The sequence below is a fragment of the Tauraco erythrolophus genome, chromosome 1 (assembly GCF_009769465.1).
Source record: "Tauraco erythrolophus isolate bTauEry1 chromosome 1, bTauEry1.pri, whole genome shotgun sequence".
Taxonomy (NCBI): Eukaryota; Metazoa; Chordata; class Aves; order Musophagiformes; family Musophagidae; genus Tauraco; species Tauraco erythrolophus.
Genome location: NC_141465.1, coordinates 69,879,110 through 69,994,360, shown reverse-complemented (window position 1 = coordinate 69,994,360; position 115,251 = coordinate 69,879,110). Strand labels below are relative to the sequence as shown.

At 41.5% G+C, this 115,251-nt stretch overlaps 1 protein-coding gene across 1 annotated transcript; it reads left to right on the top strand.

The window, feature by feature from the left end:
- Window positions 1-4,273: 4,273 nt before the first annotated feature.
- On the top strand, window positions 4,274-111,784 carry COL4A2 (collagen type IV alpha 2 chain). Its single transcript, XM_086615871.1, has 46 exons — window positions 4,274-4,345; window positions 4,448-4,528; window positions 61,052-61,186; window positions 61,269-61,313; window positions 63,427-63,543; window positions 64,260-64,331; window positions 65,913-65,948; window positions 66,041-66,103; window positions 68,431-68,466; window positions 69,134-69,175; window positions 69,699-69,773; window positions 70,503-70,547; window positions 71,748-71,810; window positions 72,617-72,661; window positions 74,998-75,051; window positions 75,314-75,380; window positions 76,775-76,876; window positions 77,256-77,411; window positions 78,868-78,960; window positions 79,259-79,425; window positions 81,246-81,318; window positions 81,406-81,512; window positions 82,694-82,895; window positions 83,657-83,716; window positions 84,538-84,600; window positions 88,103-88,210; window positions 90,022-90,243; window positions 92,410-92,571; window positions 93,163-93,333; window positions 94,479-94,622; window positions 95,861-95,986; window positions 96,346-96,527; window positions 97,536-97,599; window positions 97,989-98,063; window positions 98,690-98,797; window positions 99,773-99,880; window positions 101,159-101,230; window positions 101,665-101,790; window positions 103,388-103,504; window positions 105,109-105,270; window positions 105,406-105,504; window positions 106,215-106,361; window positions 106,975-107,091; window positions 107,911-108,102; window positions 108,445-108,731; window positions 111,530-111,784. The coding sequence occupies exons 1-46, from the start codon at window positions 4,274-4,276 to the stop codon at window positions 111,782-111,784; spliced, it is 5,115 nt and encodes a 1,704-aa protein (XP_086471997.1).
- The last annotated feature ends 3,467 nt before the right edge of the window (window positions 111,785-115,251 follow it).

Here is a 115,251-nt window from a genome sequence, read left to right as displayed (position 1 = left end):
GGTGGACCATGAGTTTTGGTGCCTCCAGGATAAAGTGGAAGCTTTAAAGTGGTCCCAATTTTGTTATACTCAAAAGCTGGTGTTTCTGACACTATTACCTAGGCAATTTTGCCATTACAGTTGGCTGAATGAGACAGCCTCGCATCCAAAGGCTGCCTTCTGATCCTGTGGTTCATGTTGGTTGAGTTTCATTTATATTACATATTATTGAATAGAGTTATCATACTTTGGACTTTACTCTTCAACCTAATTCTGATGAAGCAATGCCTCACCTTCCGCACACAGAGCTTGCATACCAGTGCAATCATAGAATCATAGAATGTTTAGGGTTGGAAGGGACCTTAAAGATCATCTAGTTCCAACCCCCCTGCCATGGGCAGGGAAACCCTCCACTACACCAGGTTGCCCAGCAATGGTATAACTGTTTTGTGCTGGCACCATGTCTGGTCTTAAATAGTTTTCCTCACACTTGGAGTTCCCATCAGAGGCCACAGCTAGCTTCGAGAATGAGATTTAGACACTTAGCATAGGATTCATCTCACCCGAAACTGGACACCTGCACTGTAGACACATCCCACCTACTTACCCTAGGCTGCCTTTCTAAGCCCTTCATCCTTCTAGGATGGGATTTATCTCAGATGTCTGAAATAGTTCTGATGAGATTCCCTGTATACTCTATGACAGCAGGCAAAATGTTCTGCCTATATCACAGAAATCTTAAATTAGATTATATAAACCCCATTTCTATACTATACCTAGGCCCTGGACTTTTTTAGTAATTAGTGGAATCCAGGATGATCCAAAACATAAGCAAGACCTAGAATTGAAGGTTTTCTCAGCAGACAGCTTCAGAGTTGGGGCTGTTGCCACTCTTCCAGTTTGGTTGCATAGATCCTGGAATATCATTCTGCTGCACAGTTTTCACCATTTAACTGCATATTGAGCAAATCAGGAGATTCATCTCCCTGTCCTTAGACTTCTGCAGTGGGTGAATGTCTCCCTGTAAGATAGTCACTTCTACCTACCTTTACAGTTAAGAGAGAGCAGTAGGCACTTTCTAAGAGAGATGCAGCTGATCAGTTTAGGTGTCAGTATCAGGGTGGAGTGAATTGTATCCTAGGGCAGACTGTTTTACTCACTGACCAAAAAGGCATTCCAGGTGCCTGTCTCAGATCAAAACAACATTTGGCTGTCAGCATTGGTGTTATATTCCTAGAAATCTGTTTTACTCAGGAAATAAATCCTTGTGGTACTTTAAAACTACATTGTCCATCACTAAATTTTAAACTGGGCTTTTTTCATAATAATTGTTGACTGATACATGTCCATTTGATTTCCCTTCATGTCAATTATGTGCCCATGTGTATAATTGTTTTTGTCAAAGCTTTACAAGGATGCTTAACAGATTTATTTCTTCACAGTAAAAAACTTTTAAACCATAATGCTTTATGCTGTAACCTCCCAGTAATGTCAAATTAAACGACAGTGCAATGATCTGCCTTCAAGAAGTTATAAACATTCATAGATAGTAAAGTAGAAAGTGCTACACATGACTAAAAGCTCTCAGAGTCATCCCACTAGCAGTCAAAAAGTGAAGAACTGGAAATTTAGCAATGAGGAGAGGCTAAGCGTAATCCAGAAGAGATGTATATTAATGCTGGTCTCAAATGTTTTCCCATTATGTTCCCTGTCTTTGGAGAATTCTTCCAGATTTTTCTCATCATTATCTGAAGAATCTATGTGCATAAAAGGACATAAAATGAGAAAATTAAAAAAAAAAAATAGCTTCCTAAAATTGTGGAAGAAAACAATTGTGTCCCTACATTAGCTGCTGGTATTGTTACAGCATGCAAATTAAAATGTTGGATGGTGGACAGTACACAAACAATAGACCTTGAACTTCTTCCAGTTGAAATAAGTATTAGCAGCCTCTTTTTTTCTACAAGTGCACAAATATCTTGCCTTAGTTCTGATTCATGCTCTATTTTCTCCTTAGCAACAGTTCACCAAATTTAGTGTCACTCTGCTAATTAAGAAAAAAAGAAACTTATTGTTGTCCTTGTTGTTTTCTCAGTAGGCATAATTGAAAACCCGCATGATAAAATTACTGTATCTGTCAGTCTGTTACTGTTAGTCTGGGATATACTGTTATTTACAGCTCCAATTGAAACAGCTCTAAAATTTCAGAGTTGATTCTATTGATGGCTGCACTACTTAGTACACTGCTCCTTAATGAAGACCCACATCCTGCAGAGGAATATGTTCACACAGGCTATACGTGTGCATGACGTCCATAAAAATGAATAGAACTATTCTTAATTTCCAAAAAGGAGTTTAGGGGGAACTCCTTTAAATGAAGAATATTGAGCCAGAGATGCACATTTCATCTGCAAATAGCTCAATAAGACAAAAAAAAAAATGGACATAGTGAGTTTATGACCATCCAAACATTTAACTAAAAGCAGGACCAACCTGAGCAGGCTGCTGGAGTTTATAAAACTGTCTTGGCTTATTTCCTCTAAACAATAGCCTAAACATAAAACAGAGTTCATAACATGATGTAGACCACTGTTACATCCGTGAAATAATTTCCTGAATTAAACACCTAACTTTTAAATAGCTCAGGGTATGGTTTCATTTCTGTGGAACTGTTTTATGAGTATGAAAAGCCAACTTGTTTCATTACATGTGAGAATTAGATAGAAAGGTGAAGCAGTATTGTAATATATAAAAATAATTACAGTGCAGACATGAACCCTCTCATGACAAGCCTAAGAACTTGTTTTGTGAACTTTGTGTTACTGCTTGCCATAATATTGAAAGCCTGTTGTGCAAATATGACCAAAGGAGGACTTAGGCAGTGCCTGGTACCTGCTCCATACCTTTTATTCGTTTGGATCCCAGGGAAAAATCCAAAGCCTGGAGCTTGTTTTCATGTTCTCAGTAGTGTAACAGCAGAAGTGGATACCTGAGAAATGTGACCCACCAACCCCAAGTGTTGCGTAGGAGATTGCTTAGAGCTACATGTAAAACACAAGCATGGCAGTGTTGGTCCCTCTTTGTGTTTTAGCTCCTTGAGGCAGGAACAGCAGTGTCGCTGCCTTTTTAAGCAACAGCATAGCAGTTCAGAGCACCCGTCTTTTTTTGGAGGCTTGTTTATACCCATGTTAGTCCCCCTTCTGAGAGAGGACATGCTCAAGCTATGAAGGAGGCAGGAAGGGTGAAGGGGCCATTTGTTCCTGCCACAGTGCAACGAAGGATTCAGGGTTCTTCCAGCCAGGAGAGGAGCAAGCAACATGGGGCCTGACTCTGTACCCTTACAGCTGGGGTGCTTTGAGGTTTTATCTGAGGACTGGTGCATGTGGAAATGAGCAGCCGCCCTGAATGAGGGGCTGTGGCTCCGAGAAGTCCTTCCTGTCGGCACTAGACTTCAGTCCTTCTCTCTTTTTCTTCTGACTCTATTAATTGCTCACTGTTGGGGCAAACCAGGTTCAGAAATAGGGAGAAGAAATCCCTTCCTCCTTCCCCAGATCACTTACTAGGCTGCTGGGGCACTTTCAGGGGTTCAAAACCTTGGGCTTAGGTGGGCAGCAGGCTGGTCGTCACAGTATTCCTAATTATTAAGTTACAGTTATAAAAGCCACACCATAGCATGCACATCATCTCTGCTGTTCAAGTTTCTGAACGAGAGTGACTGTGGCTGCTGCATTTCGTGCAGGCAGTGTGTGCTAGGTGCAATCTGAGCTGTCCTTCCTGTTGAAGTCCATCCAAGGATTTGCATGGAGTTGTGCGTATTTTGTGATCCGTATATTTGTGGCCTAGACCAAGGTGGTTCCAGACAGGCAGGAGAGATGTAACTGCAGCCATCTACTTAATGTAGGTCTGACTTCTAGGTCACAGTGGTTGGTTGATAGCAAGCTTTAAGTGTCTTCAGAATAGGCAGCCATTGAAGAGGAGAGGGCACTAGTTTGGCTTACGATTTTGAACATGATACCTTTATCTTCCTTTATGTCCACCCATAAATATTTTAAAATATAGCAACGATTTAGAGCATGCATAGAAGGATGTGCTACTTTGTGACCTAGGACTTAGTCCATGTCTCTGAAGAATCCAAGCAGCTGCTCTTCTGTGATACGATATCTGTTGCATGTGTCAAAGAGATGTGTGAGATACTGCTCAGCATGGAGTGGCAATGTTTTGAAAATGTGGAGGGAAATAAATAGAGCAACATTATATTTCTTGATGTTGATCTCCAAGAACTGGAAAGCCACTCATGGCTGCTTCTAAGCAAAGATTAAAGAGATTTCAACTGGAAGTCATAGATGTGATCCTGATCTTTGCTTGGGCAAGTGTCCAGTGAGTCTGCTAATCAAAGCTTATTGTGCTGTGCCAGGTATTGTAGCTGATACCTTTTAACAATGAGTTTTATGTGTGTTCTGGTTTGCAGGGTGGAAAGACTTACACGGGACCATGTGGAGGCAGAGACTGCAGTGGAGGATGTCAATGTTTCCCTGAAAAAGGAAGCCGTGTAAGTAACATTTTTTCCTGTAAAACATTCTTGATGGTACAAGTTCAACGCTGTTTGCTATAGGTGGACTTGCATCAGACTGCTAAGAGTATTCAAACAGTTTTTCAGGAGAAAGTTATTGTTGTTTCATCTTACTTCCTCAAGAGCTTCTAGGTTTGAAGAAATACTTTGTTATGAGATATATCAGGTTCTTCTCTCAAAGATCAGGGGACCTGATGGCCATGACAAACGGATCGGATCAGAATTTTAGGGATGCTATGTGCTAGAGCATGACTCGATCGTGTGACAGTGCTACACGAATATGGACAAAATCACTTAGTTTTGTTCTTGAAGTCTTTTTAACAAAATGGTATCTCATTAAAAGATACCCCATACATGTGATTCCCATTAAAGCAAAAGGGAACCAGGCCTGCAAAACCTAAAATCCCTGCTGGAAGGAAACCTTTTGGGACTTCTGGCATTAGGTTGTTGGTGATAGTGTGTTCTTTGTTTTGAGGAGTAATGGAGAATAAGGCAGAGGAAGGGAGATGGGGTAGAGAGGATTAGCCACCTGCTGCAAAGAGCTCCAAGAAATAGGGCAGTTCCTATCCTATATGGCTTGGAGCCCTGGCTGGTACGCTCCTTCTGTACAGCTTGGTCTTCCGCAGCTGAGACAGTGACTCAGCCTTTACCATCCTCCCATCTCTAAGAATAGTCAGGCAAGAGATGCGGTGGCAGGTCATATGCTCTTTCTGCTATCACAAACCTCATAAGATTTTTTAGTTCTCTGCCTTCCCTCCACACAAAAGGCTGACAGTTCCCATTCCCATTGCATTCCTCAAGCTTGACTCCACGTCTGAGTGGAGGAAGAGGTGGTAGGAAAGTCACAGTGTAGGTGGGAGGCGAGTAACACTCTTGTTTACAGCAGAAGTCACAATGTCTCTGTGGAAGTCAGATGATCCTGAGGTTGCCATGATATGAGGACTGTGATAGTTATACTCCCATCCCCTGACCATGATCTGCTCACAGTCTGCTTTCCATTACAATAACCTAATGGCAAACTGATGAAGCTGAGGACAAACAAGTCCTCCCCTGAGACACAGCTTCCGGTGGGGCTCCCTGCAGCTGTTACAGCCTTACCCTCGTCATTCAGCACATGAAATTTGGCGACTGCCTCCTGCCACTTCCCTCCAAGGGCACTGAAAGACAAAAACTGATGCCATATAAAATGGCTTCAAGTATGATATTATTATGTCTTTTTTCAGTGTCGGGTTTTTTTGGTTCTAAAAGCGAAGCATGGATGTACTTTTTCACTAGACATCATGAAAATAGGAATCTGTTGAAAAACTGCCAAGTTTTGTGACTGGAATATTTTTCATGTTCTTTGTTGACTGAATAACCCTTAAGGTGTCAAGGCTGCCAGAGAAAAGAGGTAGCTAAACAAAAGTAATTGCATAAGTTAGAAACGCTGAAAATGTCAAATTACCAAAGTGGAAAATCAGTCAGGTGCTGCTGATGGGAAGCTCCCTGTGAGTTGCTTAGTACCTAGATTGGGTGATAAGGGCAGATTTTATGTACTCGCTCACCACTCTCACTCTCTGATTTATCTCAGGTAAGAAAGTAACCCCAGTAACTAATCACACTGTCCTCCCTTTAAATAGACACTAAAAAAGAGAGAAGAAGGATGTTCCAAAATGGAAATTATATTTTGCCACTGCGATTAATTGTGCAAGATGTGAAGGAGTATTGGGGAAAGTGATTAAAAGAATTTTATAACATTTCAAAAATTGTATTTCAATTATATAGCTCATTCTGAGTCAGCATACACTGCGTGTATTTTCTGTCTGCTGGTCTCCTCAGATGTCAGAACCTCGGTTAAACATCTGGTTTAAGGAACAAGATTGGCCTTTAGAGACTAGTCAGATTTGGCGTAGCTTCTGGTCTCATGCTAATCCTCAATGGGAATATTTATTTTCACAAAACCTCTGTATAATCTGGCACAACACACAATTTCTGTTGGAGGTGACTCATTACATGCACAATAGACATATTGCGTGTTTGCACTTGTAAGAGTGCCTGGAGCAGTCTGTCAGAGCTTCCTTCTACAGTTACTCTCCATCTTGGGACAACAGAGCTGTCACTTGCAGGGCATCTGGAACTCAGGTGGGAACAACACTGCAAGGGTCTGCAGCCAGCTGTCAGCCCTACCATCCCCTGAAAAGTCACCTGTGCATGACAGGTCTCTCAAAACCAGGCAAACAAAAGCACTTTCTTTGGATTGCTGCTACTGGATCTGCTGGATGTGTATCAGAAGCTGTTGAGTGAAGTAAATTCATTGGAGTGATAAATACAGTTGCAAACTATGAAAGTAGAATAGGCTTGAAGATGTGCCTACTATTTATTTATATATGCTTCTACTTCATTTTCTGCCATTGCTTCAGTTATAGTCTTAAGGTACAGCATTTAAAGAAAGATGCTTCTCTATTTGTTATCTTAATCCAATGGCTTTTGTTTTTAAAATAATGTTTTCTACAAAATATACTCTCTGATATCTTCTGTGCTCTTTTGGCACAGCAAATGCCAAGCTGTTGCTTGGAGAAGTTTCTCTAAATAAGTGTCTTTCTTGGGCCACACATGATCCCCTTGAAGTGCCCACCTCCTGTCTTGCTTTTGAGTTCACACCTTCAGAGGAAAAAGAGTGAAGGGAACTTCTTCCATAAGCCATTTTTTTTCTGGTGTCTAATGGCACACTAGTCTACCTTGTCGTCCACTGCGGCCTAGTTATTTTACTTGAAACTTAGGTGCGTATTTACTATTAGGTGGGTATGACTATCCAGTCTATCTAACTGTACCTCATGATTAATCAGGTATTTGGTGCTGGGACTGCAGGAGCCAAGCTCGAGGACTAGCCTCACCATCATCTTCCCTTCTCACAGCTGGCAGAGAGCTCAGCCAAGTTCCAGTGAGAACTGAAGTTCCTGCAAGAGCGTCCAAATCCACATGAAAAGAAACCACCATATATGCCTCAGTGGAGAGCAGAGGGTGAAAAGGAAAGGGAGAGGAAAGACAAGAGACTCATCTTCTCCCTAAGATGAGACAGACTCATCTTCTCGTTGTCTCCTAAGACAACTTCTGCTAAGTTGTTCTCCTAAGACTTCTCCTAAGACAACAGACTTAACTTGTCATTTTCTCATGTGGAGAAAACACTGTAAGGATTACCCAGGTGCCTGGATAAGTAGGAAAGGAGAAAAAGCAAGCCATGATACTGCATTGAAACTCTGTTTTGAATGAAATGGAGGCCCTGAACTAAAGGGAAAAAAAAACCACAAAGGAAAAACTTCTGGTTTCTTTATTTTTCCTCTAAATTTTTATTGCAACTCCTAAAATTTTGAGATTTATAGTTCTTTGCAAGCTATATATTGGGCAGGATACAATATATGCACCTTTAAAATTTGTTAAACGTTAATGCACTTATGTAGGAAACAGTAACTGCTTTCAGTACAATGGCCAACTGTTTGACCTATTGAAGTTCATAATCAACCTCACTTCATGACCAACCTAGAAGGCTTTATAAGAAAGTAGAATTGAATAGAAATCTTTTTGATCCTTCTATAGAGTGAGAAAATGCACACTATTGAAGTCTCGCTTTGTACTTTCTGTCTGAGTCAAGTGTCTAACAGTGCTCCAGCCATTTAACCATTGTTTTTGCAAGGGGCTGGAATAATGGGAGCTGTGAAATGAAAAGACAGCACTGTGTACCCCCATAAAGGCCACTTTTCTGAAATGCCTAAACATTCCTTTTTAACCAAGGCTGACATGAGAGTTCACTGCAACTCCTTTAGAGATATCTGTTATATTGCTTTCACTAATGCAGTGGCCAAGGGTAAGCTATTACCAGTTCACCTAGAATCATTCCAGTCTGCTTTTGTGTGCTATATCATTGTGAAATCTAGTGTCTGATCTTTACTTAGAAGCATTTTCTATACAAGTTTAAATCTTAACACATGGACTAGATCTAGCAGATGTTTTTAAGTTAAAATATATAAAAAAAAAACAAACAGCAAAATCATAGAATCCTAGAATGGTTTGAGTTGGAAGAGACCTTAAAGATCATCCAATTCCAATCCTCCTGCCATGGGCAGGGACACCTTCCACTAGACCAGGTTGCTCAAAGCCTGATCCATCCTGGCCTTGAACACCTCCAGGGATAGGGCATCCGCAACTCCTCTGGGCAACCTGTTCTGATGCCTCACCACCCTCAGAGTGAAGAAATACAACACTTAAGTATTCTAAAGTCAGTTCCATTCTTATATCTTAGGGAAATGTTTAAATCCAACACAAACATTTTATTAACTGTTAGTGTAATTCTTGAGCATTACAATTAACTGTCTTCTGAGCTGGTATAATGGCAGTAGCTCCATTGTAACTCTTGGTGAGTGTAAGCTGATGTATCTGATGAAATCTGATATTTTACTCTTATTTTTACAAAATAAGAACATAAGTGTCATCTCAAATTAGACCAGCAGTTCATCTAGCCTACTTCTCTGTCCCCAACAGTGGCAGTAGATGCTATTTATGGAGAGCACAGAGGTCTGGCAACTTTCTGCAGTCCATTTCCCTTGTACCCACAATCACCCTATTTATATATTCCTTCAGTATCTGCATTTCTCCCGAATTTGTCTAATCCTTTTTTGAAGCTTCTGTAACTGTGTATCTTCACAGCCTTCAGTGGCACCAAGGAAGGAGTCACTACTCAAGTGATATAAAATGACTGTCTGACCTGTTCTAAGCTAATCTCCCTCTGGTTTCGTCAAGTACATCCTATTTCTAGTACTGTAAGATTTGGGGAGGAGCAGTTCTACATTTACCTTATTCACTGCTTTCCTAATTTTGTAAACCTCAGTCATAATTCCTTCTCAGCTTTCTCCTGTCCAAAAGGAAGAGTCACAACCTTTTTAGGTTCTGTTTTGAAGGCAACACTCCAGCCCTTAGTCCCTTTATTCTTCTCTCTCTTCTATGAGACACCAGAACTCTACACACCACACAGGATTACGGGCGCACCAAGGTCTTACTTAGAAGCAAATTGACACCTTCGGTTTTCTTCTCAGTATCATTCCTGATACCCCCCAACACTGAAACCTATCTACCCGCCTAGTTTGGTGGGATCCTTCTGGATCTCCCAGATCACCAGATCTCCTCATCTCCCATCACCATCATGGCATTTAGCAACCTGAGAGAGGTTAGTATCATCTGTAGACTCGGATGTTTCACGGTTAAGTCTCGTCTCTAGATCACTGTTGAACGCTTTACTAAAACTGGTTTCAGCACCCTTGCCTGAGAGAGCCCACTGCTGTTGCGTCTCCATTTTGAAATATGACCATGAAGCACCATTCTTTTTTTCCTATCCTTTAACAGTCTCCAGTCCGTAAGAGCACCTCTCTTCCAGTCCCAAGGGATTTTATTTTAAAAAGCTTTGGTGAAATATTTTGTCAAAACCATTTTGAAAATCCAAATCTATTATGGTCACTAGGACCTGCTTTATCATTCTTATCCTTGTGCTCAGTTATTGTATTCTTTAAGGTAACCTACTGCCTGGCCAAGGCAGGAAAGTCAGACAAACTCGCCCACAGTTCATCAGGTCTCCTCTTGAGCCTCTTTTCCACACAGGAGCTTGGTTGGCACCTGCCTGCTGGTGCAGTGGCAGTTTGTAGCAATGGATTATGCACCTTCACCAGCAGTTCTGCAATTTCATATTTGAATTCCTTCACAAGTCCCGAGTGAATGCCACCCACTCCTGGTTGCTTAGGAATGCCTGCCTTATCTATCTACTATTTCCTTTATATTTAACTGAAATTAACCTGCCTTAAAGAATAGCTTGGATTTGAGACCTTCTCAAACACCTTCAGCAATAAAGATCTATGCAAAGAAGTCACTAAGTTTCTCTGCTATGGCGTTATCATCCCCAAGTGCCCCTTATAAGCCTTTGGCATCATGTGGTACTTCTATTTCCTTTGATAGCTTCTTACTTTTCTTTAAACAATTTTTTACTATTGGCTTGATGATCTTCTGCAAAATATTTGCATTCTTTTTTAGCCATCCTAGTTGCCATTTACGCTTGATCTAGTTTTTATGGGCTTTCCTGTTCATTTCAGCAATTTTTAAAATGCTAACTGTTTTCCCTACAATAGCCTCCTTAGCTTTTTTTTTTAAGAGTTGTGCAGGGTTTTTATTGAACTGTTTTACTTTCTTTTTGATATGTGACACATAGTTTACCAGGGATTTTAATATAGTGTTTTTGAAAAGCCTCCAGGTTGCTCTAGGCTTCATGCCTTTTTGACTGCTATTTTAGGTTTTTACTGTTTTTGTGATTTTTATGTATTTCCCCTTCTTGAAATTGGATATCTGTGTGATGTATTTGTTTGGCTTACTCCATCCCACGACGGCATTAAGTTCAGTTATGTTGTGAAGCTCTTACAGAGCAGTTCTCCTACTAGTACGTCTTGAAGCAGGTCCTGTGCAGCACTTGAGACCAAACCCAGAGCAGCATCCTTTCTTACGGGTCCCAGAGCTCACTGCACTAAGAAGCGGTCAGTTGCTGTGTCCAAAAATTTTATCTCCTTATCTCATCTGGATGAGTCATTATGCTTAACGGTACATTGGTAGTTGAAATTTGCAAATATTGCTACCTGATCTAGTTTGCAGCTTCTCTAATTTCACTGAGTATTTCATGATTGGTGTCTTTAACAGGTGAGCCCTAAATACAAACCGAGTCCTACCTGTTGTTTCTGCCCACAAGGATTCCCTAATGTTCCCCTCTGCCCTCAATATTTGCCTAGCAATTCTGAATGCCACTGATTATCCACCTTTCACCAGAGTGAGATATCTGTTATATCAGGGTTGTCATCTGTTGCCAAATAGTAGAATTCTGTAATCCTATTTTTTATGTCTCTAGTATTGCTGTAAAATCATAGAATGGCATAGGCTGGAAGGGACCTTAGAGATCATCTAATCCAACCTCCCTGTCATGGGCAGGGACGTCTCTCAACTAGATCAGGCTACTCGAGGCTCCATCCAACCTGGCCTTGAACACCTCCAGGGAGGGGGCATCCACAACTTCTCTGGGCAGTTTATTCCAAAGTCTTACCACCCTCATACTGAAGAATTCCTTCCTAAGATCTAATGGCATTGTAAATAGTGTTATTTACCTTCCCTGTTTATTTTATTTATGCTGTTCATTTCCTCCCTTACCCTTTCAGGAATGCACTGGAACTTTAGCCATGTCTCCCTCACAAGTTCATTCAGTCTGAATCAGGTGTTCCACCATGGCTGTCAGTCTTCCCTTTGTTTCTAGTTCAAGTATTTCTCTGTGAACTTTTTAATTTTCAGTAATAGCAGCTTTGTTCCATCCTGACTGAAGTCCAGCCCATTCCTCCTGTGCAGATTTCTCTTGTTTCAAGGAGTTTGCAAGGACTTCAATCTCCCACACAACAGCCTTGAGTCAACCTCCTAGCATCCCTGCTCTGCTTTACCACACAGTGATACAATATAATTGGTGATCACTGGTTCCTCCCTTCTACCAGACTAAATACCTATTTGGATATCTCATGGGCTCTGCTATTTTTGCACTTAGAAGACCTTTCAGTCCTCTCACCTGTTTTAAATCCAACTATCTGTGTTAAATAATCAAACCTCTCACTACCATCACCTGCTTTGTCCTCTCCTGCAAAATTCCGTCTGCACTGGGAGCATCCTCACACCAAGCAGACATTATAATCAGCTGGAGGTTAGAGTTTTTCAGAGATTTGATTCCTCATTCCAAGCTGATTACTCACGTTACCTCAGACCGACATCCTCTGCATACTTATTTAGTCAACATGAGGGTTTTTTTTAATGATGGCCATGTGAGGGCATTGACAGCAGAGATGGGACTGCTCCACCACATCCTGGCAGGCCTTGCCTGTGGACCTGTTTCTCTCCAGCTCAGCCACTCTTGCCTCTAGAGAACAAATCCAGGACTTCTGCTAGGATCAGGGGCTGCACATACAAAATCTGCCTCCTGGATCAGCGGTAACACACCTTGAACTGCCTCTGAAAAAAAACGAGTGGTCACTGCTCTGTTGCTCAGCTTCTGCCTGCGTCCTGAGCTTCCTATTTGTTAGCTCTTGGAAGTTTATGTTAGTGTTACTTCTCCTTTGAGAGGTGAGCGGGATTACTTTTCCCTTTCCTTGCTCTACTCATGTTAAGCTAAGCAGCAACAAAGAAGATCTGGCCTCACTGAAGTGTACCTAGGAGTCATGGGGAGAAGGCAAGCTGACCTAAGCTTCTGTGTACAGGCTCATGCAAGCTCCTCTGTTGTACAAGCTCCTCTGTTGTGAGGGTCAAGGAACCACCTTGCCACTTCATATACCCTTCCGACATCCCCAGGAAGCCACTCAGCACACACTCAAACATGAACCCATCACCAGAAGAAACCCCACTGATGACGCAGGCCAAAAATTCACAAAGCTTACATGCCTTGCAGTGGCCTGCCCTTGCTTGTTTTTCTCTTTTTGTTCTTACCTTCCTGAGACAGAAACGATTCGAAAAATGTCCTGTTTGCTCTCCAGTGTTTGCCATATACAAAGCTTTGGGAGTGAACTTGATCACGTATCTTCTGAAGTATTGTCAGATTCTGCACTAGAATGGATATGAAGTACCAAAAAAAGATACTTCAAAATTTCACATTGCTTCGTAGATTAAGTCTCTGGAAACTTCCAGGAAGAGGGGCTGCCCTCAGACGTGAAGTATTTGGGGGAGATATTTGTAATGGCGGCAGATTTAAAAGTAAAATACCTATAGTACTAATAAGTATTATACATGGACAGGAAGGCAGCCGTCATTATTTCAATACTGTAATCAAATCTGGTATGGTACATTAAGATTTACTTTTCTTTTTTTCTCTAGTCAAGATAATAGTGGAGAACAGCTTACTGGTGACTGCAAAAGACAGGAAAAAAGAGTGTTGCCGTAAAAATGTGTTTAACAGTGTGCAGCTAAATTCTGCTTTCAGATGCAAGAGTACCGTTTCCTTTTACATATGCATTTGAGGGTACAGTTTCAAATGCATACTCTTGTTTATACTTTCAAAACACCACCTTACAAGGTCTGGCCAGCATACACAAATCCCTAAAGTCTTGATGTTTTTCCATAGGCATCTAAATCTTGGACATAATTGCATGAACTATTAGCAGTAAGTAGGCCCATAATCTTTAGACTTAGCTCTCGAAGGCAGGCACAGTACAGGTTTGCTTGATAGAACTTGAATCAGTCTGAAACTTAATGCCTAGTTTATGACCTAGTGTTTTATTTAGTGAAAATGGCTTAACCTGGGCTATGTTGACTATCAATCAACCATGTAGCTGGATACTCATGTTGGTTGCTAATTGCTGTTCTTTAGTACATTTGTCCTGACATTTTTTTGAGTGAAATATGCATGTTTCGTCTTTTTTTAAGCTCTGTTTATACATGTTTAATCAACATCGGAGATCTTTTTGAACTGGTGAACGGAGGTTAGATGACTTTCCCATGAGCAAGAAGCAGTGAATCCTCCTTCTGTATATGCATTCTGCACAAAGTCTAAGATTTGGGAAAAGTCAGTGAAAGGTTTTCCTCAGAATCTCTTTCAAATAAAACATGCAAAATACGTAAGAAAATTGTAAAGAATGTTTAAAGGGTAAAATAAAACTCAAATGGAGTCTTTCGTTCAAATCAAACAAAATATGTACATTGACCAAAAAATTTTTCTCCCTCCTTTTTTATTCTTTTGCTCTTTTGCAGAGCATTTCTGCTCCAGACAGATATGAAACATTGTTTGATTCCATAAGTAACCTTTAAAAATTGTATGTATTTGTAATCTAAAGGACTACAGTATTGTTAAGTGCATTCCACACTCCCTGTCTTTTGCTCCAGCCTTGAAAGCAAAATTCCTCCAAACCTTTTCAAATCAACTGTACAGGAGAAAAAGAATGATACTTGACTGAAAGGTAGTCAAAAGAACACATCCACCTTTTTGCTTCCATTTTCAACCTCATCTTTTAAAACTTCCCCAGATTGACATACATTATCTCCAGCAAAATAAATACAAGTATGCAGCATTCATACAGATACTGCGCTTTCTCTCTAAAACCCGTTGACCGAAGATAGATCTGTGCAGACAGTTCTCCTCCGAGCTTGTATCAAAAACCTTTGCAATCTCAGCTGGTTTTGATGAGAGAACAATTCAACAGCGTTTAACAAAGCTCAAGAATTAGCGTAATCAATCAAAGTCAATACCGAGGTGGTAGTTTAAACAAAACTGTGACTGAAGTAAATGTGTTGGATTAACTGTGTCTGCAATGCAGATTCAGCTCTTGTGTTTGAAATGACACCATTTGATGCCTTTTGCATTACCTATGTATTCCATTGATTTATGGGCTTGTTGCACTCAAATAGGAAAACAAATCTTACGGCAGTTTGCTAATAAATTGAGAAAGTATTCCACTAGTATTTTAGGAATTTATTTTGAGGGCAGCATTTTTGGCCATCTGCATATTGCAAATTTGAATGAGAGATGGAGAAAAAAAGCAAGAAAAATTGCAGTAAGGAATCGAGAACCATTTTATTGCAGAAGATAAAGCAAAACTAAAAATTTATCTGTAGAAAATGTAACTGTAGTGAAGAAATAACAGAAAAGAAACTTTTTGGAGATGAGTAGTGCAAATTTAATTTTGGTCACAATAGCTGATGCTGGGATACGAACCCTTTGGATGTAATTCACAACCACTTGAAAACATTACCATACCTTTTTATTCAAAATTAAACAGCACATTTTTTCCTTCCCATCTTCCTATGAAATACTGAAAGTATATTTTACCTTATTTAGAAAATCAGTGCCTGAAGTTAAGCAATTTCATGACTATCTACTCATCTGTAATCTTTCCACTCATTCTGGTCAATAGTATCTTCACAGCACAATATGTTCTCATGTATCATTGATATTTTTGTTTGGTTTCCATAGAATCATAGAATCATAGAATGGTTAGGGTTGGAAGGGACCTTAAAGATCATCTAGTTCCAATCCCCCTGCCATGGGCAGGGAAACCCTCCACTACACCAGGTTGCCCAAAGCCTCATCCAACCTGGCCTTGAACACTTCCAGGGATGGGGCAGCCACAACTTCTCTGGGAAACCTGTTCCAGTGCCTCACCACCCTCAAAGTAAAAAATTTCTTTCTTATATCTAACCTAAATCTGCCCTCTTTCAGTTTAAAGCCATTGCCCCTTGTCCTATCACTACATGCCCTTGTAAAAAGTCCCTCTCCAGCTTTCCTGTAGGCCCCCTTTAAGTACTGGAAAGCTGCTATAAGATCACCCTGGAGCCTTCTCTTCTCCAGACTGAACAGTCCCAACTCTCTCAGACTGTCTTCATAGCAGAGGTGCTCCAGCCCTCTGATCATCTTCGTGGCCCTCCTCTGGACTCGTTCCAGTAGCTCCATGTCCTTCTTGTGTTGGGGACTCCAGAGCTGAACACAGTATTCCAGGTGGGGTCTCACGAGAGTGGAGTAGAGGGGCAGAATCACTTCCCTCGACTTGTTGGTCACATATGGTCATATTTTACATATGAATTGCACTTCATTACAGAAACGAGATGCGCTGTCAGAATTGTCTTTGGACAAATATGCTGTCCATTTGGTTAGACCTTCAGGCTTTGACTTCTGACGGTCAGACAGTGCAACTACTGCACAAAAATATTTTGTGTGCTTTTGGCCAAGTTTTGCAATTTCTTCTTACTGTGAGCAGGAGTTTGAAGAACGTGCAGCAGATGCATGATAGACTTGCTCTGTAACTGGGTAACTCGCACAGGCATCCAATGGGGATAATCCAGGTCATCTTTTAGTGCTTAAATTACACTCTAGAGAGTGTAAATGGTTTCTCATGACATGTGTCCCAGGCTTTACAAGTTTCTCAAATGGTGCTTGTTTCTATTTTCTGTATTTTTGTCACATGGGAGCAAGTAACATTGACCCATTTTCCTTTTGTCTGCTTTGGTAAGTACCAAACTATTAGTGGAATCCTTTGAGTCTGACCTGGAGAGACCAGGAATGTGGGAATGGGCAGGCTCTCATCACGAACAGTATCTGCCGAGGCAGACTGAGCCTGTTCTCAGCATTTTCTTATTGACACTTAAGAGAATAAATGTTCCTTATTTACCTCAGTTTGTACGTAAGGTTTCCAAATACTTTTCAGTGTCTTTGCATAATGAATGGGGTTGTTGAAGTATATGTAAGTGCTTTCATTACATTGAGCTGGAAATGGCTGACAAGTGTTAAAATATCTTACAATTAGATATTTGCTTTTGGAGCATCCAGAAAGAAGATCTTGAAGGATAAAAGTCTGTGTTTTAGGCATAGAGAATGGCTCTAGATGATGAATGAGCTGCAAGCCCAAACAAATAAAATATTTTTCTCCACAAGCTAAAAGTATTTTTCTATTAAAAGATTGTATTAGTCTGTCAGATTCCTTTCTGTCTAGTACTATCACAGATGTCCAGTGAAGAAGAGCTCTTTTGTTTTTTTTTGTGGTTTTGTTTTGGTTTGATTTTTAGTATGGGTCATAGTTGTTTGATGAAATTCTGTGTCTAATTATTGTTTATTTTATTAGTTAGCAAAACTAATTTTTTGCAAATATATTATCACTAGTTAAGGAGATATTACCAAGCTTTATAACCTGTTTAAAAGTGGATTTATTTGGCCTCAAGGTTGTTGGCAAAGCACGGTATCAGTGTAAGAGCAAAAAAGAAAGTTCTTGTGCTCACTGTCCTCCCCAGTACACATAGTGCTTCACTACATTCAGGGTACAGCATCCACTATAGTCTTTCTGTCTAGTCTAATAAGGACTTGGATATGTCTATATTATTCTCTTCTGATCCAAATACTCCTTTTTTTCCCTATAAACCACCTCTTGCTTTTGGCTGTTGCTCAGTTTCTAGATCCTCTACGTCTTCTCTGTTATTTTATGACCTTCCTGTCATCTGCTCCCAAACACGCTACGTCTTTTCCTTTGCCATTTCACCAGCCTTTTTGTGTTAAAGGCTTCCCAGGAGGGACTTCCCTTGGTAGCCTAGAAGAGGAATGAGAGAAGCCAGTTTTGTGAGACGAGCTCTTCCCTCTGCAACAGGGGGACCATGGTCTTCACAGCTAGCTGTAAGCTCCTTGGTGCCAAAACCATTGCTAGTACTTCCACGTTAATGGCAGAGGTAGCAGCACACAGAGGGGCACAATGACAATTTCTTTCCAGTGGACAGGGACTCCAGCAGCACGGGGCCCAAAGGCACCCCACAACGCTGTCGGTGTTGGACTACGTATGTTGGACATGCGCTGGCATGCAGGTTTATGGATAGAACATATTTTCCACAGAAAACTCTTCAGTTCGAATGTGACTGTGCTGCAACTGCAAAGTATCCCTCACCACCATGAGACTAACCCCATTGCCATTACAGAGTATGCTCTTCCATGTGCTTGGCACAGGTACACAGTGTAACACTATCCTGCATCCTTTTCCACAGCTTTTATTTTACTTTATTTATATTTACTAGGGACTTTGCATGATGGCATTGTAGGGACCATTCCCCCACCATCAGCGTGCCCTGCAGATGGGACAGGCCAAATTGCACAAGCCCAGCCTTGTCCTTCTTCAACACGTCCCCACAGAGCAGAGTTGCAGGATAAGTGAGGGGTGGACTCCCCTGCGTGACAAGGGACAGCTTCTGGTGCTGTTCCCTGCAGCCCCTCCACCTTAGCCTCTGCCATTGGCACAGAGCCAGAGGTAAATGTGCAGGCTGAGGACAGACCCATTGGTTTTTCTTGCTGTTACAAAGCCTCGCAAACCAAACTGTGGAGTTCACACTCCACTAGCTCGTAGCTGGTGCTGCCAGCGAGGTCTGGACTGCGCTGTACGGCTGTGGGCACGTAAAACCACTGGGACTGCCTGAGCCGCAGCTCCCCATGCAGGTCCTCTCTCTCTCCTTCTCAGCTGGCTTCTTTCTTCCAAACAGTTGCAGAGTTGGTTTTGCTAAATGACATAAGGTTATAATAAATCAAGTGAGAAGATTTGTGCTGTGCTTCCTACTGTATGGGAGAGGTCCATATAGTTTAATTACTTCCTCTGTACGTCAGATGTATGTGTATAAAATCTCTGAAGTCATGTGTAACTGCCAAGATCCTATGGTGTGGTTTGAAACATCCATGCAGTGAACTCTCAAATGCTGCAGATGTGCTATGAAATATAAATGTAAAATGGAAGAAGTCAGTTTATCCAATTAAATAACAGCGTTAAAATTAGAGAAGTCAAAGGAGAGATCCAGGGCTCAGCAGAACAGAGAAGGGAGGAAGGACCAGAAAGCTTTCTCAAGGCAGGACAGAGTGTTATCACCAAAGGAGATGGAAGAAAAACATTACACTCCCCAGGAAAACAGCAGAGCAGCCTGAGGAGAGGAGGCATGTCTAAGAAACCACTTGGTGAATTGTAAAGCCATCTGAAAAATGTCACCATGAAATATAGCAGCTGCTAACAGCAGACCTTTGGCCACCATCAAAAATTGTGCTTAAAAAATGAGCTGTTCCTGTGCCTGCAGCAAAAAATGCAGAGGGCAAGCAGACCATGTAGACCTGTAGACCCAGGATCATGGATGGGTCCATGGGCAGAGTGAGGAGCAGGAGGCCACCAGGCCCCAATGCTTCCGCTTGTCCCCAGCAGGTAGCGGAGGTCCTGGGGCAGCAGCAGCCCTTGCCTCTTTCCCCTTCTCTTTTTACCTTGGTTCCCACATACTGGATGACACAGCTCATCCAGGGTGGGAAGTATCCAGGTTTTCTCCAAGCAGAAAGGGGAGGGGGAATAGGAGACATCATGATGGTTCCCCAGGACAGTACCTAGCTCTTGCCACCTCATGGCCAAGGCAGGCACAGCCCTCCTCCCACCACTGGCCTCGGCACTGCCTTGGTCGGCGTCTCGGCAGGGAACTGCTCACCCCTGCACCTGTAGAGCTATTTTCTCAGGGCTCAGTAGGTGTGTAGTGGCATATTTTCTATCTGGCACAAGGGCTTGAGCATCTCTTGAGAAGGGGAACGGTATGTGTTGGAGTGGAGGTGTTAAAGACGCAGGGCACCACTGCGAGATCAAGCACCTCCGGAGACTGATCTGCAGTGGTAACCTCAGTCAAGTATGCTAGGGAACGGGCTTGCTTCTCTGGCCCCCTGAGCCACCATCCTCCCGTGTCGTGCCTCTGAAGCCACCTGAGCTTCTCTGGATACATGGAAGTGGAGAACAGAGCTGTTGGGGTTAGTCCAGATCCACAGCTACCACCAAGGCCAAAGAAGAGGAGGTTGCTGCATCAGGAAGCACCCATAAGAAGGATCAGGGTGCCCTTGGACCACTCTCTTGAGCAGTAACAGAAAGTGGCCCCAACCCCAAGTGGCCAGCAATGACAACTTAGGAGAACTCTTCAGCTCATGCCCCACCATGGTACATGGCATGCAGAACCAGAAACATGCAGAGGGATGGGGGTCTTCCCCCGTGGGAGAAGGAGACCTTCCAGTCCCCTGCATCTCTCTCCTCAGCATGTCCAGTCCTCACTGGAGGGGCACACAACTCTGCCACCATCAGAGTACTCTCCTCTGTAGTAAATTACATATATAGCCATTAAAGATACACATTGCTGTCACAGTAATAGTTTTAGTAAGTAATAGTTTCTGCTAGCCAGTGCTAATTCTATCAGTCATACATACATTTAATCATCAAAAATCCTCTAAATAATTTCAGCATGTCCTGCCTCAGTATGACAGTTTGCCCCCTCATGTTTACCAAAACTAAGTAAATGCTAAATACCATTCTCAGTAAGTCTACTTTAAAAAAAGATTATTCTTATCTGCTTAAAAAGACCTAACACTCTGGTATAAATATACACATCATATTGTCTGCCGAGTCTGTGGGCTCAGTGCATTTACACAGCTGCAGTATGGATTGCTGTTTACTCTCCCCTTCACAGACATTGTGTTCTGCCTTTTCCCTGCAAGGATTCTCCTTCTCTTCCTATTCTTAGTCCTAGGCAGAGACTTACCCTGATTTATATACGTTGTGTAATTTAACTGACTTCAAACATGTTTTGCGCGGTATAAGTCAGAACACCGACTGGCTGAATAAACCCCCATGCAACAAGGCATAATTGTAAAGCTAAATGTGTTCCTGCCTCTGTGTACTAAATCAACAGGAGTCCTTTTCATTTTTGTGGGATAAACATACTTCTCTGCCGTGTATTTACAATTGCCAGAACACTTTTGCAGCCACTTGTGAATCTTTTGCTTCAAGAGAAGATCTTTGATATAGAGGTCTTTCATACTGTAAAATCTCTTTCATATTCATAATTCTCTAAACCAAATTCTGTTGAAGATATTTGGAAGTGTATTCAGTTAGAGGCTGCATAGCTGTTATCCATCCCTGATGGAGTACAATTTCTTTTCCAATTCAGTAAAACATTCCCATCATGAAATTCAATACCCAGTATTAGTTTATAATTGTTCAGCTATTCCCGCAGTTTGTTTATTCAAACATCTACCTCAGCTTTCAGAAAGAAGACTGGCCAGCTTGTGTTTTCTCAAGTATTACAATCTATTTTTATAATGAATTGAAATATAAGTCAAATTTAAGCTTACCCCTTAAAATTAGTCATTTAGTTCAAGGAAGAACTTCCTCAAAATTAACTCAGTAGGAGAGCAAGTCAGTCATAGGGTCCTATAACATCTATGAATTAACCAGCCTGTTTAAGTGAGTAGATGATACCCTTTGAGCCTGTGTTGCAAATGAATCTCTTTAGCTGCAGGCACGTACAAAAAGTTACGGGAGGTATCCCACTCCAGCTGTGTGCTTGCCGAATAGATCACAGCAATTTCCACCAGACGAAGTTAGCTTGAAGGTCTGCAAGAAGGACATTTGTAGTGTGATTGTTACCGTTATTGCTGGTCTGATTAGCTTTCAGAACTGAAATTTGGCAGGAAATAATGTTTGGCTTTTTAGCAACATCTAAGTATTCACGAGAGGTGCAAAGTGCGTTTTGTAAGAAAGCAGAAACATCACAGGCAGACTTCATTGTGTTTGACCAGGGGAAAACCCAGGTGTTTTAAATCAAAGCTACAACAGTAATGAAGACATTCCAGAGGGTTCAGGAGGGAAATGTTTAAGCTTCCAGCTTACCCTTCTGTGAGAACCTTTCAGCTTCTTGTAATGGAAATTGGGAATAGCCATCTTTGCTTAAATTTGACTTTCAGAGGAGAATTGAGATAAAACCACCCGTAGATACTAATTTACTGATCTCTGAAGCAAAATAGCATCAAGACTTCCTTCTTAGAAGTACCTCCTTCCATGAGCACAAAGCTTTCAGTGTAATTTTAGAATAAGCAGAAGTCTCCTTGAGTTGGTTAGGATGGGCTGGAAGCAGGAGATGGTGATAGTCAGAAAGAAAAATTGTAGAAGTGTACATAGTGATATGTAAACCAAGCAAAAGGCAACTCTTTCAAACAAGCCACTAATATTTAGATACTAAAGTATCTTTAACATCTTTGTTGGAGACATGGACAGTGGGATCGAGTGCACCCTCAGCAAGTTTGCAGATGACACCAAGTTGTGTGGTGTTGTAGACACGCTGGAGGGAAGGGATGCCATCCAGAGGGACCTTGACAGGCTGGAGAGGTGGGCCTGTGTGAACCTCACGAAGTTCAACAAGGCCAAGTGCAAGGTCCTGCACGTGGGTCGGGGCAATCCCAAACACAAGTACAGGCTGGGCGGAGAATGGATTGAGAGCAGCCCTGAGGAAAAGGACTTGGGAGTGCTGGTGGATGAGAAGCTCAACATGAGCCGGCAATGTGCGCTGGCAGCCCAGAAAGCCAACCATATCCTGGGCTGCATCCAAAGAAGTGTGGCCAGCAGGTCGAGGGAGGTGATTCTGCCCCTCTACTCTGCTCTCATGAGACCCCACCTGGAATACTGTGTTCAGCTCTGGAGTCCCCAGCACAAGAAGGACATGGAGCTACTGGAGCGAGTCCAGAGGAGGGCCACGAAGATGATTCGAGGGCTGGAGCACCTCTGCTATGAAGAAGGCTGAGAGAGTTGGGACTGTTCAGCCTGGAGAAGAGAAGGCTCCAGGGTGATCTTAGAGCAGCTTTCCAGTACCTAAAGGGGGGCTACAGGAAAGCTGGAGAGGGACTTTTTACAAGGGCATGTAGTGATAGGACAAGGGGCAATGGATTTAAACTGAAAGAGGGCAGATTTAGATTAGATATAAGGAAGAAATTTTTTACTTTGAGGGTGGTGAGGCAGTGGAACAGGTTTCCCAGAGAAGTTGTGGATGCCCCATCCCTGGAAGTGTTCAAGGCCAGGTTAGATGAGGCTTTGGGCAACCTGGTGTAGTGGAGGATTTCTCTGCCCATGGCAGGGGGATTGGAACTGGATGATCTTTGAGGTCCCTTCCAACCCTAACCATTCTATGATTCCATGATTCTATGATCATGAGGTAAGCAGAGACAAAGAAAAAAATAACCTCAACAACGAACTGTTATTAAGAACCAGTGATTGAAAAAAACATTCTGTCTTCTAACAAGGATTTTTTTCCCTGGGAGAGGAAGTTTTGCACAACCCGTAAACACTCCAGGGTGCGAGAGCATCGGCCGGCTGCTGACTGATGAACTTCATTTACTTCCTATCTGACTTCTGAATATTCAGGCAGATGAATATGCTAAGAATAAATTCTGATGGGAGCTGTGAAACAATCCCCTCTTTTGTTCATGACCCTGAAGCTTAGTCCAGTTTAGTCTATGTCCAGTGTGTATGCCTTTGACCAATGCCATGGTGCTCGTAGTGCTCTGTTGGCTCTTACCAGCTTTAAGCCTGACATTTATGCTTCTCCAGATTCTCTTATAACCAGAGTCAGACGTGTCCCTGAAGTGGTGTAATCACCTCTGTTGCTGTTAGTGTGATGTGCATTTTTTGAGGCTGGTGGACATGGAGCCCGAGTAACACAAACTGCATGTTTGCTCTCTGTTATGTGCTACGATGTGTGTTCCTGTAACCGCTTCAGGATGCTGTTAATTTTATTGCTATACTACAAGATCAGTTTCGATGTTCTACCCCTTTCCTTTTGGTTGGGGTATTATATATCTCAACTGGATGTGATACCTAGGGATACCCCCCTTGCACTTTTTCCTCCGTATCTCTAACATGAATCTTCAGGATGCAAAATCGGTGTCTGTTGATGTTCTAAGTGGTTGAGCTATGGGTCACCTGAGCTGTTGTTAGGGCTCTTGTAATGGAGAACTCTGAACAAAACTTCCTTCTTGAGTGAGGGCTAACGAAACATAGAAATTAGAAATTTGAATGGAGCATTTGTGAAAGCTTCTCAAGGGTAAGTTACCTTATCTTACTCCTCCGATTTGTCTTACTGGATGTCTTTTAACTATGGAGGCAGAGTCACCACCTATTCCTCGCCTGCTCTCCACATTTTCCTCAGAAGAGGGAACAGTCAGCAGCACCCCCGTACTGCTGAATAGCTCGCAGATGGAAGCGCAAATTCAGGTACAAAATCCTGACCTGCTTGTCAGTCATTAATCCTGTGTAATACATCTCTTGTGTAATCCTAAATCATGTATAAAAAAATGTTTAAAATTACGACTATTCCAACTGTTATTCCCTTTATACATTATTCTGTACTTATACTACAGCCATCTGCATCCCCATTTGACCATAAAGTCTCTGTTCCACCACTTGCTCATGCTTTTTTCAAAAAAATCAGTCCCTTCTTATGCTGGTACTCTTGAGTCTCAATTTTCTTGCGCCGCCAGGACCCGTCTTTCCTCTCTGACTCCCATTACAGATCCTTTTCACGACCTTGCTTCTAGTTGCTCGGACACCTCCAGCTGACAGCCTACACTGACCTCGTCATCGAGCCTGCCATCTCCCTGGGTGTGCTCCACAGAGAAAGGACAGGAAACCTACTCTCAGTTTTCATATCTGTCCCAGGCTGTTTGGGAAAGGAGGTATAGGAATGACTCTGCTGAAGCTCCTTGGCTTTGGAGTGGGCACCCACCCACGTCTCAAGTGATCAATGAGGGTACACAACAGAGCCAGCCACATGGGATGTTCCATCTTCGCAGAGCCTGGTCCTGCCGAGGAGCCGTGAAGGTTTGGGCACGCTCTGAAGCAATGGAATCGTCCCGTGTTTCGAATGTTGAAAGTAAAAAGCGTTACAGAGCGTACGGAGCTTTACAAAGGTTTGTAACTTATTTCGGACAAGTGTCAAAATAAAAAACCATAAAATCATAGAATCATAGAATCATAGAATGGTTAGGGCTGGAAGGGACCTTCAAAGGTCATCTAGTCCAACCCCCCTGCAAGGAACAGGGATATCTCCAACTAGATCAGGTTGCTCAGGGCCTCATCCAACCGGGCCTTGAACGTCTCCAGGGATGGAGCATCCACCACCTCTCTGGGCAACCTGTTCCAGTGTTCTACAACTCTCATGGTAAAAATTTTTTCCTAATATCCAATCTGAATCTACCTCCCTCTATTTTAAAACCATTACCCCTTGTCCTATCACAACAGGCCCTCCTGAACAGCCTCTCCCCATCTTTCCTGTAGGCCCCCTTGAGGTACTGGAAGACCGCTATAAGGTCACCCCGGAGCCTCCTCTTCTCCAGGCTGAACAGCCCCAACTCTTTCAGCCTGTCCTCATAGGAAAGGTGCTCCAGCCCTCTTATCATCTTCGTGGCCCTCCTCTGGACCCTCTCCAACTGGTCCATGTCCTTCTTATGTTGGGGGCTCCAAAACTGGACGCAGTACTCCAGGTGAGGTCTCACGAGGGCAGAGTAGAGGGGAAGAATCACCTCTCTCGACCTACTGGCCACGCTCCTCTTGATGCAGCCCAGGACGCGGTTGGCCTTCTGGGCCGCAAGAGCACATTGCCGGCTCATATTGAGCTGCTCGTCCACCAGTACTCCCAAGTCCTTCTCCTCAGGGCTGCTCTCGATCCATTCTCCGCCCAGTCTGTATTTGTGCCTGGGATTGCCATGATCCAGATGTAGGACCTTGCATTTGGCCTGGTTGAACTTCATGAGGTTGGTACGGGCCCACCTCTCCAGCCTGTCGAGGGCCCTCTGGATGGCATCCCTCCCTTCCAGCGTGTCGACGGCACCACACAGCTTGGTGTCATCGGCGAACTTGCTGAGGGTGCACTCCATGCCACTGTCCACGTCACCGACAAAGATGTTGAAGAGGGCCGGGCCCAACACGGACCCCTGAGGGACGCCACTCGTGACCGGTCTCCACTTGGACATTGAGCCGTTGACCACTACTCTCTGAGTGCGGCCATTGAGCCAATTCCTTATCCACCGAGTGGTCCATCCATCAAACCCATGCCTCTCTAGTTTAGAGAGAAGAATGTCGTGCGGGACAGTGTCAAAAGCTTTGCACAAGTCCAGGTAGATGATATCCATTGGTCGACCCTTGTCCACCGATGCTGTCACCCCATCATAAAAGGCCACCAAGTTGGTCAGGCACGATCTGTCTTTGGTGAAGCCATGTTGGCTGTCACCCACCACCTCCTTGCTCTCCATGTGCCTTAGCATGGTTCCCAGGAGAATCTGCTCCATGACCTTGCCAGGCACAGAGGTGAGGCTGACCGGCCTGTAGTTGCCCGGGTCCTCCTTGTTCCCCTTTTTAAAAATGGGGGTTATGTTCCCTCTCTTCCAGTCATCGGGGACCTCACCAGACCGCCACGACTTCTCAAATACAATGGCCAGTGGCTTGGCAACTTCATCCGCCAGTTCCTTCAGGACCCGCGGATGGATCTCATCAGGTCCCATGGACTTGTGCACCTTCAAGTTCCTCAGATGTTCCCGAACCTGCTCTTCAAGTACAGTGGGCGGTGGTTCATCCTCACAGTCCCTGCTAGTTCTTTCCACAGCTTGGGCAGTAAGACAAGAGGCTTTATCAGTGAAAACTGAGGCGAAAAATTCATTGAGTACCTCAGCCTTCTCTATGTCCCGGGTAACCAGAGCACCAGTATCCTTCCGGAAGGGGCCTACGTTCTCCTTGGACTTCCTTTTGTCCCCTACATACCTATAGAAGCTTTTCTTATTGCTTTTTATATCCCTTGCCAAATTTAATTCCTTCAGGGCTTTAGCCTTCCTCACTTGATCCCTGGTCACTCGTACAGCTTCTCTGTATTCCTCCCAGGCTACCTGTCTCCGCTTCCACCCTCTATAGGCTAACCTCTTCATTTTCAGTTGGTCCAGGAGCTCCTTGCTCATCCACGCGGGCTTCCTGGTCTTTTTGCCCGACTTGTTCTTCATCGGGATGCACCTCTGCTGAGCTTGGAGGAGGTGCTCCTTGAATGTGGACCAACTTTCCTGGGCCCCTCGTCCCTCCAGGGCCGCCTCCCATGGCACTTTGCCCATCAGGTCCTTGAAGAGGCCGAAGTCCGCCTTCCTGAAGTCTAGGGCACAGAGCTTGCTGTATAGTTTCCTTGCTGCCCCATGGATCTTGAACTCCACCGTGTCGTGGTCACTGCAGCCAAGGCTATCCTTAAGTGTCACATCGCCCACCAGTCCCTCTCTGTTGGTGAGCACAAGGTCGAGCATGGCACCCCTCCTTGTCGGCTCCTCTATCACCTGCAGGAGGAAGTTGTCATCCACGCATTCCAGGAACCTCCTGGACTGCCTGTGCCCTGCCGTATTGTCTCTCCAACAGATGTCAGGGTGGTTGAAGTCCCCCATGAGGACCAGGGCTTGTGACCGCGAGGCTGCTTCTATCTGGCTATAAAGCAAGATATCCTTTTCCTCAATGCAGCATGGGAAGGGCAGTGAATCCTTCAAAGAAATAGGTCCCCAAGGAGATGCGCCCAAAGACCAGGGCAGACCTATCCCATGACTCAGCACCCACAGATGGTGTGGGCAGTGCAGGAGGGCTAAAGAGTGCCTCGGCTCTGCAGATTTCTGTGTTTACCCTCAAGTTAGAAGACTTACAGGAGCATTTCTCATCCAAAACTACTTACTGACGGTGTTTACCAGCTTGATAATTGTTTTCTGGAAGGTGTGCTATGGAGAAGAGACAGATCAATTAGATGACAGATAATAACAATTTATGGTTTTCAGAGTTCAAGATTATCACATATTTAATTCCTTGCACCACACCTTTTTCAGATACCACCACTCCAATACATTCTTTTCGCATTAGATTTGAAAGATTAAAGGGAAGAAATAGCGAGTTTGATGTTCTGGATAGCACATACTGGTTTTCTGCATTTGTTTCTCCAGAGAGAAGGGATGTGAATCATATGCATTGTGAACAAATGAGCAATCCAAACAGGTGCCACAGTTAAAAACTCTATGTGAAGGAAAAAAACTCACTTCTCTTCAATATTTTGTCCTTTTACATTTTTAGCCAAATGTCATGTGAGTACTTTGGTGCTGCTTTTGTGAACACTTTTAAAGTGTTCCACAAAGCTGAGAAATGAAAAGACTACAAATGTATGCGCATTTCCCAGATGAATTGTGCTTGCCAACCCGTGCATAGGAACAAAGTGAGTTAAAAGTCAAAGCGGAGAAGTTCCTCTGAGCATTTTGATTATGAGAAGATTTGTAAGGCTTTACTGTAATAACTGTAAAATACTTCAAACTGGTTTCTCAATGTCACAACATTATTTATTTTCAGAGCAAAGTTCAGAAAATTTTGAATGATTGTATATAATTTTTTTTATGTGTTGTGACTCCTTCAAATGTACGTATGTATATATTTTTTTTTTCCCAGAAGTAATAGATTGCCAAATTGTCTGACCTCTCGAGAGAGGCAGTTGGGAGGACAGTTTAGTTAATATTTTCTTTCATTCCTGATGTGGAATAAGATCAAAAAATATGTATTTAAAATTCTGTTAATAGCCTTATCTTTTCTAAACCAAAAGGTACTGGCAAAATAACAGCACAAGTAAACATGGCTCTTGATGCGCCACATTAAAAAAATGGCTTTTGTTTATGAAAAGTTTTTTTGTTGTTGTTGTAGAAACTTGTGGGAATAATGTTGTATTAATGGTAGGATGTTGACCTTTTCCAGCTATGGAAGATAGTCTCAGAACAGGATCCAGGAAAAACAAACATGGAAACTACTTAACTCCTTAGTTGTGTGCCTGAAACTTTGTGAGGAAGCATTCTTTAAACTTAGGCTATTGTACTTACGGATTGTGTCATTACATTAAAGTGCCACACACAAACAACCATTTTCACTAAGGACAAAGTTATCAAGAGCTTAAGGGAACAAATAACTTATGTGAAGAAGAATATTGCTATAATTTCATGTAATATATGTAAAATATGCAGTCGTCTGCTATTGTCTGTGTTTTGTCTACATTTATTTATAGTCTCTCAGGTCAAAAATAGGGCAGATTTTCTTCAGATTTTAGGGTACACAGTGTGGTGCTGCTGAACAAGAAGTTATACTGAGAAAAAGAGTGAAAACAAACAAGTTGCCTGTTTTTTGGTACTTGAGCTCATGGTCCTCTTGTAGGCTAAATGTGTCCCCTCTTTCTTAAGTGAAAAAAAATAAACCCTCAGGTGAATTCTGTATAACCTGTGTGTGCAACCTTTGCATGGCTGTAGAGTCCACCTTCATCTCTGCTAAATTCACCCCTGAACTGAGAGCTAGCCACAAAACTTAAGAGCTGCTGATGTCCACTCAGGATCTTGAAATGAAGCTTGGGAGGTGTACAGATGACAGTTGGTAGTTTCTTTGGAGAGAAACCACTGAAGGTCTGTGGCGGGGCATGGAGAAGAATACTCTGTGATCCATCTGTGCACCATATCTTCCTCCTTTTGGACCAGTTGTAGTCAGATGCCCTGTAGGTAGTTTCCATTCCCATTCCTTTGCCTGCTCATGTTTCTTCCAAAGCCTCTCTGATGTCAGAAGATAATAGGAGAAAGTATGTCAGCTCTTCTTACAGGACAATTGCTGAGTATCAGCATCAGCTACAAGAAGATGAAGCTACCACAGTTCATATCAGCTGGGCATCTCATCCATGGTCTCCACTAAATTTCATTCTCCATTTTTGTCAATCAGATGATATTTGTCATTATGAACATAAAATGCAGATTTTATTAGCATCAAGGAGTTTAAATCTTTTCAATAAATTGTGTAAATCAAGAATAGACAGGCTGAAATCAGGCATTACTACAGCGTACTAATTCACCTTTTGGAGTGATCTATGCCCAGCAAGCAAACAAAATCAGAAATATTGTTTTCAAAATAGGCTTTTTTCCCCAAAGAAATTAGATTCTGTATTGTCTTTAGACAAAATGTAAGTACTTCCTTTTTTTTACCATTCTGGAGCCCCCAGACCTAGTGGGACACAGGGTACTTTAATACACGTTTGCCAGTAGGGAACCTCAATATCACCTTTGCATAATGTGGGAGTATGTGAGAAGTTACAACCAAAAATGGAAGTAAAAAGCCCTTCCCTGTCATATATACTATATTAAGTTGTCCCCGTTCCTGAGATAGATTGGCAGCTAGCTCATGAAACAGCAGCAGTTTGCCCTACTGCAGTGGATCAGGACTGAGTTTGACCCAGCTCTATGTACTTTTGATAGTTCAGCAATTATTGCACAAGCATCCAAGTTGTGTCTGCAGCTGGTGCATGAGCAGAAATGAGGTGCAGGAGTTGCTGTAACCTCCAGGCAAGCTGTCCTGAAATGTTGTTTCCCTTCTTGGCTTAGCCATAGACTCCTGTTCTGTTGGAAGGAAAGTCATGTAAGGTGAATCTCTCAAGAGCTCATCTCTCTTTAGTTACCAAAGTAAAATGGATTTTTGAAGATATTTGACAATGATTTCTGTCCATTGTGTCCATATGTTTGGTCATCAGACTTATTTACTGAGAAATTACTCACTGGGAATTGAGGACTTCTCAGGGAACTTGGTACTGGGGTTTGGTACGGAGTATTTTTGGAAGCTGCATTCTTGTCTCTTGGGTAGTAGTGCTGTGGTTGAGGTTCTCAACTTTAGTAAAGAAAATATCAGCAATTCCCTCCTGCCTTCAGCCCTCTTGTATGTTTACAGCGAAAGCTTTCTAAACTGTTATTCAATGTATATATAGAATGTCTTTCACATGGAGGCCTTGATCTCTTTGAGAGTCTGTAGATAATACAGCTAAGAAGCCCTTACTATGTTTGACAATTTGGGGTTTTTTTCTTATTTATTTCTTAGTAAACTGTAAGGTATGCCATCTCTTCTACTGTTGCCAACAGAGGTATGTCTAACTTTCTCTTAAAGACCTCCAATAATGGAGACTCCACAGCCTTCCCCCAGAAGCTTGTCAACATATCTGAAGTGCATGTGCTGGTATCTCTCTGCTGCAATGTCTCTACTTAGTCTTTGCTACTGCAGGCTAGGGAGACCTGAGTCATTCATTTATTACTTGTATCACTTATCATTCTTTATTATTTTCCTCTTGACACTTGAAATGCGATGTCCAGTATTGAACTTATATGGCCAAGAGGTTATCAATACTGAGGAGAGCATACACATTACTGCATGTGTCTTATGTGGTATATAAGCCTGTCTACAATGTTCAAAAACTCAGAGGCAAGAAAGGTGATTAGATGAGACAATTGTCATCTCCATCTTGGATCATGTTGTTGCTATGGTATCTCTTCAGATTTGAATCTGGTGGTGGACAAATGTGTATATATCTGAATATTGCGGTTCAATATTTAGTGCAACTCCATTTATTGCCAAGTAGCTCCTGTTAGTGGGAGCTATACCTGAAGGATTTAAGTCTGAGGAGGTGGAGAATTATTCCACGGACTATACGACTATCTGCAACAAATACTGTAAGAATTGTCAGTCAGTACGACAATTATCCTCTCCTGTCACTAGAAGGTCTCTTCCATCCCTAGTCAGAACCTCACATCATCCAGGAGACTGAATATTTCTAGAAATGTGGCAGAAACTGCAGTCTCTAGTTGGGAAAAGGTGAGGAGCATGGGAAGGATGTGACATTCACCAGGAGTTGTGGAAATCTGTGTCTACTCCTTAGAGTTTTAATATCGTTACCCTTATCAAAGTTTGGAAGGAATGCTTGCGCAACAGTACATCTCGTTTTGATAGCTGAGCAGTGAATCAGGGTGAGGAGGAATTAATGTATAAGTGGCTGCCTGTAATTGCACAGCACTGCGTGGACACACGGTATTTTCTACACATGCAGATACCTCCTTGACTAAGATCCCAGAAAGTGAGAAAAGTCTGTTTAGGACTGCCTTTTCAAAGCCAGTCAAAACAAAGTAAAAATAACAGGGATCTTAATCCACCCTTGCCAATTGGCCAAAATGACTGGGCGCGCTTTGCTAAGGTCAAAATTTTGCTGGAACATATCAGTGAGTGAGAAGTTCATTTGCAATGTAACTATGCCAATAAATAGCCAGAACATAACACTTGGAAAACTCAGTAGACGGACAGCTCTCTCATTTGTCAGCAGCTACTTTTCCAAGGCACTGAGAACTGTGGGTGGTGTTGGGGGGGTTGTGGGAAGGTTTCGGGAGGGGACGTTGATTGGAATAGTTTTAGTATGATGAAGACTGTCTTTTAGCTAATCAGTTGCATGAGTGGAATTTTATCTCTGCTGGGAGGTGAGCTCGTTTGCCTTTATCGACCTCAAATCTCTGTTTAGAAAAAAGAAATCAAAGTAGGATGCATTCTTCTGCTTGATGGCTTGTTCTTACAAAACACAACTGCTTCTTACCACCCAGTGTCTCCTGAAAATTAGCTGTGTTTTGATTTCGGTCTGGTTTGTACTTTCTTCTGCTGAAACAAAAAATGCAAGCCCTCAGATTAGCTCTTTGTATTTCTGGCTGGTTTTCAGTGATGGATTTTAGAGCATCTCACAGCCCATAAAAATTGTATCAAAGTACTCCAGCCACCTTCTTCTCATCATTGTTTTCTTTCTTCCTCTTTTTGAAGACCAAGTTATGAAGTAGAAATAAGGCAGGGTGTTTTATTCACTCTAAGGTTCACCGAAACCCAGCTGGCCATCCGTGCTACCAGGCAAGGAATCTCCCAAATCTGTATAGTTCTTTCCTACCCTACTTTCATTGCTGGTTTGTTTTTCTTTTTCTTCTTGACTATCCCCATGCCAACCCCACCCTTCTCTTTCAGCTGATGCTTTTCTCTCCAGGAATGTGCAGCTGATGAACCTGGAGATGTTCTTCTTGCCAAGTGGCTATTTGGCGAAGGGATTTCAGGACGGTGTGGGAGTGGACAGTAAAGGAAACAGAAGGAGGAAGGTTGTGGATGTGATTTGTCTAGGAACCGGCAGCAGATGGCTGGGACTAAGGCCAGAAGAGGAGATGAGCAGCGGAGAGCAGGAGGGAACAGTGAGCTGGGCAGTGGAGGAAACCAGTTGAAACGCTGCAGGGCTCAGAGTTGCACAAGGGGAAGCTAACTTAAGTCCATTCTGTGTAAATGTTTATGTGGTGGGCATGATCTTCAATAAGCTGTCATGGAGCAGAAGTTGATGTATATGTGTTCCTCTCCCTATTTGAATAAAGTTGCTGGAAACTGAGGGAATTGGAGTATTGTCAGTGTAATGTTTTGTTTGTCTGAGGGCCAGGTTAGGCTGTAAGGTACAACAGTGCCCAGCTCACTCACAGTGGGCAGCCAGCGTACTGCTTAAATGGACATCTCAGTGCTGTCTCAGCCTCTCCTGCCACGGGTGCTGAGCACCCAGCCTTCTCTTGATGGTCCCACTGAGGGAATGAGGGAATGAGGGGACCTCTCCTGGCACATTACTTCAGGGGAGAAGACGGAGGAGTAAGGGCGAAGGGGTGTGAGAATTGTTTCATCACATCTTGAGTTTGGCCATCAGAAGCAAATGGCCTTTGCTTCTTACGTACTTGATTAAAAGATGTTTCTGCTGAGCTAAAATGAATCTGGTTCCCAAGTCAACCTTTGGAAGATTTTCAACAAACCACTTAAAAATGCAGTGAGGACTTAGCTATATAAATCTTATTTTACTAAATAAACTGAATCACAGTTTTCCAAAGCTGTTCTAGGAGTGGATTTCGTAAGGCTTCCTGTGTGACAGAGAGAGGAATGGTGGTATGCACAGGGATCCAGGGCTCTCTTCTTCCATTTCCCCAGGCCACAGGAAGGCTGCCGGCACTAAATGGGCTGAGGATGGAAGTGCATGCTTCTGTGAGATGGAAAAAGTGACTCATCCATCCTCCTCCTTAAATACTGCCTAGGAAGGACAGTGCAGGCTGAATTTCTGTGCTCGTCCTTTGCTATAGAGACCTTTCTGTAAAGGAAGAGTGGCTGCAGGAAAAGGGAGGGAATTAGAAGAGCCGGGTCTCAGTTTCCGCTGATCAAGAAGCATCTGTATAGCCAGGGGTGAGCCCCACAGCTTGCCTCACGGAAAGGCTGCCTATCCTACTGACTCTGTGAAAGGGAAATTCCTTACGCAACTATTCGCAAACTTCTCCCTTCTGAGTAGGTCACCTCTAGCTCTCTCAGCTCTCACGCTGGAGGGTCTTCTCCAGGCTGATGCCATACTTATGGATCAGACATGAAAGTGATAAGGAGAAGGATTTCTTAAGAACGTAACTGAACAGGAGACGTTATATTTTGTTGGTGTTTCAGATAAAGCTACTAGTACTGGAAGCAGCAACAAAATGAAGAAATTCAAAACTAATGGTTGTGTTACTCTGTAAGACACACTGTAGATTTTACTCCAGCAGTTTGAATTTAATGTTTTTAATTAGGAAATTGTCAGTAAAAGGCTCAGACTTGCAATTAAATTGAAGTTTGTAGAAATACTCATTACAAAGAAATGCTAAACCTCTTGAACTTAGATACATTAAGATAATAATCCAGATTGTTCTAAAAGAGCATAATGAAGGAATTCAGTGAATGGGAACTACATAAACTCTTCCATTGGTGCTGAAGGACGTGATCTATAAATTAGATTGAGAGTAAACAGGAAATTCCACAGAACAATTTCAGGATAAAGAAACTATAGCAGCAGATGGAAAGATGTTTCTGTTGGAAGATTTTAGAAGTTGGTTTCGATACCATCTACCTTTTTTAATAGAAACAACCACTCCATATCCATGTTTTATTTGTGAATTTCAGCTGTGCCGTAGCAGAGCAATGCCAGCGCCAGCTACAGCAAAATGCTGCGTAGTTTTTGTCAAAAGTTCTTATTCCCATATACAGGTCACACTTTTTTCCCCTGTGTTTTTGGTCACATTAGCAACTTTGTGGGCATGATAAATCTTAAATATGTTAACATATGGACAAGCATGTTTTAATATGTTTAGGTTTTTCTTAGATCGAGAGCAAGATAACAAATAAATGGAAACTGGATCTTGCAATGAAAAATAATTGAAGCCTTTATGCCTAGTGTATCTTATATAATGTAAAGTAGATGGGGATCTATTTTCTAATCATTTTAACCATATGGATCAGGCCCTAGTAATAACTCCTGGTAGCAATTAGTCACAAAAAGACTTAATTAGTCTTTTTATTTCATCAGCTTTTCAGACAGTCTTACAACCAAATTCAACCTGCTTTCCACAGAGACATTCCCAGAGATATAGTAACATTCCTACTCAATGAAAATAGGGCCTTTCAATATTTAAAAAAATTGATTGAAATGTTCATGTCCACAGTTACTATTTTCATAGCAACTACTTTGTAAAACAACAAAAAGCACAAAAAAAAAACCACAACAGAAGAGAGACTAATTAGCAAATAGTTTGAATGCCTGAGATAAGGAATCATAATGGCTAGTAGGAAAGAAGAAACCTCACGTTTAAGATAGTTTCTCAGCAAGCTGCATAATAATGTCCAAACATACTTCCTTTTGGCACATGTCGTTATACACAGACAAAGAAACAGGAAAAGATTTTTTTTAGTTCCCTGTGTCAGAAGCATATGCTGATGGAGAACTCAGCCATAAAAGTACATTATTTTTACTAAAGGGAAAAAAATAGCCTCGGTTTTGTGCAAAGCGCTGTGTTACAGTTGGACCAAAGTCACTCTGAAAAGCATGCTTTGGCGGGTGAGGTTTTGGTTGTCATCTTTACACTGTCTTGACTCAGTATTACCGATGTGCTCTACAAATGCCAATGGAGCATAAGCCAACTCGTAGTTGGTAAAGAAACATGGCCCTTTGCTGCACAGAGCGTGATTTCTCAAGGCTGCTGTGGACATGGCAATAGACTGAAAAGCTGCTAAGTCAGGCGATGTTGGGCTTCTCAGTTGTTCTCGGATCTAAATATAGAAAGCTGCCAGTATCACATTTCTCTCCCCGGAGATGGACCTCCAGAGAGTGGAGCTCAGCAGGCGCACAACAAGGATGATGAGCAAATGTGAAAGAACTGTGGTTCCCCTCCTACACAAACATGGACACCTAGATGCTAGGCATGAAGAGCTTTCTGTGTCCATGTGTGTGTGTTTGGGGGGGTGTGTGTGTGTGCAAGACTGTTAACTCATGCTGTTACTGAATAGATCACTCGTAATTAGCATGAATTTACTGTGAAGAAAATTAATGCAACTAATTTTAGAGAAGTTGTCTTCTTTCTTCTTGGTAATGTGAAATATACAAAAAGATAAAAAGATATGGATAAAATAACTACTTGGTAATATGAAATAACTACTTGGTAATAGGAAATAAACAAAAAGATAAAAGGACATGGACCTGTTGGAGCGGGTTGAGAGGAGGGTCACAAAGATGATCTGAGGCTAGAGCACCTCTCCTATGAAGACAGGCTGAGAGAGTTGGGGTTTTTCAGCCTGGAGAAGAGAAGGCTCTGGGGAGACTTTCCAGCAGTCTTCGAGTACCTGAAGGGAGCCTACAGGAAAGCTGGAGAGGGGCTTTTTACAAGGACATGTAGTGATAGGACAAGGGGAAATGGCTTTAAACTGAAAGAGGGTAGATTTTGATTAGATAGAAGGAAGAAATTATTTACAATGAGGGTGGCGAAGCACTGGAACAGGTTGCCCAGAGAAGTTGCGAATGCCCCATCCCTGGAAGTGCTCAAGGCCAGATTGGATGAGGCTTTGAGCAACCTGATCTAGTGGAAGGTGTCCCTGCCCATGACAGGGAGGTTGGAACTAGATGATCTTTAAGGTCCCTTCCAACCCAAACCATTCTTTGATTCTGTGATAAACATGGACTTATTTAATGAACAGTTCCAAATTGGTATGGCAGATTGTCATAGCTATTCTGCTATCATTATTATTCACACAGAAATTTGATCCTAATCTGAAAAGACAGCTTTACTCACTTAAGTGATGCAAATAATGAGGAAATGGTACAGTTTTGCCACTGCAGAAGATGCTGCCTATTGAAGCAGTGGAAACAGAGACTCGAAGAAACAAGGTGTTACCCACTGATGCAGCTGTAAGAGCCTTGCCAGTGTTAAGAAGGAAAGCCATGATGAAGCTGAGAATTAAACTACTCAAGTCCGCAGTGTTAGGGCAGTGTCTTAGCTATGAACTCATGGTAGTGTTCTTAACCTCTGCTTGTTGTCTCCTTGTAACTGTTTGGTATCAGCTGTTTCATTAGAGTGGTGCCTAAATTAAAGTATGCTGCAGGTCCTCTTGCAGCCAGCCCTGCAGTGCCGGTGCCCCTACAAGCTCTATTCCTCCATCTTCATGAGCTTCATGCTTTTCCAGCAGAATATGGGGCAGAGGAAGCGGAAGAAGGAAGCAAGAAGCATCTCATCCTGATATACAGTGAGGAAATGGGTGGGATAAGCATCTGGATCCAGGAGCTGGGAAGCTGTGCTGGGTCCTTCTCTTTAAATATAGCCCAAACTGAAAAGGAAGAGTCAAATTCCATCCTGCATGCATAAGGACTTCTTGTTTTGAAGATCAATGGCAGTCGAGACCTCCCCACTCTCCTGTGAAAATTCCGGAGCGTTCAAAGTGAAAAATCTGATTTCTTGCCTTGTTGAGATCTGTTTTAAATGGCCTAGCTGGATTGCTCTGCAGGAATGCTCACGCCACTAAATGAAACTACGCAAGCAGCCCAGCTATGATGCCACATTAATCTCAGCAAGTATATTCTTCAAGTGCAGCTGAATATTAAACCTATCACAAGAGCTCATGTAGGAGGAGATGATTATGCAGTAGCAATTTTGTTTAACATTTCTTCACGTCTGTGGCTGACGACGAGTTCTTGAGTGCGCTAGTCACTACTAGAAAAGGGAAGATTTTGCAGCTCCTGGCACTGCATATTATATACCAGCAGGGAAAGCAAAGATTTATTTTTGCTTGCTGAATGAGAGAGAGAATGAAGTGCTGAGAGCTCTGTAACGTTTCATACTCTCTTAGACGCAAAGAGCCGGATGAATATTGTTGGAAAGAATGTGTTTATACAAGAATCATATTTATCTCAGAAGCTAGGGTCCTAACATTAGACGAGGCATGGGGTGAAAAAGCTGAGCATGTAATAACTCAGCAAAATTCCTGCTTCTGCCGTGTATTTGAGTAAGCTTCAGTTGCTTATTTTTAGGGGGCTGTTTTCAGAACAGCTCACATACAATTTGTTTGCAATAAGTGTTTGTATATAGACTGAGAGGAAATAAAACATGTTCATTAGGAAAGCATTGTTTTCCAACTTCACTCCTGAGAAATACAGTCACAAATGGTACACTTTAAATGCGTGTGTTTGGGACTTTCAAAAAAATAATCACTCAGCTTTTGGACAAAGTTATCGGGCTCCATCTCAACCTTGCATTACATTGCAGGTTGCTGATAGCGCAATCCGGATGGATTCTTCTGGGATCTAAGAGTACATTCTCATGCTCTTTGACTTCATTGATTTAATGGTAAATGGCACATTCTTGGAATGCTTTCAGCGGAAGGATTCTGTATAATATGGATAGGAATAAGCATGTGAAATAGTTTGTATTTTAAGTAGAGCTGTTATTCCCTCTTGTTACATTAGTGTGGTTTCTTTCATTCCCATGTTATTCCTAAAGCTTGTTATTGTGAGAGATTCTGAGCTATGAGAAACCAGAGTTAAACTAGCTTTTACTCTAAACTGCTTTCTAAGAAAAAAAGGAGAGACATTGGAAATTTTCCCATTGCACATCTGTTAGATGTTAAACTCAAATTTGTTCCCAGTTCAGCTGCACTGGTCTAGTACTGGAGTGGTGTAATTGAACTCCATGGAGTTAATCAGAGATGACAAGGCAAGTTTGTTGCAACATACTGTTTAAATAGTGTTAATGGCTGTGTACCGAAAACTAAAATAATCCCAAATCAAGAAAATATTATGATGAAAGACAGAGAAATCTATGAATCAGGAATACCCTGTCAATATAAAGAAACTATAAATGGCCAGAAGTTGACCCAAAGAGAACCTCATTCTAGCAGACTTCCACCATCAATCTCTCCTTGCAGTGGGAATCTTTTCTGCAAGCTGGTGAATGCCCTTTTCCAGCACTGTGTGCAGTCTGTACTACCTTTTGAATACCTTTTCCTTTTTCATTAATTCTTTTAGAAAGAAATCTAAATCTGAGTTCTGGTTTGCAGCGTGTACATTTGCATTTCAGTTCAAATGAAGATTAAGGAAAATAAAAGTTAAATGGCAATAAAAGCTCATTTAATTAAGATGGATGCACAAGCTGTTATCTCCTTCACTTTAGTTATTAGAGCCATATTAGTCAGAAGCTACACTGTTAGGAAAGAGATGAGAAAAAAGGAAGACTAAATTTCTGCTCAATCCCCTTTGAGGAAAGGGGAATGAAAGCTGCCTTGTAGAAGCAGCTGAAGAGGTTCACTCCAATATGAGGAAATCTTAGGCTGGAATAAGGCCAGGAGAGCCAGCCTGGTGACATTAACTCCATTCACAACATAGCAGGTATAGAAGGCAGGAGACAGCAAGATCCAGACATGTCCTCCAGCATAAAAGCGAGGAGACTGCTCTTGGCTAGTGTATGACAGAACAAATGTTAACAGCTGATTTTGCTGACCTGAAATATTTTCAAGGCGTGCAATATTTTATTCCTAAATAAGGCAAACCTGAGGATTTTCATTTAAAGGATAGAGATGGAAAACCACACTTAGAAATATAGACATGGCAATGCAGCTGTGCTCTAGGCTTGAACCTGAGTTTCCCATGGATTTTCCAAGCTGTAGCCGTTCTCTAGCAGAAGAGTTGACACCTTCTTTCATTTAGACCAAAACTCCCATTTTGGAATTGGGAATTTTGTCCCACTTCCCCCTACAATGTCTTCTAAAGTGATCCATTCAGGGAATCCTTTCTGACAGATTGGTGTTTTCCAATAAGAAAACATGCAGCACAATAATCCTAAACAGCTCTGGTTTTAAGGCTGCTTAAGCCCAGCGCTGAACTCTCTTTGGACTGCCCTCATAATGGGTGGCTTGTGTAGCTTTATCTTCCCAGCTTTGTTTAGTCCTGCAGATCTAGAAGAGTTGCAAGTATACGGTGGTTGAGCTTGTGTTTCACTTTGTTTTTTCACAGCAAGAAGAGTGATAAGCTCTTATATGGGCTACTAGGGATCTGTAGGACAAGTAGCACTTAATTGTACAGATTTTTTGGCATTCGCATCCAGCCTTCAAACACAGCACTTCACAACCAGCACTAACTGCAGCTTATTCATTGCTTTACCATGCATGGGCATAACATTTCGCTCAGAGTAGTGCTGCTGAGAGCACACTGTATTCTTGTTAATATTAAACGACAGCTTGAGATTTTTTGGAAACCTCCTCTCTCAGACTGTTTATCCATCTACATTGATATTTATCTAGAGATATGTTTTACAGTCTATTTACTTACAAACATGTCAGATAATTGTGTACCAATAAAATGTGACTAAAAATATTTAATATGTGCATATCAGTTTACAGTAGGTTTTTTTATCCACAAATTTTGAAATGGTAAAGATATATAATACTGCAAAATGAATACACTTCAAGGATAAAAGGTATGTCATTTACGGGGGTATATTCGGTTTACTCTGGCTACCCCATAATCAAAATAAACTGACAGAAAACTCCTATTTTCTCTGTTCAAACTAATAGAGTGCACCATTTGGACCTCAGTTCCAGAATCCTTTCTCACGGGAATTTCCCACTCATGTTGCAGATAAGTCAGTCTGAGCAACAACTGAAAGATGAGGCAAAACCACAATGATTGTTGCAGGCATCTGATTATAATTACTAGTAGAAGCTCTAATCCTAATTTCCTCAGCTATAGCTCCAAAAGTTTAACTAATAGCGCCACATACAAACATTATGATGGTTACTTTGGTGAGTTTAGGCACTGGGCACTGCAGACAAATTTTGGAGCAAGTTCATCAGAGTGAGTCAGAAACTCTTTGCCATGACTGCAACTGGTAAGCTATTTTGCAGAACAGAGCATGTGAACAGCGATGGAAAATTATCTGAACTAATCAAACCAACTTATCATGAATGAATAGTCTTTCTGTGGAGACAATGAGGAGGGAGTAGACTGGAATGGTGTAGGAGAATTTAAACAAGGAGCTTTGTATTTCATGCTTGTGATATTAAGTGGCCTTGGGACATTCATTTTTCATAGTATTTATGCTCATTTTTAGAGTCGTGGTCTTCATGCAGGGGATTACAATGAGTCTCTCCAATTGTCACATGAATTTTGCATGACTTTGTAAAGAAAACTGACTACTGCACGAGCTGTTCATTTTTCTTGTAGAGCCTATTGTACATCAATAGCATGGCAATACAAAGTCTTCTTTACTCAAGGAAGAGGGGCAGCACTGATCAGAATTGTAGGGGTACAAGTACTGGGTGCTACCCCATTCCTCTCAGTCCACGTGAAGACCAATGGAAGGAAGATCAGACAGTGTAGAGTAGCACCAAAGAGTCTCTTAGGCAAGGTAGATCAACAGTCTCTACAGTAAACAGATCTGCTCTCTTTACCCCTTCCCTCCCCACTCCCAAAATGAAATCCACTTGCAAGAAGGTGGTACAGAGATAGCTGTGTTGTATGCCTTCTTTCTGCCTCTCAAAGAAAGCTGAAGAAATGTCTCTGGCAAATGCTGTGAGAAGCAGCTAACAATTTGGGACAACTTCATTTGAGCAATCCCATTAAGTAGGCACCACCAAAAATCACTGGTCTTTTTTTAGAGTTCAACCATCTCACTGGGTTTCCATGGTCCTTAGGATGGACAGCAAGGAGAGCAGCTGCTCTGCACAGCACTCATCTATCCCTAAAAGGAACTGATGGCTCCCGCCAAGAAATAAGCGTGGGCTTAATTTTACTAGAAGTAACTCATACTTTGCATTTTTTAGGCCAAAGTAGCAGGGCAGTGAGGTGTAGCCAGTGGCTTCCTGGCATGCAGAGCAGCAACCCCACCAGGAATGCCCACTGATGGCTCTTCTCCCACGTGCTGCTGCACGTCAAGGATATTCATTGGTGTAGTGCTGGTGCAAGAATCTCTCCAATCCAAAGTTTAATCTTTGGAGGAAGGAATCAGTAAGTAAATTTTTGGAAGTGTTCATACAACTATATTCCAAATAGTTATTTAATGTTGTACCATTTAAGTCTCTTGAAGGATGTATAGGAGCATTTAAAAAGAGGAAGTTTTAAATACTTGAAATGGCTTCACAGATTTTCCCATCCACCTCTGACACTCCCAACAATTGCTTGCAAAAAAATAAGAAGTAGTTGTGGCTGCAAAGATACGTGACCTTGAGTGAGGTTTTGACAATCATATCGTATCGTATCGTATCGTATCGTATCGTATCATATCATATCATATCATACCATATCAATCATCTCTGTAATACAGTATTAAAGTTCCTTGAAAAGAAAGGCATATTTTGGGCCATATCTTGAAGGTCAGGAAGTGCCCATTTTTCAAGTCTCACTTAGTCCATTCAGGGGCTTCTTGTGTACCCGTGGGCTGTAAATTGCCAATAGTCAGCTTTGCTATGAGGACATGCTGGAGTAATTCTCAGATTTCTTTGACTTATGTCTGCTCAAAATGTCCTGCAAGGTGTTTTGTGGGTAGTCATGTCTTCCTAGAGCATCGTACTTCAATCCTCGCCGTCTAATGCACCTGATGTGGAACAAGGCATATTGTTTACGGCTGGAGTCTGGTCTTTTCAATCATGGTTTATAAAACATTTCCCAAAATTTAAGATCAACTGTGTCATCAGTTTTTTAAATCTGGAACTGAGACTGGTGCATTTTACTGAACACATACATGTTTCATTAGATTTAGAAAACAAAGTGATTCCTAATGTAAAAGCATTTTAAATGGATGTGTGCATATTTTCTATTTAATCTCAGAGATTTAATTGGCCTTTTTTCACTACACATCATTGGAACGGTGCAAGAAGTCCCACTGCTGTGCAGCTTCAGTTGTTTCAAATTTCTGGATGTTTTTTTAATTATGAGGGTGGAAACATGCTTCAGCTAGCACGTGACCGAACAAGGCTTAAATTAAGTCACAGACTGTCTTTTCATGTTTACATTTTTGTCACTGTGTACTATTATCCCAACACATTTCTTTTGCATTTCTTCTGTGAAGTTGTTAACAGCTGCACAAAAGCTGTCTTCTGAAATGTTCTTCCAAGATTCTTCCTTAGTTTTCTCCATAAATAAAAGAAGTCCTGTTTATCTCTGTGTTGAAGGATTGCTGCTGACCCTGAAGCAATATAATAAAAATAATTAGCAGATATCAAACTGACAGAATTTCACCCCAGTGCAGAAGGGCTTGTCTGAGACCTGCAGCTCTCTGGGGTTGAGATAGGGATTGTGATATCCGTGCAGGTTTCTGCAAAGGGTGGAGGAGGACTCTCTGTGGACTTCAGAGCCGTCAGCATGAGGAGGTGCTGGGCATTGACTGGAGGGAGGTGTTTGTCTCGATGGGTGCTTCCCATCTTCGGTTCACTGCGCAGGCATGATACTGCTGCTAGCTCAGTGCTTGCTCAGTGCAGACTGGTCTCAAGCCAGCATCAGTATCTGCATGGATTTGCTTGCAGAGGAATAAGAAGGCTGTAATTTTGCCTGTTTATCCTCCAATTGCTCTTTAATATAAGGCAAACATCAAGGTAAAAGTAAATTTTATAGTAATTTATTCTTTAATAAAATAGTTACAGTTTAGCTACTGTTTGGCTACTGTTAGTCTAGAGTGTGGGAAAAAAGCAAAACTCTGCAGAAAAGAGTGAAAACAAAGCAAAAAGGCTGTCCGTTCTTGATTTTGTTTCCAATAAGTTCCCTATCCTGTGAATGCTCCACCAGAAATCTGTATTTTTCAATAGCTGAAGCATGGTTCAAAGGCAGCGTTGTCATTATGGGAGATGGAGGTGTGCACTTGAACAGCATCATGTTCTGGCATCAAGTCCGTCTCTATCAGTTTTCTTTCCAGGGGTTTGTGTATATCTTCACATCTCTTCCTGACTGCCCTCCACCTCAGACATTGTTTCTAACATCTCTAAATAGGATTAATGGCTGACACATGGCCGCCAAGACTTTAGAAATGCTGATGTTTCTTGGCATGACTTCATAGAGCATCTCTTGCCTTGATTTGGTTTTTTTTTTTTTTGCAAAACTTGTTCTAGTTCCTTAATATTACTAATTTGTTCCTCCAGAGTGAACAAAGGAATCCCCATGTACTATCAGGGTAGGATTTAGCTTCCATTTCTCTTTCTGAGTTGATTAAAAACGTACCAATTAATAGCTGTATCTTATATAAGAAGAAAATAATGCATGTGCTTTATAAATAGCACAGACCAGAAAAGACTAGAAAGGAACAGTCAACCCAACAGCCTTGCAGTAATAGCATTTGAAGGAGGAAATCACTGATCCTAGCTTGTGGGAACTGAAGAGCCTTCAAGCACCCGTGTCCTGGCTGTGCTTTGCTTCAGACCTGCTGGAGGCTTCGTGAGGTTTGGTTTTTCTCTTTCATAATAACGGTTTGCTGTATGCAGAGAGAATTAGAGTGGTGAGTGCTTCTCGTGAAGAAGATAATAACAAGAGTAAACCATGCAGACAGCAAAAATTCTCCCTGAGATATCAGCTTGCTGGCCCTATAGCCAGGGAGCAGGGCTGTCCCTGTGCCTGGCACCAGGCTCTGTCCAGGCGTCCCTGCCTTCCCCGCGTGGGCAGAGCCTGACATTCCTCCAAGGTCTTCCTCACCCTTTCTGTCACTTTCCCTGCCATTTCCTACTTTGATCCAACTCCTTTCAGCTGTTTGTTTTTCACTTTCAACTATGTGTTTCTACTATTTCTGTTGTCAGTGGCAGTCTAGGCCAGCAGCATTCTCAGTGCAATGCAGAAGGCTGTGCCTTGTTGTCAATTAGCTGTTTTCTCAAATCATCTCTGATTTCTAGTGTCAAGGATTAGATATTCAATTAGGTAATGAGGTCATCAGTTCTCTAAGATATGACTTCAATGAAGTAGCAAGTTACTTAGTTAAACAACTGAAAAGCAGTCTACTAAATCTAATCTTTTGCTAGATCTTGAAATATATTTCCGGCTATTTTCTTTAATGTTTCTCCTATATTTTCAAAATAATTTTTCCCCTAGATTTTCTGCATATTAAGATAGGAATTTACTGAGGAAAGTACAGTTTAGGAGGGACTTCTGCAGAAATCTCATCAGTACTTTGCATAAAATAAATAAAATTCTTTGAATTTCTGTGGTGATTTGAAATCTAAGACATCCATATCTCAATGTCTAGGCAGACCTTTATAAATAACCAAAATTAATTGGGAAATTATAATAAACCGTATTTCTCTTCAGAAATAAAATAGTTTTCTGGAATTTTCGTTGATTTTGATTTTTATTTTTGTGTCCACAATCTATCATAGTTAATAATGCAAATGCTTTCTCTATGATGCTTCATTAAAATTCTTCCTGACTTCCATAATCCCCATGGGGTTACTAAACTGTATTCTTTTAAAACTAGTTGCATCTTCCCAAGATATCTAATATGTGTAGAAACTAGAAAAAATCAACAAGAGTCATCAAGACCAAAAAGAATACGCAAACAGGCAATTTTCTGGTTTTCTTCATTGCAGTTGGGTTAATAATTATGAAACTAATGTTGCATTAACCAAACCAGCATAACTGGAAATAAGTGTTCATTGATTCTTAAAACAGTGCTTGTTACTGCAAACTTATCCCTTGAAAATTCTTTCAGCTTTATTAAGGCGAATTTATTTACATTCTTATTTTAATATATCTATTCCAAAGTCTGTTGTGGATTTCTTATTTGATTGGAAGTGGCAGGGGGAGTAGGAAGAGAAGTATGGCTCTCATGCAAAAATATCCAGGGGAAGCTGAATATCTCCATCATATTTCTTTCTCTGACTCTTTCTTCAAATCTCTGCTTTTAGATGCACTCTCTTCCAGTTCTTTTTTATGCCAAGAAGTAATGAAATACCAGTCTGTGTTTAGAAAAAAAAAAAGCCATTTTTTTTCCTCAGGAGTGCTCGTTGATGTCTTCCTGTGGAAACAAGTAACTTAACAGCAGAAACTTTTGCAATCTAGTTCAGAACTGCAAGTTCTATGTAAAGCAGCAGAGCTGGTAGAGTGACTGGTGTGGCAGGGTTTTAGCTGAGGTTATTAAAGCCTTGCAGAACCAGAAGCCTAGCTTTTCTCATAAATATTGCACCCATCTAAACTGTAAAGATACGGGAGACCTCACACGTACACAAATATGTCTGCAACAAGCACAGGCTATTGTATCCACAGGCAGATAACTACAGTCTTGCATCTTGGCTTTTGTTAATAGTGCTAACTTCACCTAAATAGTTCCTAGTAATGATAGGTATTTTAAGGAAGTATACCACTTCCCCTTATCTGCTTTAAACAAACTAAATTCTGCAGACATCACAGAGAGGAAAAAATCTGAGCAGTAGACCTGGCAAACAGCTAAATTGCAGAATCTTAAGGAGGGTTTTGAACATCAGGTGCACTGCCATGTTTCACTGGATCACAGAATGTTTGAGGTTGGAAGGTACCTCTCAAGATCATCTTGTCCAACTCCCCTGCCCAAGCGGGGTCAGCTAAAGCAGTTAATATTTGGTTAGCCTTGGTTATTGTCCAGGTAATTTTGAGGTTACCAATCTCTACGCCGTAGTGACTCATTTAACCATCCAGTCTGTTTTGAGCACTGTAGCGCCCGGTAATGATATTACTCAGAGTTTATTTGCTTTCATGTAACAAATGTCTTTTGCCTCCTGACAAAAAAGCGATAAAAAATATAGGTGTCAGCTTGCATAGGAGAGCTAGCGTTGGCTCTTTTCAGAAGCTAGGTAAAAGCCATAAACTTTCCCAGATGCAGAAGAGGTAAAAAAGTTAAAAGTTCAAACATTTTTTCATGAGGAAAGGGAAGAAGGGAGGTCAAAAGCTCAGAGGAGCCACATGAACATGAGGTATATTTGTTTCTGTCTCTGTCAAAAATACAGAGGACTGACACTCCCTGTGGCAGTTGAGGTCATTTCAGGTACCCAGAGGATCCAGGACATACAAATCTAGGATACAGATGTTCCAGCATGAGTTAGTTTTTTGGAAAGGAGGAGTAGCTTCAAATTTATCTCTTGCTTCCTTGCATCCTTGCCTATAGCAGACAAGGTAAAGAGGGAGAGGCATCCTAGCAGAGGTTCACAGGGTGGTGGTTAACCTGTGAACTACGCCATTCTGAATTTTATTCACCAGCAACTCAAATTTCCCTATTGATAAATGCAGCCTCTCCCAGTAGGCTGATGAAAGCGTCTCTGCAAGTGCATTATCATAAGTTCATGAGGACAGCACATCACTGCTCAGCATTGGTTCCTTTGACACAACTAATACTGCATCAGATCATGTTTTAGCCAAGAAGGCACTAATTTAACAAATCTTGGAGACACTCCAGAATCAGAATCTGAAATACTGAAGACGCTGTCTTCAAGCTGAAGCCTGAAACCAGTTCCCAGTGACGGGACTCAGATGAATAGTCATGACAAATTCTTCAGCAATCTCTCTGTTATTCCCATAGAACATGAATGCTCCTTCTGCTGTTTCTCCTTGTCTGGAAAGCTTCTCTTTTCCTCCACATTACCTGCATTTACTGTGAATTAGAGAACAACCTTAATTTTCTCCAGGGCCTGTCAAACTAATGGCACGTCCTTCAGGTAAACGCAACGTGTCATTATGGTTTAATAGTACCTTCACTCCACCAGTATCTGTAGAATGAAAAAGAGTAAAGGATCAAACAGAATGGTTTGCTCTGATTCTCATCCCAATCCTACACTGAAGCAGCTGCGTAGCCCACACTGCGTATAATAAACGGTTAAGAAGTTTCCAGTAGCTTTTGAAATCAACATTTGAAATGATAGATAGGCTTTCTCCTTGAACAGCTGTGGAATTGTCTGCTGATGATGTTCTCCAGAACATCCTTTCCCATGAGTGATGAGATTTTGGAATCTGCAGATGTGTGGGCACTCTTGGCCCTCATTATTACTACCTCAAACTGAGCATAACAGAAAAACTAGATCTTTCGTAATAGATCTGGAGAACTATACCTTCCTGTTCAAGTTCATATTCCAATCTTGACCCTCTTCAGAACTGTTATTCAACAGAGAGAGTATTTTTTTCAGGTAGATGATATAGAACAATTTTCTTCAGGATTCAAAGGAAAATATTTTTACCCTCATTCTTCCTAATTTCAAGGGGAAAAAAAAGACTTGTGTGGGATCACAAAGACTTCTTCAAGTAATTGATTGCTGTAATACTTATCCCAGATCATTTAGCTTCCCTAGATCATTCAGCGTGATCGAGTACTGTCAGCTTACAAAAATCTTCTGAAAATCCATGCATACAAAAGACCGGAAACTTAATTGTATTATATAAAAGACACTGCTGACAGTTTTCAGTATTTCTATTTACTACCTAAAGATGACAAGACTTCTCATAGATTACTTAGACTATTTGTTGGTTTTGGAAACAAACCCAACATGAAGCCAGGCTCAGTTCAAAGACCATCAAAGTGATTGAGTTAGAGTATTTGTGATGTTAATAAGCCACATCCACTGGAAGGCATAAAGGTCCTTTTAGCTTCAGTGAAAGCTGACTCAACAGCAGGCTTTGGTAGAGTCCCAGTTGCTGAAATTTGTAGAGCATCCGCATTGATACTGACATCAAGATTAACAAATCATGTAGAGAAAACAACTGTGCAAACTCCATTCAAATGATCTCACAGCATCCTGCTGCTCTTGAGACCCATCTGTCCAGACGTGGTAGGAGAAAAAAAAAAAAAGATGTCTCTCATTTTGCATCAACAATGATTCTTCATAGTGCCGCACACATCTGCCTTAAAGTCCCTTGTCTTTCCTGGTGGTTTGGATTCAATCATCTGGCCTTGCCGGGAACTCAGAGACCGTCCCAAACTGTAAATTCCCATGACCGGAGGGTGAGGGTGTCTAAGGTTTGCACCAAGTCTCTTGTACATGCTGCTAGAAGGTGTATTCTGGGATCCCGTGTGGAGACAGTATCTCAGCACACGACTTACTAAAAAAGTCACAGCCTCCATAAGAGAATTAAATTCTTTCTACGGTTAAAACAGCCGGTAGTAACTTATATTTGCATGATCAAGTCAGTCTTGGTAGCTGTTCCCACCACAAAAATAGTTGTGCTTTTGTTTAAACAGAAGAGGAGCACAGAATGGAAAAATTGGCATATGATAGACTGAACTCCTGCAGGGGTTTTAATTTTCACATACTCTTAAACTCATGGAGCCTAATGAGCTTAACATTTTGGCCAGTTGCACAATTTGGAAATTTCAACAGTGAATGGTTTTTGGAGAGAAAAAAAAATGTTCTCACAAATATGAAAACTGAACAGATGTTACTATTGGTGCTTCCAACGCCTACTGACAAAAAACATCTGTGTTGAACTTCCTGAATTTTAGCATCTTGAGAACACTCCCACACACCACTGAAAGCCGTTTGAAAGCAGTCGGGCTGGCGGATGGGCTTTCGAGTCTATGACTGAATGTTCTAGCGCGAGCAGGTGCTGGTTGTTGTCTTGCCTTGAGGAGCCCAGCCAGCCAAGCAGCAACCTTACAGCTATATGACCCACTGTGTTATGCAAGTTTTTAGCGTTTTGCATGAACTGTGATTTTTAAAAAGGCATAAAAGCAATTGTATGATGATAATATGTAGTATGATGGTAATAAAATGAATGGAATGAATGAGAAGATTGAAACAAAGATTTTGATGTAGATAGTAGCAGATTAGGAGAAGCATTGTATGGTGTCCTGGAAAATGTCCGGCTCTTTTAATCCTGTCAAAACTCATGTTGAACGAACAGAATTTTCTTCTATTTTGAAAACATACTCCATGTGCTAAAAATGTGTGAAATGTTTGCTGTCCCTCAAAATGCTCAGTCAAACATTTAATGGGTACCATGACCAAAATCTGCCCTTTTACATAAGCATGATACAGCAACTGTCACAGAGTAGCTGGGAGTTCCCTGCTTCCTCCTGCTCCACACCCATCGTCTTAATATTTGTCTGGTTGTAAGAGCAATTTGGCAAGATGCTTTTCCTCTCTGGTGAATTTTTGGTTGGCTATCAAACTAACCTTCCCCAATTAATTAAATAGTAATGAATGTTTTGCAAGGATAAATCAATGTCGTTTTAGTGTTCTACGAAACATCATTAGCCCATGATCTCAACTTTAAGTTGATTCTAAGTAACATCTCTAAGTTATTTTAGTTAACTCTTTCTTAAAGACTGTATTTAGTTGGAATTCAGAAAATATTTACAAGTCAATAGAAGTAATTTTTCTTCTGGTTTTATAGTTGTCTTAGGTTAGTACTCTCAGTTTAATCAGCATAAAATTAGTAGCTCCATTAATCGCACTTCCACTCTCACACTAATCCAAAGCATCTGTTCAGGTTCCAGAGTATCAGGGCAGCCCCAGCTCTGCTAGCTCTTCAGGTTTCTGAGATCTGAAGATTTCCCCATGATCCCCGTATGTCCTGCCAGAGCCACATACCAGAATTTTAGCAGAGCCCAGTGTAGGCAGAAATTTTGTTATGCCCTCAATAAAGATCATAGAAACTGATCTAAGAAGCTATATAGTAGGACTGGTATTTATGTGGGTGCTAGCAGCCTAAAAGAAACATGTATCTGAGTAGCCAAAAAGAAAGCAAGTTAGGGGCCAGATGATAAACTTGGAATCAATGGATGTGCTTTTGAGCACACAACATTGTCATCCAATCACTTTTTATGATGATACATTTCTAGCTTCCAAGGAAATCCTACTAGTTGCACCACTAGCAGCAATGGTGCTGACATACATTGTGTGACAAGTTTAGTAAATTTATTGCATTTATGTCCAGCTCCTTTTTCATGCAGCATAATTTTCATGCTCATTTATTTGAGTCTTAATCCTAACTGCTAAATCCACAATTCCAGGACTTTTATCTTTTGAAGTATTGTGTTCAGCTCTGGAGTCCCCAACACAAGGACATGGAACTCCTGGAGCAGGTCCAGAGGAGGGCCACAAAGATGATCCGAGGGCTGGAGCACCTCTGCTATGAAGACAGGCTGAGAGAGTTGGGGCTGTTCAGCCTGGAGAAGAGAAGGCTCCAGGGTGATCTTAGAGCAGCTTTCCAGTACCTAAAGGGGGCCTACAGGAAAGCTGGAGAGGGACTTTTTACAAGGGCGTGTAGTAATAGGACAAGGGGCAATGGATTTAAACTGAAAGAGGGCAGATTTCGATTAGATATAAGGAAGAAATTTTTTACATTGAGGGTGGTGAGGCACTGGAACAGGTTGCCCAGAGAAGTTGTGGATGCCCCATCCCTGGAAGTGTTCAAGGCCAGATTGGATGAGGCTTTGTGCAACCTGGTGTAGTGGAGGATTTCTCTGCCCATGGCAGGGGCGTTGGAACTAGATGATCTTTAAGGTCCCTTCCAAACCTAACCATTCTATGATTCTATGATTCTATGATTCTTGCACAGTTTAGAAAGCAGTGATGTGGAGGTCAACATTTGAGCTAGGGACCTAAGCTCTTTTTATAGACAGTTAAGAAAAATGAGCATATTCAGGGTGCATTCGTTTGACCTAGTTTGAATGTCTGCATTAGGATATGTCATGCCATAAGATGTCATCCTCACCTGATGTGAGCTGGATGACTACACTGCATGTAGGTGAATGTCTACATCTGTTCAATAAATACAGCCCTTAAAAAAATGTGATGCCTTCCAAATGTTTACAAGCCCTATCATATAATTCAGTAGAGCATGCTCACCACAGTATATTTTCTATCATATGTCTTAATTGTGATTCCAAATTTCCAAGCCAATAAATTATCAAGAAATAAACCAGGATCTAAATTTGTAGCCTGGTAACCACTGCTCCACCTTTAGCATGTGCATACACACTGAGCCTACCAGATCTTCACACAGTGGCAGTGGGGTGAGATCCTTCGTATTTACAGGCAGTAAGAACATGAATGGAGGCAGGGTCCACAAACATCTGATGTGTTGCTAACTCAAACCCTAGCTCACTTGTCACCTCATCATTTGTTTGTGCAGCAACACTTGGGCAGAGATGCTGCTTTGAACTTTCAGAGCTATGCCCTTACTGAGTCTGCAAACAAAACCACCCTGCCCCTCTTCCCACCGCTTCCTTCACACATCTTCTCCTTTCTCTTGTCCTTTCCTCTACTCAATAAATTTTTGAAGACTTAGCATGGAAATCCTCGTGAGGTTTTGTCTAGACTTGCCCTTTCTGATGTTTATCTTTGAGAGAGCATTGCCATGGTCCCAGTATCGTTCTTTCTATGGCAGCTCTGCAAAGCACAGAAAGCATTTCTGACATATACTCCTATGTATTTTGTGACATGAAGAAACTTTCAACTGATTCTTTTGAGTGCCTGACCTACATTCCAGCATATATTTTCTTTTACGCATGTTTTATCTTCTTGGGTGACATAGCAACTTTCTGGAAGATCAGAAATTAGATCAAACCGTGGGAACAGAAAACAGTACAAAATTATTTCATTTACTGACTACAGAAAAGGCTGTGGCTTCTGGTCAAGAGAACCTTTTCATAGTTCTTTTTTATGAAGATTTAATGTTTATTCCTTCCTTAATAAAAAAAACCCAAAACACTTCTGCAAGCTGAATCACTGCTCTGGAATTAATGTTAATGTCATTTGGTCACTGCTGTCCTGAGAGAAAATGTCGCATGTCCAGACAGTGTAGTTGAAAGAGCAGCAAATTGTTACCATGCCACTAGGCTGAACTAGCCTCATTTTTTAGTTATTTTTAACTTCAAGTGAATTTTACAATTTTTTTGTTTACTTTTTTGGTATAAACAAAAAAGCTTTTTAACAAATGATAAAGAAAGGGTTTTTTTTCTGAGAAAACAAGCTGGAATGTGAAACTCAGCTAAATAACCTTCTCTGAAGTAGAGAAAGATAAATTAAAAATAGAAATAACCATTAGCTACGTACTTTTTATTTTTAAGCCTGCTGACTCTTTCAGTGCTACTCCATGTTTAACAATTGAATGTCACACAGCTTGAGACACTTGAGAAAGTTTTGCTTAATTTGCTTATCAATATTCAAGTTAGATCATAGAAGTCCATCTCTTCCTAACACCAGTAAGCATGTGGTGGTAGAAGCTAATGCCAGCCCTACAGTAAAATACAAATTCAGAACATAAATTTGAGAAGATGCAGGCCTATGACATTAAATGTAAATGTAACAATCCACTGGAGAAATAAAATAACAAGTTTTTCTCATTCCTCTTAGAAGACTGAATCCTACTACACGAAATAAAGGGTGAACGTTGAAACATGGGCACTTGAGGAAGCCGTGCTGCTTGGTTGCATGATGAATTTTATCCTGTTTTAGTTGCAGTTTCCCAGCTCTCTCACTGCCACACATTTTGCAGGAAACCTTCTGCTTTTGTTTAGACCTTGAACGAAGACATTTTGACCCAACCTGAACTCCTTAACAGATTTCCTGAAGGTTTTAACATGCTCTGGAAACGTGCACCTGTGGTGGTCGTGCAGCAGCAATGGCTGGTGCCATCTAGTGAGGAGCTTCTGAATGCTCACTGCGAATTGAAGTTGATCATCTGTCTTTTAGAAAAATAGTCATTATTACAGTCCTGAAGACACAGAAATAAAGTGCCATGCTATTATGTTTAATAACCAAGCCTGCACAAACTTCAGGATTTTTTTTTTCTCCCAGATAATCTTTCTTTCCAGTGGCTAGCATTAGCTATGTTTTGCCCTATATATTTACATTTTATACCATTCCACAGGTTATTTTGACCTACTTTTCCCAGGTGGAATTGCAAATATGTTTAAATCTTTCTAAAAGAAAATTCTGAGTTAGTGAAGTGAATGGAACCATTCAGACTACGTATCGATGTACAGCATAATGATGTATGGTGTAGAAATCATAGAATCAATCACAAAATGGTTTGGTTTGGAAGGGACCTTAAAGATCACCTAGTTCCAACCCCTCTGACATGGGCAGGGACACCCTCCACTAGACCAAGTTGCTCAAAGCCTCATCCAGTCTGGCCTTGAACACTTCCAGGCATGGGGCATCCACAACTTCTCTGGGCAACCTGTTCCAGTGCCTCACCACCCTCAGAGTGAAGAATTTCTTCCTTAGATCTAGTTGAAATCTTTTCTCTTTCAGTTTAAAGCCATTGTCCCTTGTCCTGTCACTACATGTACCAGTCTCTTCTGCATCATGGTAGATGTTGTGTTCACGAGTGACTGAAGCTGTACCCAGCGAAGCTTTGAAAGTGAGATGTTTTAAACTTGGTTTATTCCAGTAACCACTGAGAAACATGGGCAAACAAAAATTTCATCTTAGTAGAGCTGCAGGAAACAAAGACTCAAAGACTCTGCATGTTATCTCTGCCATGGAGAGATTATGCAAAAATAGTGAGTTAAGATCCACAGGGTCTTAAACTTTATTTGGAATTGTTTCTGTAAATAGTCAGAGGGCATTGTGCGACAAGCTCTCTGGAGATCTGTCTGCACTGGGCAGCCTGGGGCCTCGGGAAGTAGTCGTTGACTCAAAATGAACGAGTTGAGTGATGGCAGCAGGATACTCCATGTGCTCTGCCTTTCTCTGCCTCTCAGCCCAAAGCTGTGCAACCCCATAGCTGAAATATTTCTGGCACAGAGTGCACTGCATGGAACCGAAACCCCAAACTCTTCTTTTACATGTTGCCCTCTAATATGTTCAATCCATAAAATCCTGGATTTACTGTCCAGGAGGAATGCCAGGTGATACACCCATCCCAGTCTGTCTCAGTGTGCCGCAACAGAGTTCTTGAGGTTGTTCCTTGTAGTTTATATTTTGGGGGGTGGGGGGAGCTCTAAGGTCATACATTTTTCAGTTGGGCTCAACAATTGCTTTACTCTGCCTACCTCCATGGAAGCTGCCTCAGACAGCTGCAGATTCCCTAAGTTTACACCCTGTTCTCCATATTTTGCCAGCATTATATTTAAAAACTTTCCTGTTTCTTTCCTGTGCGCCTGCAGCGATGCCTTTTCCTTAGTTAGCATTTTTAATCAGCTCAGAAGTTGCTTGTTTTCCTTATAATCGACTTTATTCCCTGGTGGGTTGCTCTCTGTTCTACTTACTGGTCTCTCTGTAGCGGGATTGCATGGAGCTCCTTGCTGTCACGTTCTTTCCCCATGTCCTGGTTTTAGCTGGGACAGGGTTAGCTCTTCTTTTTAGCAGCTAGAAGAGCTCCGTGTTTTGGTTTTACTCAGAGGCTCGCTCTGAGAAGAATGCTGATAGCGCACTGATGTTTATAGTTGGCACTGAGGTCTCAAGGACTTTTTCAGCTTGCCGGGTTCTTGCCAGTGTGCAGGAGCACAACAGGATAAGGGGGAAGCATAACCGGGACAAGGGGTCCACGACTGTCCTTACGATTTGTACCTGAACTTAAAACTGAGGGCCAAACTGGCCAACTAGTATTCCATATCATGCAGCATCATGCCCAGTATAAAAGTGAGGGTCAGCCGGAAAGAAGGGCTTTTGCCCTTCCGGGACTCTCACTTTCGGGCTCTCAGAGTGTTTTCTCTGTCTCTCGCTCTCTGTCTCGGGGCATCCCGTTCATCCAGGATCGCGGTATCGGGTTTTATCTGTTTCGGGATTGCAGCCTTGGTCAAGGGGTGGTGAGCAATTACACCGTACATCACTCGTTTGCATATGTTTATCCTTGTACATATCTGTATATATATATATATTGGTAGTGGTAGTAGCAAATTGTTCTTATCTCAACCCTCAGGTCTCTTTTCTTTTTCCTCTTTGATTCTCTCCCTCATCCTTGGGGTGGGGGAGGGTGAGGGGGGACTCTGTAGGGTATAGTTGCCGGAGCGGCCTAACCCACCACACTCCATCAGTTCTTACAGGGACAGGCTGAGCCCTCTTACGAAAAGTCCCAGTTCCCACTTGTCCATTACAGTCAGATCACCCTTCCCACAGGAAGTGAACTTGTCCTTTCACCAATGACCTTTTTAAAATGTCAGGGAATTAATCTCCTTTCTTCTTGTCCACTATTAAATAAATGATGGCTTCCAAAGATCATTTTCATGTGGGGAATACTGAATCATCACATTCCGTATACCAGAAGCAGTTGCAAAACAGAAGTCTGTAATGAAATGTGGAGAATTAAGCTCAATGACAGCGAAGCTCTTCTGTAATTCTGATTCTGTCTTCTCATTATTGCAAATCAACAGTTTTCTCCTTTCTTCATATCTACACACTGGTAAGTGGGTTTTTCAGCAATTCGTGATGACGTTCTTGTATTTTAAACCTTTGGAAGAGGTACTGTTGTTTATTGTGTCTTCATTTGTATAGCACCTCAAACAATTCATTACTCTCAAAATTAGTGCATTTTCCTCTACCAGTTTTGTTTCCATGGTAAGAATTTAGCAGCAAATTAGAGGGAAGAAAGTATTGCAACATGATATCTTTTTCATCTCACTGATCATAAAAGAACTGGAAATTAAAGTTGAAGCTGCAAAACATGAACATTCAGTACAGATTTAGAAGTTTATTCAGGATCTTCATAAGTCCACTGGGACTTAATTGCAAAATGCAGTTATTAAGTTCAATCACAACCCCGACAGCGTTTTCTTTCATGCACGTCACTGGACAAGCGACAATGTATATATAACATTGCAAATATTTTCTGGGAAGATTTCCTTCAGGATTCCTAAATTTCTGACCTTTGCTCCTCTCTGTAAATAGCTTTAGCACATGGCTGGGCCGGCCACATGAATTGTGCGAGACCCCTTCCAGTCAGCTGAAGTCGCAGGAAGAGCAAAGCAGGGATTGCCTATTTAGGAGTGTCTCATGACATTGGGAGCTTTGTAATTCATCTGAACGGTGGTGGGACTTTTGTATAAGAAGAAAGAAAAAACTTCTTGTTAGTCTTCAAGATATTCCATCAGCCCACTTTTTCCTTTTCTTTTCGCGTGCTCCCTCCAAGGTGCTGGCCATAGAATACCACGCACGCTTTGGTAAGCCTCTTAACACTGGCCTGTAAATCCAGTGGTGGGTGATATGGGGTAATCATGCCACGCTCTGGATTCAGGAAGAGTTCCAGTTCACCCCAGCAAAATGGAAAGCCTTCTGCCAGAGAGCACGATGGGCCAGAGCACATTTCTGCATTGCTTCATCATTTAAGGAAAGAGAGCACCAGAGAAAGTACTTTGTGAGTTGTCTAAAATATGATGGATAGGGATAGCATGTTTCCCTAGGCTTGCCTTTTTTTTTTTTTTTTTAACATGGAAATTTAATATGGACACAATTTCACAGCTTTGGAGAATTTTCGAGGATTTCTGACCCTCCAGGAGCAGAAGCAGAGCAGTACCATGCATGGCATGTTTCACACAGGGGAGTTCGAGACTCTAATAATTGAGTCATGCTTTATTTGACTAAACCTTTCAAATTGATTGTCCTTGCTTAAATCTCCTCGATGACCTTTGCGAAAGAGAGAATGTTCTTAGGTCATTTGCTAATGTAAAAGGGACGTGCTTGTTCAACAGAAGATCTAACATAAAGAAAGCGGAGTAGAAGCTGACATGTCTGAGTTAACAAAGGTTAACAAAGTTAATTCAGTTAACAAGCCACAGTAGTAACTGCCTAAAGAATTACACAAACATTGTCATGATATTAAGTACTTCCCCAGCGCTGACTGTAGCTTTGTGCTAAACTGGTCCCAGAAGGATCAATTCTCTTGTCTTTATTGCAGATAATGCTAAATAACCTCTATTCCTCAATAAATAAGTGATCAGATAATTACCAGGAAAGCACCGGGAAGGGGCGCTGGCGTTGCCCAGCTCTCTTCCTTATTTTCCATTCCTTGTTTACTTCTTCCTCCACACCAGACTGGAAAATAGGACTGGAAGTGGAAAAGTGGTATTTGGTGTAGGAATTAAGGGGGTTAACCATGCTCCATGTAATGCCACCTTTGAAGTACTGCAGCTCTGCACGGCCCCTGCAGGAGGCCAGGCATGGGTTTGACAGTTCTGAACATAAACCCAGCGTTTTATCAGAAGTTACAGTTCCATATTTTACACATGAGCTGTCTGCAGCCTACTGCCGACAAAAGGGGTGTAGATGGGCACGAAAGAGACAGTTTGCGTATCTCAGGTGGATGAGTAGCTTTTGGAATTTATTTGACTTCTTTTGACTTTCAGGTACTTCAAAAATGAAGCGGCATTTTCAGTGTACAGAATCCATATTTTCCTTTCTTTGTGAAAGTAACTGAAACATTTGTTTTCAGAACCTCTCAAAATTCAGTTGAAATTGGTGCCAACTCATATCTCTATGATTTAATTTTATTAATTTTTCTGTGTTCTTCACGTGTGTATGAGATGCGTTTTCTTCCTTTTTAAAAGATCCTTTTCCACTTTAGGTATATGGGGAAGAACAAACTAGCTTAAGTATGTAACTAAGTTTTAAGGCTTTATAGTAAGATGGAAATATTTTATATTGATATATGCATAAGAATTGATACTGCTGTACAAAAAAATAATAAAGAACACAGAGTGTGCATTTTTTAAAATGAATGAAATATCTATTCTTTTCCTAAAAAGGCAGTTTCATGATGTATGCTCAGATGTACACTCTCTTAATTCCTTTATACTTAAATTTTGAACCATAGTAGATAAGAAAAGTTGAGAAATAGTAACATCAGAAAAGACTTCTTTTTCCTGATCTCGCAGCTCACATTGATGAATATTGGTTCAGATTTAAATCATCATTCTAGTGCATCTAATCAGCATCTTTCCATTTGAGTCAGATAACTAAGAAAAGTATATCTGCTGTGAATCTGTTTAGACAGAGATCTGCACCTCCATAGGATAACTTTTAGAGATTCACTAATTTTTAAAAAACTGAAAACTACTGATGTGGAGAAAGGTGCATCTGTAATAGCCAGCTGTAGCGGGCGTAAGGAAATGAGCATCCACTCGTTCAGATGCGTATGCCTCCTGCCAACACAAATCATATTATATTTTCAATGTATTCATGTAACATTTGTTACTTATTAGTTTGTTAACTTCAAAAGATATTTGCTCCTAGCATCTAATAATCCACATGAGCAGGCTTGGTTTAGAAGTAGGGATGCTACATAAAGTTGGGCTTGGTTGTAAGCAGAAGAGAGATTCTCTTTCATCCTGACAGCTCAAACACTTAAATCCATGGTGTCTTTTGTCAATGCTTCTAAACCATCAGTTTTGTCAAATTAATCATAACAGTACAGCAAAAGATCCGTACTGTAAGAGATCCATCCTGGTGGCTTGTCCTGAGGAACTCCATGTAATTAATTCTTCATACTGGCTGATTCCTAGTCTTCCTCCAAGAAAACAAGTAGCACTGATATTTGTACTTTGTTTGGCTATGTCAGCTTCTCAATATGGACTCATTTGATATAATACAATAGGATTTAAAATATAGAAACCTACTCCAACTAACTGTTGTGACAGCCATTTTCCACAAAAGCAGTGTGGAAAATTGATTTATTTTTAAAACTAGAAGAAAGCTGTGTTTCAGTCATAGTGGGGTTTTTTTGGGTTTGCCATATCAAGACAATGGTAGCATGGATAAATGTTAATTATAGATAGATTGCTGACAATGAAGTTTTGAAAGTGTGTCACAAATGAGCCTATCCTTCAATATGAGAATAAAATAAATTTTGCCTCATATCAATAGGGCATTGTTGAGTATCTTTACTACCACTTCCTGAATATAAAGAAATTAGGATTTTTTTAAAGTCCCCACGCTGCCCTCCTTCACGTCTCCCACCTCAATGGCATTAAATGAAGTTGAATTGTTATCCTTCTTGGATAGGGATTGCATTCACCTTCTAGATCTTTTTTTCAGGCATGGGTGAGAGTGTATTTTATACTAAAACAAGGTGTTATGATCAACTCGTTTGTATAAATACAGATCTGTTTGTTCATGTTTTGCTGTAATTCTTTCTTTGTGAGATATTGATGCTGTTGCAGACTGGTTGTGAAAAATCTAATTGCATTTTAAACATACTTTCTTTGGAAGCCACTTAATTAGAACACCTTGGTAAATGGTGCTTCGCGCCATTGAAGCATGTTTCTCCAGAAAAGGTTGCAACGATTTACTATTAGTTTCATCAGTGCGCTGAGGACTGTAGAGCCCGCAAAACACATGTGCCTTCAGTGACACTATGTCTGGAATGGCTTTCAAATACTTTGGTTCACAGATCTCAGACATACTGTCACAACCCATTACTTAAACCACCATTGTGTCATTTCAAAATGATTTTTTCCCTTGCTGAGCCTTGTGATGTTGGCAGTCAACAGGGAATTATTTTTAAACAATGTTTGAAGTAGCCCGAAGAGACAAACTGGCACTGGAAGGAAGAATGGCAAGGGAGCCCTGCGTCCAGCTCTTCAACCCGGATGGATGCCTGCACATCTAATGATTTTCAGGCCCCACTGCTAAATAGAAATATCATGCTCAAAGAGGCAGAAATTCCTGCCATTAAATATCAGACTCCGTTTGTAAGAAATACGACCACTAAGCAGATTTCATAGTTAGACATCTTTTACTTACTTGGAGTGTAATTGGTTATGTTGTAGGTCAGTGAGAATCACTCTTTGGAAGCCTTATTCCAAAGAAAACACTTTTTTCACAGAGTAGCCATGAATATTCAAGTAGGGAATATTGATTTGAGTGTTAATGTCCATGTATTGATATTGTGGTGCACACTGCGGTCACTGTTGCTGGAGTTTCTCTGTGTGGTGTTCCAAATGACGTTCATTAGAGTCTGGCCTACTGGAACAGAAGGAGATTCTGTTTATTTTCACTTGACGAGATTGACTCCATTGCAGCAGTCATAACTAATCCAACTTCATGTATCACAACTAAATAAATGCTTTTTTATTATTTTTATCAGGGCCAGCCAGGACTCCTTGGATCACAGGGGTTCACTGGACCACCAGGATTGATGGGGATCCCAGGATTGCAAGGTCCCAAAGGTCACAAAGGTGAAAGAGGATATCCAGGAATAAGTGGACCCAAAGGAGAAATGGTAACTTTTGAATATCCGATGGTTTAGCTAATGAGCAAAATACTGGGCAGAACGTTGTTTTAATTGTGTTGTTTCACTCTAGGGGCAAAGAGGAGTCACTGGGTTCCCCGGGGCAGATGGCATTCCTGTAAGTAGCCAGTTACTTCACCGACTGCGAGTATTGCAGGCTAATTTAAAGCTTTTGTACTTTAATTAAAGTCTCTGAACTAAATTCTGCATCAGCCACGTACACTCTTTTAGGCTAAGGGCATTTATTGAAGTGAGTAGAGCTGCAGATACACAACAAGAGAGCAGAATCTGTGCCCCCTCTCATTCTCTCTGGTAATTAAGTTCCTTTTGCTTTGTCCTATGGAGCAATCCGCTTGTAAAAGGGGACAAGAAAGGATGGAAATTTCCTCTGTCCCTGGAGATTACCCAGCTAAGCATGTTCTTTTGTAGGAAAGAGCTGTGAGGTAAGTACTTCATATTTGACTTGTGAGTAAAGGACACTAGTGGGTCATTCCTTAATTATTTCAGAGTTGCAAAGCACATAGAAAGACCAGTGATTTTAAGCATACTAACCGTTGTTATTCACTTTATAGCTCATATGGCATGCTTGAGATAGTGTTAAAAACTTACTGAATGCTAAACAGTATCAAACTTTGAACAAATCGACCAGGTCCATGAAACTGAAACATTCAAAGAGAAAAACCGGGTAAAGTTCACAGCACAGTATTTTCCCAGCTTATACTTCTTTACATCTTGTGTCATAAAATAACAAAGAAATCTGAGTCACTGGAATCCCTGGACAGAGTTCCCAGGCTTGGGTTTCCTTTGTAGTGCTCCCTGACACTGGAGCTCCGCTCTGCAGCCCACGCATCCATATCCATTCTGCTTTCACCCTTTTTTGTTTCCAGAAGAGCTCCCTATCGAGTTTCAGGGCTTTCTCTCTCACAATCTTCCTCTTCTCCCTCTTCCTCACTCTTAAAGAAAAAGCAGAAGACCCTCTTTTCCATTCCTGTTAACACTCCTGAAACCAGGGATCTTGTTTGTCTCACCACATCGTGCTGAGTTGTTTCTGAGCACTCTAAGGTCCTGGGAAGGAGAGTAAATTGCTTTCCTGTGCAGCTCCATGTTGCTATAGCTGGACAGCTTCTCTTACCTGAGCAAGTTTTCTTTGTTAGCCCTGCCTTCCCAACCTCTGCGCATTGCGTTGTGAGGGATAAATACCTTGAAACAGTACTTTAACCTGCATGTTCATTGTGTCCTGTCCTCGAGCCCCCTGCCCTTCCCACTTGGTTACGCTCTCCGACCCGTTTTCTCAAGCCGAGACTTGACTTGGACCATTGGAAAACAGATAGAAAGGCACATGTACGAATGGTAATGGCACAGTGCTAGGACGTGGGGCTGGAGGCCAAGAGAGGACAGTGGCAAGCCTGAGTCTCTTCTGGGGTGGGGAATGCCAGTACTTGATGGAGCTAGGTAAGGGCATGGACAGATTTCTTTTTCTTCTAAGCAAGGGAGTAGATGCAAAGAGAAAACTCTTGCTACAGACAGGGGAGAAGGAAGAAATGTTTTATGTTGGTTTCCATTTTTTTCTGACTGAGTTGCCTGGAAGAAAGAGCTGCTCACTAGCAGATTTGCTTCTCATCAGCCTCAGTGCAAACTAGAAGCAACAGCAATTAAGGTGAATGTAGGTACAGCAATGGAAACCCAGTTTGAGACAGGAGTAACTATTCGGAGGCTCCATATGGAGGTTCTGCAGTGTCCCGGGCTCCCTTGCTTTGAGCCCTGCTATTTTTTTCTGTACTTACAGCCTCATCATGACACCCAACCCAGCTCCAAAAGCATCTCTGACTTTTTCACAACTTGGAAGCTGTTCAAAGCCAGCGAGGAACCTTTCTTCCCACTCTTCCAGTGTAAAGCACTGAAATGCTTAACAAACACAGTTTTCGGTGGCTCCCTGCACAGCCGCCTCATCTGGCTTAGTTCTCTGCTTAACAGAGCCTGCATTGAACATAGCTTTCCTACACTTTCTGAAAGGTCCTTCACTACTCATTTTTTCATGCTGTCTGGGGCATCTGGTTCAAGCTGCAGCTATATTAAAAAAAGACACTGTCTGTTTCTGTCTTTGAAAATCATAGTTTCCCATGGATCCCAGCCTTGGGCTTAATGTGAGAATGTCTAAATACTATGTGACTACAGGAAAAGGAAAACTAGAAACAGATGGATAGATAAACACTTTTTTTTTTCCTCAACAGGGTCATCCAGGGCAGCCAGGATCAAGGGGGAAACCGGGTCATGATGGCTGTAACGGGACAGTGGGTGACCCTGGTGACTCGGGAAGTCCTGGACTCTCTGGTTTCCCTGGTACCATTGTAAGTAGCTGGCAGTAAGTGAGCACCTGAAGCTAAAGTCATTACTGAAGTGAGTTTCATTCATGTATGTGTTGAAAGCGAATGGAATGTCTCTCAATGGAGCTCCCTTTTAGCCAAGCAGAGCATCTGTGTGGACTTACCATGGACACGCCACTCAATACTTAGTTATTAAATTGCAGCCAGGGCTGGGAGGTCTGCCCAGAGCTATACCTGTCACGTAGGTCTTGTGGAGAGATTATGTCAGGAAAACCTGTTCAGCTTTATCCAACAGTGACAAAAGAAGACAGAACTCACAATTCCCAATGAAAGTAACCTTTTCCTTCCCTGCCCAATGCTAAAAGTATTGGCTTTCCATTGCATGATACATGGGACCGTGCTGAGGTGAGCAGTGGGGCTCCTGGATTTACCAGAGCACGTGCCATCCCTGAGGAGCTGCAGCTGCTGTTCTAGCTAGGAGGTACAACCCTGTAATGGCACGCCAGGGTAGTGGGAGTTTCTTCCCCCAGAATCAGAAATTCATTATTTTATGTACTGTGAGGGTTTACATTTTGTTTTTAAACCATGAATTTCCAGAGCTAGGCATAGTCTGCCTCTAAACAACGGTATGTATACACTCATGAAAACCACTGCAGATATTTTTCATTATTCTTAGCTGTTCATGTGTTAATATATATGATACAAAAGCTTACTTCTTCTGGTGTTTTGGTCATCTCCAGGGAATCCAAGGACCAAAGGGACAGAAAGGGGAGCCCTATATACTGCCACCGGACATCGCGAGCCGATACCGGGTACGTCTCTAACTCCTGTGAGTTACTCATGCTCAGTGCTGTTTTACAAGCAAATGATGGAGAGTTAATTTTTCCTGCACTCTGAGGGACACATCCCAAGAGGCCCACTTCGATTCTGTACAGGGTTTGCAAGGCAGCTTCTGCTTTCTCTGGTTATGGCAAAGCCTATTTTAGATTTTATCCAGGGGATTTTATCCAGGGGAAAAAATCTCCACTCACTTATTTGCAAGGAATTGCAGCCTACAGGTGGATTGCAAAGGCACTGGAAATGTTGTAGTTCAAGTATTACTCTCTTTATTCAATGACTGCCTTTGTATCATGCATGGCAAAATCATCACTTTGCCATAGTTTTGTCCATTGAATGATTCTATTTACTATTAGCATCCTCTCTGTACGATTTTCATGCAGCAGTTTGATTGACTTGGGATAAAATATGCTTCAATGTATTATTTAGTTATATTATATGCTTCAATATATTATTATAATATGCTTCAATATATTATTTAGTAAACCCCAAGTATTCCTACAGGTGCTTTTACTGTATCTAATCCTTAAAACTTGTTTTGTAATCACTTGTAGCTTTTTCTCATATATATAGTCGTATAATTTGAAAGTATCAGATAAAGATAAGGAATTACATATGCTGTTAGAGTATAAATTGTGACAAATTTATGTACAAAGCTGCATCTGAGCTGTACTCAGCACAGAAAGGATCTGCTGACATCGTTTCTGTATATTTTGTGCCAGTGATGAGTGCCAAAATAGGGTTTTCTGTTGACATGTTTGTAAGATTGTTGTATTTTTTAATGGAATCTTCTTTGCCTTTCAGAAACTCTTTAAATCTGCACTTGTTATTAATTAGGAATGATTAAGAGTTGCTCGAGTATATTGTGCCCAAGGATGGATACAGACACCTGTATTCATTTCAGAAAGTGCTTGGTTCCACAAGTTACTCTGTTAACTAGACTCAAATTAACTAGATAGTTAGGATGCTATTCAAAATGATTAAAGGTGTCTGGACTGAATACCACATTATTTATGGGTATTGGAAGGTCTTTGCACTAGAACATTTTTGGATCCAATTTCCAAAAACATTTCAACATGTACTGCAGTTAAAATATGTGGTCACTGAAAAACACTATGTTCCAAATGCTTTTAGTGACTCAGAAGAGAATCAAAATGATTTGGTAATTCCCATGCAACCCGTGAAAAATGAGCTTGTTCTTTCAGCTAAGGTTATAGCCCAATTAAGCCACTGGTTAGATTAGATTTTTCAAAAAAGAATTAACATGGTCTGTTCTCCATTTCAGCCTTGTAGTTTGGATACTTAACTTCCTTAGCCAACTTTGTACCCTCCTACTCTATTGCATGCAACTGTACTATATATAGAAAGTACAAAATTCGTGTGGCCCACACTCAGTTATCTCAACACATGTATAGAATGCATCTATATGTAAGGATTTGTATAGCATTGTATGCTATGGGTAGTTCTGGGGATGGGAAAAAAATTAGTGTGAAAAAGATTTTATTCTATTTTGTATATAATATTTATTACATTTCTTACTTTTTTGTTTTTTTTAGGGGGAACCTGGGGACCCAGGGTTCAATGGTTTTCAAGTAAGTAGTATTACAGCAGATGTGATAAAGTGTCAATAGTAACTGATACCAGAACAACGCTAATTGATGGTTGGGTTTTTTTTCATTTAAAGGGACCTCCGGGTACACTGGGTATTCAAGGACCTGTTGGTCCAAGAGGAGAGCAAGGAAGACCAGTAAGTATGTTGAAAATACGTTCTGTAGGAAATTAACCTAACAGAATAATCATCTCAGCAAATTCCATTGTGTTGGATCGTAACCTAGCAAATGGATAGAAAAAACAGGTTACAAATAACAAGTAGGTGTCCTTGGGTGCAAAAGCTTTTAAAAAGCACTGGGAGACACTAACTCTGCAAGGATAAATATTGTGAAAAGAGGTATACTTTTTTTCACCCTGTGTTGCCTGAGGCTTTGATTTGTGCTGTATTTCTTTAACCTCCTTGAAAGAGTCTTGTTTGTAAAGATTATTCAACGCTGTCCAGTCTACATCCCCCTACACTGAGTTATCAAAGATATCAGGCCCTAAATACGTTATCTTTTCTGCTCATAAAGGATATGTATATTAGCTCTCCACACTTCCCACAAGAGATTGAGTAGATAACATTCTTCATTAGTATTTGGAATACAATTTTATTTTTAAACTACTTTTCAGTCATTTTTTCCAAAGTCAACATCTACAGCATTGACGTTGACAACTGTTGCTGGATAGTTCTTTGGGAAGATTATGTTCTCTCCAGATGCCATTTCCTACATTTCTTATTACCATGATTAATAGTTTTACGGGTGAGAAGCAGATGTTCACATTCAATATATTTCATTTTCTTTAGTCTTACTTTATTTTCCCGTAAGACAACTTTATAACATTTGCTTTTTTGTTTGTTTATTTTGTTTATTTTGTCAAAAGTCACTTCAGATCTGCTCTACATCACTGACTTGAGGGGGGGAGAAATTAATTCAGAGCTTCTTACATACAGTCTCCACAGCTGTTTGCAGAGATAGATGGACACACATACCACACAAAAAAAAACAAGCTCTAGGACCAAGTCCATAGCACGCTAAGCCTTTCCGAAGTTAACTTTCTGCGGTGGACTGTTTTATCATCTGGAGTAAGCTGCACCTTGTCTTTCTCCACTGGTCCTCCTGAAGAGAAATCTCCTCAGTCCTTTACTTACTCCTTCTATAGAGTGAACCGACAAAGTTCATGAGCTTCACACAGGAGCCCAGCTGGCAACAGCTTGTATTCCCAGTGCATTGTCTTGGATGTTAGAAGTGCTATGAACCATACATTTTCTGAGCCCTGTGACTACATCTCTCTGATTGCCATCTTGGCAAAATCTCTTTTGAACACTCTTCCAGAGTAGATGGATTCTCACCATCTCCAGCTCTTAACGAGTAAATATACCCAACTATATTTACCATTTCTAAAACACTGACTTATCTGTGAGAGGGATCTGGGAGCATTTCTCAGGTCTGACTTTGCATCATTCCTCTTCCCTAAGTCCTCAATCCCTCACAAAGGCAAGCGTGGCTCCTCTAAGTCCCTGCAGGGTCTTCAGGCAGTGAGATGCCCTGCACAGTGCATCTGCCCAGCAGATTAGGCAACAGCTCACAGACTGCTTGACTATCCAGAACTGATTCAAAAGTACTTTTTTTCAGAAGTCGTTGTTTTTTTTATGCACACGAAAATATGTAGCAAGACAGAGATGCATAGCAAGTTCAGGTCTCACCTGAATGTTGTTGTCTTTTTCTTGCAAGCTGGGCTTGATTTTGCATATCCCAGTTACATCCCCGTCGGGGCTCAGCGGGTAGATGGCTTGATCTGCAGCTCACTCTCTTTTCTATGCCTCTTATTCACCATCTTCCTCTCTGAACAGCTCATGCTTCTTATTCACCTCACCTTTCCTGCATTTGACAGATTTTTTAGTGCGTAGAGCCGTTTGGAGCCTCATAAATACCATAGCTGACTGAAGCGAGGCAAGTTGTCTCTCCACTTGATGGCTTTCCTACTGCTCTTCTTGTAAGACTCTGGCAGTGAGTTTTTTATTATTGTTTCATTTCCCACCATCTTCCTTTGATTTCATTCCATACAATAACAAACAGGTAATCTGAGATGTGTATGGTAGTTCAGTTCCCTTTACAGATCGATGCAGTACCAAGACACCAGTCCAGTGAAACACTTAAGGACATGCTTAACTTTAGGTATGAGCTTAAAACATTACTAAGTCAGGATCCAAAACCACAAGTTCTTATTACTTGAAATAAAAATGAGATTTCATTAGGTCTAAGATGGGAGGCTGTCACTCTGTTAGGAAAGATTACGATGTGACTTAGGAGAGTATTTTTCAGAACAGTAAACACAGCTAATATAGTGAGGATAGCACACTGAATGCTGAGGAATACACTGCCTTCTAAATATATACTTATATTTCAGATGTAAAGCCCTCCTGCGTGCATTGATTAGAAAGCAACAAGTAACTTGCTCTCCCCTGTTGTGTTTCCCCAGGGACCACCAGGACCTCCAGGACCACCAGGACCACAAGTAAGTCTTTGTGTCAGAGTGGTTTGTGTTGATTTTGTGTCACTGAGGTTTATACAAGACCAACTTGAAGACAGTAAAATAAAGAACCACAGGCTGCACCAAAGGCTGAGTAGCACAAGACCTTCTGTGTTGGCTGCATACCACAAGAAGTTAATCTTACACTGGGATCGCCTACCCTGAAAAGATTAAACCAGTTCTAGAGCCAGATTTAATTTGCTACTGTAGTCACAGTAGCTTCCCATGAACAGAGAATCCTTGCAGTCTTTACAATATTCAATTATATCTCAGTGGAAAAAATATATGAGTTCATTGTTCCAGCCCAGTTAGGTACTTTTATTTAACATTCAGTGCTATTTAAAAACTTGCAAAAGGAATGCTTGATCTTTTCATGACATTACTCAGTGAATGACTCAAAGTCTGTTGTAAAAAGCACTGGTAGCATGAGATTTTAATTAGAGTTGTCTTTCTGAATGTTTAGGTCTATAAAAATACTTTTAAATCTATAAAAATACTTTGAGGTAAACCTAGACTATTATTTGATTGCAGTTCTTCAGTGGTGTCCTACAGACTTGTAAGCCTGAAAAGGCCTTTAAGCAGGTTTAAATTTGAATTTTACATTAGAAAACTGAGTCGTACAGTTAGTAAATCTCGACCTATTGTTTTGCAGGGCAACAGGGGCCTTGGATTCTATGGAGAAAAAGGTGAACAGGTAAAGGAAAACTAATGAATTAGTATCACTACTAAAGGACAGGTTGATGTTACTTGTTATTTATGAAGGAACTTATTTTAAATACCTTCTTAATTTGCAATTATATAAAGTAATTGTAAGAGAAAAATAAAGTATAGCTTTGACAGTAATGATAATCTCTGTATGGAATGTCATAGCTGAACTAACTTCTACATGTCTAGGTCTAACTGTAGCCTCATTTACACCAACACAAATCAGAGGTAACACTTCTGAAATTTATAGAGCCAGACCACTTTATGTAGAGTGATAATCTTTACCATCAGTCTGGAAACATACAGGGCTAGAGCAAGTATTGCTATATGTTAATCCCAGCACAAAATAAATTTGTCTTGCCATCAATTTATTCAGAGGTTTAGAACCATACTCCTAGCAGGAGCAAATCTGCGTTGCTCCTTTTGCTGCAATTACTTAGACTCTGTGCCAATCAGCAGCTTGACAAGGTATTATAGCTGTTAGTAAATGCACCCTTATGCTTTTCCTGCAGGGCTCCCCAGGTCCTCCAGGTCCACCTGGGCTTCCTACAAGAGAACTGATGGGCGTTCCCTCTGACAAACACAAGGTAACTACAGGTTATTTTGCCAAAATACGCAAGGAACTAAGAGCTCTGCAGTACCAAAACTAAGATGCTGTAAAAATATGCTTTTACATATAGCACTTAGAAGACTTTAGTATATCAAAAGAGAAATCTGCTGCTTTCCCATGGCTTGGATTATGAGGTATTTATTGAAACTATGATGGATAAAGTCATTCAGAAGGCACTTCTCACTGATTCGAGGTGCCTTAGGCAAACTTGTTCTTTTTGATTGAGTATGCAACTATTAGCATATTAGCTACTTATCTGGAGAGCCTTTATATTCAATGGAGATATCATTAGTATAATAAGTAGACTTTAGGCTATCATTTATCTCATCCTAACAGGAACTCTTACTTTTGATCAGACAATTCATAGATGATTAGTAGATAAAAACGGGAGAATGATCATTTATTTATAGGCATTACTCGGGCACTCGCTACCCATACATCTCATGAACAAGCCTGAAAACAACCTAAGGTGTTCACATTCTTAAAAAATTTTTCAGAAATATTATCACATATTTTTAAAAAGCAAAATATTTTTCAATAACTTCTTATGAAAACATGCCTTTCATATGACAAGTATAGAATAAAGAACAGCACAGGAGTGGCGTTTTTTCTCTTGATAAACGTTTGTCATTTTGTGTTGAAGAAAAGTTACTGAAATGGAAATGGAAATGCCTAACATCTCTGAATACTTTTTCTTTACTGTTAGGGTGAAAGAGGAGAACCTGGACAAAAAGGGGAAGCTGGAAGTCCAGTAAGTCAAGTAGAGAAGAACAAAGACAAATAATAATATTGGAGTTAATACTGTTGCATTCTTCATTGAAATGATGCAATATAAATGTGGAGCAACATAAGCAGAGACACCAGTTCTGATGCTTTAGAAAAACTGAACAACATGACGTGTAATCCACTCCACAGTGCAATCAGTTGTTCTCTTACTGGTTTACCAAAATAAGATTTTCCCTCACACATTTTTTAATTTTAGCTTTAACTATTAATAAACCTCTTTACTGCTGCTGATCTACGTTTTAAAATTCCACTAAATTTGATTAAATAAGTATATATGAAAATTTTCTCAGTCCTTTTCAGTCTGCTCTCTAGCACATACAGACTTTTGGTCTCATTGGTCATTAAGTCTGTTGAGTAAGTTGACAGTAATCCCATGTGTTGCTGCATCATTTAGAGCTGTCAACCAGGCTTGACTGAACGTGGTTTAGTTAACTTACAGGCAACCTCTAGACTGTCTAAATAGCTTTGCCATTGAGTGGTTCCTTTTTACTTCCCAGAGTGGTTTAAAATACAGTCTTTACCAATTAGGGATGTCTCGCTGAGAGTTTTGCAGAGCTTTATTTTCTCAGATGGTCTGGTCAGCTTCTCCACAAGGTTACGGGAGAAGGTCACAGTGTGAGCCCTGATGTCCCTCCATGTGCAGTTGCTAGCCAATTCTTCAGCTGTTGGTCAGATTTTACACATGTAGAATTTTGGAAATTATATTAGAAAAACAGTAGATTTTATGCTGATGTAGCAAAACAGGATATGTGTTTCTCCCTGTTTTTGGGGGTTTTTTTTGATAGTAGGATGGAGAGCAGCATGCCTGTTTTTGTCAAATAGCTCTCTCAAGTTACAGTTTGGTTATAAGCTGAGTGGCTTAATTGATTGTATAGCTGAACAGTTGCTTTAGCTCTTCTTCAGAGTTGCAGCCACAGGAGGAATAAAGGAGGAGATGATAGGAGGGAAACCCTGTCCTCTCCCTAATGGCATGCTCCTGCTATTGCAATGAAGCAAGCATGTTACACTTAATTTTAAGGACAACGATTCTTTCACATGTAGCTATTATTAGATCCTCCATGTGTTACAATGATGTTTTCTTCCTGTTTAGCTTCCATAAAACAGTGTTACAATTTTTTTGCACGTAATGAAGAAATATGTGGAACTGACTTGTGATGTTTCCTAGGGTGCACTTCTCTTTGCTCCTGAAAAAGGTGAAGAAGGGGTAATGGGCTTCCCAGGACAAAGGGTGAGTCACTCATTAAAGGTAAAATTGACCCACCTGGATATGCAAATCCAAGCTGAGAGTTTGCCTTCAGGAACAAAACACAGATTAATGAACTGTAGAAATGATAGTTCTTCAGCCTGCCAGGTTATGGCCAGCTCTGAACTGCCTGATATAGGAAAGCAAAAAGGCCATTTTGAACTGGTAGTGGGAGGAGGGCCCCACTGGACTCACAGGTATGCTTGTACCATCATTCGGAAGCCATGTGCATCTCTTACCTAAAGCTGCACTCACTAACCACAGCTACTGTCCTGGTCCTCAGGATGGACTGTATTTTACTGTTCCCATCTTAGCTCTCTTCAGACCATGGTTAACAAACATGAGTTTGGCTCCAGTTACTTGTGACTGCAGAAAAAAGGCTAATTTAAGTACTACTACATTGTAGCTTCTATGGATGCTTTTTTTGGGACACTGTTTCTAAAGTGTTTAAACAGTGATAACAGTACGCAGCGTAGATGTAAAAAAAAATCTCAGCTATCTTTAAAATCTTCATGGTCAATTTATAATGTATTGATTAAAAGATAAAATTCAAATACCAGATTAGATTTCAGATCTGTTCTATTTGCACCATATATGAATCTCACTGAAAAAGTATCTGAACTCTGACTGTTAGAGTTTCAAACTCTAACATTTGTCAGTTATTAATTTAATTATTCATTTAATTTAATAAATTAAACATAATTTATTTTATCTAAGAAGTAATAGTGGTTCTTAACTGTTAAGATGTTAGGATGTCACTTTATTTTGCTAACTTTGTTGTGGCTTCATAGGGACTGCCTGGCATCAATGGTTTTCCAGGACTCAGTGGAGAAAGAGTGAGTATTCCATATGACTGTTGTTTCTAACACATGTGTAGACAATCTGTCTGAGAACTAAACTGTAGAGGACGAATTCTGTCTGTAATTACACCAGCTGTAGTCTAACAAATATCGTCTGGATTCATCCATCATTGTAATTTTGGATCAGTTATTTTTCTCATCAGTGAGAAAAAAAAAGTCCTATAATTAAAATGTGTTTTGCTTAAAACATGAGCACGTTTTAAGAGCCCTATGGGGAGGTGTCATTTTCATTGTTACCATTACTGCAACCATAATTTCTATAATTTTCTTCCTGCATGCAGAAACTTACTTTTTTGAGTAGCTTTCTGCAGATGTGGTTGAGATGTATGGTTATCTTGAACATCACAAAAGAAGAAGAGAAGGAAACTGATAAATATACCAGTTAAATCTCTGTCCCCATGGAAACACACCCAAATATTTAAAACAGCATTCTGTCAGACAGAGAAGAGCTCATACTTTCTGTTTGGTTTCAGAAAAATGCTTCTTTGGTCAGTGTTAGAAATCACTTCCATGAGATATTCAAATAGCTGTGGGATGCAAGACTTTTCCATGCTTCTCCATCCTTAGTTGTTTAAGGATTTGTCCTGCCACTGAGGCATAACAATAATAACATGAAAAACATGGGACGTGAAAGCACATGAAATATGAAAAACAAACATTTGTGCATCTATTTGGTCCGATCACAAAACCTGATGGTGTGGAAAGGAATATGCGGTTGGTAATATATATGTGGAGAGACTGACGCAAAGCCCATTAAAGCCCAATGGTTGACCTTAAGATAGGTTCATACTGCCGTCAGAAGTAGTCAGCGGCTTCCCTTTATTCAGGGTGAATCTTGGCAACAATTTTAACAGAAGGTGCATGGGTTTGGATGGAGTATCATTGTATAACATGTGTAAGAGAGGGGACAGCCTACTCGATGTGCTGTTCACAACGACCTCCTTTTTGTTGATTTTTGAGTGGTTTGGTTCTTAAGAAAGAAAGAAGGGTGGTTCAGTCCTACCTGCACACAGATGAAGGCGCAGTTAATTAGGAAGCTGCTGCCTTCACTTTCAGACCACCAGCTCCACCTAGTGAAAAGAGATTTTACACTCGATACTCAAGAGGCTCTTTTTTTCTGATGGTGTGATGTACAGTTGCCATTATAGAAAGGTCTCTGAAGTGTGCCGCCCAGTTTGTGGCATCTTTCTGAGAGCCATGGTATTTGTAGTGCTTCAAAACGGTGTGACTTACAGAACTGGTTATTAACGTTCAGGCTCTGCATAGGAGTTTTACCCAGTGTGAAACTCGAGAGATGCTGAATTTTTTTAAAAATGGCTAATAATTAACTAGTGTGAATTATACAAATCTACTGGTTTCGGTGAAACTGTGTTAATTGATGCTGTTTAGTGATCTGGCCACTCTTTTCTTCTAAAAGTTCACCTTTTTAACATTAGTCTGTCTCCAGAGTACGTATGAAAGTTTTCTATAGAGAACAAAAAATCATCTCTTCTGTATCAGTGTCACTGAAATCTGCACTTCGCTCTGTGCATTCCCAGCAGCTGAAATACACTCCCGTGTGATAGGATGTACCGTGTTTTACCACACGTTTTAATCCATGTGCTTTGGGTTTCAGACCTTTTAAAACAATGAAGTGGGCAGGACCTTAAATATTATAACATTTGCTGGGGTAGGGATGGAAAATCATCTCTGGGATATGGCATGCCTGGGGTGGGGGAGGTGGATGAAGGTGCCTTCAGGTCTGGTCCTGAGTTCTTCTCATTCGGCTGGGGAACCTGTCTTTGGCCAAACAGGCTGCAGCCACCTGGAAAACTGCAAAAAGGACTCATGCACTTCAGTGCTGTTTAGCTGCTCGCTGTTTGCATTCCAGTGAAAATACGGCCACTCGTAATGATTCAGGCTTGTATAGTCTTCTTGCAACAGGTTGGTGTGTTCTGACTGCCTGGCCCACGTGTCTTAGATTCAACTGGTACAGATGAGATCCCCTTTCTTCTCCAATATCCTGCACCCTTTAAGGGGACAGTGTGAGTGTAGGTGCTTCTTCCATCTGCACCACTGACAGGGGTGACAGAGCCTGTGCCACAGCAGGTCCCTCTGGCCTTTGACAGGAGTTAGACTTGGTCCAAGAGATGGAACATCAAAACATGAGGAAACTTAACAGTGTTACCCAAATTACTACACCCCAAGGAGACAAACTGCTCAGCTCTGTTGCATAGTTTTCACGCTAACATTGGAGGAAGGAAGCTGCTACAGACAAATAATTTTATTCTCTCTGATAAAGGAAAAGTCAATCGGCTTTATGTCTCTTACAGGGTTTCCCAGGATTTGATGGTCCACCAGGTGGCTATGGTCCTAGGGGAAGCAAGGTACTGCTTTACTTTTGTTTGCCAGAAGCAATAAATCAGAAGTTATTTTGCTTTCTTTTCTTTTCTGTCATGTAATAACAATTGTATCTGTCATCATGGTAGAACCGGTTATGTAGTTTGTTAACTTGAAATCTCTGAGATTTCTTAAAAGTCATGTCAGTGCTTTTGAAAGTTTGTTTCTCTGTGTTTCATGGGCATAACTTTCTATTTTGAAAGAAATTCTCTAGAATAACATACTTAGATGTGATACTTCAATTAACAGGGGGAGCAAGGCGAAATCGGTCTTCCAGGACCAATTTCCTATTTTCCTTCCCGCATCCCAAGGAAAGGTACGTCTTCTTTGCTTAGATCACTTATCTTTGCTGTGTTTTCCTACCGTCTACATAGATCAAAAGCATGAAATTCTGAGAATTCAACTCCTTAAAAAACTGTGGTTTGCTAAACTGTTCCAGAAGGTATAATTGCCTTCCGAGAGGGTGCCCTGATCACCCTTTTGCAGGCAGGTGGCTTCTTTGTCTCTCCTGCTGAAGCCAGATTGCTATACAAAAGGCATCTATACATTCCTGTGTCCACAGAGAAGAAACAAGCAAAAAAGCATCTGACTGTGTTTTCCAGTGAAAGGAAGAATGGGAGAGTCTGTCTTCTGTGTCCTTTTTCAGAGACTCTGGATGAAGTGCAGCAATGGCGGCATGGCAGAGGCCATTCTTATAATCTAATATTCAGAAACTAAAAAAAAAAACCCACATTAAAAAAGCCTTGAGGAATAGAAGAGGATTTTTTTTTTTTTTAATTGACAAATTTCCTTTGTAATCTTTTCATTAGGCTTGTAGCAGCCACTGTCAACTGTCCTGCAGAGCTGTAGTGGCTCCAACTGGCCAGACTAGAACCACAGAGAAGGTGATACTGGTTTGCCAAGGCCAAAACTATTCCAGGGAAGCTGCCAGCAAACAGCAAGGATGATCACATGCCATTGCCCCAGTCTGTGTCCTCATACTGTTGAGTTTACTAGTCTTGTTGGAAGCCAGAGAGTCTAACAATGAATGGTTCCCTTCTTCCCAGAGAAAGAGGGCAAGAGGTCCAAAACATTGTTCAAATCATCCCAAACACCCTGCCAGGCTTTTAGGAGCAGGAGAGACTGTGTAGAGAGAGGAAGAAGCAGGCAGGGGGCTGGACACACCATATGTCCTCCAGTATCATTGACAAAAGGACGATACTTTCTGCAGCAATAGCTGTGCCCAGGCAGATGCTTTCGGTGCTGGGGAGCAGAGGAAAGCTCACATATCATATATCTGTTATAATGGCAAATTCTTGTGGGGAAAAGGAGGGGCTCTTCTCAGAGCACTGGGCTCCTGTGCTTCCCAGGAGCAAGGTAGCTCTAGTGGCATATTAATAAGAGCTGAGAGATGTTCTCCTTCTTCCTGGGCTTGATGGCTCCACACGATTCCTGTCACAGGCCATGCTCAGCCCACAGGTATTTGGGCTTTACGGAAATCTCTCAGAGAGATTTATTTATTCCGACTGAGGCAGCCTGAGGTAGCAGGTTTTTGCGTTTCTAAAGCTGCCTGTAAGATATGATTGTAAATTCTAATATTCTGAAACCCTTGAAGTTCCTAATTTTCACTTTTTAAGAATTGAGCAATCTGCAGTGGATCACAAATCAGCATTTATAGGTCACAAACAGCATTACACTAACGTGTTTTGTGGAACTGTGGATGTCTTTCAGGTGAAAGAGGTGAGCCAGGCTTTCCAGGTGCTTCGGGACTACGGGGTGACCCAGGAGAGGAGGGAGATCGTGGGCTGCCTGGTCTTCCTGGATTCTCTGATGGTAATATCCCAGCAAAACATGTTCCAACAGCTTAACTTTATAGCAAGTTTTAGCTGATACAGGGTCAGGGTGGAGGAAATAGATGTGCGGAATATGCGGTGCAGAGTGGTGGATAACTAACTGCAGGAGCATTTTTCTTCGGCCTTGAGGGGACTGGCAAAACAACCGAAGTAGAGATGATGACAGAGCCTTGCTTCAGTAACTCCTATTGATTGCTCAAGTAAAAAGTGCAGTTACCATTTTTGCTGTATGCTAATGATCTCCTTTTTTCCCTGCATGCTAGATGCAGTTGCGTAAACTTTCCCTTCTGCTCCATTACAGCTCTGTGAGCAGCGTTGTTCAGAAATTGTTCTGAACTTCTTCCCTGGTTCTGTTTCAGCGGATGGAGATAAGCCAGGCTTACCTGGAGAAATGGGACCGAAAGGTGAAAAAGGTGAACCAGGATCTCGCGCTTATCAGGCGGGCCCACCTGGCTTTCCGGGAAAGCACGGCACACCAGGACTTCGTGGTCCACCTGGTCCCGCTGGATCCCCTGGTAAGTGCATGAAGAGAGATGATGAGAACTCACAAGAACATCTTTGCTTATTTTAAAAATAGCTGTTGGCAAGGCAAAGTGAGAAACTAGATTAAGGGAATGAAACAAAATGGATGGTGAGGAGGAGACACGGGGAAGAAGCGTTGTATGCTTATCAGTGAAGGAAAGGTTTTCATGGTTTTTAGATATTCCTGCAACATTTGAAAGAAAAGAATGTCTGTTTTGGGCTGGGGGATGGATATGACTGTTAAGGAGTGTGAGAGGTGGATTTCTTCCTTAGCCTGGAGAAGAGAAAGCTAAGGGGAATCTCACTGCTATTTTCCCCTACCTCTCAGGAGGTCATAGGGAAAATGGAACCAGATGCTTCACTAAGGAGCACAGCAACAGGGCAAGAAGCAATGGTCATGAGCTGCAACAAGGGAAGTTCTGCTTAGATATTAGGAAAACCTTTTTCACCGTGAGGGTGGTCAGACACTGGAACCGTTTACCCAGAGAGGTTGTAGACTCTCTATCTTTGTAGATATTCAATATTCAGCTGGACAAGGGCCTGAACAACCTGCTGTAACTTTGAGGTTGGCCCTGCTTTGAGCAGAGGGTTGGACCAGGTGGCCTCCAGAGGCCACTTCTGACTGAGATGGTGCTGTGCCTCTGTGAAAAGCACCACACTGCAGTGCAAGAGCAGGAGTGGAGAAAAGGATGTGCGGAAGGTGATCCAGAGCAGGCGGGCTATGGAACTGCAAAGCAAGTTGTGCCAAGAGAGAAGAGTAAAGGAATTCAGAGTGAAAGAGAACAAAGAATGGCAAGGATCATCTGCCAGAGCAGTGGGAGAAGCCATGAGTAGTTACCAAGTTTCTATCTGTGGTAGCAGACCTGAGTCCTGGGGCCATGTACGTATCCAGACCATGTCCTGTAGTCATGCTGAGACCTGAGCCTATACAGTCCCTCACCCCTCATGGCGGTTTCCAGCCAAAAAAAAAACGTGGGCCCTGGGGCCACCTGCTTCAGCCAGTTCCTGGTCACTGGAGCGCACCAGCCCTGCAGTGCAGTGGTGGCCAGAGGGAGCAAGAAGCCAGGCGAGCTGGCATGGGGGCCTGTCTGTGCTAAGAAATACCAAAGGAGGTGAATTCTTTGCAAACAGGTGAAAGCAAGCAGGGCTTAGGAAGGCAGAGGTGAGTGAATGGCTTCTTTAGAGGAGAGGAAGGTGAAGGCACTGGATAAGGAAGAGAGCAGAGAGATTAATACGCAGCAGGCAGTTACTCAGACTGGTGTAGAAAGCTGTGACAAGGGGGAGAGAGGAAAAGAGCAGGGGGTAGGTAAGAACAGACTGGGTTAGACAGTAATTGACATTAGGGGAAACAGAAAAGGACAGATGTAGTGCAGCTCAAAGGAATAGGGAGGAAAGAGAAGAAAAATCTACAGTGCATTAATTTATATTTTTATTTAATTAAACTTCTAGGTTCTCTCTTTGGATTAAAAGGACAGGAGGGGACACCAGGTAGATTTGGCATACAAGGTTTCCCTGGGCAGAGAGGACAAAAAGGACCTAAAGGTAGGTTATAACAGATAATTTGATAGATGATCTGCTGTTACACATTGTGTAAAGCTCCCATTGTATTCAGTCTGAGTTTATGGGCTCAGGGACTGAGGAATTTGATCTGGGGCTAACACAACAAGGAAACTCTGTGTTAGTTTCTTGTAAGAAAAAAGAAAAAAGAAAAAGAAGTACTTTTCTCAAGTACTTGAGAAACTACTTAAGTATTCTCAAGTCTATATATAAAATGGATACAGCTGAACATCTACTTGTTGTGACAGAACATTCTTTTTTCTCTTTCCAATCCTTTCCTAAGGTGAAGAAGGAGATTGCAGTAAATGCCTTGTAAGTGATGAATTGAGAAGGGGCTCTACTGGCCCCCCTGGCCCTCCTGGCTTTCCAGGAACCCCTGGCCAACCCGGGAGGAAAGGAGAACCTGGTGATCAAGGACCGCATGGTATTCCTGGCTACCCTGGAGCAAAGGTGAGATACTTGTTTCTTTATTGCATAGTTTTATATGCCTACTAGAAAAAAAAAAACAAAAAAAACAAAAAAAAACAAAAAAAAAAAAACCCACACAAGCTGTTCTCCATGGAAGAATGATGAAAAGTGCAATTTCTTTCTTTCTGTGTCGCTTCAATAGCTTTCAGATTGCTATCTACAAAATACTGAAAGCCAAAAATTGCCAGGATGGAGGTGAAACTAGGATGATTCCTCACAGTCAAAACTGACTTCAAGAAGTTGCATATTCTCTCAAGATTTTAGAATAAGATTTTTGTAAACCTGACCCAAAACTGATTTTGTTTGTGCAAAGATGTCAGAGCAAACATAATGATTTCAGGTAGTGCTTTAGGCTCTTCTGAACATCAAAGAACCAAACCCATTCACAGCATCTAATTTATTTTAGAATTAAAATAAAATAAACTTCGACTTGATTGTTGCTGTCAAAAAAAGCAGAAAAAATAAATCTTTTTTTTTCCTGAAAATTTAGAAGTCCTACTTTCTAGAAGTCATGAAAAAAATTGACAAATATTTTCAAAAAGTTCAATGTTGAAACTCTGGCTAAAATTTTGCAAGTTTTGCAAGGGTTTTTGCCTTTAAAATTAAGAATTTCAATATCTTCATCCCAGAATTTAAGTTACTGTAGAACAGAGAGTAATATAGACATATACAGGCATAGCAGAGCATTGCAAAATACCACACAGCAGCAAAGCTCTGATTTTATCTCAGCTTTTGGTCTGCAACAAATACAAAGTACAGCAATTTAGCTCAAACATTCTTGCTCCATATTCTTAGGCAGAATTCTTAGGCGTATTCTTAGGCTCCATAATTCTCTGAGCGTGTTCAACAAGTTACATATACGGACAATAAATATACTTAATTGAGATCAGATCTATATCAATTTAGTGAAAATAAAATTTTATCTCAAGAAATGTTGAGGTTATTTTTCTGTGAAGAAAGATCGTAGCATTGAGCTTTTGGCAGTACCACTTTCGGATGGTCTGATCAGAAGGAGGATTCTGCATTATGCCAAGAGACTGGAAATGCCAGAGGCTGGTCTTTAGCTTCACTACAATTTGCCTTTTCAAGAGAGGAAGCCTCCCTCCTTGGAGATTTTGAAAGCTTGACTAACAAAGACTTTCAAAGCCCTGAGCAACCTGCTCTAGCTCCAAGTGCTGGGTTGGACCAGGGACCTTCAGCTCTCCCTTCTAACCAAAACCTTTCCCACAGGTCTGTGGTTTGGGGCAGGTCACGTAATCGCTCGGTGCCCAAGTTCTTGTCTCTGGTAAATGAAGACGGTGCTGCTTTTCAGCCCCACAACGGTGTTGTGAATCACAATTCACTGCCAGCCATGAGGCTGTTCTCTTTTGTAGTGGTGGGCAGGAGGAACTGCAGGTCAATATAACCCTGAGTTTTGTTTCCATGGTGCAGAAGAGTTCCTTACAGCATTTTCTTTAGTAGCTAACATTGGGTAATTTACCGTGTTTTCTCCAATGTAGTTCTGCAGCTGCCATTGTCTGCAGGACTCTAGCTCATGGAAAGCCACAGCTCCCCCACTGCCATCCTCATGGAGAAGCTCCTCTACCATGCCACATAGACCTTGGTCCCTGTTAGAGCACATTAATAAAGATTCAGGCACAAGAATGGGATTACTGAAGAGGAAATCATTCACAGGAAGTAACGAGAAAGCAGTAAAACTTAAGGAGACTTTTTTTAAGCAGGACAGTGGAAGTGTGAATCTTGATACTTATTTCTTAAGTGGTTCTGTTTGGCTTTTTTTTTCCCAATGTATGTAACACCAGGGATTTTCGGGTCAAGATGGATTTCCTGGACCAAAAGGAGAAAAGGGAGATTCTTTACACATAACTACTAAAGGTTGAGTAAAATTTCTTATCACATGTATTTTGCTATTATTTATACCTTTCATGAGAGATTGGTCTCACAATGAGAGGTCTTCTTTAGGCACCAAAGGAATCCGAGGAGATCCTGGGCTGCCTGGTATCAGAGGTGAAGATGGCTTCCCAGGCAGAGATGGATTAGATGGTTTACCAGGACAGCCTGGCCTTCCAGTAAGTAGCAAATAAAGATAAATCATTTCCACCATGCTCAATTACTAATGCATTTAATTCTGAGGAGTTATGATGACCAGGCTATCCTTCTCTCACAAGTAATGATGCACAACTAGACTAACTTTGCTGGTTATTGATATATTAAACACCAGGTTTACTCTCAGGGTTTTTAGAACAATCTTTCACTTTTATTTCCATTTTATTTAAACGATTTAGTAGCAGTGTCTAACCCATTTAGGCCAGTTTGTTATTACTGGTTAGGTTGTGATAATTAGTCGTTTATTAGTGGCTCCTTCTGGCATTGTCTGAGAGATTCTGTGTGATCGAACTTCAGCAGCTTTGGTACAACAGAATTAAAGAAAAGCAAAATTTACTGCAATTTTACCTCCTCAAAATGTAGATTGTGTCGTCATATATATGCTTGATAGCACCTCACCTAACTAACTGTAGCCATCTAGAAGTTAGACATGTAGTCTTAGTTCGTTTTCTAAGCTCCTTCTGTATGCAAAAGAAAAACTTAAATATGTTGCAAGAGGAATTCGTCTCACCCATCATAAATGCTGGTTTGGACCACTAGGATGCTCTTACATTATATTTGAAGATGGACTAGAACCGTATCATCCAATCTGGACCACAGTGCTTTTCACTACCAGTGAAGATGGTACTTTATATTACTTCTGAGGATGGAAACGTTTTCTAGTGATGTTTGTAAGATGCTGATTCAATAGTGTAAAAATATCACTAGAAGAACAGACAAATTCTGCCCATTTGGGCACAATTTTAGCTCAACTTTTCTCAAGGTCTCAGAAGTAAATACCACACCAGAACACCTCTACCAATGCACGCGGTTTCCCCAAAAAACACTTGCAGCTTTTCAGAAAGGGCAGTAAGCCTCTCCACAGCAGTGATTCGTATTGCTCAAGTGCCATCCATAGGCCAGCATTTTTAGGGGAATGCTCCCTCTAAGAGTGCTTCTCTCATGCCTTTTCTGCCATGGGGTCTAAATTAAAGTCAGATTATTTCAAATATATCTTATTTGCAATGTTGATTTAAAGAGCTGGGTTGCAACACCTGATGAATTACTGCCTATAAGATGTTATTCATTAAAGTAGTTCAACTGTTTGAGTTTTGTTTGTTTCTCAGCAAAGTCAGGAGTGACCACCTGTGTTCACTTCCCACAGGGTGATGGTATCAGAGGTTTCCCCGGTGATCCTGGTTATCCAGGTGAATTAGGCCCAAAGGGCTTTCCAGGAGAACCAGGCCTGCCAGGTGAAGGATTTCCTGGTCCAAAAGGGTACCGAGGTCCTCCAGGTGACCACGGTCAAGATGGAAACCCAGGGCCTCCAGGTCTGCCAGGTCTGCCAGGAGAGCCTGGCCAACTAGGTAAGAGACATCACTCTGTCTTACGTCAAAGCCATGGGAGATCATTGCTGAATTGTGTGCAGCATCAGTACAGCACCACTGTTATAATTTGGTGGGCGGTTGTGTGAATAAAAAGGGATTACTTGTATTAGTTGTGCAGGAATTTTAAAGAAGGAGATGCTTCAGAAGTCCTATTAGTTTCATGTTGGGTATTGAAATAGCATGAATGAGTGTGTTAGTGGCAGCGAGTAACATCTTTCAGCTTTCAGGCGGCTGGAGGCAATGGAGCAATGTCCTGCCATTGGAGTACTCACAGGTGGTTTTCTCTGATCTTCCCCATCCAACATAGTCTTTTAATTGACCACAGAAAATCTTGTATCCATCCTTCAGAGCTCTTCATAGTATCTGCAGCTTTCCGAGTCCCTTCCAGCCTAAGAATGCCAGGGCTACATTCACAGGAGCTCAGGCTCAGAGTTTTATTGCTTGACTTCGAGATGCCTGGCAGAATATTCAAGTCAGAGCACGCTCCTGCCAACCCTACACAGTGCACGGTACATATAGCCTCCTACCTCTGACCGGGTTAGGTTTCAGGCCTGGACCTAATTAGTATATGAATAGAGAATTCCAGAACGTTATAGCAAATAGTTTTTGTTATATATATGCATAATACGCAAGAGAATACATTATCTGATGTGGTCATAGACGTTCTGGTTAGAACTGAGAGCATTTTGCAGTTTTTGTCTTTTAAATAATAATTGTCTTTTCCCATTCTTCGCTCATAGACTGTGGACAGGTCATTGAAGACTTTTCTAGAGGAGATGGAACTGAGCCAATATGGTCAGGTACTCTACATACAAATGGCTTAAATATATTTTGATATTTAGTCTTCCATTGCTCTTGTGGCTTGATACTTTCTTTCTGATGAGTGCTTTGGATGCTCTTGATTGTAAACTATTTGAACTTCCGGTCACAAATAACCTTGCGTATACTGTACATAGCTTTAAATTAATTTAATCATATTGAATGTATTCTAAAATAATTGTAGTTTTAGGTCTGCAATTCAGAAATTCTTTATTTCTAGGTCTGCAATTCAGAAATTCTTTATTTCATTGGTCCTGAGAATTTATTGTGACAAAATAATGATTACCATGCAACCTATAACAACAGTCCCAGAAAAGAGGTGCCCAAGTGAATTTAAGCAATTTTTTTTAAAGAACTTTGAGTGAAGATTTTCAGTGCAATTTGACATTTAAAGAAAAAGAACCTTCGTTTGTACCAAAAATTGACCTGATTGCTTCAGGGTTATAAATTGCCCACAGAGAAACAAAGTCTCTCTCTTATTCTGAAAAATACAGCCATCCATGTAGTTGGAATACCCTTTCCATGCCAGTCTAACTGGAGCAGCCACCATTGTCCCTGTAAAATAGGCAGAAGAGCAGCTCTTCTTTCAGCTATTGGGGTGAAGCTCGTCTTGAGTGCTCCTCCAAAAATGCCACCTATGAGCAATTTCTTTTTTTTTAATGAACAATATTTTTTTTAAGTTAGGGCTTTGCCCGTTAATTTCATTCACCTGCTTTAATGATACTGTCTCACCTGCAGGCACAGAGCTGATGCGAGACAGCAAGTGAGAACATAGGGTGTGACTAACCATCTTTCTTTGCAGGTGCAGGCTGTGTGAGGCCACCAAAGGGATCCCAAGGCCAGCCAGGATTGCCAGGAGCCACAGGTAACATTTTCCCTTCATCTTTGTTTCCCACATACACTGTGTTTTGGGGGAGATTCTGGCAGATCAATTGAAGTTGGGCCTTAGCAGGCAGCAAGTTTTAGAAATGACAATGGAGGACAGGGTTAACTTGAAGCCAGCAGAGAGATCTAAGCAGCGTGCAGCCCAGAGGGCTGCACCGATCCTGAGCTAATTCTGCCTTTGTTAATGAGCATCAGCCATGAAACAGAAGACAGAAAGGACAACCCACTTGCTATTCTCCATATACAAGTAAGTGAGAGTATACAGAAAGAGTCTATAAGTTCATCGGTAGAGAGTATACCCATGTTTCTCAGAGCCAACTGGACACCTCACAAGCAATATCCCGTCCTCTAAGAGTATGGTGATAAAAGTTGCAATGAAGGACTGTGGCAGGTCCTTTTTACTGTTCCTCTTGTGTGACATACAGAGCCCCTTCAGCAAGCGTGAGCCTAAAGTCTTTAACGCAGCCTGGTGGAATGGGCCAGGTTGTCTGACGCAATGCAGTTGCACTGTCTGTAGCCACTCACGCCTTCCTTGCAGAGCTGGTCCACCTTAGTCCAGAGGGACCATCTGGTGATCCTGGGCTTTCCCAGCACTGAGAGTTCTCCACCTCTTTTCAAAAGAAAGAGGAAGAGAAGGTGGGGACAGAGTCTGAAGGACTGTGTGCGATGGAATTGAGAGAAACACGGAGGAGGTGTGCCGAGTGGTCGTAACGATTGACCTTGAAGGGGGAACCTCTGACCAGCCCTGATAGTTCCTATAAGCTTATGTACTCCCAGCCTAAGAGATAAAGCTGTTTTTCAGTAAATCCTTCTCATCAGCAGCTGATAAAGATACTGACAAAAAAAAACCCATAACTGAGTCCTTCAGAGTTTGGGTAATGTAGAATTCTTGACGCACCCATTCCTGTGCCTTCTGTGCTTTAGCCAAGGTCACAGATCTGGACTAGAAATTTTAAAGTCAAGCTTTTTTTTTATCCAGCACAAGGTTTATTATGGCATGCATGGATTGATGGGTTGATTTCTCATGAACTAATGGATCTTAAAAGGGAACTTTTTATCTCTATGGAAAGATGATGTGTATCTCTGACCTATGTTTCCTTAGTCCTAATGCCTTATTTCACTGTTAGGATCAATGCTTCTGAAGGTTGCTTTCTTTGTCATCTTCATAATTTTTTTCTGAGTATGATGATTTGTTTATTCTTTCATTCATGTCAGCTTGAAGTTTTTTCTTTCAGTGAATATAGGCAGATTTAACTCCTAGCTGTAGGAATACTTAAACACAAGTGATGCAGGTTTTGTGTGGTTTATTTTATACTCTTGGTTAGTTCTTTAACAAATTTTTCTCTGTCTTTGTCAAATCATGTGTTTTAGTAATTTTAAGGTTTGTTTTGCATCCCTTCCCTCCAAAAACTGGAAATGCCCCTTGCTGATTCCAGCGCTGAATTCTGTAGTCGCCTTTCAACCTGAGGCAGTCTGGAGCTGGAAAACCAGCAGGAACAGAACACATTTTACTACTTTCCACAGCTTCTTGTTGCTGTAGCTATGTTAGTCTAGTTTCCTGGAGCATAATTCCTACCCACATTCTCTGGATTGACAGAAAAGCGCCAACACCTCCTTTACGCTATTTTCCTTTTCTGCTTAGAGTGATGTGGTTTTGCCCACAAGGTTTCCCGCCTTATTTTCAGCCAGGATGGAGTTCTGCTGTAGACAATCAAGTAGAGGCACCCAGTACATCAAGCAAGGAGTCATTGTTATAGTCTCACACCTTCATGTCCTTGTGTTCCTTTGAAATTCCTGGCAACATACACAGCCCACCCTACGTTACATCCTGGTTATTCCACAGTCTCTAGACCTACGTGGTTGCTGTTGAATAATGTTTTAAGTTGCTTTTTGTTTCAAATGTGCAGCTAAAGTGCTTGCAAACTAAACATTGGTCTAAAATAGAAGCTTTTTCTTATTACTGTTTGGCACAACATGTTAACACCAGCTAACATCGCATAATGAGTTACTGAAGTGTGTGCTAAGCCGTGGTTGCGTTCTCCATCTGCCACCTTCTTTCTTTAACATGGCTTTTTAATTAGTGCAATACTGAACAGAATGAATGAAAGTCAGTTATTACAGATGAGAAACAAGACTAAGATATGCTATTTGTGTAAGAGGCACATTAGAATTTTTTCATTGAGACCTGAAAGTGTAGGATTTTTCCTTTTAATGGCTTTCTGAGGAGTTATTGTTCATATAAGGGAGAGAACAATAGTCCTGTAAGGCACTGGGAAAAATGCTATTCACACTGCATTGGCTTTTTGTTTGTGGCCTTTTTAAAGGTTTCCTTCTCTTCTTCACAATCAACAGCTAAAACTGCAAAAAAATCATGGTTAAATAATGGAAATTCAGAAAACTGAAGTGGAAAAAAGTCTCAAAATTCAAGTAATGTTTTCCTTGGTTTGTCATAGTTAGAGATGGAGAGAAGCTTGCTTTCAGTGTAATGAATGAATGAGCTGTAACTCATAGTGATGCTAAGCAACAACACTTAAAATGTTGAAGCATGTTGTTGACCTTCAGGCCTAAGATGGGAACTTAAAAGAGATCGAGGAGCTGGGAAGGGTAGAGAAACAAAGCATTCCACAGGACTTATTTTCAAAGAACTTCACCAGAAAATCTTAATCTTGTGATACAATGAATTAATGAGACTCACGTAATAAAACTATTGCCTGGGGGGAAAAAAATTATAAATTTAACGAAAAAATACTACAAAATGTTTGCAAGTTTTGAGGTGTTAAGAAACAGTAATATTTGCCCTTACCCAAATGTCAAATACTACATCACAAGGAAGCGAGGTCTCATTTTACCTGTCAGGAGATAACTTGGTATGAACATGAGTTCTGTGCCAGAGGAACACTTTCTCAGGGCACAGCCCTTTTCTATTACTGAAGCTATAGACCTGTACTGTTACAAATATAGTAAGTAGGCTAGTTAATTTGTATTCAGTTTCTAGGATGATTAGATCTAACCTTTAGCCTTACATTTCTGTTTCATGGTTATCTAAACCAGTCTGCTCTTGTTCTGTGATCAGTTTAGCAGGGAAAGGAAAAATTTGTTCCTCCTACAGCATCTCATCTGTGTCCGTTTCTGTTGAGCATTCTTCTTCAACATTGCCTCTTGACCTTAAGCTAAAAGCCTTAATTTACAAAATATTTAAAGTCTCCAAGAGTCTGTGAGACTAATTATTTTCACCCTAGCAGTCTCGATATCATTAGTTTTTAAGTCAGGTTAATCCATGTTTGTAAGAGCACTTAGCCTGGATTTTTGGTCCATGTCTTTGGATCTTGTATACTGCTAAAGACCTACAGTATAGTCCCATTCATCTTTGCATCCAGAAACACATCATGATGATATTTACCACTATCGTTTCTTACGTTATTTGCACGTTTCTGTTTTGTTTGTTCAGATCACACTTTCTTACTTTCTTTTATATAATCTAGGTGCAAAAGGTGCAAGAGGATTTCCAGGTGATCCAGGTCCAGTGGGATACCCAGGGCTAAATGGTACACGAGGTGATCCAGGTCGGGAAGGATTCCCAGGTCCTCCAGGTATCTTGAAATAATTGGTCGTTCTTTATATGCTTTTGACCTCTTTGCTACAGTCACTGGAACACAAAAACTTGATTCCAGATACACTTTCACTTATCTTGCCTTCCACATTCAAACAATAAACTTACACAAAACAGCTACATTTCAAATCTGAAAGGATTTCCTGCGACTTCTGTACTCACAAAAAGTAACATAGATGCCAACCTTTAAAAATCTGCTTTGTAATGCAAAATTATAAGTGTGAGAGTAAAAAAACATGAAGTTCACACAGAAAAAAAAAAGAAATTCAGTAACAAGATATTTCAGATTCCAAATGGAACATACTCAAAATGATGATGCAGAAAGGAAGAAAATATTAATATTAGTATTTCTATTTAACTCTTTTCGGCATTCATATAAATTATACTGGACATAGGCGGCTGTGTTTCCAAGCAGCAATTGCAAGTGTTCAGTGCCTGTCATATTTTATGCTAGTCTGTGCCAATAAATCCCAGGGCTTCTGTATCTCTCCAGAGATTCCAGGATGTCCAAGACATGTCAATTAATTGCATATATAGTTGGTGTGTTCATAGATAGTAAGTCAGATGAGCCTAAAATAGAGCCACTGCACACACATATAAGCTGCAGTGGGTATGTTCATGGATCATCAGTCAGTCCAGCAAGAGTTACTGCCAGAAACTGCCACTTCCATGTGGCTGACCGGGTTAATTTGGTCAGAGAAACAAGCACTGAGTTTTTTCTGTAGCACAATTCAGAAGCCGTTCATGAAACTTAATTTAGGAGCTCTTTAGAAATTCTCTCCGTCTACCTGTTTTCCAAATCCTAAATCCTCACAGATACTGAAGTGCTGCAAACTTCGCCTTAAGGCTGCAAATGACCTGGAAGTCTTCTCTAGGCTTATCTACAGCATCTGTAGTAGCAAAAGAGAAAGAGTTGGTGCATGTCCTCATCAACAGGCAAGGATCCATCATAAAACAGAGCTCTGTGCAGTGTAGGGCAGGACCATGAACTTGTATTTCCCCTGCTAAGCTCTGCAGAGTGCTCTAAATGCTATATTAGGGCTTCCATACCATATGGCTCCCAGGCCACAGGGTGGTCAGAACTCAGACCAATTTTCTGCAGTTTTCTATAATGTCTTTCACCAATGCTTGGACTCAACTTCCAATCCAGGTCCAGTTTTCCAGTCCATAAGAAGCCTTTCCCCTGTCATGTGTGGTAATGAAGGCTTGTGCCTCCCAGTCATTCACCTACAGGATGCAGGACAGGGACGGTGATGCTCCTTCATCAAGAGCGTGAAGCCATTGGCATTGGCCCCTCGAGATGTCTGAGGAACAGCAAGAGCACTGACTCAGCTGGGGAACTTCCCCCAGGTCTTCTCAGTTTACCAATATGTGTTCACTCCTTGTTTATTTTTTCAAATTTGACTCCCTGAAATGTCTTGCCCCTGCTGCATATCAAACCAGGAACTCGGTTTTTGCCCTTACAGAATAAGGCGTTTATAAAATACTGCAATAGCCCTGCCAAAATAGTTGCCCAGAAGTACCTGTGCTTGGAGCTGAGGATCTTTTATCACGCAGGCACTAGGTATCCTGAGGGGTGACCTGTAAGTTCCATCAGTTTCCACATTTAGTCAAACGTTCTCTTGAATGCTACGTGGTTTAAAAACATGTATGTAACACTTTGTTTGATTCTACAGGCTTCTGCTAGGGGAAATTACAATAATGTAAAAGGTGTTATAACGGAGTATCGAGGATTTGAACTCCAGTATTTGTAGTGAACCCTGCGATGCCTAATCCCTGTTCTATTTATAGGTTTTACTGGGCCCAGGGGAGACAGGGGCCTGAACGGTCTACCTGGACTGCAGGGACACCCAGGCCTTACAGGAAAATCCGGTGCTCCAGGAACACCAGGACCGAAGGGCTTTCCTGGTGACGTTTTAGGAGCAGCAGCAGGTTCCCGAGGGGATGTTGGCCTCCCCGGCTTCTCGGGTTTGAAAGGCATGCCAGGAGATCAAGGAGTACCAGGAATTAGAGGTAACAGCTAATTCAAATTAAAAAAAGTTTGAGTAAGAGTGTGATATAAATGTGGCCTAATTATAGAGATGTGAGAGTAGTAAGAGAACATATTAGGATGCATTGAAGGTACTGATGACCCCAGCATCAAATCCCAGTGCCTGATGATCTCCCATCCCTTCCCCATCTACCTCAACTGTTACCATAATGCCTGGCTCCTCCAAACACCTTCTGGAGATCCATTGCTTATGATCAGCACTCCTTCACATTGCACTACACAAAATCAGCTACAACAGCGTACCAGAGAACCAGATTTTGCTCATCTTTGTCATGTTCACATGTACTGTTAATTTCCCGCACTGTAGTTAAGGGAATGGTGCTGTAGTCGTTATTCTGACTTTTCTCTTACGTACTGCATAATACTGAGATTTTTTCCCATGCCAGAATATGTTTGGATAATACATGGCTTTGCAGAGTAGAACGTTGCACTAGTGCAGAATTTGTAAATTTTAAGAGAATATAGTGTTTAGTAAATGTTAGTAAGCCATTTTACCTGGTCAGTTTTTGGGCACTCAGGAACAAGAAAAAGATAATGTTATATACTTATTCATAACTTCAGGGAGTTCATTTTATTTCATTATTTCACAGAGTATAAAAAACACACTAAACTCTCAGCAGAAAACAAGGAAACCCATAGTTTCTCTGCAAAGTCTGACTTTGTCACTCTCTGAATTCTGTGGAGGACCTTCAAAAGTACACGTGGGAATTAAACATCCCCTGCTACAGCTTCAGTAGTATTTGGACACATAGTTAAATTTAGGACTGTTGATTAACCCCTTGCCCTGCTGTGGAAGTGAGAAAGGAGTAGTAATTGTGTGACTAGCTCAAAGAAAGGAGATACATCACGGGAACCTGTTTTGGAGACTCTTCTCATGGTTTTCAATACAAACAAACAACAAAAAAAAGAACTTACCTGAGTTATTTGAAGTGAGGAGATCCGGTTTCACCTTCAGTAGAGCCCCAGAGTGAAGGAAAGGGATGAAGACAGCTCTGTGGCACTTGGCAAGTTTGAGAAAAGGCAGAAAACATCACTAACATCCCTAGGAGGGGAAAAAATTCAAGGTAAAATATGGATTGAAATGGAAGAAAAAGTTGTGTGACTTTGTACCTTCTTTCTAAGCATTTCTGTTGAACTAAGTTTTCAGTAATAACAATAAGTACAGTGGAAAGAAAAAGCATTGCTAGTTAGTCTGTTCTTGATTTCTTTTACAGTTCTCACTGAATAGCTCAAAAAAAAGCATGTGGCTTTTTGTATGAGTTATATGGGTTTTTTAGTTTTGTATGAAGCAACTAGTTATTCCTTTATATCATCTATGCACTTAAACTACAGAGCTAAAGCTTGTATTCTGTTTTTGAGAAAACTCACCTTATGTGACCTCAGTTTTAAAGCACACTTAACTACAGTCAAGCTAATGGACCTATACTGATGTAAAACCTGAATAAAGAGAAACAGATCCACTTGGCTTGGATTTTAAGTGCGTGCCATGTACTTTTGAGCTCTTGTACGCTGCTGCTTCTCCAATCTGAATGCAAAGCGGGCATTACCTTTTAAATCGTGACACATCATATAGATGTAAATTTTCACCCAGTGCACTAAGTCACGTAGAGTCAGGGCCTTTCTCTTAGGAATTTGTATAAATTTTATAACGATGCCTTGTGACAACCTCACTTGAAAATTTCTGAACAATAACACAAAACCAGAACCCACCATCTGCCTTTAATGTTCCCATTCCTGCCTGTCACATTTTAGAAAAGATATAGTGCATTATTTCAGTGGTTCAGTCAGCTGCTTGATTTGATTCTTACAAAGATGTATGTGATAAAGAGAGAGAGAGGAGGAATTACAGAATTATGGGGGTTAAAAGTCGAAGAGACATGCTCCGTCAACTTGCTCCATCTATATGCACCTGGTGCCAAATTGTTTCCCTTCATTTGAAAGAGCCGGTCAACCAGTAATGTCAACCATTTTAAAAGTAATGAGCAGCCTTTTAATTTGCTTTTCCCGTTCTCATTAAATTTTCAGAGGAAAAACATACCCCGAAAAAAATAGTGCATACACAGAAGTGATATGTAATGATCAGCTCTGTAGTTATTTATGCTCTCTAATGCCTGATTATGGTGTTTTAGGAGCGGATGGTATCCCAGGTTTACCAGGACCCAAAGGAGATCCAGGGCTGCAAGGTCTCCCTGGTTTGATGGGATTGCCAGGAGCACCAGGAACGCGTGGATTCCCAGGGCCACCGGGAAACCCTGGGCCAGATGGCGGGCCTGGCTCTCAAGGACCTGTTGGTGAGGAAGTATTGCTGTCCTGGGTCACTCTCCTGCTAGTTCTCTGTGGCAGGGCAACTATATGATTTCCACAGCGGAGAGTCAAGCTTGGGGTTGTGGCACATGCCACACTTCAATTCCAAGCCAGGGAAATTACAGTAATAGTGTAGACACTGTGGTTGCAAATGGTGTTGGATCACAGGTGGGAAGTAGGGATGGTGGTGGTCCTCACTGGCAGAGCTGCTGCTTTTTCTTCTGTAGCCACCTACCAAGCCAGGTGAGAGCTTGCTGGTGGCAGACCGGGAGAAAGGAGCTACCAAATGGGGATGGTCTTACAGAAAAGTGACTTAATTCTTAAGTTACAGAGGAGGGAAAGGTCCTGTTCGGAGTGGATACAGAATGAAGCTGGTAGCAAGACTGGTTTGCATTGATGAGCTGCTTTGACTTTATAATTGTTTCTGCAGTTCTTGGCTGAAAAAAAAATCCTATTTTTCCCCTCTCAACAAGAAGCTGATAGGATAGCAGTTTTCTCCCTCTTGAGCTACCTTGTATGAAATTATCATGTATGTCCAAACGCTTTTTAATCCCCTTCTTTGCGTGTTCACATGGCAGGTCCACCTGGTGCTAGGGGAGAAGATGGTGAGAGAGGTTTTCCTGGCCCTGTGGGCCTGAAAGGTCTGTCTGGTGACAAAGGTGAAATGGGTTACCCGGGATTACAAGGTATACCTGGCGTGACTGGTCCCCCTGGCATAAGCGGAATGGATGGCTTTCCAGGAGATAAAGGTGAGCTCTGCACAACTGCTTTGAAAAAAGTAATGTTGCTTAAAGCTGTGCTCTGCTGATACGAACAGGACACATTCTCTGCTGGGCTACTTCTGTTTAAAACAGAAGAATTAGGGTCATATACCTAAAATATACCAAAATCACAATGTTTTCCCTGCATTGTGCCTGGCAAAATGCTGGCTTGTGACATGCAGCTCTATTTAGAAGAGCAATGGCTGGTTTACTTCTCCTTTCAAAAAATACACAGTATTTACTCTTTTCTCTCTCCAAAAGTCTTTCTCTTGTCCCAGTCCCACTGGCTCTCAACGAAGTTAAAGCGACGTTTCCCCAAACCTTTGCTTTAAAGTTTTTTTTTAAAGCTTGCAGTTGCATACTGAGCAATGCCAGATGCAAGACCTTGGTGTTGACTTTTACCAGGGTACCAATCTTACGTACAGAGAAGGTGAGATTCTCACTTGCCAGCCACAAAAACACTATGTATAATGCAAGTTGTCTACATCACACAGGGAGTTTCAACAGGATCCAACTCCATGTGAAGCTAAGTTAAACGCAAAGAGAGGTGGTACATGCCTATAAATGCATTTTGCAATTTCATCAGTTGGAAAGATAGGACTTTTTTTCCTAGAACTCTGGAGTACTGATCAACTCTCGTTTGAGAGGCATGAATGTCTATTTGTTAGCATGACCTGTGTAAAACAGCGTCCTCTTGTTTAGAAAAGAGGAGTATGGGAAATTTTGGTAAGAAAGGGCCAGCCAGTCCTAGACCCATGATTTATATCTCTACACGTAGAAGAACGGGCTGACTATAAAAACCTTGTGTGGAACCAGGTACCTTTCTCTAGCTTATCTGTAGGAGAGGAGTTGAGCTGATTTTTCAGAGGAAGACATTAAGTTCTGATCATCTCCAAAATATCTCCTCTTGGCCAGTTGAGGTGGTTCAGTGTACCCCTGCTGCTCTTCACTTCTCAGAGAGCTTGAGTGCCTGATCTAGAGCTGCAGATTGCCCTAGGCATCGAGGCACCCAAAAATAGGTATTACTGCACCGAAGTTTTCATACTGTTTTAATCTTGTATTGCTAGTTCATATTTACTTAATTTGCAGAAATCTGAGTGAGGTAACAGTTCTCTTCCGCTTTTTCTTTAAAGGCTCAAGAGGTTCACCTGGCGTTGATGGTTTCAAAGGCATGCCAGGCCTAAAAGGAAGACCAGGCATCCAAGGAAGCAGAGGAGAACATGGCTCGTTTGGGCCTCGGGGCGATAAAGGCTCACAGGGCACACGCGGCTTTAAAGGTATTTGCTTATGGGTGGTACCAGAGTGTTTGCTTTTCACATCTGGAGAACTATTTTACAAGGACACAAAGACAAAGACAACACATTTTTCACATGGTAAATTTAGCTCAGACATTCCTCCAGCTATTTCACACATGGACCTCTGGCAGAGAGGCCTGGATTTTAGACTCAGGGAAAGATTTGTGAATCTTTACACGTTGAAGGTTGGAGACAGACATCTCAGTATTCAGCCGAGGTCAGATAGTGGCACCTCTGGGCTTGTACAGAACTCAACAGAGCCTTTTCCCGGGAAGCATAAGGTGTTTGAGGGGAAAAGATTCAGATTTTACTCCAGTGGCACTGTAAAGGCACTGAAATATTCAAAAAAACCAGACAATTAGGTAGTTAAAAGTCAGAAACATATCAGTTGGTATCACCATCAGTGAAATGAAAACTGTAACTCAGTACTCTTTTCTTTGCATACAATTGTCTTTAAATACCTGCTTTACCACGAGGCCAAAATGTTCTTTCACAGCACCCTGAGATCGGTATTTAATGTAAACGGGTCTGCAGTTCAAAGGTTGCAAAACAGTGCTCCCAGTAATCAAGGAGAGGTCTGAGCAAAAGCCAAGTGTGAAAACAGCCCCTGCGAAAAAAAGTGCAAATATACTTCTTGGTGAAGTATAAGTCAGTGCACGATCACAGAAGAAAGTCTGAGTGGCTGGCCTGTCTCTGCATCCCACAAAGACCTTATGACAGTCATACAGTCTATTTGGGTCCTTTCTTCGGGGTATTATTTACTGATGTCACGAGTAACCTTCAAATCAAGAAAAGGAACATAGTAATTGGTATCAAATCTAAACACTTTCTTTCACCCAAGACTTTTTGACTGAGACTTTCCAGTTCACTGGAACTAACTTATTTTCCTGTGCTTTCTCCAGTGTGCATTTTGGGTCTTTTTAAACACATGATACCCAACTAATCTGCGGAGAGGTAAATTACCTATTACAGAAGAGTCTGGGTCCAGCTCCCCAGGATTTTAAGTACAAAAGTTTAACTCAATTTTCGAGTTTTCTTATGCTTGACTGTTCTGCTGACACATTGTATTGACACAGGTAACTTTTTATGCAAGTGGATTTTCCATAGCTTGTGTAAGATTTATCCATTAATCTCTTTTTGCTAAATTCATTCTTCTGTTCATTTTTTCCAACACAGTGCTGCTGACTAGCTTTTTGTAACATGAGGTTTTTATCCTTTAGGTGACCGTGGGGACCAAGGCCCCCCAGGAAAACCCCCAGAGATCAAGCCCAGCATGATGATGGAAGTTAAAGGTGAAAAAGGAGATGTTGGAGAAAGGGGCACAAAGGGATTCTTTGGCTTAAAAGGTCAGTGGTCACAGCAAAACAAAGGAAGTACATTCAGGACTATCCATTGGTGTCTTTTATCAGTTACTGTATTAAATATTCCCAGCTCATCGTACCACTGCCCTGCAGCCCCCCACCCCCAGCAAAGTCTCTGACAGCAAAAGCTGAGCTCCCGGCTGCGTTTCACAGAGCCAATCCCAAGGAAAGCTTTGCGGGGTCATGTCGCGTGTGTGTGCTGCCTCTTTGTACTCGCGCATCGTGGTGCCGTGTTGTGAGAAGAACACTAGCAGGAAAACTTCATACACACAAGCCACGGTATGTCAGCCTTCCCAGCTTTAATAGTTTAAATCGTCTTTATTTTTCTTCCTCCTCACCTGCAGGTAGCAAAGGAATGCCAGGCATTCCCGGAAAGACAGGAACTCCAGGGTCCCCTGGGCATCCCAGCTACGTGGCCGGTGTGAAAGGGGACATAGGCGCAAAAGGGCTGACAGGTCTGAAAGGGTATCCTGGTCCAGCTGGCTCTCCTGGCATCAGAGGCTTCCCTGGCAGCACAGGAGGCAGGGTGAGTTCATGCCTATGAGGGAATAAGAGTGTCCTTGTGCTGGCCTTCAGCTTCTTTTAGGTGACCCAGAGAAGTTGTGGGTGCCCCATCCCTAGAAGGGCCAGGTTGGATGAGGCTTTGAGCAACCTCGTCTAGTGGAAGGTGTCCCTGCCTGTGGCAGGGGGATTGGAACTAGATGATCTTTGAGGTCCCTTCCAACCCCAACCATTCTATGATTCTCCAGGGAGTAGCGTTCACCCCTTGAAATTGTACTGAACAGCTACAATGCAAAGATAAAAATGCAATAAAAATAGAATAAACAGATCAAATATTTTTGCTTGATCCCTCCAACATTCATTAAACAGAGTCCTTTCTTTTCTCATTGGGAGACATCCAGATTTCGTGCACCAGCTTTTTGCCAATGAGGACCCAGATAGTTCCTTCTAGGTCCTGTTGCTGTAACTATTGCAAAAAATTATTCTAATTTCTGGGTTTACTCTTCCCTTTCTCCCAGGACTAATGGTACCACTGCCAAAAATTGCTCTCTGTCACTCATCTAACAGTAGAAAAGTCTAAGAATCTCAGCTCCTAGAGGGTAATTCACTGTGATTCACTTTGACTGCAAAATAGGTTATATTGGAAGAAATAAACTCTTACCAGAGGCTTGACAGTAGACTCACAGACATCAATTATTTGAGAGAGCCAAAAACTACGTTCCTTTTCTCAGGTAGCTCTGCCCTTAAATTTCAGTAAGACTTTTTCTTAACTAAGGACTGCGGGACTCACTACCATGTACGTGTAATAGGATGTTCTCAATTTCGAACTTCAGACTTTGCAAATGTGACTTGTCCCTCAGTTTGTACTGGTTTGGTTTAACTGATTTCAGCCCAGTTACTCTATAAAGTACTACAGAAACTCAAAAATGGTAAATTGAATAGCCTTTTTTCAGTATTTCCAAACTGTGCTGCTTGGAAGGTTGAATAAATCCTCATCCTCATTAACTGATACCTGTTTTCAATCATATGATAGGGAGAAAAGGGTGTTCCAGGAATTTCAGGCCATTTTGGTACTCCTGGCTCACATGGTGAAATAGGTGAGTTTGTTCTCTTATCTGAGCACTCTTTGTATTCATTATCCATCAAATGCTCAACATTAAGTTCCGAAAAGTCTTAGGGGGTCTGCAGCCTTAAAGATGCTTTGTACAGTCTTACAGAATGACATTGTAGATGTGGGAGGCTGTGAAAAGGTTAATGCTGTTCATTTCATGCAATGTGGACTGTCCATGGACAAATCCATCCATGGCACAGAGGATAGCTTTTCTAGAAACTTTATGGTTTTGTTTCGTTAACTTATTCTTCTTTTATTCTGGAAAGAGAATGATTACTGAATTTTGCCTCAGAAGTTGCAATTCCTTCGAAACAACAGGAAATACGGTTTAAACTAAAGCCTTGCCACTCATGTGGTCATTTTTGCTTGAAATAGGTGAGCGGGGTGACACTATAAACTTACCAGGAATGCCAGGCCTTAAAGGAGAAATTGGTGTGCCGGGATTAACAGGTATTGATTTCACAATTGCTCTGGATTATTACTTCTCATGTACCACAGAAGAATGGAAGGGAAGCTTACCATGGGCTTTTGATGGCTGTTGTTGAACCTGTGCTCTCATGACAGTTCCTGAAGAGATTCATCTTTTCTTGATTGAAATGAGTATATGTGCTGTGTTTACCTCTTCAGCTGGAAGTACAGTTGTAGCAGTAACATGAATCACGTAAAACATTCCTATATAATTTTTTGTCATTAATGATAGAAGGAGAAATATCAGGCCATGATTATGGAAGATGAGATAGCAGAGTCAGGTTGATTTTGGATTGGGTTGGTTAGGTAATGCCTTAAAATTTCCCTGCACATGCACACTTACGCTTAAATTTAAGTTAAGCACACTTAAACATCATTGTCATTCCACATAATTTGGGGAGTACTTTTAAAAACAAATTTAATGGTCATTTGGCCTGCATGCTTTAGACAACTATTCATTCTTCTAGATTATGTAAGCACCCTGACTAGAGGAATGTCTTTATGTGGCAAGACCAGGACCCATTCAGTAGGAAACTTCACGTTATGCTTGTTAGCTTAGGGTCATATGAAGATTATTTAAAAAATACACTGGTTTTGTGGTTTTCCAGGCACAAGAGGAGGCGCAGGACAAAAAGGCGAAGGTGGAGATCCTGGTTTCCCTGGCATTGAGGGCCTCAAGGGCACACAGGGTGTCCCTGGCTCTGTGGGACAGCAAGGTAAAACATTCTTTTTTTAACTCTTCAAAGAATAAAACTATTTAAGAAGAGAAAGAAAAAAATCTCCTTTCCCTCAAAAGAAAAGTCATTCCGTTTTTTAATATGTCGATTATTCTGTAAATTGGTAAAGACCCATGAAAAGGATGTGGAACTTGTGGTAGAACTTATTAAGAGGAAATTTCAAAAGCCCGACTCTGCTTCATACCAGTTTTACCTTTTTTATAGCGATCATGTGTCCAGCCAAAGTGTTGTATTGCTGGCATACTCAGGTATTCTAATGCTGCCTCAATACTACAAGGAGGTGGGCTTTTCAATGCCTTTTCTGCCCTAAATGCAGTCAATTTCCCCCAGGACTCAGTTACTCAGGAGCCTTTGAGCCAGGCTCATTGGCCAACCGTACAAGAGTACTGAGGAACCGAAATCAGGTTTGGCTCTGACTGGATCATAAACTGGGGGCTTAAGAACATGTCTTATTGCAGGGAGATCATGAAAATGCTCTTTCAGAACAGTTGTTCCACATTTCTCATAGAATTATAGGGCTTAGAAACTCCAGCCAAGACTGGAGCAGTTTCAGTAGGTACCTCACTGGGGAAACAGTCCTTGTTTGATCAGCTTTCCAGTTGGAAAGGCAAAACAGATGCTGCAGAGGGGAAACTGAGGTGCACAGAAATGAAATTACTTACTGTAAGTGGCAAGAGAAGTAAAAATATCATTTTAATAGGAGGAGCCCATTGTGTTCCTGAGATTGTCAGAAACCTGAAGTTTGTAATGAATTGTTCTCTTACACCTTGCCTCTCCTACCATTGCTCTCTCTAGTTTTCTTCCACTTGGATGAGCGGTGCAGTGTCATACAATGACACCAGGAGGGGAAAACCTTCATTTTGCTACCTGGGAGAATGAAGGTAGCACAAGTCCATGTTTCGGGCTATCAGTTTTAAGGACACTCATGAGCCATGATTCAATGTTTTCATGCAGGTTTGCCAGGCCTGGTTGGCCCCCCAGGGCAACAAGGAAGCCCCGGGACGCCTGGATTTAAAGGTGAAAAGGGAACACCCGGCTGGCCTGGCTTACCAGGACAAGCAGGTATTCATACAGCTTCAGCTATTCAGTGATTTCAACGTGAGCGCTTGCTATTGTTGCTTTGGGATGAAGAAGAAGAAAGGGGAGTTTCTGCAGTTCAGAGTGGCAGTTCCCTCTAGTAAACATTTATTCTTCATCAAGTCCAGGTGCATTAACAAAGACCCACGTGGTTGCTTTCTGATTTATGGCTTCTGAAGGACTGGTGTCTACTGAGCTCACTTTAACTGCTGATGACCTCCCTCAACCAGGGAAGCAGTTTTCAGGAAACATTTTCATTTTTCATGACATCTGGGAAGAAAAAGTGAAAAATTATTTTAAATTCAGCAAGAGTAGTGATACAGAGGACTGGACTATTACAGCGTGGCATTAGATAGCAAACAACATACTTGTCCTACAACGTCATTACAAACTGTGAACTGATCCAATGTTTGGTTTTAAGGATAAATTACTTATGGCTCAGACAGCATTCTGCTGTCAAAATACGGGTGACAGTTTAAAAAGAAGCTGTCTGTATCACAGGATGCAGAATCTCATTGGTTGCCACCTAATTCCTTAATATATTAAATAAGCAGATTTTTTTTTCTGCAGTATAGCCAGAAATTGCCCTGCTTTTAGGAAGATTCATCTATCTGAATCTGCATCAAATCTAAGTGAATACAGCTATGAAGGCTGCCTTTATAGACAGGAAAGAGAGAGACAAACACTTATTTTCGTGAAAGTTGAATTGTCCTCCAGAGCTTTGGCCGTTGATTAGAGATACCTGTCTAGCTTTGACATCATGCTTAACACTTTGACAGGTACAAATAGATGGGATGAATTTTACCTGTAACAGCAGCAGCAGCAATTAGACGTTGTGTTAGGGTTTTGTTGTTTTTGCTAAATGACAAGAGAGTGAATTTCTCCTGAAGAGAGCTTCATTATAATCACATTTAGAGCCTACAATTATGGCATAAGTGTCTTGGTTTGAGGATTTTGGAAAACTAAATGGTTATTAGCAAAATTGTGGCAGCAAGACTGGAACTAATGACATGCTACCAGACGGATCAGAGATATTTAAAAAAAAAGTCTCCTAGTGAGTTTATTGGATAATAAAATTTGTCAATCACAAAACCATGGTGTGGTGTATTTCATAATAAGCTTATTGTAATGAATTAATTTGCATAGAATACACAAGACTCTAACACAGAATAGTATTTATTCAAGTACTTGACTTTTTTGCCTGGAAATATATACAGACTTATAGAAACTATTATGATAATCATGAATGTAATTTCAAAACAGGCTTGCCTGGCTTAAGGGGAATCAGCGGACTGCATGGTTTACCGGGCACTAAGGGCTTACCAGGATCGCCAGGTAAGTCCAGACTCTTATTCTGCCTCTTCACAGGCACAACATTAAGTTGGCTGCAAGTTTGGTCAGTGAGATCTTTGCAATGTGACTTTCTTAACTGTGTCATCCAAAGCTCAGTGTGGAATTTGCTTCGTTATTGTGGGTTCTGGAAAACAACTTTGTGTTGCCACACAGATGCACTAGAACACAACTTCAAATCATAGTTTCCTTCCTCTTATAAAGTTAAAGACTCAAGGCCTTTTTTTCCCACCATGTGCTATAAAGTTAAAGACTCAAGGACTTTTTTTCCCACCATGTGCTATTCTTTCCATGAGCCATTACAGACTCATGTATTTAGTAAATCCGCATCCTCCATACATGTATGTTAGCATGTTGATACATTGTTACACGCAGAAACATTTCGGCTTTCCTCTCAACTTTGAACAACTCCACAACAGGTCCAGACGGCTACGGCTCTGCAGGTTTCCCAGGTACAGTGGGTGACAAAGGGGAAGCGGGAGAGCCGAGCAGAGTGGAAGGCAGCCGAGGACCTCCGGGTCAGAAAGGAGACAGAGGTGTTCCAGGTTTGTATACCGGAGAGTGGGATCTACTTACTATTTGTTTCAGCTGTAGGTGTTATAGATGTCACAAAACGCAGTAGAGTGTAGACAGCTGTACAGGAGAGCTCCCTACGTGGGGAAGATACTGTCTGGAGTTAGTGCTGCAGCTCAGCCAGCCCTTGCTCAGAAACAGTGATGTGTATTGCCCAAAGCTGGACAAGTCAGCTTCTCCAGGACAGCTGTCCCGGTTTTGGCTGGGATAGAGTTAATTTTCTTTTTAGTATCTAGAATAGCGCTATGTTTTGGATTTAGTATGGGATTTGGTATGAGAAGGATGTTGATAACACACTGATGCTTATAGTTGTTGCTAAGACATCAAGGACTTATCAGCTTCCCATATTTTGCCAGTGTGTAGGTGCACAACAAACTAGGAGGGAGCATGGCCAGGATACAGGACCCCAAAATCCTAGGATTTGAGCTTAGACTCAGGATTGACGCCCAAATTGGCCAATGGAATATTCCATGTCATGCAACATCATGCCCAGTATATAGATGAAGGTTGGGTGGGAAGTTCTCTCTCTTGGGGCTCTCGCTCTTCCGGGATTGTGGTTTCAGGACTTCACCCAAAAGCCAGAGTCCTTCCCCATGATAGCTGCATCTTGTAGCACCCACTGAGGTAAGCATGCTGCAAATGCCAGAGGCTACTCTCAGACATCAGCTCCCAAAATATTTTTAATGAGTCTCCAGTTACACAAAGTTGTGGCCCTTCCTGCCTTCCTTCCCTGCCTTCCTTCCCTGCCTTCCTTCCCTGCCTTCCTTCCCTGCCTTCCTTCCCTGCCTTCCTTCCCTGCCTTCCTTCCCTGCCTTCCTTCCCTGCCTTCCTTCCCTGCCTTCCTTCCCTGCCTTCCTTCCTTCCGTTGCAAATCCATCAATGTTTACCTTCTTTCTGAAAGCCTCACTGTCCATCAATGTGTGATTGTCCTGCTGTTCCCTCCTGGGCTCTGTTCCCATGTGCAGTGCTTTACTCATACCATCACCCCTTGTGCAGTGTAAGCTACAGCCTTCTGGCTCAAACCCACCTTGCTGTAGCAGGCTGCAGTTATCTCAGTATGGTTCACCACCAGTTCTTCCATCAGAGAGCCACCAGACTCATGGTATGGATGAATCATCTAATTACAAGGGTTTTAAAAAAGTTTTTTAACGTTTTGGCTCTAAAAGGATTAAGGACTGGCATATATATAAAACCTTACTGCCTTTGCCTAGTTGGCTCAATGGCTCATTCCTATTCTTTTGTGTTACGCTTTGTTGTTACTAATATGCTGTGCCTTCTCAAACACCAGTCAGAGATAATAATATTTTACCTGGCAGACACAAGATTATTAGCATTCCACCCAGTGAGATGTAATTAGCTATCCAGAGAGCTTTGGCACAGAACTAGCATTTGGTTCTTTTGAGAAAAACCTCCACAATGTCATCTGAAAAAATAAAACAAAATCAGTGGGAACTGCAGGTGTCTTCCATTTTCAAAATCCCATTCTTTATACTTACTCGAAGGTGAGTCTTTATAATTGCAATTGTGCCCTTTCTTTGTAGTACTGATTATGTCTTCTCCTCCTTTCAGGAGTCCAAGGACCCTTTGGTGTTCCTGGGCAGGAAGGATTTCCAGGGCCTCCTGGAATTTCAAATATATCAGGATATCCTGGTGATAAAGGCTCCCCAGGTCTAGATGGAGTGCCAGGTAACTCATGCCTTGCTCCCCTCAGATGACAATAAAAGATTAAGTACAGGGTTGTGCCCTCAGACAACAATAGAAGATTAAGTACTGGGTTAGCAACAGCAGTCGTCGTTATTTTGGTCCTGATTCAGTAAAAGACCCCTATTAAATGCAACATTAAAGTGCAGGAATAATTGTTGTACAGAACTAATGGTACATAAGATAATAGGGACAGACCTTCTTAAAAGCAGAAGGCAGTTCCTCCAGGTTGTCCTGATGGAAGGGTTTGATTTTCATGCAAATAACAGATGTAATCATCCAGAATTCTCTTTTCAACTTTCAGAAGCATTATGCTAATCTACTACTTTAAAACTTGAGGTCAGTGGCAGACTGACAGAATATGTTCTTAATCATTTACAAAATTTTTCTATCTGAAATTACCACACAAACTAATTACATTGGGAAGCATGAGCTCTTCTTTTCTCTAAAAGTCCACACTATGAACCTGCCTCCCTCACACGTATGAAAGCATCACTCAGAGTCTCTCTATATTTAGAGGCTGATATACCTGTTGCTTATTGGACTGCACAATCATTTCAAACTGTAGTGCCACTGTGAAGAGCTTATAGCAGAAGCTGCACGTGTCCCACTGTCATCTTTATATGATGCCTGGAAATTTTTATGTAAACTCAGTAAAAACTTAGAACAGGCAAGGCAAAACAGCTGAAAACCAACAAAATACCCAGGTTTCCAAATGGAAAGAGAACATAAGAGTTGGCTTAACTCTGCATACTGATTCCCACTTCCCAGGCAGGCATTGGATTAAAAAATAAAAATAGAAGCAGTCAGGAGAGTGGGAACAGGAACACCATCTCCCAGCCAAAACGGTGAGACAGGCATGGCTTGCTCTTGCTTTGCCACATGCATCTCGCATTCATATCCACACGATCCAGATTCAACAGGCAGCACGAGACACGCCTCTCTCAAAACCCTAGTTAGTAAGTCACTCTCTCCTCAGAAACAAGGTCCAAATGTCTTCTTAGGCAGCAGAGGTAACTGAACAGAAACCTACCAGGTTTAGCTTCAGGCAATAAGTAATTCTGGAAAAGAAGCTGTTCCCATAACTCCCAAGGCAACATGAAGTAATTATTTGTATCCAGATGTTCAACTGAAGTACCGAGATATACGGAACAGTAAGTCCTTGGCTTATTTACCACCTGGCACTGAGTCAGGTATTTGCTGCGGTCTGATTTCTCACTAGTTACTTGGAGAATTTAGGATGAAACAGGGAGACGTTCAGTGAAGTGGGGCATTTGCTGGGGAAAGGATAGCTCATTGAAGGCTGTATCTCAGCAGGCATGGCACTTCTGCTGAAATCTTGTTTGAGATGATACTGTGCTTTGTGGAAGCTTCATGCTCCAATTCCTCTGCCACTGCAGCAGAAAGGTATGCCAGCCTGAGAGCAGGAGCAGGAGTGCTGAGTAAGTCTATTGGGGAGCAAAGCATTAGCTCTCCGCTTAAATTAAGGAAATAAAACCTGATGGGATACAATTAGATTGTTCTGTTAGTTTCCCCTGTGACCAGGTCTCAAGTATCGACAGATTACAATCTATATGTGCTCTAAACAGGCTACCCAGGACTACCAGGGCAGCCTGGAATACCAGCTCCACCAGGAAGCAAAGGAGAAAGTGGACAAATAGGCGTGAGCGGACAAACTGGCCCGAAAGGAAGTAAAGGTGATCCTGGACCAGCAGGGACACCTGGCGTTCCTGGGTACCCTGGACCAAAAGGTGAGGATGGAAACCACTGATCTTGGCCAGGAGCAGGAGAACCTCCTATGCTACATCAGCTTTAATAACATGACTTCTACACTCACTTGATCTGTGTTGAAATGCAGTAATGCCACCTGTCATTTTGCTTTAAAGGTCGTAAGGGTGAACAAGGTGTCATCGGCTTTATGGGCACAGTAGGATTTCCAGGGGATTTAGGACCCATCGGACCCAAGGGGGATAGAGGAGTAACTGGTAAGTGCAGTCAGATGCGTGACTCCTTTCTAAACTACTAATTTTGCAGCTCCACAGAGCCTGATCTAACTGGCCCTGCTTTGAGCAGGAGGTTGGGCTACATGACCCACAGAGTCCCTTCCAACCTGCATGACTCTGTGTGACCCTTGGCAAATTCCAGTGGACAGGTGCCTGAATTTAACAGGGGTAGTCAACGTTTTGCTTTTATGAATTTATTTTGTATGAGGTGCCAACTCCAAAATCAGAGCCACTTTTGGGGTTAAAAACAAAAAATAATTCCTTATCTAAATTAATCATGCAGAGTAGACATACTGGATGAAATAGATATTTAAAATCCTTCATTCCATCTATACAATTGTGTATTTGTGTCTCCAGAAGCCCACCAAAAGATGGTGCTGCACCTCAGAGAGCTGTTGGCTATTTGGGGGGAACTTCCCAAATTCCTGTGTCATAAGTGAGAGTGCAGTAGCATCGTTCATTTCCTTCTGCTTATCTGTGTGCTCTCCAAGAGCATACAATCCTCATACTCACACACATTTCCCCAATACAATAAATACAGCTGCTACATCCAAGGTGGTGAGTTGCAGGCCACAGTCCCTCTCTCACATATGCAGCCAAGTAACAGCAACATATCCATGGATGAAAGCACATTAAGGAAAATACAGGGTTTTTTTTAAATCAAAGTTTTCTCATCTTGCTTCCAATCACAGGCTTTCAGGGCCCTCCAGGCTCTCCTGGGCTGCCTGCTGTTCCTCCAAGGCTGGTTGCTGAGCAAGGTTCACCAGGTCCCCGTGGAAATATAGGACCTCAAGGAAGCCCAGGAGATACAGGACCTCAGGGTCCACCAGGTGATCCAGGTAGGAATCACACACTCAGAGTGAAAACTCAATTCCCCTTAGCAGAGTGAGGCCACCAGAGCACTGCTTTGGCTCTCTTCTACTTTAAATTCTGTAAGCCAGAAAGGAGAGTCAGATTTTCTTCTTTCAAAGCTAGGACTTGGCTTTCCTCCTCCTCCTAGCATTCAGAACATAAGCAAAACAGGAGAAAACTTTGACAGCACTCACATAACCAAAGCAACATCATGTACGGATCTCACTTAAATAAAGACTGAACGTCTTTGGTGGAAATCCACACGTCTTTGTGAGCATGCTGTCAACCCAGGGAACGTAGTGTTAGTGGTGCATGGACCCTGTGCAGTGTACCTCTCCATACTAGCCTCATCAGAGATGCGTAGTGCTAGCAAGAGTGAAAGATCAGGGCTGTGGGGCTCATGTAGCCTTGATCCCAGCAACCTTTTCCAACCAAGCCAGTGCTCTTTACCTGAGCAAGAACCATAGGATCTTGCCTTTAGTGTAAGTTGGTAAACTTGGCAGATGGGACCAAACATAGGCAAGTAGGGCACATGTTGACAAAGTGGGTAGCACATTGATATCTCTGCAGTCACCGTGCTTATAACTGTTGTTGTGCAAGGTTTCAGAGGCTCACCTGGAGAGCCAGGACTCCAGGGCAGGGGTGGCATTCCAGCTCCTCCTGGCTCCAGAGGTGAACAAGGAGCAACAGGGTTTCAGGGTCCAGTGGGATTTGAAGGTAAGAGATGTCGCACAGCACTTCTTCCCTCTTTCCTGTTTCACTGCCATAAATTGTTCTGTAGTTACTACATCACGGGATGGGGAGTAGGGGAAGAGAGAGAAAGTTTCTGTCTTCACAGCTTCTTCTCAAGGGACAGCTAACTAACTTTTAACAGAGTTTTCTTAAAGCAGTGTTTTTGGAATAAGGTTTGGTAGATGTAGATGTCAGGTCACTCATGTGAGTGAGTTTGTTTTGATCTGAGTGTATTTTCATATCGGTTGTCTCCAAGTATTTCAACCTAGTGTTCTACTAGCAGTTACATTCGTGGAAATGAATGGTTTGTTAGGTGATGTTTAAGGGAGCATATTTGTAAAAGAAATAGCCGTTCCCTTATCCAATCAAAGAGCAGAACGATTACTATCTTAATTAGCTAAGTACACAGAGACAAAAGGTATTTGCAGAGCAGTTTTAACTGTATGAAGCAAATGCAAGCAATTCAAAAGCCATCGGTTAATCTGGGATTAAAAAAAAACGTTTTAAAGGAAAAATATGCTTATCTGTATTGTACAAAGTATGCTCAGATTAATCAGCGCTTTATATGTGACTTTCCCTGGATCTGATAGTGAAATTACATCATCTTAGAAAACAGGGAGCCTGATCTAGCACCAATCTACTTCAAAATCAACTGCTTTAATTCTAGAACTACAGCTCTTTTAACAATAACTTGCCATAAGAGGCATCATGCAATTAAGCGTTGTTTGTCAGCAGCTAGCATCAGAGCATCTGTGGGAGCATGAACTTAAGTTGTATTATTTCTTTACCCCCCACCCTTCTAAGGTCCGCCAGGCCACCCTGGTAGCCCTGGGCTGCCAGGCATGCCAGGTCGCAGCGTTAACATGGGCTACCTGCTGGTGAAGCACAGCCAGTCTGAGCAAGAGCCAATGTGCCCAGTTGGCATGAACAAACTCTGGAGTGGATACAGCCTACTGTACTTTGAAGGACAAGAGAAAGCACACAACCAGGACCTAGGTATGTGCAGGTATTGCTGGCAGCAGACTCAGTTCCATCTCTCTGAAAAGAAAAATCAAACAAACAAAACGGAACTTAGAGAAAGCTGGGACTTCAGTAAATGGGCTTAGGAAGCACCAAAATGAGAAGATAAAAATGGTATGTCTGCATGGAGTGCCCTTGAGAGAGCTCCTGCAAGTCATTAGTGTTGTTCGCAGGGAACCGTAAAGCTAGCGAAGCATTATGGGCCGCAGGGTTTTACTGACATGTGCATGGGAAGGAGCAGGAAACTGAAAATGTGCATTGTCTGCTGTGAGAATGATTACTGTAATTTCTTTTTTTTTTTTTCTTCTTCTTTAACAGGGCTGGCCGGCTCATGTTTGGCTCGTTTTAGTACTATGCCATTCCTCTACTGTAACCCTGGGGATATTTGTTATTATGCAAATCGAAATGATAAATCCTACTGGCTCTCAACTACAGCACCTCTTCCAATGATGCCTGTGGCAGAAGAAGACATTAGGCCATATATCAGTCGCTGCTCAGTTTGTGAGGCCCCAGCTGTGGCAATTGCTGTCCATAGCCAAGAAGCATCTATTCCTCGCTGCCCTGAAGGCTGGCGCAGTTTATGGATCGGATATTCCTTCCTGATGGTATTTGTTCTCTAGTGTCACATTTTGTGTGGTGCTGGGGTTTAAGTTTGATACTATCTTAGATACTAGAAAGGCTGCTCTGTTTTATATCCAGCAACACCAACACCATGCATCACACTGGGGAACCAGGGGACCACAAAACTAGTTTCTAGGAAGCAGAACAGAAGAAACAAAATTTCTGTGAATTGCAAAGAAAATTGCCTCTTGTCAGACTAGCATCTGGAGCCCTTACTTTATGTACAAAATAGTGCTTTGGAGCAGAACACCCAGACAGCTGTGGATTGGCAAATAAAACTGCACTGAGGTGCAACAGTAGCCAACAAAGCATTTTCACAGCTAAAGATTGGAGTTAGTTATGTACACCACTATTCAGAAGCTGACCTGGAGAAAAAAAAAAAAAAGAAAAAAACAAAACACAACAAACAAACACAAAACCTTTTCACTTTCTTTTGGAAACTTAAAATCACTGATGTTTGGTCAAACATTTAGAAGCCAAAGTCTTTCACCTAGTCTGGAAAGAGAGACAGCCTCCTGTTGTTTTTAATTTTAAACTTCAGTGTTGTATCTCTAATGGCAACAAGAGCTAGGTTATATGTCCCATTGCATGGAGGATCTCTTAGGTCTTGTGATCTCATAATTAGGAAATGGGATGTTACAGAAAAGCTCAGCCTTAGGTGTGCAGTGGAAGACTTACTGAAGGGCCTGACCTGCTTTTCTGGCAAGACTGTACAGAGGGATCATGTAAGCACTGGAGGGCTTAACATGGTAAAGAGCTGCTAGAATGTGCTAGTGAATGATCTGACAGATGCTACTTTTTCTGACTTGCTTGATGTACATGAGAGAGTCAAAACCTGCAACAGTATGCCTATGTTGTTAACTCATTGAAGACTGGACTGAATGCTGAAGTAAACAGGGTTAGGGGAAAAAAATAAGATTTCTCTGGCAGAAAACATCACAGAAGAACAATAGTCGATCTTACCTGCAAACTGTTTGTTTGTCGAAAGCCAAAAAACTTAACTTTTTTTGAAAATAAGGTAAAAGGAAATCTGATATTTTTCCTTTAGTTACAGAGAAAAAAATATTTTGAGAAAAGGCAGGTCAAAAATTTGACCAGCCCTATATTTGACCTTTCTTTTGCTTCTATAAAAAGTCTTGATACCAATCTCATAGTTACTTCACAAGAATTCCAAGGATTAATTAAATGTTTGCAAAGCCCTGTGTAAATACTAAGCATTGTTAAGAGCAAAGTTCTCACCTTAACAAGAACCTTTTGCCAGGACAAAGTCTGCCAGCACCAAGGAACACAGAGTGAGAAGAACTCACATTTTCCCAGCCAGCGTTCAGAGCAAATGAAATGTTTGGAGCACGCATTTTTGCTTTTCAGGCAACTATGGAAGAAGTACAGCACACTTGTGGTTATCTCAGAGTACATATTGGTTTACTTCCTGGCTTAAATTTGTCACCTCCTTCCCCTGGGTAAGGCACAATCATGAAGGGAGTCATCATGGACTCCTGCCCAAACAGCCTCCCGAGTCAGTCAGATTTCACGTAGCAAGGGCACTCCACCAGCATGCATCCTACAAAGGTAGGATGGCGTGAGGCTTGCAGAAGGATAAAAGGCCGTGGCCAATACAAGAAGAGATATTTCAGGCATAGACTTGAAGCTTGCACACCAAGCGTAGGGTTCAGTTGGGGGGATTTTGGGGGAAGAGAGAAGTTGACTTGTTCTTTTAAAAACAACTATCTAAACCTCAGCAACATGTAACACCAGCCAGAGATCAGAGTCCTTTACTTTGTTAAAAGGTGTTTTAAAGGAGTAACACTTCTGTTATTCATTTATACGAATACAGTGGGCCTCTCACAGCATAAACCAAGCCAGTTACAGCTTGCACTTTTATAGTATGGTGTTTATTAAAACATAGGCAGGCAAACATACTGCCTATATTTACAAAACTATTTAGCAACTTTATTTTCCAGCTGCCTTCTTTTATATTGCAAATTCCTTCAGGTTCTAACCGAGAATTAAACAGCTTCACTTAAAAATGCAGCTGTACTGCTCTTAAAGGGACAGAGGAAATGCCTGTTTTGTTAGCAACACCTTTGACAGAAGAAAAGTAACATTCAGTTCGTTACCACAGCATGTGTCAAAGGGAACAGTTGAGTGGTGTAAAGATGCATGATTTTGGTGTAACTTGCTGTCAAAGAATATGCCATAGCAGGAACTACCTATTTGTATAGAAGCTAATTTTGTTTCCAGAGTGCTCCTCGTGTGATGCAGAGTAAGACAGACTTTATAATTAGGGAAATTCAAGTTAGATATATAGTGGAAAATTCTCCTCAGTGAGGGTAATCAAATAGAGGAACAGGTTGCTCAAAAAGGCTGTGGAAACTCCATTCCTTGGAGGTATTAACAACTCAACAGTGCCCTGGAGCAACCAAGGGCAACTTTTGGAGTCAGCCCTGCTTTGAGCAGGGGACTGGCTGAAGTGACCTCTGGTGGGCCCTTCCCACCTAAATGATTCTCCATTTCTAAGATTTCCAATAGTGAAAATCTTAGCTACAGAAAAGATGTTTGTCAGCAGATTTTAAAGTGACATCAACATATGAGCTAGCTCTGTTGTGTAGCTAAAGCATAGCCAAAGCCTTACGCCTTACCTAGTTGCAGGATTAGCCGACTCTCTACTCTAGAGATAAGAATTAGGAGCAATTCTAGTGGCTTTTCTCTTTTCCCAAGTGTAAGTCTTTGACAGCATTGCCTGAGGTTGTACTCTGAACGCTGCCCTCCTTGTCTTGTTTAGCACACTGCTGCTGGAGATGAAGGTGGAGGACAGTCGCTGGTATCTCCTGGGAGCTGCCTGGAAGATTTCCGAGCGACTCCTTTCATTGAGTGCAACGGCGCACGTGGAACCTGTCACTACTTTGCAAATAAATACAGTTTCTGGCTCACTACGATCGACCAGCCCTTCCAAAGCAAGCCCTCGGCAGATACGCTCAAGGCAGGACTCATCCGAAGCCACATCAGCAGATGTCAAGTCTGTATGAAAAATTTATAGAAGTCTTTCACGGTATAAGGAACCTGCTTATCATGTAGTTCTTATACAGTGAAACCTTCCATGATGGTTAGACATTTGAATAAATCATGTTGGTGCTTTTTTAACTTATTACCTCAAAAGCTGAATGGAAAATTAATTTTTAAAAGTGTCTATAAAAGCAAATCAAGTGTAACACAAATTAAGTCTAACACACGGATCTAGCGCTGTCTTCTCCTACTATACAGTATATATACGTTTTTTGCTAATCTAACATTATGTCATTTGCCAAATGATACAAATACTCACAGCTTTGAAACACCAAAAAACTTCAATAATAAATGGTTACCTTGGTCAGATACCCACTACATTTACTTTGAGAGAATATATGTATCTTTTCTATTTACTGTATTTGTCACAACAGTAAACACTAACAGCTGCAGTTCCATAAATTAACACAGGGCAATCAAAGTGCTAAACCCTTGTAAAATACTGAAAATATACTCTGGAAGGTGCTTATGTCCAGCATTGAAACCTACCTTTGATTTTAGTGTTTTATGCTTGGGCATTTCAAACACACTCAAAACAACAATCTTTTTATTGTATTTGTTTTTTTTCGAGCCTCACCACGCTTTAGCACTTAACCACTGGCAATAGCAGGGAAGCCCACAGGCCTCCCAAAAATAGTGACCACAAAATGTAATTCTTCCTATTTTGATTAGGAGAATATATATGATGAAGACAGCATTTTATTTTGCAAGCTTGGGGGGTTTTTTCTAGACATATCCCAGGCCAAAGGATCATTACAAAGGTCTCTTGCTCCACTGTCTTGTGGACATTTATACGTGTCATGCTGCCCGCACAGCAGCAGCACCGAGTGAGTTTTGCATTGCAGCTTTTCCCCCCTGAAGCCAAGCCACTCGTCACAAACAGATTTTAACCACGTGCTGTTGGAGCAACTGTTGCACATAGGGTAGGTTTTGCAGGAGAGCATATTGCTCCATGCCACATGACCTTCAAATGCAGAACGCCCAGACCTGCCAGTTGTCTATCTGAAGGCGTGCTGTCCTGGCAGATGGGGACACGTGGCACTGGGTTGACCACCATCCCAGCTTGCACCCAGCCTTCCTTGCAAAAGCAAAGGGGAAGGAAGCAAGGCATTTATTTGGACCATCTCTTCCCATAGAGAACCAGGTTATTGCATACCAGGTTTGAGAAACAGCCAGAATGGCTAGCTCTTTCCTTCTGTAGAACGAAGTCATTTAGCCCAAAGTTGTCTATCACCACTGCAGGGAAGGGGGGGGAAGGATCAGCTGCAAATTTCCTGTTTGCATAGTCTGATTATATACGTGAATGCTTAAAACTGAATTCAAAGAGACTTTTATAGCAATGACAGTTGATTTTTTGACAGTTCACCTCACTCCTGCTTCAGGTGCTTCTTGGCTTTTGTAGTTACATTCCATCCTTACTGTATCATAAATAAAATCTGGGTTTTTTTCTACACCTCTATTTGTTGATGAATTCCATTTTGTAAACAGTGGTTTTCTATACAATGCATATGGACCACGCTGTGGAATTACTTTGTTTGCACCTAAGGAATTAAGCAAGCACTACCAGAAATCTCCCTCCACTGAAGTTCAAACTCTTCAGGAATACGTGTGTTTACTTCATTGCACTTAAAAAGATCCAAGAAACTATGTTTCTAAAATTGCCTGTTTAAGCTGAACTACTAAAATAGTATTTCATCTGTTGTTAGGAAGAACAATTTAAGTCAATAAATTACAATGTTGCAGATTAAAGCAAGGTATTATTCATGCTCTACAACATTCACAAAACCAACATTAACCAAATTTGACAAGTGTTTCCTCAGCAAAAAATACAAAGTGTCATTAAATTCAAGTTGTACATGTAATTAGATATATCCATAAACAGAGAAATTACCTGAGCTTGAAATGATCTCTCTGGCCACGCTGCAGCTCTGAAAGGCAGTCTGCAAACAAACTAATCACGCTAGTATTTGCTTCAGATAATTAAAATACTTAAAATTGAACACATTGCGGTCAACATGAGCCAAATCTATTCCACGTTTGCCAATTCTTTTAAATTACACATGGCAGTAACAAACACCCAAGAATCAGCAATTTACCTCTTCCTGTTGTCAACATCGGTGGCTGTGGGATGATCACACAGTTATCATTTGTGATTTTTACAGTGTGCTGCTCTGGCACATTCAGTGTTTCAGGAGAATTCAAGTGGAGGTTATGCAAATCTGTAAAAACCAATTACGTCAACAACAGCGGCAAACTATTCGGATTTTCATGGCTAATACATTGCCTAATCTTCCTATGTGGTTTTAGGGTTGGTTTTTTTTTGCTAATTTTTTTTTGCTTGTAAAGCAAATAGGTCTTCCTATGACAGTTGCTTTGGCTCTTCATTTTCTCTAATTCACATAAGCTGTTCTTAACAAGTTTGTTCAGCGCGGTATCAGCACAGCATTGCATTAAACACACAGGCATGGTGCAGGAAAAAACAAACCAACCACAAGACCCCACAAGGTGCCACGCAGACTTGAACTTCTGTACTTTGTTTGTGCACATCATGTGCTTCAGGTCTATGTACTCATAGCTGTGTTTCTCCACAGCCTGCGTAATCGCTGTTTGAGAAGGGGGGAGAGCTCATGCATGCAAACACATGGAATACTTCCAGCAGCCAGAGGATTTCATCTAGTGAGCTAACCCAGAGCACAGCACAAAGGGGAAGGGACTTATTCAAACTGCCTCTTTGCTGCAAGTTTACTTCCTCTCCTATGAAGACAGGATGAGAGAGTTGAGGTTGTTCAGCCTGGAGAAGAGAAGGCTACGGGGAGACCTTCTAGCAGCCTTCCAGTACTTAAAAGGGGCCTACAAGAAACCTGGAGAGGGACTTTTTACAAGGGCGTGTGGTGATAGGACAAGGGGCAATGGCTTTAAACTGAAAGAGGGGAGATTTTGATTAGATATAAAGAAGAAATTTTTTACGTAGAGGATGGTGAGGCACCGGAACAGGTTTCCCAGAGAAGTTGTCGATGCCCCATCCTTAGAAGTGTTCGAGGCCAGGTTGGATGGGGCTTTAAGTAACCTGATCTAGTGAAAGGTGTCCCTTCCTGTGGCAGGGAAGTCCTATCTTTTTACTGAACTATAGTGCTCCAGTCTAGGATGTAAAAACCACAAGTGTTTTGCCTGGGTTTGACCAAGTCAAATCTTTTGCTTCAAAGCTTGCTGTTTGCTTCCTACACTTTCCTGTTTGAAAACATGCTGAAGCATAACATGCTGCTGAGCCTGGAGAAGGTAAACGAGATTATATTCCCCTTCTGTACGTAACAGTACATCAGTGTATCAGCACAGATATGGTGAAGTCAACATAGTGACATCAGTTGACACCAATTATTTCCTCAGAGTGTATCGACCAGATCAGCCAAGTTCGTCACACCCTATGTGACTGGGCTTGTCCAC

Bases quoted from the DNA above. Each gene is read 5' to 3' on its own strand.
- COL4A2 (XM_086615871.1), top strand. From the start codon at position 4,274: ATGGCTGCTTCTAAGCAAAGATTAAAGAGATTTCAACTGGAAGTCATA. The intron at 79,426-81,245 runs GTGAGATACTTG...ATGTAACACCAG, and splicing joins CTGGCTACCCTGGAGCAAAG to GGATTTTCGGGTCAAGATGG. The intron at 94,623-95,860 runs GTATTTGCTTAT...TTTATCCTTTAG, and splicing joins GGGCACACGCGGCTTTAAAG to GTGACCGTGGGGACCAAGGC.